The 144,179-nt window shown below is 36.3% G+C and overlaps 1 protein-coding gene across 2 annotated transcripts; it reads left to right on the top strand.

The window, feature by feature from the left end:
* The first annotated feature begins 46,219 nt into the window (after window positions 1-46,219).
* SYT10 (synaptotagmin 10) lies at window positions 46,220-113,498 on the top strand. 2 transcript variants are annotated; one of them, XM_044227978.1, is made up of 7 exons: window positions 46,220-46,597; window positions 65,850-66,207; window positions 80,373-80,940; window positions 103,438-103,558; window positions 106,849-107,020; window positions 109,928-110,057; window positions 112,794-113,498. In XM_044227978.1, the coding sequence occupies exons 1-7, from the start codon at window positions 46,447-46,449 to the stop codon at window positions 112,863-112,865; spliced, it is 1,572 nt and encodes a 523-aa protein (XP_044083913.1). In that variant the 5' UTR covers window positions 46,220-46,446; the 3' UTR covers window positions 112,866-113,498. The 2 variants fall into 2 exon arrangements, with proteins under 2 accessions (XP_044083913.1, XP_044083912.1); XM_044227977.1 differs by lacking the exon at window positions 112,794-113,498 and adding an exon at window positions 111,888-111,924 and having other exon boundaries at window positions 46,386-46,597.
* The last annotated feature ends 30,681 nt before the right edge of the window (window positions 113,499-144,179 follow it).

Below are 144,179 nucleotides of genomic sequence, written 5' to 3'. Positions count from 1 at the left end.
CTTCTTGGTTAACTTTATTCCTAGGTATTTTATGCTTTTAGGTGAAATTACAATAGGATTATTTTCTTAATTTCTCACTCTGATAGTCTCTTATTAGTGTATAGGAATACCACAGATTTCTGTACATAGATTTTGTGTACTGTGACTTTATTAAATTCATTTATTAGTTCTAACAGTTTTTTAGAGGAGTTTTTAGGATTTTTCTACATATAGTATTAGCAACAGTTTTATTTCTTCCTTTCCAATTTGGTTGACTTCCCCCCTAACTTTTTCTTGACTAATTACTGTGGCTAGAACTTCCAGTACTATATTGAATAAAAGTAGTGAGAGTTGTTATCCTTGTTATGAATTATTAATGCATTGTTTTTTTGAATAGTTCTATACTAAGTATTTTTATTTTAGTATTTATTTAAAATTCTGTTGTTTCATCTAGAAAACAGACATGGCATGCATGTTTTATTTAGTTCTACACATAACTAGAAAATGTCTCCAATATCTTATACTGCAAAGCAAATACAGAGCTTGTGAATATCTACCACAGAGAAATCTTGAGGGAAAAATTAGATAAAAAATAATCCTCTCACAAATTATACCATAAAACTACAGTATGATGTATAATATTATTCACTTCCCTTGAAAGAGGTAATTCTATATTGTTTTGGATAGCTATCATGAGTACCAATTGTTTTCAGGCATATTACATTCGTACTGGACACAAAGAAAGGAGAGTAGAAAATGTATGGATCATATTTGAATTATCCAATTATTTTCTACATGAATTCTAAATAGCCATGCATAAAAACAAATAATAAAATAGTTCTCATTAAAATTTTCCATATGAACAATATCAAATTTACTTTTATCTATTTAATATAACACTTAAATGTAATGTCTAAATTAGAATATTTAAAACATTATAAATTATTTCCTTGAATGTTAGTCTTACAGATTGTATCCTTAATTGTAGCCCATCTCTTAAACAACCTATTGTTCTTTTACAAGCAAAATAATAAGCAATAAAATATATTTTTTCTATTAATAAAATACCACCTATACCTCTTGGCTGCATACCATAATAAGAAGTCAGCAGGGTAATTAAAGTTGGCACTTGCAAATGTCAATGTAGCTCTCACTGCTTGGATCCTATGTGAATCTCCTAAAAGAAAATCCTATTAATAGTTTAGCTACCCATGTAGTTTCTCTAAAATTCTAGTGTAAGGAATACACTGTCCAAGATGATTCACTGAGAATCATTTGTGTCATTGGAAATTGACATTCTACATTACACACCAAAATGTCTTGTGATTTTGGTTAGGGTGAGACACTGGTATACTCAAGATCAGGATTCTAGGCTTGAAAGACCATTAGATCTTTCCCTGGAGATTCCTGAACTTACTGACAGTCTCTGCATTTGAACACATTAACTAATAAATTGAATTGTTTTAAGTTTTGAGTAACACTTTTTAAAGCTATTTGCAGGTGTCCTAACATAATATGTCATTTTCTTATCTCTTTAATACGTTGTAAATGACAACATTTGTATTGTATAAATTTTTAATATATATAGAATTATAGAACAAGGACCTCAGAGATTTACAAAGTCAAATTTTCTCTCCTTTATGAGTGAAGTGATATTTTAATGTCATCTGTTGTGGTAAAACTTGAATGCTGGTCTTTAATTCTACTAGTCATTTATCAAAGTAAATACACCTTTTACCAGATGATATTTAAATCCTTGTTGAGAAAATAAGTGAATGCAAGAATACAAATATCAATGAAATAACAAATGAGTAAGATATAACATTTTCAATTCACACAAATACAGAAATTCAATTCCCATAGAGACAAGATTTGTTTAACAAGCTTCTGAAAATTATCACTTATGATCCTGACAGCAGTTCCTGTTTAATCATGCTTCGATTTACTTTAAAATACATATCATAGATTATTCAATCTAAGTACCAAAGTGATCTTACCAGTTTCAGATAATGCAACACTTCTTGAGCTTGATATAAAATATTAGACATTGAAATTCTGTAATCTTTTGTTCTGCCTGCTTCCTTGTAGTGCTGCTTCTACTCTAAATACATTGTATACTTATTCTTTGATGCATTATTAAAATAACATTAGTGTTAAAACCATTAAGTTTTTGTTATAATTATAGGTACATGGGTTTTTAAAAACTTTAGGTCCTCTTTTTTTAATTAATTTTTTTATTTTTTAAATTTCTTTTCATTGTTTATGTATCACACCCAGTGCTCCATGCAATATGTGCCCTCTATAACACCTACCACCAGGATCATCATTCTACCAATATTCAGCTAAAAAAATCCTGTAGGAACATAGTAGAAAATAACAATGCACAGAATTTCAACCCAATTTTTTACATTTCTTTGCAAGATACCTGGCAAGATTATATTAATGAATGAAATATTTTCTGTCTTATTTCTATATATAGAAAGGTGCTTAGTATAGTATTAGTTATTAGTATACTTAAGTTATAAAAAAGATGTTGATTTTTCTAGATTGTTCTTATTAATATTATATGTAGTTTTTTTTAGAAAATAGGTTATAAGTTTACACACAAAACAATAATTTAATACATATTATTTAAATGGAAAAAGTACTTTAAAATGGTGAGAGATAGGGGCGCCTGGGTGGCTCAGTGGGTTAAGCCGCTGCCTTCGGCTCAGGTCATGATCTCAGGGTCCTGGGATCGAGTCCCGCATCGGGCTCTCTGCTCGGCAGGGAGCCTGCTTCCCTCTCTCTCTCTCTCTGCCTGCCTCTCCATCTACTTGTGATTTCTCTCTGTCAAATAAATGAATAAAATCTTTAAAAAAAAAAATGGTGAGAGATAATTCAAACCTATTAGTGATGAGCTAGTTTGTATAGATCAATCTTGTTATAAAAACAACAAAATACTTCATAAAAAATTATCAAGACTCCTTCAAACATTAATGAACTAACAGAATAATAAAGAACGACCAGACCAACATATAAGAAAACTTAGGACCCTAGAGCAAAAATTGAAATTGCAGAGCACCAAAGCTACGATTGACCAAGATCTTTTTTTTTTTTTTTTCTTTCAGTGCTATAGATTGGAATAACTAACATGATGTGGGAACTCAGAGGAAACTGTGAATCATTGCTATGTGTAGAGGGAAAATTGCAAAATATTAAAACAGGTGGCTTTTATGTGGGCCTTCAGGAATGGGAAAATCTTGAAAACTACTGTATCTTATTTATTCATATTCATGGAAAAATTACAAAATTACAAAATGTTGATCAGTGAAGAGCCTTATTTAGTCCCATTAAAAAAATAATCCTACTACTTAGGGGAAAAAAACACTTTTTCTAGTTTTATTGAGAAATAATGATGTATAACAGTGTATTAACTGAAAGTATACAACATAAAGATTTGATAGATGTATATATGCCAAAATGATTACCAAAATAAGTTAAGTTAACATTCACCACACACAGCTACAAATTTTATTTTTTGTGATAAGAACTTCTAAGATTTATTCTCTTAGCATTTTTCATATATATAATATACTATTGCTAAGTTTAGTCATCATGTTGCATTTTCCATCCCAAGAACTTACTTATCTTCTAATTGAAAGTTCATACATACCCTTTGACCATCTTCACCAATTTCTTCCACTGACCTTCCTCCGTATCTGGCAAAAACCAATCTGTTCTCTGGGTTTATGAATTCAGTTTTTTTTTTTTTCATTCCACATATAAGTTAGATCATACAGTATTTGTCTTTCCCCATTTGACTCTTTTTTTACTTAGCATAATGCTGTCAGGGCTCATCCTTTTGTGACAAGTCGCAGGATTTCCTTGTTTTTCATGGCTATATATAAAATATTTTCTTTGTCCATTCTTCCATCAATGATACTTAGGTTGCTTTCATGTCTTGGCTAATGTAAATAATGCCGCACTGAACATGTGGACATCATTTAAAGCTAGTAATATTGTTCCCTCAAATATATACCTAAAAGTGAAATTGTTGGCTCATATAGTAGTTCTACTTTTAATTTTTGAGGACTCTCTACACTATTTTCCACACCAATTTAAATTACAACCAACAGTGTGCAAGGATTCCCTATTGGCTACATCCTCACCAACACTTGTCATCTATTATCTTTTTGATGATAGCCATTGTAACAAGTATGAGGTAATATCTTGTTGTGATTTTGATTTGCATTTCTCTGATAACTAAGTGAAGCTGAGCACCTATTCATGTATCTGTTGCCTATTTGTATGTCTTCTTTGGAAAAACGTCTGTTCAAATCCTCTACCTATATTTTATTCAGATTGTTTTTCACTGCTGTGTTGTATGAGTTCATTACATATTTTAGATACTAGGCACTTATCACATATATGATTTGCAAACATTTTCTCTCACACATGGGTTACCTTTTCACTTTGTTGATGGTTTCCTTTGCTATGCAGAAGCTTTTTAATTTAATGGTAGACCCACCATTCACTTTTGCTTTTGTTGCCTTTGCTTTGATCATCAAAACCAAAAAGGTCATTACCAAAACAGACATCAAGGAGGTTACTGTTGATGTTTTCTTCTGGTGTTCTAATGGTTTCAGGAGCTATGTGAACGTCTTTAATCCATCTCAAGTAGATTTTTGTTTATGGTGTAAGATAAAGATCCAGTTTCATTCCTTTGCATGCAGCTTTCCCAAGACCATTTATCGAAGACTATCATTTCCTCATGGTGTATTCTTGGCTTCTTTGATGTAAATTAGTTGACCTATAAGCATGGGTTTATCTAGACTCTCTATTCTTTTTTGTTGTTGTTGTTTAAATTCAATTAGCTAACAATAATACGTCATTAGTTTCAGATGTTGTGTTCAATAATTCATCAGTTGCATATAACACCCAGTGCTCATCACTTCAAGTGCCCTCCTTTTTTTTTTTTAAACAAGATTTATTTGACAAAGAGAAAGGGAGCTTGCACTAGCAGGGGGAGCAGCAGGCAGAGGGAGAGGGAGAAGTAGGCTCCCCACTGAGCAGGGAGCCCGATGCAAGACTCAATCCCAGGACCCTAGAATCATGATCTGAGCTGAAGGCAGCCGCTTGACTGACTGAGCCACTCAGGCACCCCTCAAGTGCCCTCTTTAATGCTCATCACCCAGCTGCCTCATCTTCCCACTTCCCCTTCAGCAACCCTCAATTTGTTTCCTAGATTCAAGAGTCTCTTGTGGCTTGTCACCCTCTCTGATTTCTTCCCATTCAGTTTTCCCTCCTTATCTCTATAATCCTCTGCATTATTTCACTCATATTACACATATGAGTGAAACCGTATGATAATTCTCTTTCTCTGATTGGCTTACTTAACTTAGCATAATACCCTCCAGTTCCAGCTACCTTGATGTAAATGGTAGTATTCATCCTTTCTGATAACTGAGCAATACTCCATTGTATATAAAATCCACATCTTCTTTATCCATTCATCTGTTGAAGGACATCTTGGCTCCTCCCACAGCTTGGTTATTGTGGACATTGCTGCTATAAACATTGGGATGTAGATGCTCCTTCATTTCACTACCTCTGTATCTTTGGTGTAAATACACAAGTAGTGCCATTGCTGGGTTGTAGGGTTGTTCTATTTTTAACCATTTGAGGTATACTGTTTTCCAGAGTGGCTATACCAGTTTGCATTCCCACCAACAGTGTAAGAGGGTTCCCCTTTCTCTGCATCCTCACCATTTGTTGTTTACTGTCTTATTAATTTTAGCCATTCTAACTGGTGAAAGGTACATCTCATTGTGGTATTGATTTGTATTTTCCTGATGACAAATGATGTTGAGCATTTTTTCATGTGTCTGTTGGCCATTTGAATATTTTCTTTGAAGAAATGTCTGTTCATGTCTTTTCTGCCCATTTCTTGACTGGATTATTCATTTTGGGGGGTGTTGAGTTTGGTAAGTTCTTTATAGATCTTGGATACCAGCCCTTTAACTAATATGTCATTTGCAAATATCTTCTCCCATTCCATAGGTTGCCTTTTAGTTTTGTTGACTATTTCCTTTACTGTGCAAAAGTTACTTATCTTAATGAATAATAGTTCACTTTTACTTTTGTTTGTCTTATAGATGTGTCTTGCATGAAGCTGTGGCCGAGGTGAAAGAGGTCACTGCCTCAGTTCTCCTCTAGGATTTTGATGGACTTCTGTCTCATGCTTAGGTCTTTCGTCCATTTTGAGTTTATCTTTGTGTATGGTTTAAGAGAATGGTCCAGTTTCATTCTTCTTCATGTGGCTGTCCAATTTTCCCAGCACCATTTATTGAAGAGACTGTCTTTTTTCTACTGAATATTCGTTCCTGCTTTGTAAAAGATTAGTTGACAATAGAGTTGAGGATCTAATTCTGGGTTCTCTATTCTGTTCCATTGATCTATGAGTCTGTTTTTGTGCCAGTACTATGTTAACTTGATGATTACAGCTTTGTAATATAGCTTGAAGTCAGGCATTGTGATGCCTCCAGTTTTAGTTTTCTTTTTCAACATTCTTCTAGCTATTTGGGGTCTTTTCTTGTTCTATACAAGTTTAAGGATTGTTTGTACCAGATCTGTGAAAAATGTTGATGGTATTTTCATAGGGATTTCATTGGATGTGTAGATTGCTCTGGGTAGCATAGACAGTCTAACAATATTTATTCTTCCAATCCGTGAGCATTTAATATTTTTCCATCTCTTTGAGTCTTCCTCAATTTCTTTTGTAAGTGCTCTGTAGTTTTTAGAGATTAGATCCTTTACCTCTTTGGTTAGGTTTATCCCTAGGTATCATGGATTTTGGTGCAGTTGTAAATGGGATTGATTCCTTAATTTCTCTTTCTTCAGTGACATTGTTATGGTATAGAAATGCAAATGATTTTTGTGCATTGATTTTGTATCCTGCAAATTGCTGAATTCCTGAATGAGTCCTAGCAATTTAGGGGTGGAGTCTTTTGGGTTTTCCACATAAAGTGTCATGTCATCTGTGGAGTCAGAGTTTGATCTCTTCTTTGCCAATTTGAATGCCTTTTATCCTTTTGTGTTGTCTGATTGCTGAGGCCAGGACTTCTAGTACTATGCTGAACAACCTAGAGTGGGCAACCCTGTCATATTCCTGATCATTGAGAATGATATTCACTGTGGGCTTTTTGTAGATGGCTTTTATGATATTGAGGTATGTTCCCTCTATCCCCACACTCTGGAAAATTTTAATCAAGAAAGGATGCTTTATTTTGTCAAATGCTTTTTCTGCATCAATTGAAAGGATCATATGGTTCTTGTCCTTTCTTTTATTAATGTGATCTATCACGTTGATTGATTTGCAAACCACCCTTGCACCCAAGGGATAAATTCCACGTGGTCATGGTGAAAAATTCTTTTAATGTACTGTTGGATCCTATTGTCTAATATCTTGGTGAGAATTTTAACATCCATGTTCATCAGGGTTATTGGTCTATAATTTTTCTTTTTGACGGGTTTTTGCCTGGTTTTTGGATCAAGGTAACGCTGGACCTCATAGAACGAACTTCAGAGTTTTCCTTCCATGTCTATTTTTTGAAACAGCTTCAGTAAAATAGGTATATTTTTTCTTTAAATGTTTGGTAGAATTTCCCTGGGAAGCCTTCTGGTCCTGGACTCTAATTTTTTGGGAGGTTTTTGATTTCTGCTTCAATTTCCTTGCTGGCTATTTGCCTTTTCACATTTTCTGTTTCTTCCTATTTTAGTTTTAGTAGTTTATAAATTCCTAAGAACGCATCCTTTTCTTCCAGATTGCCTAATTTGTTGACATATAGTTGCTCATTATATCTTCTTAAAATTGTTTGTATTTCCTTGGTGTTGGTCATGATATCTTTGCTTTCACTCAAGATTTTCTGAAGTTGGGTCCTTTCTCTTTTCTTTTTGATAAGTTTGGCTAGAGGTTTATTGATCGTATTAATTCTTTCAAAGAATCGGTTTCTAGTTACATTTATCTTTTCTACTATTCTTCTGTCTTCTATTTCAGTTTCTTCTGCTCTAATCTTTATCATTTCTCTCCTCCTGCTTGGTTTAGTTTTTTTTTTTTTTTAAAGATTTTATTTATTTATTTGACAGACAGAGATCACAAGTAGGCACAGAGGCAGGCAGAGAGAAAGGAAGGGAAGCAGGCTCCCCGCCAAGCAGAGAGCCCAATGTGGGGCTCAATCCCAGAACCCTGGGATCATGACCTGAGCCGAAGGTGGAGGCTTTAACCCACTGAGCCACCCAGGTGCCCCTTGGTTTAGGTTTTATATACTGTTCTTTCTCCAGCTTCTTTGGGTATAAGATTAGCTTGTGTATTTGAGATTTCTCTAATTTTTTGAATAAGGCTTGCATTGAAATGTACTTCCCTCTTAGGATCACTGTTGCAGTATCCCAAAGGTTTTGAACAGATGTGTTTTCATTCTCATTAGTTAAAATTCTTCCTTAATTTCTTGGTTGACCCATTCATTCCTTAGTAGGATGTTCTTTAACCTCCAAGTGTTTGAGTTCCTTCCAAATTTCCTTTTGTGGTTGAGTTCAAGTTTCAAAGCATTGTGCTCTGAAAATATACAGGAAATAATCCCTGTCTTTTGGTATCAATTGAGACCTGATTTGTGACACAGTATATGATCTATTCTGGAAAAACCTCCATGTGCACTAAAGAAAAATGAGTATTCTGTTGTTTTAGGATGGTATGTTCTGTATTTATCTGTGAAGTCCATCTGGTCCTGTGTGTCATTTAAAGCCTTCATTTCTTCGTTGATCCACTTAGATGACCTGCCCACTGCTGTAAGTGGGGTGCTGAAGTCCCATACTATTAATGTATTGTTATAAGTGTGTTTCTTTACTTTGGTTACTAATTAGTTTATATAATTGATGGCTCCCATGTTGGGCACATAAATATTTACAACTGTTATATCTTCTTGCTGGATATACTTTTTAAGTTTGATATAATATCCCTCCTCATCCCTTATTACAGTCTTTGGTTTAAAATCTAATTTATCTAACATGAGGATTGCTACCCCAGCTTTCTTTTGAGGTCCATTAGAATGGTAAATTGTTCTCCGCCCTCTCACTTTCAGTCTGGAGGTAACTTTGGTCTAAAATAAGTCTCTGTAGATAGCATATGGATGGGTCTTGCCTTTTTATCCACTCTGATAACCTGGGTCCTTTGATTGGAGCATTTAGCTCATTTATATTCATAGTAACTATTGAAAGATATAAGTTTAGTGCCATTGTATTGCTTGTAAAGTCCCTGTTTTTTCTGTATAATGTATCTGTTTCTTTCTGGTCAATGTTACTCTGAGATCTCCATTTGCTTACAGGATTCCCTTAATATTTCTTGCAGGACTGGCTTGGTGGTCACATATTCTTTCAGTTTCTGTCTGTCGTGGAAGATCTCTATCCCTGCTTCCATTCTGAATAACAGCCTTGCTGGACAAAGTATTCTTTGCTGTATGTTCTTCTTATTTAGTACTCTGAATATATCATGCCAGCCTTTTCTGGCCTACTACATTTCTATGGATGGGTCTGATGTTTGTCTGATGTTTCTCCCTCTGTAGGTAAGGAGCCTTTTGTTTTGAGCTGCTTTCAGGATTTTTTCTCTTTCTCTAAAATTTGCAAACTTCACTATTACATGTCAGGGTGTTGATCTATTTTATTGATTTGGAGAGGAGTCCTCTCTACCTCTTGGATATGAATGCTTATTTCCTTCCCCAGATTAGGAAAGTTCTCAGCTATGATTTCCTCAAATAAACCTTCTGGCCCACTCTTTCTTTGTCCTCTTCAGACAATAACTATGATATTGGTATGCTTCATGACATCACTGATTTCTCCAAGCCTCTTTTGACGGGATTTTAATTGTTTTTCTCTCTTTTCCTCAGCTTCCTTTCTTTCCACCAACCTGTCTTCTAGATCACTTACTCTTTCTTCTGACTCATTTACCCTAGCTGTTAGAGAATCCAATTTAGACTGCATCTCAGAACATTTTTAATTTCAGCCTGATTAGATCTCATTTCTCCACCAATGGATTTTCTAGTGTCTTTTATGCTTTTTTCGAGTCCAGCTATTAACCTTCTAATTGTTAACCTGAATTCCATCTCTGACATCTGACTTAAATCCATATCAGTTAGATCTGTGTCAAAGAATATTACCTCTGGTTCTTTCTTTTGTTGTGAATTCCTCCTTCTAGTCATTTTGCCCAGAGAAGAATGGATGAGTGAGTGAGCAAAATCAAAATTATCAACCATGACCTAAGCAAATACACACCAGAGAAATCCAAGGAGGCTGGAAACCAGAACAGAAAAGCAAACAAAACAAAAATAAAACAAAAGGAGGGGGTAAAGAATATAATCTCACAGGGTGGACAAAACAGGATGAACCACTTGTTTCTGAGTGAATTTTGCTCTGTGTGTTAATCACAAAATTGCAAAACATATATATACAAAAATAAAACTGAATAGAGTGAAATAAAAGGTTAAAAATGAAGCATATATTTATAAAGTATAGATGTAAAAAATAAAACTTAAAAAGCTACTTAAAAACAAATCATTGATAAAATAAGAAACTAGTTCAAAAGGAAAAAAGTGGAAAATTTTAGACTGGAAGAAGAATTATGAAAAACAGCTCGAGTTCTATATACTATTTTTCTCTAGTGCTGGAGTTTTAGTCTTGTGGGATTCTTGTGCACCTGATCTTCGAGCTGGTATTCTGGGAGAGGGGCCTGCTCTGTTGCCTCTTGAGTGTCTTTGCTTGGGCAGAGTTGCACCACCCCTTCCCAGGCGGCTGGGCTCTGTGTAAACTGGTCCTCTGTGTGGGTTTTGTTTCCTGAAAGCTATCCCTATGTCTTTAGAGGATCAAAATCAAAATGGCCATGCCTGATCTCTAGCTCTAGAGCCCAAAGTCCTGTCCTTCCTCTTCAATACACCCTCTGGGACAAAGCATCCTCACTTCTGTGTGCCAAAGTCCACAGACTCCTGTGGTGCATGCAACAGTGATCCTTCCAAGGGGAATCCAAAGGTCCCTGGTACTGCCATTTGTAGGACCCTGGTGCAGCAACCAGTTCCAGGATCATGCACTTACTCGCCCCTCCACTCCACGGAGATGGCAGATGGTCCCTATGTTCCAGTCCATTGCAGGGTGCCCAGGCAGAAAGCTATCACCCAACCCAGCCAGCTCGGGGTTTATGGTGATCCAAGCTGAGCACCCCCTTCTAGGCTCGTTAACCATAACTAGTTTCCCTAATCCACTGCTTGGGAACTCTACTGGCTCAGGTACTCACCTTAGTTCTGTGACTCCTGGGATTCTGAGAACACAGTAACCCACCTGGATATCTGCCCATTTCATCCCCTGAGCCTCTTTCAGACAGGGATGTCTCTCACTGGAGCAGATTTCTAAGGGTTCTGGTTTTGCCCTCTGGGGCTCTATCACTTTCCAGTAGCTGGCTTGTGGAGGCTCCTCCCCCCACCCCCCACCCCTGTTTCTCTTCTGATATCTCCCTTCAGATTCACTTCTCTGTATCTCCTACCTTGCAAAAAGCAGTCACTTTTCTACTTGTAAAGTTCTAGGTGTTTTTTTTCTTATATCTCAGGCTAAATTCATGGATGTTTAGAATGGTTTGACAGTTATCTAGCTAAATTCAAGGGACCAGATGAAACAAGGTCCCCTACTCTTCCACCATCTTGCCTCTTCCTGGATTCTCTATTATGTCCCACTAATTTTTGTGTGTATTTTATGCTACTACTATACAGTTTTCATTACTAAAGCTTTGTAATATAGTTTGAAAACAGAAAGTGTGATACTTCCAGCTCTGTTGTACTTTCTTAAGGTTACTTCAGCTATTCGGGATCTTTTCTGGTCCCACACAAACTTTGGGATTTTTTTTCTTATTTCTATGAGAAATGCCATTGAATTTTTTTTTTTTTAAGATTTTACTTATTTTTTTGACAGACAGAGATCACAAGTAGGCAGAGAGGCAGGCAGAGAGAGAAGGAGAAGCAGGCTCTTCAAGCAGAGAGCCCAATGTGGGGCTCAATCCCAGGACCCTGGGATCATGACCTGAGCCGAAGGTGGAGGCTTTAACCCACTGAGCCACCCAGGTGCCCCTGCCACTGAAATTTTAATAGGGGTTATACTGAACCTTTAGATTAGTTTGGATAATATGGGCATTTTAACAATATTAATTCTTCCAGTCATAAACACAGAATATTTTCCATGTGCCTTCTTCAGTTTCTTTCATCAGCATCATAGTTTTCAGTATACAAGTTTTTCACCTACTTGGCTAAATTCATTCCTAGGTATTTTATTATGTTCAATGCATTTGTAAATGGGACAGTTTTCTTAATTTCTTTTTTTTTATACTTCGTTGTTACTGTATACATACACAATTGATTTTTGTACATTAATTTTGTATTCTGCAACTTCACTGAATTCATTTTTTAGTTCTAACAATTTTTTTTTCTTTTATGGAATCTTTAGGGTTGTGTCATCTGCCAATAGAGATAGTTTTCTTATTCCCTTCTGATTTTTATGTCTTTTTCTATGTTTTCTTGCCCATTACTGTCTAGAACTTACAGTATTATGTTGAATAAAAGTGATAAGAATGGGCATCATTACATTATTCCTGATCTGAGAGGAAAAGCTTTCATCATTTCACTTTTGAGAATGATGTTAGCTGTGGATTTATCATATATGGCTTTTATTATGTTAAGGTAATTTCCCACTATACCCAGTTTTTTTAAAGTTTTTATTATGGAGGGATATTGAATTTTGTCAAATGTGTTTTCTGCACATTAAAATGTCCTTCATTTTATTGATGTGGTATAGTACATTAATTGATTTGTAAGTGATGAATTATTCTTGCATACCTGCAATAAATCTCACTTGATCATAGTATATGATCCTTTAAATGCATTGTTGAATTTGCTTGTTAATATTTTGTTGAAGATTTTTGCATCTGTGCTCATCAGGGATATGGTATGTAAGGGCTTTTTTGTTTATTTATTTGCTTATAATATCCTTGTCTGCTTTTGGTCCCAAAATAACAGTGGTCTAGTAAAATGAATTTAGAAACAATCAAAAGACAAATTAAAAATATCTTGAGACAAAAGGAAATGAAAAAACAACACACCAAAACTTACAAAATGCAGCAAAAGCAGTTCTGAGGGGGAAGTTCATAGCAATAAATACTTACATTAAGAAAAAAATCTGAAAATTTTTTCTTAAAAAGCTAACTTTACACCTCAAGGGGTTAGGAAAAAAAAATGATCAAATGACGGTCAAAGTTAGTAGAAAGAGGGAAGGAATAGAGATTATAGGGGAAACAAATGAAATAGAAACTAAAAAGACAATAGAAAAAAATCAATAAAATGAAGAGCTAGTGTTCTGAAAACATAAACAAAACTGACAACCTTTAGTTGGACTTACCAAGAAAAAAAGAGGATTCAAATAAATAAATTAGAAATGAAAGAAAAGACACTAGAGCTGATAATATATAAATAAAAAAACATAAGAGACTATTATGAACAATTACAGCACTGAAAAATTGGACAACTTATAAAAAATAAAAAATTCCTCTGGGATGGAGCCCCACATCTGGCTCTCTGCTCAGCGGGGAGCCTGCTTCCCTTCCTCTCTCTCTGTCTGCCTCTCTGCCTACTTGTGATCTCTGTCTGTCAAATAAATAAATAATATCTTTAAAAAAAAAAGAAAGAAAGAAAAAATTCCTAAAAACATACAAGCTACCAAGATGGAATCATGAAGAAATAGAAAATGTGATCAGATCAATTACCTGTAATTTCAAACACGGAATCAGTAATCAAAAACCTCATAAAAAGAAAGTCGAGGATAAGATGGCTTTACTGGTGAATTATACCACATGTAGGAAATAATGCCAACCAATTTGCAACTCTGACTAAGATCATTTGATGATGTAGGATCAAGAAGAGATTCTTCAACCTTAGAAAAATGTGGGCTTTAGTCTTGGTGATCTCAGGGAGCAAAGGAGACAGAATTCAAAGCCCTCGCCTATGCCAGGGAAGATTCTATTATTTCTGAATTGGTTAAGCTTTTACACTCCATATTATAAAAGTCAGAGTCCCTCTTTGAATAGCATAACATACTACTTGACTATATAAGTGTGCTCTGCTCCTGAGCGCAATAGACAGAAAAGATCTCTATATTTGCTACTGTTCTATTCTCGGTGATCTTCTGCATGTGAACATTGTTCTAAGCCTGATATGTGTGTTGCACTGATATTTATCTTGTTTGATAAACATCTTATTCTGCTCAAGATTACCTCCCCAGATCTCCCAGGAGTGAAGAGAAGAATGTAGATTCTGGTTTCAACTCTTACTACAAAGCTTTAAATCAAGGTAAAGGGCTAGATCAATAAAACACAACTGAAATAAAATAAATAAATCAACAGGTGTATGTCAATTAATTTTAGACAAAGAACAAAACTATTTCCATAGAGAATGTATAATCTTTTTTTAAAGTACTGAAACAATTGGATATACATATGAAATAAATAAATATATAAATTGGGCTTCAATTCATACCTCTCTACATATACAAAAATTAACTCAAAATGGATCACAAACATATGTATAAAACCAAAAGTATAAATAATTTAGAAGAAGACATAGGAAATATCTTCCAGACCTCAGTTTAGGCAAACATTTCTTAGCTTCCTTGGCACCAAGGGCACAATCCATTCAAAACATAGATAAATTGGATGTTTTCTGTTAAAAACCCTCTTCTCTTTGGAAGATACCATTAAGAACATAAAATTATGTTAAGCAAAATAAGGCAGAAAGAGAAATACCATGATTTCACTCATATGTGGAATTTAAGAAACAAAACAGATGAACATAGGGGAAGGGAAGGAAAAATAAAATAAGATAAAAATAGAGAGAGAAGCAAACCATAATAGACTCTTTACTCTAGGAAACAAATTGAGAGTTGCTGGAGTGAAGGTGGGGGGAGCATGGGGTAACTGGGTGTTGGGCCTTAAGGAGGGTACTTGATGTAATGCACACTGGGTGTTATATACAACTGATGAATCACTAAATTTTACCTCTGAAACTAATAAGACAGTATATGTTAACTAAATTGAATTTAAATTAAAAAAAATTTTTAATAAAGAAAAGAATATGTCAAGCCACAGACTGAGAGGATATACTTCCAAAACACATCTGACAAAGGATTTTATCCAAAATATATAAGGAATTCAATAATAGGAAAACAATCAACAAATTAAAAAATAGGTTTGAATATATACATCACCAAAGATGATATACAGATGGAAAACAAACACATGTAATAATGTTAAACATTATTATTGATCAAGGAAAGGCTATTATAATCAATGAGATTCCACTATACATCTATTAGAATGGTTGAAATGATAAGGATGCTAAACAGCTGGAATTTTCATGAATTATGGGTGATAATGCAAAATGATACAGTCAAATGGAAGTATTTGGCAATTTCCTGTAAAGTTAAGCATATCATTACAGTATAATCTTACAATACCATTCTAAGGTATTTATTGAAGTAAAATGAAATTTATATACATGTAGAAAAACTGTATGTGAATGTTTATAGTTGTTATATTCATAATTGCCAAAAATTAAAAACAACCCAATGTACTTCAGCTAGTGAATGGTTAAACAAACTGTGGTACCTCATTCAATGGAAGACTAATCATCAGTAAAAAGGAATGAATTATATACAACAGCATGGACGGGTCACAAAAGCATTAAGCTAGGTGAAAGAAGGGAAACTCAAAAGACCTGCATACTATCATTCCAGAAAAGACAAGACTATAGGAACAGAAAAACAGATCACTAGATTCCAGGAGAAGAAGATGAGAGAGGAACTTACTAAAAAATGATAAGAGGAAATTCTTTGGGGTGTTGGCAATGTTTCATATCTTAATGTTGGTGGTGAAATATGCAGCATGTGCTTATGAGAAGTAATGCAACTCCACACAAAATCACAGTATAGTGATTATAGCTCAAGAAAAATCAAGCCATAAGAATTTTTTATCATAACAATTTGACCAAAACAAATTCTTAAGAGTTTACTACGGCAGAACAAAGGGCTAACAGAAGAGTCTGAGCTATAAGAAAAAAATAATGATTTATAAGCTTATATATATGTAAGTAAAATTAAATAAACATTGTATAGCACAATAATATTTTGTGAGATTAAAAATATCTAAATAAGATGCATACCAATAATTTGGTATGCAATAATTTGACATTTGAGAGGAGTTAATGAAATAATTAACTTGATCCTTTCAGTGGAAGGTAAAGGAGAAACTTTAGACTTTAACAAGTATATATGTTTTAACTTCTATTATAGTTAAGAAAATAATAATAATTTGACATTTGAGAGGAGTTAATGAAATAATTAACTTGACAATAATTTGACATTTGAGAGGAGTTAATGAAATAATTAACTTGATCTCAGTGGAAGGTAAAGGAGAAACTTTAGACTTTAACAAGTATATATGTTTTAACATATATATGTTATATATTATATATTATATAATATTATATTATATAATATATAATATTTTATATATTATAGTTAAGAAAATAATAACAATTATATTATAGTTAAGAAAATAATAACAAGAAAATATGTAACTTCAAAATTGGTTAAAGAATAAAAATGACAAGAATAAATTACACCATCAGTTCAAAAGGGTGAAAAAAGTAGAAAAGCAATCCACAGAAGCATAAGTTTTACTTCTAGCAAAATTAGGATAAGATGAACTATTTTTCCCACTATAGCAGATTAAAATAAAGAAATGGCAGTTTTTTTAGAAAAACAAAACAAACAAACAAAAAACCCAACATTTCCTAAGCAAAGAAATCTAAAGAAATTTTATTACAAAGAGACAAAAGACCTTCCTAAATGACTAAAATTTAGTATCTATTCCCTTCATTAGTAATATTGCCTAATAATATGGAGAGCAGAGAACTGACATTCCTGCAAAGCTGAGATACTCTACTGAATTAAGGAATTACTAGCAGAGTTTTTAATGACAGTGTAAGTTGGTGGGATGAACTGGAATTTGTAGAAACTGAAAACACCCAGCTAGTTCCAACATCCCACTGATTCTCTCAAGTAGACTTTTGCTAAGAGCGTGGGAAAAGTTGAACAGAAAAAAAATGGATGGTAATAACAAGTAAATACTATTTTCCTGATTTTATATGGGTGTATTGCGTCTTTTTAGGAGAAAGTCCTTTTATAGAAAACACATACTAAAATGTTGGGGCATGATAGGGCATCAATGTCAGCAACCTACTCTACAACAAGTCTTTTTGAAGTTCATTATTCTGTTCTTACTATTTTTTGTAAGCTTTAGATTATATTAAAATAAAATTTAATATGTTTAATTCATTGAATGAGTTAAGAGCTGAAGAAGGACCAATAATTCTAAGATAACTCAATAGAAATTATCCAAAATGAAACACAAAAAGAAAAAAAGGAATGAAAACCCAGAACACCAGAGAACAACGGAATGATATCCAAAAGTGTGATATAAATATAATTAGAGATCCAGAAGAAAAAAACTGAGGGAAAAAAAAAGCAGAAGAAATATCAGAAGAAATAAGACAGATTATTTTCCAAAACTGATGAAAGATATCAAGCTCCAAATCTTCAAGAAATTCAGGAAACCTGCTACAGGATTAAGAAAACACACAGCCAGTGTGCCTGGATGGCTCAGTCAATTAAACCTCCAACTCTTGATTTTGGTTCAGCTCATGATCACAGAGTCATGAGATGGAGCCCCACAGCCGACTCCACACTCTGAGCAGAGTTTCCTTGAGATTCTCTCTCTTCCTCTGCTTCTCTCTGAGTTTGTGCATACTTTCTTTAATTAACAAGTTATTTTTTTTTAATTTTTAAATTAAAACTTAAATAACAAATATTGAAAAAACACATGTGGTCATCATCGTAAAACTGCTGAAAAGCCAAAGATAAGTGAAGCAAGAAAAGGACATTACATTCAGAAAAGCAAAGATTAACAGTAAAAACAGTGGAAGACAAAAGATAACAACATTGTGAAAGTGCTGGGGGGAAAAAATGTCTATGCCAAAACTCAATAGCCAATAAAAATACAATTTAGAAATGAAGTGAAAAATCATAATGATAGTGATATGTCAAAGGGACATAGAAACCAAATGAAGTAGTACCCAGTGGCCCAACACTGGAATATTTTCTGCAACAAAATAAAATAGTTTGGGGTTATAACAGTATAAAATAAGTCCCCATGAATCCATACTGATATAAATGATTCAATAGGTAAATGGAAGAGAAAAGACGAATCTCCCATACAGAAGTATTCTCCCATACAGAAGAGTCCAAATAATTTGGAAAACAGCAGATACTCTGCCTTTGGTGAGGTAAGATAAAACTTCCTACTTCCCGTGGGGCTTTTGCCCTGATAGAAAACTTCAAAAGGGAGGCTGTAAGAATGAACTCTGATTAGTATAGTTAATTCTGGAGAATTCTTGAGGCTTCAGTTATGTCATATTAATGTCATATTAATTGTTCAATTTGGTAAATATTTCATGAATGCTTAAGAAAGATATGAGTTGTTTATGTGGCACTTGGGTGGCTCAGTCAGGTAAGCATCTGACTCTTGATTTCAGGCTCAGGTCATGATCTCACATAGGGCTCCCCACTCAGTGGGAAGTCTGCTTAAGATTCTCTCTCTCTCCCTTTCCCTTCACCCTTCCCCACCTGCCGCTTGAGTGAACACACGCGTGTGTACTCTCCCTAAAAAAAAAAAAAAAAAAAAGTTTCAGGGTGCGTGGGTGGTTCAGTGGGTTAAGCCTCTGCCTTCGGCTCAGGTCATGATCCCAGGGTCCTGGGACTGAGCCCCACATTGGGCTCTCTGCTCAGCAGGGAGCCTGCTCCCCTTCTCTCTGCCTGCCTCTCTGCCTACTTGTGATCTCTCTCTCTGTCAAATAAATAAATAAAATATTTTAAAAAAAGAAAAAAGGATGATTTTTTAAAAAAAATTTTGAAGAATGATTGAGTTGTTCAAATTTTAATTACATTGTATCCACTTTATCAAACTTATTAATTTTGTTCTATATCCTTATTAATGTGTGCTTGATCCATCAGTTATTGATAGGTATGTTGAAATCACATGATGATGGTTAATTTTCCCACCAATGTCTATAGTTATTTGAATTTTTTCTCATATAACCTGAGATTATGTTATTACAAACTTAATGTTCCAAAGTAAATTATGTTCATGGAGACCTGAACATGTTGAAATTATATTCTGACCTTTCCTTAACAGCCTTTGCTATAAAATATATTTTGTATTGACATAATGATACAAATATTATTTTAGCAATTAAAAACACATAATATTAAGTTATGTTAACTTATTCTCACCTATTCACTGTGTTAAGCCTTATATAACATCTGACTAGGAGAGACTACAGCTATGTTTTATTTAAGAGTAGAAAAGAGATTATTTTCTCACTGTAAATATTATATTCTCAAATGTCAGACTCTTTTGTATCTTCCCTTTTCCAATGAACCAAGAATACATATCAGGAAGTAATAGAAACAGATACAAACCCAGTAAGATATGCATAAAAACACCATTAAAAAATATCTCAAAAAAAGCAAAAAAGGATCTATTCATATTTTGGTTAAATATCAGAAAAGTCACGTTTTTGGTCAAATGTTGAGTAGATTTCTATGTATTTGGTTCCTTTCAATAGCTCCCATGATCTGGTGATTCTTGCCACATGTCAGGCAATAACTATGCATCGTGCATGCATAATCTCAGGGTGTACACTTAAGCAGGTTATTTGGTTTTACCTTTGCCCCAATTTGTACATCTTTTAAAAAACACAGTAGTATCAATTTATTTTTTGAGTTGCTTTTTGGTGTTATAAATTTATTAGAAATACCCTCTTCTGTGAGTTTTTCTGAGGGGCAGAAGAGAAGCCTTTGTTAAGTTAAAAAACAAAAAACCCCACAAAACCTGTCTTGTAATACTGCACTAAAGGCATGTGAATCATAAGGGTGAAACGTAAGACTTCAATAGGTAGCTTTTTTGTAAAAAAATAATGCACACACATGTGCACATACACACACACAAAGAACCAACAATTTTTTCTTTAAAAATATTTCCAAGTAATGAACATACTGATAAAAGGGCAATTTAATAATAACAGTAACTGACAGGCTTATTTCCAGAATTTTATTGATCTACTTGTCTACAAGAATAAATCTCTTTTCATACTTCTTATATGTTTTATGACTGTACTTACAAAATTTTTCTCCTTTGCTAAGTGTTTTGTATATCAAGAATTAAATGTTTTCCTTTAGTTTTTAGATTTAAAATATTCATGCAGCTCATATGATCACTTTATAATATTAGAAAAAGGTAAGAGCATAGTCCCTATTAAATAAAAAATTATTTATTAAGCTATACTGCTTTTCATTTTCTGTGTTTTATGATTGTGCAAAATATAACCTTTGTCTGAGTTTCACTTTTAATTCAGCTTTGTATATTTTTCAGACTCATCAATGAGGAAAGAAAGAGCAATCATAGAACTGGTAAGAGCCAGCATATACAGCACACCAGGCTTAAAATTAGTGGTGGCAAAGATAATTAACAGATAATGTCAATGCAATGAAGTGTTGTCACAAGATAACGGGCTCCTGCTGCTATATAAATGTTGAAATGGAACCCATTTTTCAAAAACAAATGTCAAAGTAGAGATGGGAATTTTTATCTCATAAAATAATAACCTTTAAACAATGTTGTATTGCAATAATTTATTTTGGATACATTATACCTTGCTCTAAAAAGTTTTAGAAAAGCAATTATTTTATAATAGAGATGTTATCATTGTGTCCTGACAGTTATTTGTTATTATATTTAATGTTGTAGTTATACACATTGATCAAAATGTAGCTTCTTTATTTTTAACAATTCAGAAATATCTCTTTTAGTGTATTTTCCAGCACAGCTGGTTACCATTTTACTTCTTACACAGGTATTCTGGATAAACGCTACTTAAAAATAATGATTAGCATCTGAGAGACTAAATGGAAAAATTATGTACTAATTTATTATCAGTAAGCATGACTTAACTGATGCTTTTAAATTCATTGTTATATTTTTATCTAATACCTTCAGTTGAATATTAAAGTTTAATATGCCTGTTCTTTAACTTACATTTTTTCTAAGGAATGTAACTTTCCAATTCCCAAATGATGAGAAGTAATATCACAAACCCAAATGACAAGTAAGTAATCACATATGAATTATTACATGACTCATGAATTAATATTGGAGGCTATTGCCAAGATAGAGACCTTTGTGTATCTTATTTGATCCAAACTTACTTTGTTAAAATAATTTTGTGCCAGTTAAAAATTTATTGTTTCTCAGCTGAAAGCTCTCTTTTCCTTCCTACTATGCAATAGTGGAAATAATAATGTAGCCTTTTAAACATTTTCCTTTGTCAGTTGGCTCATGATAAACTTTGTTAGAGCAGAGTGCTGCAGGATGCAGCAGCAGGAAGGGTCTTTTCTTGGTTTCAGAATGCTCTTCGGGGTAAACTGCAGTGCACAACAGCCAACAGCACCTCTGGGCAGCTTCCTGCAGCAGGCTTCCCAATTAACATTCTTGCAGGAGGACTGCCAGTAAGTTCCATAGCCCAGGACCTCAGCAAACATTTTCACCATTGTATAAGGTATTGCTTATACTTTCTCTCAGTAGGTCTAGGTCTCAGCATTGGTAAGAAGGTTCTCCATATTTGTTCCTTTCTTCACTGCTCTTTCTCAGCCAAAAAGGTAGGGGCTCTTCCTTAGATGTGCTCTTCTTGTATTCTTTATTTTGGTAAGTGATCTATTATAATTCTTTACATTAAACATTCTCTGCTAAAATTACTATGTAGTTTCTCTCTCTTGACTAGACCCTGACTAGTACAAATTTTAGTTTCTTCCCAAGATTTAAAAACAAAAGAAAAGGGAGTGGCTGGGTGGCTCAGTTGGTAAGGCGTCTGCCTTCAGTTCAGGTCATGATCCCAGGGACCTGGGATCCTGCATGGGACTGCACAGGACTCCCTGCTCAGTGGGGAGCCTCCTTCTCCCTGTTCCACTCCCCCTCCCCCTGCTCACGCATTTGCTCTCTAATTCATTCTCACTCTCTCAATCAGATAAATAAAATCTTTTAAAAAAATAATAAAAACAAAATAAAACATGCCAGAATGTAGTGGGTTATATATTATCTTATTGAGGTATAATTTATTTAATATGAAATTAACCACTTAAAAGTATGTAACTCAGTGCATTTAATGCATTCACAATATTGCTCAATCATCACATACCTCTATCTAGTTCCAAGATATTGTTAACATCTCAAAAGAAAACCCTATTTTTATTAAGTGGTCACTCTCCATTCTCCTTTGCCTCATTCCTAGAAATCACCAATCTTCTTTCTGTCTTTATAAGTTTACCTATGCTGATTATCTCATATAAATGGAATATATGTGACCTTTTTTACCTGGTGTCATTCACATAATATTTTCAAGCTTCATCTACATGGAGGCATGTATCAGTACTATATTACTTTTTAGGGTAACATTTCACCATGTTTATTTATCCATACAGCTATTGAAAAACATTTGAGTTATTTATATCTTTTATCTATTGTAAATAGTGCCGCTATGAATTTTCATATACAAGAATTGGTCTGCATCTCTGTTTTTAATTCTTTGGTGTATATACCCATGAGTTCCAATACTAGCCATATGATAATTCTGTTTAAACTTTTCAATGAACCACCAAACTGTTTTCCATGGGGGCTGCACCAATGTACACGGTTTCAGTTTCTGCACATTCTTGCAATTTATTATTTTTCATTTTTTTACATTATAGCCATCCTACTGGGTGTGAAACAGTAGCTCACTGCAGCTCTAATTTGGATTTCCTGAATGATGTTGAGCATCTTATGTTTGTTGGCCATTATATATTTGCTCTGGAAAAATATCTATTCAAGTCCTTTGCTCATTTTCGTTAGGTTGGATGTCATTGTGCTGAGCTGGAAGAATTTTTTATATATCTGGATAATGGACTTTTATCAGATATACGATTTACAAATATTTTCTCCTATTGTTTAGGTTGTCTTCTTACTTTCTTGATAATGTCCCTTGGTGCACAAAAGTTTTAAATTTTTATGTAGTCCAATATATCTATTTTTTCTTGTGTTGCTTATGCTTCAGTGTTATATTGAAGAACCCACTGCCAAATCCAACATCATGAAGATGTATCACTATGCTTTCTTGTAAGAGTTTTATAACTTTAGCTCTTATTTTTACATAACTGGTCCAGTTTGAGTTAGCTTTTTTGCATCATGTGAAGTAAGCATTAACTTCATTCTTTTGCATGTGAATATCTACTCATGACATCACCGTTTGTTGGAAAAAAAAACAAACCCACTATTTCCTTACTGAATGGACTTGTCACCCTTATCAAAAATCAATTGCACACAGAGGTGACTGGTTGACTCTGTCAATAGAGCTTGCATGCCTTGATCATGAGTTCAAATGTCATGTTGGCATAGAGCTTACTCTAAAAACCAATTGCACACAAATGTATGGGTTGAATTCCGGACTTTCAATTGTCTTCCATCTACTGCATATCTGTTTTGATAACTGCAGCTTTTATATCATGTATCCTGGACAATGTTCCATGTGCACTTGGAAGAATGTGTATTCTGATGTTTTTGGATACAGTGTTATATATATATATGTCTGTTAAATCCAGTTATGTTATATTGCTGTTTAAGTCCTCCACTTCCTTATTAATCTTCCATCTAAATGTTCTTTTTTTTTAAAGATTTTATTTATTTATTTGACAGAGAGAAATCACAAGTAGGTGGAGAGGCAGGCAGAGAGAGAGAGAGGAAAGCAGGCTCCCTGCTGAGCAGAGAGCCCAATGCAGGACTTGATCCCAGGACCCTGAGATCATGACCTGAGCTGAATGCAGCGGCTTAACCCACTGAGCCACCCAGGCGCCCCTAAATGTTCTATCCATTAATGAAAGTGGGGTATTTAAGTCTCCAATGATTATTATACAGCTGTTTATTTTCCTTTCAATTCTGTCAGTGTTTCCTTAATACATTTCAAGGCTCTGTTGTTTGGTATATGTTTATAATTTTTATAGTTTCTTGATTAATTTTGACTTAAAGTCTCCTTTTCTCATACTATAATAGCTACATTAGCTCTCTTGTTTCTATTTGCATCTCTTTTCCATCACTTCACTTTGAACCTATTTGTGTCTCTGGATCTAAAGTGAGTTTCCTGGGACATGTTTTGGGTTTTTAAATCTGTTGTGCCAATCTATGTCTTGAATTGGTGAATTTAATCCCTTTACATTTAAAGTAATTAGTGAAAAGTAAGGAATTCCCTATTTTGAAATTGTTTTCTGTATGTCTTAACATTTATTGTTCTTCAATTTCTCTAATACTACTTTATTTTTTGTTTGTTATTTCCAGTATATCATTTTGACTTCCTCCTCATGTTTTCTCTGTATATTTTCAGTAATTTTCTTAATAATTTCCCTAGGGATTACAATTAGCAACATAAGTTTAGAATAGTTTATTGGGTGGGGTGGGGGTGGGAGGTTGGGGGAACCAGGTGGTGGGTATTAGAGAGGACACGGATTGCATGGAGCACTGGGTGTGGTGCAAAAACAATGAATACTGTTAGCCTGGGGGAAAAAAAAAAGAAATTTAAAAAAAAGAGAGAAATAAAAACAGAACCACAAGGCATAAAAAAAAAAAAAATAGTTTATTGTGAATTGATACCAACTTGACTTCAATAGCATGCACAAACTCTGTTTCTATATAGTTCCATGATCCTTTATGTTATTATTGTCAAAAATTACATCTTTGGGGCACCTGGGTGGCTCAGTGGGTTAAAGCCTCTGCCTTCAGCTGAGGTCATGATCCCAAAGTCGTGGTATCGAGACTTGCATCAGGCTCTTTGCTCGGCAAGGAGCCTGCTACCTCCTTTCTCTCTCACTGCCTGTCTCTCTGCCTACTGTGCTCTCTGTCTGTCAAATAAATAAAATATTTTTAAAAAATTACATCTTTGTACATTGTTTGTCTCTGCTAAAGATTTAAAATAATTGTTTTATGCATTTGTTTTTCAAATCACATATGAAAAGAAAGAGGTGTTACAAACCAAGAATACAATAATACCTACTTTATATTTACCTTTGTGGTTACCTTTATTAGAGTACTTTATTTCTGTGTATACCTTCAAGTCACTTTCTACACCTTTCATTTCACCATAAAGGGCTCCCTTTAACATTTCTGATAGTGCGAGTCCACAGCTTTTATTTTTCTATTAATATCTTAATTTCTCTTTCATTTTTGAAAGATATTTGGCTCAGATATAAACTTTTTGGTTAACAGCTTTTTTTTTCTTTCTTTCGACAATTTAAATATGTCATCCACTCTCTGCTGGCTTGTATGACTTCTAATGGTAATTCAGTTATTAATCTTACTCAGGATCAATGGCTGATAATGACTCATTTCTCCCTTGCTACTTTCAAGATTTTTCATCTTTGGTTTTTCAGTTTTATTATGTGCCACAGTGTTAATCTTTGAGTTCATGCTACTGACAAACTTCTTGTATTTGTAGATTCACTTCTTTCATCAAAATTGTGAAAATTTTTAAGCCATTATTCTTTATACATTGCTTTTCCTCTTTAACTGTTTCTTCTTCTGGGGCTCCCATAATGCTATGCCAGTCCACTTGATAGTGCCCAAAAGATTTCTTAGGCCCTGTTCATTTTACGTCATTTTCTATCTATTCCTCAGAGTGGATAATTTGAATTGTTGTCTCTTTGGTTTATTGATTCTTTCTTCTTCCTAGTCAAATACACTGCTTTTATCACTCTAGTGAATCCTTTATTTCAGATATTATATTCTTTTTCAGCTCCAAAACTTCTATCTGATTTCTTCTTTACAATCTGCAAGTCCTTACTGATATTCTCTATTTCATGAGATACCAGTCTCCTGGTTTCTTTTAATTATTTCAATGGCTTCTTTCAGCTCTTTGAGAAAATTAAGACAGTTGATTTAAAATGTTGTATATTAAGTCCAATGTCAAGGCTTTTTCAGTTATGGTTTCTGTCCTTTTTGGGGGGGGGCGAGTGGGCCATACTTTCCCATTTCTTTGTATATTTGGTTTTTTGGGTTTGGTTTGTTTGTTTGTTTTTTGCATTTGTTTGTTTGTTTTGCTGAGAAGTTGATATTTTGAATATTATACTGTGGAAATAAAAAATCAGCCTCTTCTCCTCTCCCTCTCCCCAAGTTTTGCTGTTGTTGCTTGTTGAGGGCTGCACTTATCCATTCATTTAATGACTTCTCCAAGCTATTTTAGCAAAATTTGTTTTCCTTATTGTATATAGTCACTCATTCTCTGTTCCATTACCTTAAGATTTAGCCAGTGACCTGGCAAACATTTCTTTAAATGCTGAAACTTAGCAGCCTTTTCCTTCATTAAGTACTTCCTGGGTTGTTACAAATGTTTCATAAGATTCTAGAGTTCTAAAGAGGTTATTCTGTTTTTGTCAGCTTAACAATTTCAGTAGAGTGAGTTCCCTACTCTATTTTCCATATCGTCACTCTTAAGGTATATTTTTTAAATGTTTTATACCAAAAAAGTGACCAATTATTGACAGAATCTTGAATTACAAATGGAAAGAACTATCCTACTTGAATTAATAACTTACTTATGAACATATTCTTTATATATGACCTAGATGATTGACACACTGCTAAATCTTTGAAACCTATAAATCAAGTTATTTTTCCATGCTTACCCTATTAAGAACACCCATTATGTTTTCTAGAGATCTTTTCAGTAGAATTTAAAAGCAGTAAAATTTTTTAAGCAGTTGTCTTTTAAAGGGATCTTATTCCATGTACTTAAATACATTTTATCAGAATTCAAGAAACTGTATTACATAAAATTAATAAAAACTACAATTATATAAAATCAGTAGAACATTTTACAGGCATTTACTATTTTCTATTCTTTTAATATAATGATGACTGTAAGTTTTTACTTGGTATGACCAAGACAAAATGTCTTAAAAGGGGGGGGGGAATCTATGATTATAAAAATCTCAATTCTCCCCTAAAGAATCATGCTAGCACCCCAGAAACAAGAACCTCCCATATAATAATATAATAATGTCACACTGCAAAAACTAGCATACCAGATAATTTTTCCCTCTATATTTCATTTCAATTCAAATGAGAAATAAGCTCAGAAAGACAACTTATTTTATAATAAAAAGATTTTTTAAATCTTAATTCCATTTTTGTTCACACTGTTATTCAAATATTAACCAGAAAATTGCCCATATATAGCAAAGAAATTCTATCTATTTACCAACATTCACATTATAAGAAATAAAAGGGGGGGGGTTAAGAGAGAGGAGACATATTACCCACTTGAATTTTATTGTAGACAACAAAATAAAAAGACAATGCAAAAAAAAAATTCTATACATATTTAAAATGGGAACATTCAGAATGGGTGTGCTTCTTCAATTTAGTGGCTCTGCCCAGTTGATTTATCAATGCTCTTCCAGAATTCAGCTAATGGAAAATAAGTCATTTGTATTTGTTCTCAAAATGCTGTTTGTTTCTTTCCTCCAAGGAAGGAAGCAAAAAACAAACTCAAGGAAACAATCTAGATACTAACCCATTTGTGTGTGTGTGTGTGTGTGTGTGTATACATATATATAAAATATATAAATATATAATAATCAATTAATTAATAATTAATTATTTATTTTTTATATTATATATATGAATAAAAACTCGATAAAAACCCAGAACTTGGGGGGGGCACCTAGGTGGCTCAGTTGGTTAAGATCTGCCTATGGCTCAGGTCATGATCCCAGGTTTCTGGGATCAAGACCTGCATCAGGCTTCCTGCTAAAAGGGAGTCTGCTTCTTTCTCTCCCTCTGCTATTCCCTTTGCTTGTTCTCTCTCTCCCTCAAATAAATTAATAAAATAAAATAAAATATTCACCAAACCAGAACTGATATATGTCAGGGAGTTACAAGAAGCCAGAATTTAAAAAAAAAAGAAAAATCCTATCAAGCCAGGAGGGTGGAGTTAAATAGAAATTCCAAAATTAAAGTGGTGCCACAGTAAATCTAAAGATGAACAGGGATGTGTGTGTAGGGTGGGAAATTGAGCTTATAAAGAGGGAGCAAGGTAAAAAAAAACAATTGAGTCAATTAACTTGCAAATTTTAAAGTTTCTCTTTTCTGACCTTTGTATTTTTCAACACTGGCCATGAATCAAAGCCACCTGTGGCACTTTGTAAAAATGCAGGTTTCTGGAATCTCCCCTTCTGGGAATCTTACTCATAAGTGTTTGGTGCAATTCGTAAGTGTTTGGTGCAATCCAGGCATGAGTATTTTAGGAAGCCCTGCAAGCAACTCTGATGACTATTAAGAGGTGCAAATTGCTAACTTATTTGTGCAGATGTTTAATGAATATATATATACACATTTAATATTATATATATATACATTTAATGTTTTTAATTTTATATATCTGCGCCCATTTTATTGGCAAAATTCTAATTTCTGCTCTTTTTTAAGATTTTATTTACTTATTTATTTGAGAGATAGAGGGTGCACACATTTGCATAGGCATGTGAGAGCGAGGGAATGGCAGGGGAGAGAGAATATGAAGCATACTTCACACTGAGCATGGAGATTAAGACCGAGCCCGACTTGAGGCTCCATCTCACAATTGAAAGATCAGGACTTGAGCCAAAACCAAGAGTCAGATGCTTAAACGACTGAGCCACCCAAGTGCCCCTAATCTCTATTCTTTGAGACTGTGTAATGTTAATAGATCCATGAATTTAAATAAATTTATTTTATGGGTTACTTAAATTTTATTTAATGATCAAATAAAAAATAGAAACTGAGTGAATGCAAGACCTAAAATTCAGTAACTACTCAATGTAAACTACCAGGTTTTCCTGAACCTCAGTTTTTGCCTAGAAAGTCAAATAAAACCTGATGTGTATTTAATTCATTTCCTATAATGTCTAACATGGAAGCAAAAATGTCTGCTATGTCCTTTTTCATGGTCTGCTATGGCCTTTTGGTACAATGTCATTACAAGCACCAGGAATTTTGTTTCATCTATTAATAAGTAAGATTATAAATGTGACAGAAAAATTGAGTTTTGACTCTGTTAACATCTTGAATATAGCCACTCTGGGTATAAAAAGGTGACCTTAATTGTAGAAAATCTGAAAGGACATTAGACTGATAAGTGAAGTAAGAGCCATTCTTGCTTAGTAGAGTGTGACTGTGAGTCTTAGGCTTTCTCACCCAAAATCAGATTTCCAAGGAAAGGCTACAAGTATCTATCACTCTTAGAAGACTGAACTTTTGTTCATGCAATGGAAACTTCAAAGATTTTACAGTCTGACTAAACTACATTTATATTCTAGCCCCGGTATGTCCTAGCTGGGTTAAGTATATGGAGTATCCAATGGCAATATTTTGCATTTCTCTATAGTCACATCATGCCATGGGTTTCCAGTGTTCTCTTCACCATTCAAGATAGAATCATTAATACCTTTAAACCTAATGAGATTAGAGAGAATCAATTCCAGAACAATCAGAACCAATTTTAAAAATTCACCATAGGGTGCCTGGGTGGTTCAGTGGGTTAAACCGCTGCCTTCGGCTCAGGTCATGATCTCAGGGTCCTGGGATCGAGTCCCGCATCAGGCTCTCTGCTCAGCGGGGAGCCTGCTTCCCTCTCTTTCTCTCTGACTGCCTCTCTCTCCATCTACTTGTGATCTCTCTCTGTCAAATAAATAGATACAATAATTCATTATTTTCCACTGGCAACTTCACATTGCCAGAGAATAAGGTGAATGCAATTACATCAGCAGAAACCGTGAGCTTTACTAGATGAAGTGCTTTGAGTTTGTTGACAGTTTCAAGAGATACATCTGTAATCATCTAATATTCATGTGTAAATATTTAATATTCAAGGGTAATATTTACCCTGTGTGTCTGGATACTTGAGTTAAAAACAAATCAAAAACATATTCTTATTTTAAATTCCTAGAAAATTCATTGTGTGCCTCATTTACTCTTAACTCTACTAAGAGCTATGGAGTGGATCCCCAAAGCATAGACCCCTTAATTATCAGACATTGATGTGTTGCCCTATTTTGAACAACAGGCTGGCACTTATTTCAATTTGAAACAATCACTGTGCTGAAAGAATACTAAAATCATTTAAAGTAGAATTTGTTTTCTTAAGTAACATCAAGTGTAAAATACAAACTCACATGGAGAAATAATTTTCATTTAATACTTTCATGAGATTAGGACACATCTAAATTTATTTTGGGGTAGTGTAATGAATATAATGAAATGTAGTTCAAAGCAAAGTATTTAGGAAAGATGTGCATGGATATTCTTATGACCAAGATAGAGAAATGTGAGCTGTATGAAAGTTTAAGAGAGACTGCAAGGCCACCATTTATTGAATTCCTATAAAATATTCAGCACTGGGATCTCAGCTTTACATACATTATTTAATTTAATCTTCATACCATAAATAAACTGTTCTAATCCTCAATTTATAGAAAATAATTCTGAGGTTTTAGAAATGCTTGCTTAAGAATACTAAAGGAGGAAGCTGAGATTTAAGCTTATGACATCTCCAAAGCCCAACTCTTAACTACCAAACTATAATACTTCTTCCAAAAGCTATAATTTTAAAAGAAGCCCCTTTGTAAGAGGCAAAGAATCTATACTCAGAAAACTATAAAGTACTCATGAAAAAAACTGAGGAATACACAAAGAAATGGGAAAATGTTCCATGTTCATGGATTCGAAGAACAAATATAAAATGTCTATGCTACCTAAAGCAATCTAGACATTTAATGCAATCCCTATCAAAATCCCGTCCATTTTTTTCAAAGAAATGGAACAAATAATCCTAAAATTTATATGGAACCAGAAAAGACCTCGAATAGTCAGAGGAATGTGGAAAAAGAAAGCCAAAGTTGGTGGCATCACAATTCCAGACTTCAAAGTTCTATTACAAAGCTGTCATCATCAAGACAGTATGGCACCGGCACAAAAACAGACACATTTATCAATGGAACATAATAGAGAGCCCAGAAATAGACCCTCAACTCTATGGTCAACTAATCTGTGACAAAGCGGGAAAGAATGTCCAATGGAAAGAAGACAGTCTCTTCAACAAAGGGTGTTGGGAAAATTGGACAGCCACATGCAGAAAAATGAAACTGGACCATTTCTTTACACCACACATGAAAATAGACTCAAAAGGGATGAAGGACCTCAATGTGAGAAAGGAAACCACCAAAATCCTTGAGGAGAACACAGGCAGCAACCTCTTCGACCTCAGTCACAGCAACTTCTTCCTAGGAACATCACCAAAGGCAAGGGAAGCAAGGGCAAAAAAGAACTATTGGGACCTCAAGATCAAAAGCTTTTGCACAGCGAAGGAAACAGTTAACAAAACCAAAAGACAACTGACAGAATGGGAGAAGAAATTCCCAAATGACATATCAGATAAATGGCTAGTGTCCAAAATCTATAAAGAACTTATCAAACCCAACACCTAAAAAACAAATAACCCAACCAAGAAATGGGCAGAGGACATGAACAGATATTTCTGCAAAGAAGACATCCAGATGGCCAAAAGACACATGAAAAAATGCTCCACATCACTCGGCATCAGGGAAATACAAATCAAAACCATAATGATACCACCTCGCACCAGTCATAATGGCCAAAATTAACAAGTCAGGAAATGACAGATGCTGGCGAGGATGCGGAGAAAGGGGAACCCTCCTACACCGTTGGTGGGAATGCAAACTGGTGCAACCACTCTGGAAAACAGCATGGAGGTTCCTCAAAAAGTTGAAAATAGAGCTACCCCATGACCCAGCAATCGCACTACTGGGCATTTACCCTAAAGATACAAACGTAGTGATCCAAAGGGACACATGCACCCGAATGTTTATAGCAACAATGTCCACAATAGCCAAACTATGGAAAGAACCTGGATGTCCATCAACAGATGAATGGATAAAGAAGATGTGATATATATATAATGGAATACTATGCAGCCACCAAAAGAAATGAAATCTTGCCATTTGCGATGATGTGGATGGAACTAGAGGGTATTATGCTTGGCTAAATAAGTCAACCAGAGAAAGACAATTATCATGATCTCCATGATATGAGGAAGTGGAGATGCAATATGGGGGGTTTGAGGGGTCGGAAAAGAATAAATGAAACAAGATGGGATGGGGAGGGAGACAAACCATAAGAGTCTCTTAATTTCACAAAACAAACTGATGGTTGCCAGGGGGAAGGGAGTAGGGAGATGGTGGAGGGTTATGGACATTGGGGAAGTTATGTGCTATAGTGAGTGCTGTGAAGTGTTTAAACCTGGCAATTCACAGACCTGTACCCATGGGGTTAATAATACATTATATGTTAATAAAAAAATAAAAAATTATTAAAAAAAGAAGCCCCTTTGTAAACTTCAGATTTATTCTAAACAATTATTATATAAATTTCTATATTATAATAGCAATATGTAGTTGTTGCAAATGTATATAATACATATAAGAGCAAGACTGAAAATAAAAATAATCCAACTGTATCCATGTTGAGACATCAACTGTAGAGAAACGAATTCTTTTTGCCAGTGTAAACCAAAAGAAATTTTACAATTAAGTGGCTTACAGAATTATTGCAAAGGGTAAAGAGAAAAACTCTAGGTTGGGCTTTCAGAAATGAATCCTACTGCCGTACCACAGTTAACTACTGATTCTTCAAGATTAGAAGTTAGGATGTGAAATCATAACCTCACAGCCAAAACTAGGCACAAGTTTGACAATCTCTTCTGTACCTCCTGTACTACACAACAGCAAAATGGATGCTCCATGGATGTCCCAAGACATTAGGGTGATAGTGATGTACCAGCCATTCTTTCTTGGTAGAAAAGATTTCCAAACAAAGACACAAGTATCTATCATTCTTAGAAAACTTAACCATTGCTTCTTAGCAATCATATTATAAGTGGGGACCCTGATGATGCTGCAACAAAAAAATCAAAAGCTTCTCCAACCCTGTTTAGAAAATGGCGAGAGTAGTAACTTCTGCTTCACCTGCAACTTGGAAATCTTCTACAATGACATGGTGTTCATGGACGTTAATCAGCTACAGAACGGAGCTGTAATGGAGTTTAGAAATGGAATTTTTAATTTTCTAGTCTCTACAGTATAGGAAAGCCTCTGGGAAGAGGTTGGAAGCCATCACAGCCACCAAGCCAAGCCCAATATCTGACATAACCACTGTGAGCATTTTGTTATTTTTTTCATTACTATTTCTTACTATTTGTAAATCAATAAGCTTGTACCTACTTCTCCACAATCTGATTATTTTTTATTGAACAGCTGAACAGTGTTCAATTTTATGGACAGACACAAGTGATGTCATAAATCCACTTTGGAAATGCAGATAGTTACAATATAATGTGTTCTAATATTATAATGTTTCAATAAATATTTTTGTGGCTAAATCAATGAACCCATTTATGATAGCTTCCTTAGGATATACTGTTAGGGAATTTCTAAGTATAGTATGTAAAACTGTTAAATGGTATTAAATCATTTAGAGAAATACAGTATCAATTTGTTTTACCAGCAGTGTATACATTTACCCAGTTTCATCCTAAGTCTGGCCTACACAGAATCTTATCATTTTTAAAAAGATTTTCATATTGATAAACTTTGTAGTTATTTGACTATTAATAAAGTTATTTTTACATGTTAATTTGTCACATTACAGGTTCTTAAATTCATGTTTCTTACTTCATAAAAATTGAGCTTTTGTTTTAATTGATTTGTAAGAGATGTTTTATTATTAAGATACTATTATTATTGTCCTTAGCCTTTTTATTGCATGTATGCCACACACATTTTTCTCAAAAAAATTTTTTTTTATTTATTTGACAGAGAGGGAGAGAGAGCACATAAGCAGGGGAAGTGGGAGAGGGAGAACCAAATTCCCTGTTGAGCAGGGAGCCCAATGTGGGTCTCGATCCCAGGACCCTGGGATCATGACCTGTGCTAAAGGCAGATGCTCAACTGACTGAGTCACCCAGGTGCCTTTTTCTTTTCTTTTTTCTTTTTTTTAATTTATTATTTTTCTCAATTTTTATGGTGTTTTTTCAGTATATTTTTGTCCTGTATGTTATGGTCTTAATTGTTATAATTCAAAATTCTCTAAAAGTAATTTTTATTTTATAATTAATTGTAAATATTTAAGGCATTCAAAATTAAATAAGCTCCATGGTAACATCAGCATTTTACAAAATACAACAGCTTTGGTGAGATCTACTTCCCATATCAGAATAGTGACACTTTAAAGTATATAACTCAGTGGGTCATAGTATATTCATAGAGTTGTGCAAACACTATCACTATATAATCTGGGAACACTTTCAAATGAAAATGGAGAAACCCCATCTCTATTAGCAGCCACTCTCCATTCTCTAGTTCTCTCTACTCACCCAGATCCTAGAAATCACTCATTTACTTTCTGTCTCAATGTATTTTGTATTCTAGATTTTCATATGAATGGTTATCACATAATATGTCTTCTTTTGTGATTGGCTTCCTAAAACAATCTTTTTAGGGTTCATCCATGCTGTGGAATCTATCAATAATGCATTACTTTTAATTGCCAAGTAATATGCCATCATATAGATATACCACATTTATCAGTTAATGGACATTATTATTTTCTAGTTACTAGAAATAATGCTGCTTGAATACCAGTGTACATGTTTTTATATGAACATGTTTCCATTTTTTTTTTGAGTAGAGACTAAGTAGTAAATACTAAATAGTAGATACCTGATAGGAAGTTCCACATTGTTTTCCGAAGTGGCTACACCAATTATATTCCTACCAGAAATGTAGTAGAGTTCTAATTAGTCCATTCTCTCCAAAGACATGTTTGTCTTTTTAGCAATAATTATCTTACTTACTTTGATGTGGTATATTATTGTGGTTTTAATTTCTGTTTTTCTAGTGGCTAATGATGTTGAGCATCTTTTCATAAGCTTATTGATGATTTGAATACTTTCTTTGGAGGAATAGCTACCCAAATACTATGTCTATCTTTTTATTATTGGCCTATAAAAGTTCATTATATTCCCATCACCCAGTTTCCCAGAGCCCCATTTCTCATGGTTTGGCTCCCTCTCTGATTTCTTCCCATTTAGTTTTCCCTCTACATTATTCCTTATATTCCACATGTGAGTAAAACCAGATGATAATTGTCTTTCTCTGCTTGACTTATTTCACTTAGCATAATACCCTCCAGTTCTATCCATATTGATACAAATGGTAGGTATTCATCCTTTCTGATGACTGAGTAATATTCCATTGTATATATGAACCACATCTTCTTTATCCATTCATCTGTTGATGAGTACTAGGTGTTATACGTAACTAATGAATGATTGAACACTACATCAAAAACTAATGATGTACTATATGCTGGCTAATTTATCGTAATAAAAAAAGTTCATTATATTTTCTAGATAAAAATCCCTTATTATCTATGTTTTGCAATATTTTCTCCAAACATATAGATTGCCTTTTCACTAGCTTGATAATTTCCTTTGAAGCACAAGTTTTAATTCTCATTAAGTTCAATTTGTTTTTTGTTGTTGTTGATTGAGCTTTTGGTGTCATATCTAAGAAATCATTGTCTAACCTAAGGTCATAAAAATATACTCCTATGTTTTCTTCTAAAAGGTTTATAATGGTAGCTCTACATTTAGTCCTGTGATCCACTATGAGTTAATTATTGTGTATGATGTGTAAAAAAGGTCTAACTTCATCCTTTCATTTGTAGATACCAGCTGTCCCAGAGCCCATTTGTTGACGAGATTATTCTTTCCCTATTGGGGGTTCTCAATTCTATTCCATTTATCAATACAAGTACCTCATTGTCTGAATTGCTATAGAGCTTTCAGTAGGTTTGAAAATGGGAAGTGTGAATCCCCTCAACTTTCATCCTTTTCAAGATTGCTTTGGTAATTCTGAGTGTGTTAGATTTCCATATGAATTTTAAGATCATTCCATCAATTTTTGCAAAAAAAAAAACAGCTGTGCGTCAATTTATTGACTCATACACAGAATACTTTTCATTTATTAAAGTCTTCTTTAGGTTCTCTCAGCAATGTTTTTCAGTTTTCAAGGTTCAAGTTTTGAGCTTCTTATGTTAACTTCATTCTTACATATTTTATTGTTTTGATACTATTATAAATGAAACTGTCTTTAATTTCATTTTGGAGCATTCGTTGCTAGTGTATAGTAACACAGTCTTCTAAAATATTGGTCTTATATCTTGTAACCTTGCAGAACTCACTTATTAGCTGTGATAGTTTTGATACAGATTTCTTAGGATTTCCTATACAGAAGATCATGTCCTCTGTAAATAGAGTTTTATTTCTCTCTTTTCAATCTGGATGGCTTTTATTTCCTTTTCTCATCTAATTTCCCAGGCTAGACCCAATCTTGGATAGAAATGGCAAGAGTGGACATCCTTACTTTTTCCTGATCTTAGAGGAAAGCTTTCAGTCTTTCACTGTTAAGTATGGTGTTAGCTGGGGTCATGTTTTGTTTTTGTTTTTGTTTTAAAATTTTTATTTATTTGACAGAGAGAGACACAGTGAGAGAGGAAACACAAGCAGGGGAGTGGGAGAGGGAGAGGGAGAGACTGGTTTCCCGCTAAGCGGGGAGCCCCGATGTAGGGCTCCACCCCAGCACACTGTGATCATGACCTGAGACAAAAACATATGCTTAACGACCAACAGAGGCATCCAGGCACCCAATGTTTTTGTTTTTGTTTTTTAATCAGCTTGAGTAAGTCCTCTTTTAAAAGGTCCTAGTTTATTCAATGCTTTTACCATGGAAGAATCTTGGATCTAATTTTTTAAGGTGACATTAAGCAGCCAGTATTCAACACTGATAAACAAAATGTTCAATCAAATTACACTACTACAATTTAGGTTTTAAAAAATGGTATTATCCTGAAGTTCTCTGGTATTTTTGAGAGCAAGTGAATTGATTCTGAAGTCAGTCCAAAAAGAAGAAATCCCAAAATATTGAGTAAATGTAACATGCTGATAATTAGTGATAATCCTATAAAAACAACTATTCAGAAAAACATTATGCTCCTTATTTTATAACCACATTCTATATTCTAGCACTAACTCTTTACTGTTTGGAGCCAAGAATCCTACAAATGCTGCTTCTTCTTCTTCTTCTTCTTTTCTTTTCTTTTTTTTTTTAAGATTTTATTTATTTGATAGAGAGAGAGAGAGAGATCACAAGTAGGCAGAGAGGCAGGCAGAGAGAGAGGGGGAAGCAGGCTTCCTATTGAGCAGAGAGCCCAATGCGGGGCTCAATCCCAGGACTCCAAGATTATGACCTGAGCGGAAGGCAGAGGCTTAACCCACTCAGCCACCCAGGAGCCCCTACAAATGCTTCTGCAGAAAATTTATTCCACAAATTAAAAGTGAAATATTATGAGAGTAATAATCATCATCAGAAAATTATTTCTAACATTCACTCAAAGTTATCTTCCTAGAATTTTCACCATTTAACCTACTTCTGCTGCCAAGAGTAGACACAACAACTTTATCACTTCTTCTGCTGGGAAAAGTATACCTGATATTAGGAGAATTGGTTCTAGCGTACCAAACTAGAATTGCATTTTTCCTAGGCAAGCTTTCTTCCAAGAATATGTCTTGAAATTAAAAAGTGGCTAAAAACTTATAAACTGTTAATTTTATCATATAGAAATTACATGAGCATTTGTTCAATGAATGCATAAATTGTAATCATGGTGATTTATAAAACATTTGATCCCTATATCCTTCCTCTGGAACTTTCCAAAATAACCAGTTTCAAGTTTCTGATGCTTAAGAATTGGCATAGCTCATTCTAAGTGACTATTTCAAACTTGTCAGTCCCAGATAAGACCTACTTACCAACTGTGGTACAGTTTCATTTGGTCTCTAAAAAGCTACATTGTTTCACTGCTACTGTGGCCATCATTCTTCTCAGTTCTGGGGAGGTAGTGAGTGAAAAAACTGAGAGAGCTCTAGCTCTCATGGAGTGTGGACTTTAGTATGGGGAAGATACATGATGAACACATAAACAAGATAATTTCAGAGAGGGGCTATAGCTACAGAGAGAACAGAATATTCTAATATGATGTGAAATGACTGGGACCTCCTTGATGAGTGGGAAGCGGAGGAGAGCACTGTCTAAAGACAAATTTTAGGGAAGGGTGCGCTTGTCAGGTAATCTATAACTTATCTCTTGAGATACATGACTGTTAGGTTTTAAGACCTCTGCGGTACTCCATGTTTATTTATGAATGAGATGTCAATTTGAGAAAAGCCTTGACAAGGAGTGATAAATTGTAACTTGTATGGTTTACAAATCAAGTAATCCTAATCCAAAGAATGATGATGATAACACATTTGCATAGTATTTGGTAGCTTTTCTTCCCCCCCAGCATTTTCACATTTGTTGCCTCTATTGAGCCTTAGGGCAGTCCTTTGATAGAAAGTAGAACACAGTATCATTCTAAAGTTTATAAAAGAAAAACTAAGTTTAAAAAGTTTGAGTAAGCTATGTAAAACACAGTTGGCAAGTGATTCAAACCAAAACTAAGGTTTCCTAGTCAATTTAATTAACACCTTCAATCTTTTGTTATTTTGAACTGTCCGGGTATGATTATTGGCAAACTTACTTCTGGTGTAAATTCTTAGGAATACTACTTGACTTTATTTTGATTGTTTTTAAAGATTCTTTTTTTTAAATGAGCATAAGAGAGAGATAGAGATAACAAGAAGGGGGAACAGCAGAAGGAGAGGTAGAATCAGGTTCCCTGCTGAGCAGGGAAACTCATGCCTCCTGCGGGGCTCGATTCCAGGATCCCTGGATCATGTCTTGAGCCCAAGACAGATGCTTAACCTTAACTGACTGAGCCACCCAGGCGCCCCTACTTCTTGATTTTAAAGAGGCACCACAGGGGTGCCTGGGTGGCTCAGTGGGTTGAGCCGCTGCCTTCGGCTCAGGTCATGATCTCAGGGTCCTGGGATCAAGTCCCGCATTGGGCTCTCTGCTCTGCAGAGAGCCTGCTTCCTCCTCTCCCTCTCTCTGCCTGCCTATCTGCCTGCTTGTGATCTCTGTCTGTCAAATAAATAAATAAAATATTTTTTAAAAAATAACTAAATAAAGAGGCACCACAGAACAATTATTTTCAATGTGTTATCCCTGGACAAGCAGCATTGTCACCTAGGAACTTGGAAATGCAAATCCTCAGACCCCCACCTTAGACCAACTGAATCAGAAACTCTGGGAGTGGTGCCCAATAGTTTGTGGTTTAGCAAGCCTTCCAGGTGATTTTGACACATGTTGTGGTTTGAAGTTACTAATTTAAAAGATAAGTAACGACTATCCCCAGATTCTTGTTTTTTTAATTGAAAATAAATGTTTAAACTTTAACTCCATTTATATAGAGAGACAAAATTATTATATAGATAAAAATTTACAAAGATATATAAATATGACCATTTAATTCATGTCTTTTAGAGAAATCTGAAAAAATTTCACACAAAATAATGGCAAGAATTGGTGACATCTATTTTTGTTAAGCAAGAGGTAAAAAAAAAAAATCATACTGTGTATATTCCTGGTAGAAATATGATTCTAAATGTGATTTCATATATCAGAATTCTATTCCTTGGGAATCTAGATGAAATAAATAAAATTCTTAGTGTGTAAGTAAATATTACAAGGAGGTTTACTGCAACATGCACTATACACTACAACATATACTACTACTCTATAAAGAGATCCACAGTGGTAAATAACTAAAAGTAATGTGAATTCCTATCAGTGAGTAAATAGTTAAACAAATTATATCATCATCACATTGAGTAATTTATAGTCATTTAAAATACTCAGTTAAAGCTACTCAGGCAGACTAGAGACATTGTCATTATAGTTGGGCAAAAACTGCACCTTTCTGGAAGATAAACAATGACAGAACATCTATGCATACGCATGTCCTTAATTATATGAGAAAAGAGAAGAATATGACAAAAATGCATTCTAAGTTCTTAAATGGCATAACCACTGGGGCAGGGACTGACTGCTAATGTGAAGTAGATAAAGGTCATAATTTTATCATTATACATTTTTACCAATTATAGCTATCTGGCTGAATAACCCTTTAATTTCATCCTGCCCATCCTATAAGCATATCGTAAGGATAGATAAGAAGCAGCATACTACAATAGTTAAGACCTAAATTCTGCAACCTTAATACTTAGTATGAATCCGGGCTCTACTACCAATCACTATATAGTTTAAGAAACATTCCTTAACCTTTCTGTGACTCAGTTTCCCTACCTGTAAAATGAGAACATAGGCCCTATCTCACTAGCTTGTTGTAAGAATTAAGTAAGTATAGGCGCAGTGGCTCAGTCGGCTAAGCATCTGACTCTTCATTTCAGCTCAGGTCATGCTCTTGGGGTCATGAGATCAAACCCCACATTCAGCTCCTCTCTGGGCATGGAGCCTACTTAAGAGTCTCTCTCTCCCTCTCCCTCTGCTCCTCTACCCCACTCTAAAAAGAAAAAAGAAAAGAATCAATTAAGTTAAAATATCTACAAAGGTTAGTACTATGCCTATCACTGTTCTATATGAGTTAATATAAGACTTACTGTAATAATTAGCTTACAGAGTATTTAGTTTTTAGCTTACACATCAAACAGAAACTATCATGATTATTATTAGTAGTAAACCACATCTTGAATATACATAACAGACTTGGTACAAAGCAGGTATTCAAAAGTTAGTGTCGGTTCCGAAGATATAAATAACCATCTTCTTCCTTCTCAAGAGACATATTCTACTACTACCACTCACTCTTCCTTCTCATCCCTCTTCTCTCAACTTCCCGAGAACAGAAAAGTTTATCAGCTTCTACTATAGCCTGGCATTTCTTAAACAAGTAAATAAAGGCTTTTGTTTCTGATAACTAGAGGGAAAGAGGATGAACAAAAGATGTACATTAATTTATTTATTCAGTAAACATTATCAAGTGATGGTTAGAGCCAGTGCAGTGAAGGCTCAGGGAAACAAGCAGTGATGAGGGAGGAAAGGTTCTCTACCTACTGGTTTATATCATATTAATTAATGTAAATTACATTATGTGCTATAAAGGAGAAATAGAGAATGAAAAGAGAGCACAAGTCAAAGAATTCAGAAAAGGACAAAGAAACTAGGCAGAGGCCAGAGCCCCTTGGGTTCTGTAGGCCACATTCAAGGTATGAGATGTAGCAAAAGCACAAAGGGAAAGCACTGGAAGTGACATAAATCAGAACTGCCTTTTTAAACAGTTAAACATGATGGATTAAAAATGTATGTGTGTTCCTGCCTGTCCTGAAAAGACACTGAGATGACAATAGAGCAATATAAAGCTATCAACTCAAAAGGACAGAAGAAAAGGAAAAGACACAGGGGATAATGTAAGGACAAAAGCTGTCAAATGGTTTACAAGAGGGAAGCAGTGAAGGAGTACCGACTGAGCAGAGAGAGCTGAAACTTCCAAACCAGAAGCAAGGAGGCCAGAGTCTCACAAAAACTCGGAAATGGAGGTACCTCATACTGACTCCACAGAGGATGGCAATAGAGGGAAAGGCTGAAAACACAAGGAGTGTCACTCTTGAATGTGTCTAGAGACTCAAGTCTCCATCCATACAACTCCTTTGGTCAGGTGGTGACCTTTCCCCAAACTTGCAAGTAAAATAATTTTCCCCTGAAGATATCAAACTAGAAAAGCTCCAGACTTAAGGCACCAGAACTATAAGAGGCCAGAACCATGAGCGGCTACAGATCAGAAAATAAAAGCAGGTCAACTTGAGTTATTGCCCCATATGCCTAACAAAAGATTAGATAGTCTTTCTTCATATTTGGGGGCACTCCAATTCAAAATATTCTGAGTCACCTTGCAGTGCAGCCCCTGGTTATAAGCCTTATTAATATACTTGGGGCTTCAACTCCATATCTTCATGGTGAATATTTATACTTCATTATTTAGAGGAGCAAACACCTGAGAAACTTTTACAAGAAGAAGAACAACAACAAAACAAAACAAACTTATTCAGAGTAAAAAGATACAATGTAGAAGTGGGGTAAGGAGTAGTTAAAAATACATAATTAATATGGTCAGATAAATAAGCACAGACTGTCTCCAAAAAATAAGTAACCCAAACAATTAGTAAACAAAAAAAGTATGTATTTCTTTGAACTCTAATAGCTGAAACTGTAGTGATTTGATAGAAGGCTCAGAAAAGAAAGCCAAGGAAATCTCCCAAAACTTAGAGCACAAGGACGGGGTAATAGAGATGGAAAGTAGAAGAGAAAGGAAAATTAGCGATTCCATCCTGGCAGTCAAAAATTCAACATAAAGGAGTTCCAGAGAGGAACTACCCAGAAAAACAGAAGGCAGAGAATTATTGAAGGAACAAATCATTAGCATTTCTCAAAATCAAAGGATTCAAAACTGAGTCCATTTGAAGTGCTCACTGAGTATCCATCGGGATGAATGAATAAAATGAACACGCTGGAAAGAGAGAAGACACCAAACCTTCAGAGTGATGAATCAGGCTGACCAACGGATCTGGAGTCAGATTAGAAATGGACTTCTTGGGGCACCTGGGTGGCTCAGTGGGTTAAAGCCTCTGCCTTCAGCTCAGGTCATGATCCTGGGGTCCTAGGATCGAGCCCCACATCGGGCTCTTCACTCAGTGGGGAGACTGCTTCCTCCTCTCTCTCTGCCTGCCTCTCTGCCTACTTGAGATCTCTCTCTCTGTCAAATAAATAAATAAAATCTTAAAAAAAAAAAAAAGAAAAAAGAAATGGACTTCTCAATAGCAATACCCATCCATGCAAACCAGAAGTCTGGTCATCTTACCAGCTGGGAGTGAGTGATGATGCCACTCTCCAAATTAAGGAATACAGGATCAGGCCCAAGTATGTACCGGCAATTAGAACTGGGCTTATATGAATCTGAGCAGCAGAATACAGAAAAGCAAGGTGGGAAGGTTTAAGTAAATTACAATTTAATCCTTGTCTCTGATCTTCATTCAGACTGAGCTTAGCCATTCTGAAATTTCCTCATTTACCCATCTTCTCATTGCTTGATATGGGGGTCAAGTAATACTTGAAATTACAGTTTCAAGAATGATTCCCAAATTCCCCTTACCTTAGAGAGATCTCTACCTAAGAAGTGACTCCCTCCCCTCCAGATTTTGAAAGAGCCATGGAAAGGGGCTCTTTCAAAAAAAAAAGAATTGAGAGAGGATTGAAAAATCAGGGAAATCACAGTGTTAACCATTTAAAATTACCTCTCAAGAGGCTGGCTTAGCTTATAGGGATGGCAATGAGTACACCTGGGCTCTTCAATTCCATACCAATTCCTCCTCTACTTAATACAGAGATCATTCAGAAGAAAGCTGTGTCAGCAATCTACCTGAATATTTTGACTATCAATGCCTCATTTATCACTTAGTATAGCAATTGGTGCTTAGTAAAATCAGTCTAACCTGCTCTCCCCTCCTTTACTATTTCAGCAACTCCTTCAAGTGTGGGTGGGGAAATAAATGCAAATCTTTATTGGTTGGGTTATTTGATGGGTAGGCTCTTGTTAGTTGAAATAGTTCATAAACATTTCTTAAAGATTGTAAATTGAAATTCTTGTCATATTATCCTTCGGCATTGAAAATAGTGACCTTGAATGCAGTTTTTACACTTCCCACACCTCTTACCAGAGCTGTTAATAAGTGACAAGAAAAAAACTGGTTTGAGTCACCTGTTAATGAGCTGTATGAGATGGTCTAGCGAAGAAGGGGGGAAAAAACCCTTGGTATATTAATTTTAAATGAAAGCAAAAATATTTCAGACAAATTCAGAAAAATGAATATACAAGTGAAATTAACTCTGCTTGTTGTGGAAACACAGGTGAGAGTAGCAACAGGCCAGGAACAGCATAAACAAATACCAGGAAAGTTTTATTCAGAATTCATTTACCTAATAATATTGAACACCAAAATCAAACATAAGAGGGTCATGAGAGAGACCTGCATTATTCCACTTAAGCAGTTAGAGTCTGCAAGTAGTATAGAGATAAATTACTCATTTGGACTCCCACACAACTGTTTGCTTATACAGTAAATATGAAAGGACAGCATTGCATTTCAGGTTGTCTTACATGGATCTATCTAGACTGTGGAGGACTCGAAGGCAAGGACAATTAGAGAGGGTCCTATTAGAGTGTGTTACTTTGTTTCAAGGATACAGTAGATATTTAATATTTTTTGACAGTGAAATTATTTCAAAATAGTCAATCTTATCTAAAAACCATTCAAATCAATATGCATAAAAACAAAAAACAAAGCCTACAGAGTTTAGTTTGTCTTGATTCATGATAAAAATAGTCCTGGCTATACCAATTGTCCTATGAATCAGGTCAAAATGATTCAACTAATGAATGCTTAGCTACTTGGATGCTATGCCTAGTATTTATAATAAATTTACCATAGTGTCCTTACACAAGAAATAATTTATCATAAACTGCCTAGTAGTTTAAAATAAGATTACTTACTCTACTAGTGTAAATACACTAACAAAGTCCTGATATTCCACTTCAAAAATAAAGATTCCCAACCTAATAAAGTTTAAATAAATCTTTAGGTTATAAGAGGGTATCAAACTGTGTCTCAAAAAAATTTAAGAACAATATAAATCCATTTACTGTGGCACACACTAACATTATTTTGTAGTTGTAGCTCCGTAAGTGCTTTTCACCCATTTGCATCAGAGAATTATAAGAACAGGAGAGTTCCCGCCCTTCCTTTTACAGATTGAAAGAAGGACCTGAAAGCAATTTCAAGGTTAAACACAGGGTGTGTGTGTGTGTGTGTGTGTGTGTGTGTGTGTGAGAGAGAGAGAGAGAGAGAGACAGACAGACAGATTTGAACTTCATTCCCCTCCCCTTTAACACTCATGCCTTATTATATTCAGTCTTTACATGCAAAAGTGATAAAGATGACAAGTTGTGCATTCTCAATTGCCCATTACGGATCAGTCGACAGTGAATATTAATACAAGCAACATTTCGTTTTGCGCAATACCTAACAGAGTTTAAAGACAGAAAAAAATCAAAGGCAACAAATTAAAATCTGACTAAAGAATTTCTGCATAAAGAAAAACTGAATTGGCTAAATAGGAATTTATCTTACTGTGAATTTCAGTGATAGCAATAAAAAGAACTCTCGGATTAAATTTTGTCTCTAAGACCATCATCATTAGAAATCACTTTAAACGTGCTTTCCAGGCACATCTTTCTTTCTGTATACACGTCTGGCTTGATTATTCATCTGTTCATTTTTGTAATTTAACTTATTCAGTTTATATTTACTTGAAATGACTTTTCAGAAAAGTAAAACCTGAGAAACCAGAGAGAGAGCAGCACCCATGTGTAGCAAAGTTGGACAGGTAGAGGACTGAGGTTCGGGTGGGGGCGGACCGAGGCTGGGAAAAGTACGGAGAAAACGGATATTTCTCTAATCCTCGCCCCGCTGCATCCAGTACCCGAAGCCTAACCAGGGACCCCAGCACCGACGCGGGGCCGCCCGTCCTCCGGGGCCAGCTCCATCCTCAGCTTGGCGGGGAGGGGGCGCTGCGGGTACCGCCACGGGTCGTCCAGGCCCGCGCCGGGCTGCGATTGGACGCGCCGCCGCCAGGCACCGGCCAGAAGCACAAACAGGCTTGGAAGAGGAGGGGGGCGTTCTAGCGAGCCCGGGGCTTAGGCTTTTTTACGTCTCCCCCCGCCTCGCCCCTCCCGCACTCCATGCCGGGTCTCTCTCTCCAGCTCGCCTCGACTGGCTGGCACGGCGGGAGAACTGGCGCAAACCTCGCCGCCGCAAGCCTCGCGCGGGTTCCAGCCCCAGCCTCTCCGCCTTCCCCGGCGCCCTCCACTCCTGCCATGGGGCTAACTTGCGGCTCCTAAGAGTTGCCGCCTCTGAGCAGCGCACTCTCCCGCTCATTTCCCCGCGGGCGGGCTATGGCTTAGGGCGCCCGAGGGGCCAGCCTAGAGGTAACGGGAAGGGGCAAGGGACGGCTGAGTGGGGAGTAAGAGGCCAAACAATGAGTTTCCACAAGGAGGACGGAGTGAGCAGCCTGTGCCAGAAGGCGCTGCACATCGTCACCGAGCTGTGCTTCGCGGGCCAGGTGGAGTGGGAGAAATGCTCGGGCATCTTCCCCCGGGACAGGGGCAGCCAGGGCGGAAGCAGCACAGGTAACCGGGGAGGGCTCCTCTCGCTTCCGCGCGCCCAGCGGGGACCCCGCGCGGCGCCAGGCGTCTGTGGGACGCCGCGCCTTCCTACCTTGCTCCTTCTTCCGCGCAGCTCCTGGAGACTTCGAGCGTGGGCTGTTCGGGTTTGGCGTCCTGGTCTCCACCTGCCCGGCTTCTTCCACTTCCCTAGTCCGCTCGTTGCCCGCCGCGCCGTCCCTACTTGCTCCCCGGCTCCCGCATCTCCACTCCGCCGCTCTCCCACGCCTGCGGGCTCCCTTCCGGGGTGGCGAGGCGAGCGCGGGCGGCTGTACCCAGCCCGCTTACCCAGCGCTGCCCGCGGGACTAGCGCTGCGCTCTCTCATCTCGCGGGTCGCGGGTCGCGAGCTTGGGTAAGGGGCCGGACCCCAGAATCCCAGCTTGGAAGTGAAGAACCGCCTTACAAATCGGGCTGCCTTGGATTCCGGGAGCGGAAAGGTTCCCAGGAGGGTAACTAGGGGCTGCAACCTGTCGAGCTTTTGACAGTATCCCAAGTCCCTTTATTAAGTATGATTTTTTAGGGCTTCTTGAACGTTGGCAAAACAGCAGGGCTTATTGATCCCATTTTTTTTTTTTTTTTCAGGCGGCAATTAAGGCTCTGGGCACAGATAAAGCGGAAGGACAAAATAATTTATAAATCCTTTCCGCACACATGCCCTCACACACACCCAAACACACGGACATTCTCCCTCTCCGTTCAGGAAACTTGAAAAAAAAAAATGGGGTGGGTTGGAGAAGGACATCGACCGTCAGAAATCTGCAGGTGGAAAGTAGCCTCAGGAGACAGGTTTTTCTCAGGGAGTGGGGGGAACCGTATCAGAACTACTGTTTGGTCAGGCTTGGGTAGGGTTTTAACCACCTGCGCAATGTTTGGTTTGTGCAGCCTGTTGTGCTGTTCACACGAACGAGAGGTTCCAGAGTTGTGGGCCGCGTGGTTTCAAGAGTCCCTTGCGAGGGTCACTTGTTGCTTTGGGAGACACACACACACTGGTTTCGGGATTCTGGGCATCCGGCTGGAAGATTGCCATTACTAATGTGGGTCTTGTTTCCCTCTCTTTGCTCTCCTGTCACTGTCTCTCCCGGCGGGGCTTCGTGGGTTGAGGGTAGCCAGGGCAACAAGTAAGAGCTGGACCACTGGACGCGAGTGGAGCGCGACTACAGAAAGCCTGGGAAGGCGGTCAGGAGGGCGCTGTTAGCGACTCTCTCCTGCCCATCACCATCGCTGAAGAAAAGGGAAAGGAAATGGGGTGTGTTGGGGGGGGGGGGATAGATGTGGTTTATTTACATACCGTTTCATAAACGGAGTATCTTTGGGATTTTCAAATTTCCTGGTCATGGCCCCAGAAACCAAGGGAAGCTTCTTTCTGTCTGCAGAGACTCTGCTACTTGGACCCGGAGCAGAATGATACATATAATTAGTGCTGTCCACATGCTGGAAACTTAGACATTTTGCAAATATACAAACACAAGTCTTTATCTCTTGTTCAGTGGGTGTCAGTTCCTAGGAATGTATGAAAAAAACTATTAGTGGAAGGGACTGGTGAATACTGTGTATATGCGCGTCCTGCGTTTGGTTGCTAAGCATGAGATAAACCCTCAAAATAGTATGACCTTAGAAGTCCTCTGTGGTGCTATTGGATAAAGTCTTCCGAACTGTCTTTAGCAATATACATGCTAAAGATAAGACTCAGAGGAGGGGGTAGTGGAAGAAATTGGAGTATTTAAACTTAAAGACCTATAATTTGGTCATTTAACAGTTGATGCTGTGATCCAACTGTTTGTGATCACACACCAAGTAGTAGTTTCCTGGGTCTCAGAGTGTCTGGTAATGAGGACAATTTGTGAAGGTTGGAAACCAATTACTAGCTTATAAATCTTTCTAAGTACACAACAATATAAACTTAAGGTATAACACAGTATACAAATTGCAGAAAGGGTTTGGGCTTGTTCTAAGCAATACAAGAAGTAGTTGTAGTCCTCATTCATTTTGGACTTTTTGGATGCTTGGATAGAAAAAAGTGGGGGGAAACTAGCCTAAAACAATTACATGGATATTTTTCTCCTGTTCAGTGAAATATATATACTATCCAAATGGGGTATTTGATTTAGTATATGAATATATTTTGAGTGGCTACCACTAAAGAAGACATTCTATTAGGTTGTATATTAGATATAAAGATGTCTAAGATTACTTTACATATTCTGTTTGTAGATCTATGCAACAATCAGAAATAGAATAACCCACAAATCGACTCCCAACACCAATCGATAATGGTGAAATGGATTCAGCTATTATTTACTGAATCTTTGTATTAATTAGCCACTCAGCTTCGCATTGTTCATTTTCTTATAATTTATGAACATGTGCCCTTTATTATAAGTCCCTAAATAAAAACACTTCTTCTAGGTGATCATTCTACTCTCTGTTTGTTTAATGGGAAACACATTATTGGTAGGAGGACATCGACATTGAATGGTACAGTGGTTATTTACTTTGCATGTTAATCAGCACTGCCCATGTGGTGTCAGTTATTCAAAGGTTGCAGTGACAATTGCAAGCTTCCAGATTGAGTGTAGTTTTAGATTCCTTCACATAGGAGTAGGAGAGAAATTCCAGTAATCCCAATTAAAGCCGTTCTACATTGAAGAACTAATAAATCAGGTATATAAATAAGATCTTCTCCTACTGGTTTTTCAGATGCCAATAAAAACATCCTTTTTTAGTATAACAGCAGTAGCAGAAGCAGCTGCAATGTTACTGGCATTAAGGATTTACCAATCAAGTAGACCAATGCCATGTTTTCATAAAATTTATGAAAATGTAGAATGAATCTGCCAACACTAGTTAGTTTACTTTCTTGGAATAGTTTGTTAGAGACATTATTGATATCAACATTACCTTTCACTAGAAAGTTCATCATGTGCAGTTTTTAGAAAATCAAATTTTTGCCCTCTTTTTACCACTGATACTCCCCTCTCCCCATGGACATGTCACCCACTAAGTTCATCTCCATGTACAACATGATTTAATACTAGAATGCTTAGGGAAAATACAAAACAATATAGCCACCAAAATGTTATTTTTCAGATATACTAGAACTAAGATACATAATAGTTTTTGAACTGCATTTGGGTTCATTGCTGGTCAGTCTTTAACTGCTACCCCATATCCAAAGATTTATGAGGTATTAAGAAACTATAAACAGACCACATAAATCATAAATAATCAAACCCAGTGAAGCACACAGTCACATCCTAATTGTATAGACCTATTTTAAATAAACATTTAATTCATCATTGTTTTAATTTTGCATTTTTTACTTTTAATTTGGGACTAAAAATTCTAAAAAAAAGTTTAAACAAATTTTTATAAATTCATACATGTGTTCCTCAATTTCTTAGATGTAGGGATAAGGAGGTCTATCAAAGAATTTCCTTAAAGTTACTTGACTAATAAAAGAGATGGCTAAATAAAATTTTAAAAGTATATCATGATTGTCCTCTGAGATTAAAGCATTTTAAGTTTATGATAAAGACTTAAAATGAATAAGGATGTTTCATAGGTTTTCTCTACAGACACAAAGCAGATGACTACTCAATTCATAATTCTTATATCACTACACCACTGAGTTTTGTACATTCTAATGGTTGTATAAAGAGTTACAATTTAGAAATATAGAGGAAATTTTTCCTTAAGAATAATAGGTCTGGGAAAGAGTAATTGAACCATAATGAATTCAGATAGGCCAATATGAAGAAGGATGTGTGAGAGGATTTTTTTCCTCCTTCCACAGTCATTCCAGTGAAAAACGGGCACCTTCTATTTCTATTCTTTTTTACATGATCATCAATACATATTGTGCTTGGTCTCATTTGCTCCAAAGGGAAATGAACAACTACCTTCAAAGGCCAAGCCAGTCTCAGCAAACATCTATTTTTGTTAATTCTGAGATACCAATATTTTGGCAATACTGACTGGACCTTTTTTTTGTTGTAATCTTTTTTTTTTTTCTTGAAACAAATTAAGATCTATATTTTCTCTTTATATGAGCTGTAAATCTCTGAAATATGGTTCTTACAAGAATTATTTTATATACAAGGTCTTTAGCTGCCCATTTCATTCAAGTCTCTTTTCTTTAAAAGTTAATCATCATTGTTACTTTGTTTTGTGCAAAAGACAAACGGAAGGCACCTGCATTCACTTATAAGATTTCATTTTTACAAAATGCTGGTAGAAGGTAAACATTATCACAAATGTTTATTGGAATCTCTAATGACAATTAAAATTATCTATATTTTGCAAATGTAATTGTGTGCTTTCTGATATGTACATTAAGTCAGTAGAATATAAGCCTTTGAGAGCAGTGGTTTCTTTATGGTCTTATCCTTAGTACCTAGAAAAATCTGTGGCTCCTACTAGGGTCTCAACAAATATTTGTTGAAGAAATGAAAGAAAGAATAAATGAGTTAATAAATTTATCCTCAAGAAACCAGTTTCTTTATTTGTAAAATGATGGGTGCTATTTAATCATTTCCAAATTCCTCTGAAACTATATTATATATACTTGTGTCTTCATGTCTCCAGTGTCCAATACAGGATCCAGGTAGATAGGCATGCAAAATATGTAGTTTATGAAAGTGGCAGAAATTAAAGCATTTGAGGCATTTAAAACCTAGAACATGGGCAAGTTACTAATGAAAAGGCAACTGAACCCCATATGGATGTCCACTGAGTTTCCCTAGAGTGTGTTCAGGAAAGGCTAAGATCCAGTGGCTAAATTTTTGTTAAGTGTTGCATAATAAAACTATTGACTTTATTGAAGTTCTAGAAAAATGGGAATATCCATTTTAAATATCAATTTATAACAGTAAAGAAAGCCTGTTTGCTGAAGTAGAAAATAGCATGGGAAAAAATAATATCATTATTCAAATGCCTATTAGTCATACCACTTAGAATTAGAAATCATCATTTTGCAGTGGCAAATACAAGGCAGGAAAAGTTAGCAACGTCCCCTCAAATCACAGCTATTTAATGATGCAACTAGGATAAGAACCCAGGACTCCTTAGATCCTATCCTAGTTTCACCAAAAAGTAGGAATAGGAGGATTTCCTGGGAGACACATTCTTGGTGCTATACAGCACTGGAACAAATGCTTGTAAGGATGGCTCTTTTCTATTATAATGCCATTGGCTATAATTAGTGCCACATTGGAAGGTAATTTTTTTTAAAGATTTATTTATTTATTTTAGAGCCCCAGCATGCATGAACAGGGCAAGGGGCAGAGGGAAAAGGAGAAAGAGAGGGGCAGACTCCCTGCTGAGCACAGAGCCTGATGCTGGGCTCCATCCCAAAACCCTGAGATCATGGGATGAGCCTAAATAGAGTCGAAATCAAGAGTCAGATGCTTAACTGAGCCACCCAGGTGCCAGTATTAATAAGATTTCTCAGTGTGTCCTCTGCCTTCGGCCCAGGTCATGATCCCAGGGTCCTGGGATCGAGTCCCACATCAGGCTCTCTGCTCAGTGCAGAGCCTGCTTGTCTCTCTCTCTCTCTCTGCCTGCCTCTCTGCCTACTTGTGTTCTCTGTCAAATAAATAAATAAAATCTTTAAAAAAAAAAAAAAGATTTCTCAGTGTGTAATTATGACCCAAATCTCCAGATTTCTTTTTGTTAGATGTATTGTCATACAAGTATAAGACACAACATTCTTCATTTTCCTTGCCTGAGTACATGAATGCATTTGCAATTAAGTGTACAAGAGTGTTTATTCATGAATTCTTAGCTAAATATAACTAATTTATTTGAACAGTAAAATCATGTAAAAGATTTTAGTGTGTCCAAAATGCACAACTTTCAGCTCATGTAATTACAAATACAGCCCCTTTTGTATGTCCATAAATAAGCCTGTAATGAAAACAGATATGAAATTGTCAGTTAAATTCTTTTTATTACTTTGTAATTAGAAAAAAATAATACATTAAAAATTTTGCTTTATTTTCCTGCCATATTTTGGGTATTTAATGTAAGTTATCAACCATCTATATATATCACTATTAACAGTGCAATGATGTCAAAGAAAACTAGACCCCCTAATAGGAAGTGTTATTAGTAAAGTTCAGTAAATTATTTTGCTTGTTTCTAATTTGTACAATACCAATTATTTCTGTTGGTAGAATATCCAACACTGGCCAAGTTTAGAAACAGAATCCCTAACTGAAGAGATGGCTTCTTTTTTTTCTTTTTTTTTTTAAGATTTTATTTATTTAATTGTCAGAGAGAGAGAGAGAACACAAGCAGGGGCCACAGCAGGCAGGGGCAGAAGCAGGTTCCCGGCTGAGCAGGGAGCTCAATGTGGGGCTTGATCCTGGGATCATGACTGAGCTGAAGGCAGATGCCTAACCAACTGAGCCATCCAGGCACCCCAAGAGATGGTTTCTTGTTATTATATAATAAGCTCATTTTCTTTTTCCTTATAATGTTAAATATTCTAATTGACTACTGAAACTGTAAGAGCTGACATTAACGAGGCTTAGGTAAGACTATGAGAAAATAAAACTCCGTGTGTGTGTATACACACACACACATCACATGACTATATAATCATGAAATTGTGCTGTGATGCCTCAGAGCTAGAAAGGTAGAATGATGGAGGTGGGGGACTGGTATTAACTTTTTTTTTAATTCAGGTGGATTGTGAGGTATGTTAGGATCTTTAACATTCTGTTATTGAATAGAAACAACATTACAGTCAATTGAAGAAACCTTGTAAATGTCAATTTGTTCATCCTGCAGAATTATTTTAGTCAAACAATGAGGACTACTGTTTATAGTCTTTATTATTCCTTTAGTTCTATTTCAGTAGTCATATTTATAGGAATAATTGACAAAACTATCAAGAAGCATATTATCATTTCTAATATGTTACAGTATGAGTTGCTACTCTATCCAAGAGATAGTGTTAGCATTATGCTTTTATTCAACAAATATTTATTGAACACTTTTGTGAAAGCCACTTTGCCAGACGTTAAAATGTATTCAGACCATTAATTAAAGAGTATGTATAGTTCAAGTTATTGTAAATGTAGAAGATAGTCATAGTTTATAAATTACTCAATTATGAACATAAGTAAAGAATTTTTATACATTTGGATACTTTTATACTATATTTAGTACCATATTTGATACCATATTTGATTGAATCTAAGATGCTATTGAAAAGAGACACCAGTATTTAAATGATACCAAAAAGGAAAAAGAATGTTGTTAAATTGTGGCTTAATGCCTTCTTATCACACAGAATTTTTGCTTCATACTTATGTAAAGACTTATTTTAAAACTGACATAAATTTTTTATATCATATTTATTTATTTATTTATTTATTTATTTATTATAAACATATAATATTATTTTTATCCCCAGGGGTACAGGTCTGTGAATCACCAGGTTTACACACTTCACAGCACTCACTATAGCACATACCCTCCCCAATGTCCATAACCCCACCCCCCTTCACCCAACCCCCCTCTCCCCGCAGCAACCCTCAGTTTGTTTTGTGAGATTAAGGGTCACTTAAGGTTTGTCTCCTTCCCAATCCCATCTTGTTTCATTTATTCTTCTCCTACCCCCTTAACCCCCCATGTTGCATTTCCACTTCCTCATAAATTTTTAAAGTTATATCACTGTTGCACAAACATAAAAAGGAAAACATATAAATGGGTTAAAATAATTTTAAATTAAAACTGAGTGTGGTTCGGGGCGCCTGGGTGGCTCAGTGGGTTAAAGGCTCTGCCTTCAGCTCAGGTCATGATCCCAGGGTCCTGGGTTTGAGCCCCATATCAGGCTCTCTGCTCGGCAAGGAGCCTATTTCTCTCTCTCTCTCTCTGCCTGCCTCTCTGCCTACTTGCGATCTCTCTCTCTCTGTGTCAAATAAATAAATAAAATCTTTAAAAAAAAATAAAATAAAATTGAACGTGGTTCTTCTGAATGGGTTTTTGATTCAGAATTGGTGATACCTTTGTTTGCACTCATTATTGGGATCTATGCCATCAAGAATGCCTTAAAAGAATTCATAAAAGATACAAAGGCCTTTGGCGTTGTGCTGTAAGCTACCCGTACAGTTATGTGCAATGTTAGCAATGTTGGCAAACTCACTTGACTCACTGCCTTCTCCCTCCATCCCCAATAAAAGTTTAGCTTGTAAGGTTAGGGCTAGGTTTCATGTTTTCTCTACTGTTTTCTTTCAAGCCACTAAGACTTCACTTTCTGTGACTTCCAACATTGATGCTTTTGTTTTAGCACACACTCAGAATAAATTATGACACACTTACTTCCTGGCTATTAGTGATTGAACAAGCCATTGATACTAAGATATATTCTAATTTCAGAAAATGAAAATCTTTTAAAATGTGCATTTTACAATCAATTAAGTATAGTATTAACATAAAGTTGTCTATGTTTACTGAAGTTCAAGAAAAATGCAAAAGTCAATACAGTTAAGTGGAAATTAAAAAAAACACTGTTGCAAGGATGATATGTTGATTATGTATTGGATTGATAGATGAAAAAGAGACTGCTAGGGGCGCCTGGGTGGCTCAGTGGGTTAAAGCCTCTGCCTTCGGCTCAGGTCATGATCGCAGGGTCTTGGGATCGAGCCCCGCATCGGGATCTCTGCTCAGCGGGGAGCCTGCTTCCTCCTCTCTCTCTGCCTGCCTCTCTGACTACTTGTGATCTCTTTGTCTCTGTCAAGTAAATAAATAAAAAATCTCTAAAAAAAAAAAAGAGAGAGAGAGAGAGACTGCTAGTTGTTTCCTAGTATTCATTTTCCTCTTCCATTTCACAGTATCAGAATCTTTTTTTTTCCTTTTTTTTTTCAATTTATTTATTTTCAGAAAAACATTATTCATTATTTTTTCACCACACCCAGTGCTCCATGCCAGAATCCTTTATTTTTAGTTAGGTATGTGACAGCATTAAAATAAATTAAAATTTTTTAAATTTAAAGATGACAACTTTTCTGAGCTTTCTTTTTGGTTTGGTGCAACCACGTGACTAAATCCAACTCAGTTACCTGGGTGCCTCAGTCAGTTAAATGTCTGCTTTCAACTCCGGTCATGATCCTGGGGTCCTGGGATGGAGCCCTGCATCAGGCTCCTTGCTCAGCCGGGAGCCTGCTTCTCCCTCTGCCTGCCACTTCCTCTGCTTGCTCTCTCTCTTTCTCTACAAATAGATAAATAAAATCTTTAAAAATCAATCAGTCAGCCAATCAGTCTGACCATCAGCAGGTTAGCAGCAATGATATGTACTACTTCCAGGCTGTGGCCTTAAAATAAAAGTACATACTCTCACCTTCCCTTTCCTTTGTTATTCTGCCACTCAACTGCCTGGAACGTGGACATGGTTAACTTGCCTTCTTGAACTTAAAGGAGAAGGCAGAAACCTTTGAATAGCAAAACAAACTGAAGAAACAAGGATTCTAGACACCTTGAAGCTGATGTGTATGCCATGGCCTGCTTATGCTGGGACAATTAATCACACAGTTAATTACACTGAGAAATAAACTTCTCCCTTGTGTAAGTCATTGTTAATTCGGCCCCTTGTTACAGAAATCAGAATTGTGCCCTGTTATAACACTAGAGCTAATCCTTGAACAACATAGGATTCAACTGTGCAGATCCACTTTATGTGGATTTTTTAATAGTACAATTAAGTACTCTAAATGTATTTTCTTTTTATGATTTACTCAATAACAGTGTATTTTCTCTAGATTACTTTATTGTAAAAAGATAGTATTTAATACATATACAAATATGTGTTAACCAAGTGGTTATGTTATTGGCAAGGCTTCTGGTCAGCAGTAGGCTATTAATAGTTAAGTTTTTGAGACACTTGGGTGGCTCAGTCAGTTAGGCGTCTGAATTTTGATCTCAGCTCAGATCATGATCTCAGGATCCTAGGATTGAGCCGCATGTAGGGCTCCACACTCAGCAGGGAGTCTGCTAATGTCTCTCCATCTGCCCCTCTCCCCACTTGTGTTCTGTCTCTTGCACATAAATAAATAAAATCTGTTTAAAAAATTTAAAATGAAATATAAATAATGTTAAACTTTTAGGGAATCAAAAGTTATATGGAGATTTTCACCTTGGGGTAGTGCCCCAATTTCCTCTTTATTTAAGGGTCAACTGTAATACCATTATGAAGAGAATAAATAGGTTAACTTTAAAGATAGTTCCAAATTTTTATCCTAGACCCGCATTTCCTCAACTTTTTTTTTAAGATTTTATTTATTTATTTGACAGAGATCACAAGTAGGCAGAGAAGCAGGCATAGAAAGAGGAGGAAGCAGGCTCCCTGATGAGCCGAGAGCCTGACACGGGGCTCGATACCAGGACTCTGGGATCGTGACCCAAGCCGAGGGCAGAGACTTTAACCCACTGAGCCACCCAGGCACCCCTCCTCAACTTTTTTTGAATAAGAGTTGCAAATTTGAGTTTTATTTCCCCTCTCTATGGAATGATGCCATAAATGTGGCCTGTGTTCTAGCAGTAATGGGAAGCAACCAAAGAAAGAAAAGGCTTAGAACGCCAATGAACTAAATTTATAACTTTTTTTAAAAGATTTTATTTATTTGACAGACAGATCACAAGTAGGGGGAAGCAGGCTCCCTGATGAGCAGAAAGCCCGAAGCAGGACTCAATCTTAGGACCCTGAGATCATGACCTGAGCTGAAGGCAGAAACTTAACCCACTGAGCCACTCAGGGACCCCTAAATTATAATTTTTTGATTAATTATAAGAAATCATATATCTGTACATTTTGAAAACCAAAGAACTAGAATTTTAAAATTTTTTTAAATGATACAGAAACATAAGAATATCAATTAAGGCAGTGGTGATGGAAATTGAGAGCATGCTGACTGGTCTGTGCTTTTCTGTGTGATCTTTTCTGTCTGCATAGTTAGTAGGCAATTAGATCTAACATATTTTACCGGCCTCAGAGAATTCAAATGCTATGGTCTGGTTATAAAGACTATATAGCAAAGTTCTGCTTTACTAAGTTTCTGAAGAATCACATTTTTTGGCTTATTCTGTTTTCTGATGAGAGTTGTTTTAGTTTTTTAGAAGTGGGTCACTTTATTTTGAGATATTAAGACACAATAAGAGAGTAAGATCTCTATAGCTAAAGTGAGTCAGAGATATCCAGTCAGAAAGGTAAGTAAATAGATAGTGGTAAAGCAATGGTTATGCATATATATGTAATCAAACCAGAGTTTGAGCAATTTTAAACCTGATTATCTTGGTACCTAGTCTAATATCTGTATAATTCATTAACTCTTAGGCTTACCAAGATATAATACGATGAACGTCATATAATGGATTCTTTTTAACTATCCAGAGGCATTGTAAATTTGAGATAGATCCTACTCATCAAGTTTGCAATTGCAAGGAATAACTTCAGAGGCTCTGCCCCGAAGGCAACTCGTTTACGTTCATCACTCCGGCCTCCCAGTGTTGACCCCAGTGATCTTTTCTCTATCTTACCTCCCCAGTCCCCAACCAAAAGTTTCTATGCTTTCACCTTTTCTCATTTGGAAACTCCAGCCCATGCACCTTTCTATTCTCTGAACCCTCTGCCAATAAATATGGCACCATACTTAATGTTGCATCATTTCATCATCTCAGTCATTTTTTTTCCTTTGAAGTATATTTTGGATCTTCCTGTACTACGGCGAAGAGGAACCTCATTCATGGATAAATTTATCTTCTTTATCCCTACACCAGAACAATTGAATATTCAGGGGATTTTTAAAACCTGGCAGGCTAGCATCATTCTATTAGCCTCTCATTTCAAAAGAACCCTCAATTCTGAATAGAAATCCTATGTTTCCCTATTCGAGTTTCTCCTGTTCTCTACAATTCTTATTTTAAAACTTTCTCAGTGTGTTCAAATATTCCAAACAATTCCCCCAAATATCACTAAATAACCGGCAGTTGACCCTAACTTCTACTTTGGAGAGAAGATACTACTTGTTAGGAATTCACTTGACTTTCTGCCCAAAGACCTATAAACTTAGGTGATTCCAGAACCACCTACTTTTTCTTGCAAAGGGAAAAACGAGGCAGTCCTTTCACCGTCACCTCAGACCCCATCCATCCGTTGTCTCCTGTTTTGGGACTTCACCATTAATTATGCCTTTTGCTTAACTTTCTGTGTACTCTTGTCCGATTCCTTCCCCTCATTTTTAAAACATGCTTGAGTACTACACATCCTGATAAAACACCTTCATCAACGCCATGTGCTATTCTAGTTACTGCTTTCTCTCACCTCCTTTCCTTCATCCAGTTTCCTGAAGGAATTATCTACTCTTACAGAATCCACTTCATCATTCCTATCATTTATTTAACCATATTAAACTGGTTATACAGCCTCTGCTTCACCAACTGCATTGAATTCACCAAAGACCTACTTGTTAATGTTAGTAGTTACTTATTCTAATTGAACTTACTTTAACTTTTTTATATGGTTGATTACTTCTTAAAATATTTTTCTTCAAACTCTGTGAAAACACATTGACCTGATTTCCCCCCCATACTTCTCTATTATTTTTTAATCTCCTATGCACATAGACTCTTTGTTCCTTTAAGTTCTTTTTCTTTAAATATTGATGTACTCAGTTTTCTACAGAATTTCTGTCTTCTTACATGGATCCAGATTCCACTATTTTAAAAAGTCCCTTAATTTTATCTTTAGTTGCAGTCATCCATGACCAATAGCTTCCTCAAAATTTCTACTTGCCTGACCACAAGTACTTCAAACTCAATATGACCAAAGCTCAAAGTCATGGTCTTTCTGACTTTGTCATCCCATTTGTCTCCCACTAACTCACATTCTTGTCCTTCAGTCTTCACACTCCTTAACTAGAGTTTTAAACTTCCAGTGATTTCCTGAATCTGCTCTTTTCCCCATTCCAACAAACCTCATTCAGAACCACTGTAATCCCTCTGTGGATGACTATCATAATCTGTTAGCTAGTTTTGCCTCTTCTAGTCTCACTTCCACTCTGATCCTCTCCCTAGCCAGAGTGTTACTTCTGAAATGTGTATCTGACCTTTTCAGTATCCTGATTTAAGGTCAAGACTGAAGTTACTGATTTTCTTTGAACTAAGTCTAGACTCATAACGTTTTTCATGCCGTGGTTAATTATTGACTTGTAATCATAAAAATATCATTTAAAATATTTTGATGACTTTATAAATTCTTCCAGATCCTCCTAATATTTTTAAATTCAGATTTTTTTTTTATTTTGCTGAACACATTTTGTTGAAAAAAAAAATCATAAAGACCTAAGGATTAAACAGTTGATTTGGGTCTTTAATACTTATAATTTAATTACTTACAACTATAATAGCAGGCAATGTAAAAATATATAAAATACAATAAGCTTACTTTTATAACTTTAGTTTTATTTTTTCAGGATAAAATTGGAATTATCCCAACTTTTCTCACTTTTACTGTTGAGAATAAATACCTTTTCCCCTTTGCTCTGTTTTTGGATGGAAGGAACTATAAGATAGGAATAATCCTGGAATCTTGGCCAACCCCCATCTCTGAGAAATGCCATTTCTCCCTATTTCTCCCTTCTTCGAGGTGTAAGCTTCATATCCTCAGGAAACAAATATTCTCTACTCCTCCATGTAGTAAATTTTACAAGGTCCAGTCCTCATGGGGAATACCTGTGGTAGTCCAGCCACACTTGTGACTATATGGACAAGTGTAATTAAATTCAAGGTAGTATATTAGTGAGTCCACTTTCTGCTACACCTAAGCTGATAGCTGCTAGTATTTATTTGCTACCTGTTTGAACACTGTGTCTGCCTCTCAGTTGTTCTGAGCACATATGGGTAGAAAAATGGGATGTTATTTGTTAGCTTCCTGAAACATTAGCGTTTACTTAGAAATGATGGTGTTCATTTTAAACAAATTCACTCCTTTCAGTACCAGATATCATTAGATGAGTCTCTCCTGTTCTTACTAATTTGTGAATCACCATTCAATCCATTTATCCACACCCCATCTATAACTATGCCTCTTTTTCCCTCAGTACTCTTGTTTAAAGAAAAGTAAATAGTTGATAGCAACCCATCACTGTACTTACTATGCAAATGACAAGGCTAACTATTTTATATACATTTCCTTAAACCTGACAACACCCTATGAAATAATTATAAACACGCCTTTTTTTTCTGAGCCTCTTAAAACCTAACTAACCAACCTCCCCAAAGTCACAGTGGTGGAGTTGACATTTGAACCCAGATCTATAAACTATATTATAAACTATATTATAGGCTATATTGTACAAGGATTCCTTCCTAGTACAAGGATTTCTGCATATTCCCTCCAAATCACTCAATTTTTTTCATCCAGCCACATTGAAATCCACAGATATTTGAGTTCCTTGTCAGATAACTCCCAAAATATGTATGCAGTAACTCCATAAACACTTTTGACCATGTAATAAATACCAGACACTAAAACAGTGAGTACGTTCGGTTTCTGCTCTGAAGATCAAGGAATGAGAGTCTATGTAGGACGGGAACATCTGGAAAAACACAATAAGTACAGGTTCATAATGTCTTGTCCACAATTATGATACCTCAAAATGCTGAAAACCAAAAAAAACAAAAAAGTATTCTGTAAATTGTAGCACTTTGGCATCAACACCTAACCTGAATTGGCATTACACTACTTATAATCTTCAGTGATCCCACTTATACATTTCATTATAGATATATTGATGTGTTTGGTTACTGATGTTATCCCACATGATGTGTACCATGTTGCCTTTCTAATGTCCAAAAGAAAATAACAATTTTTGAAAAACACCATGTCCCAGAGATGGAGTAAAGAATTAAAAGACAATCAAGTTATTATAATAGCAGTGTTATAGTGGTGGGTGTCCTTTCAAAGCTCTTAGGAATGGAAGAGACAGAGAGGGTCAAGAAAGAGGAACTATTGGATCTGATTATTGAGTACAAATTTGCCAGGCAGCCAAAGAGGAGAAGAAAATGCAGTTACATGGAGCTACATGAAACAGCCTGAACAAAATCATAAGACAATATGTGGTCAGGGGAAGGGGATTAGGTGGGAAGGTGGCAAAAGAATAAAGCTGATCAATACCAAGTGGCCAAATCCCAGAGATGCTATGGAATGCCTTACAAAGTTTGGATTTGTCCCAGATGGTTAAAAAGTGACCTGGAAGGATATTAGGCCAAGACAGGTAAGGCAACCATATGTCTCAGATGCCAGGACGGGATGGGTTTCTTCCTGCTGTCCTGGCATGTGTGGTAGCACAGCTTTTCACTTGCACAAGTAACTAGTGTGGATGAAATAGTTTATGGCCCCCTAAAAGGTAGAACGAGATACTGATTTTATTTTTTTATTTTTTAAAGATTTTATTTATTTATTTGACACAGAGAGAGATCACAAGCGGCTGAGAGAGAGGCAGGCAGAGAGAGAGAGGGAAGCAGGCTCCCTGCTGAGCAGAGAGCCCAATGTGGGGCTTCATCCCAGGACCCTGAGACCATGACCTGAGCCAAAGGCAGAGGCTCAACCCTCTGAGCCACTCAGGCACCCCCAGATACTGATTCTAGAAAGAAAATTGTCATCAGTAGGGAAAATGGAATTAAGGTCAGAGATTTTCACAGCACTTTTTCCTAGGATGAGAACAACCTTGTGAATGCCAAAGCCCATCACTTAGGAACAGTGGCATAAATGAGTGCCATCAAATTGTTGTGGGTAGATCGTAAGTTCTCTAATACCCATAAGTAAGAAGGGAGGCATTTTCAGTTGTGAACTGAAAACTACTTGCATCCTTACCCTACCCCACATTGTCCCGCAGTTTCCTTATTTCTTGGCTTTTGGCTCCAACTGGGTAGAAATGAGCAGATTGAACAGTTAAAATATCCGTAAAAATATAATATAAATGGAGCCAAATATACATAAAGATTATGAATCCATAATTATAGTGTTTACTCCTCCATTTAAAGCCATAGTTAATCATCAGGAAGCACACTTTATATATTTTTTCTTTTTTTCCTCAAGCCCTGGGACTAATGAACAATTAAAAAGTAAAAATAAGGTAAACTACAAAATGTAAAGTGTGATCACACATTCCTCATCAATGGAATATAAATGGGAAAGATATTCAATGGTTGCTTTAATAAGCAACTGGAAAAATGAGATAATATTAATATCTATGTATAATACTTGTCAAATTAATTTTTATTCTTATAATGAAGTAGCATTAAAAACTTAGAATTATTTCAATTTCTGAGTAGGTTTCCATTAGCTACAAATTAAGAGTTTAAGCACAACCATTTTATCTTACTACTCAGGAAAATGTAAATTAAAGCAAGGTATCGTTTCCCGATCGTATTAGTGAGAATTAAAGTACATCAGCATTTTTTTGAGACTGTAGGAACTGGTAAACTCATAAAATGTTTTTGTTATAGTTACTCTGGGGTTCTTTTGGAAGTATCTAGTAACATCAAAACGTGCATAACCTATGACTTTGCAATTCTATTTTTAGATACTGACCTTAGAAAAATATTCACAAATACACACAAGAAGTAAGGTACAAGGATGCTCATTGTAAGTAACTGTTGTAACAGCAAAACACTGGACATAATCTAAATAGCTGTCATGAGGAAGTATTATGGAATACATGTGAGATGAGGTTAAACCTCAAGGATCATTGAACTTAAAAAAAAGTTAGAGAAATATGTAGCAAGCTATTTGTGTTTTTTAAAAAGTATATTAAACAATTATATGTTTTTGTGAGTTGTTTTTTTTTTTTTTTTTTAAGAAATACCTTAGTGCTTGGGCTGGACAGATACACACCAAACTGGGATCAAAGGTTGCTTCTAGAGAGGAGTGGGAAATCCTGAATTTGCAGTAGTAGTTAAAGGAAATTAGATTTGTTCTTTATTAGTTTGCTAGGTCTTTCATAACAAGATACCTAGACTGGTGGCTTAACAGAAACTTATTTCTTCACGGTTGTGGAAGCCAAAAGTCCGAGATCAAGGTGTCAGGAGGGTTGATTTTTTATCTGAGAGCTGTCCCCTTTGGCCTGTACGCAGCCACCTTCTCCGTGTCTTCACATCGTCTTTCTCCCTGAGTATCTTTGTCCTCATCTCCTCTTCTTATAAGGACACCAGTCCCTGGAATAGGGCCTATTCACAGGACCACATTTTGCCTCAATTACTAATCTAAAGGTTCTGTTTCCAAATGCAGTCACATTCTGAGGCCCTAGGATATGAGGACTTCAACGTAAGAAAGTGGAAGAGATAAAGGAACAGATAAGAGTTCAGCCTCTAACATATTCCTAACTTTTTATTTTGAACAAATAAAAGATATTGGATTCATATTTTACAAAAATGAGGCTAAGCAAAGTTGTAAAAGAAAATTACAAGGTTATTTACATCTAGAAAAATCTCCCTTTACAGGAACTCTGCTTGATTCTGAAGAGTGCTATTATACCAAGTTGCTAACTTTGGTTATCTTAGGAGGTTGAAAATGGAAGTGGGTAGTGGAAAATCATTAACTTTTTTTAAAAAAAGACTTTACAATTTAGAGCAGTTTTAGATTTACATAAAAATTGGGGGAAATAGTACAAAGGTCCCATGTACCCGACACCCAGTTTCTCCTATTATTAACATTTAACATTAATATGGGACATTTGTTATAATTAATGAACCAGTATTGATACATTGTTAATTAAAGTCCATACTTGAGTCCCATTTCCTTAGTTTTTACCTAATAGTCCTTTTTCTATTCAAGGAGTCTGTCTAGGATACCATCTTTTATTTAGTTGTCATGCCTTTTTTTGGCTGTGATCATTTCTCAGGCTATCTTTTTATCTGGGAACCTTGGCAGTTTTGAAGAGTACTCATCAAATACTTTATAGAATGCCCTTCTACCAGAATTTGTCTTACATATTTCTAATGTTTAGACTTCGGGTTATGGATTTGGGGAAGAAGACAACAGAGTTAGAGTGCCATTTTCATCACTTATCAGGGGTGCATACTAGCAACATGATTCATCATTGTCGATGTTCATCTCGATCACCCCAGTGAGGTTTCTAGAGTTACCCTTTTTTTTTACCCTTACTTTTTCCATGCTCTCCTTTTCAGAAGGAAGTCACTATGTGCAGTCCACACTTAAGGAGTTGAGAGCTGGGCTCCACCTCCTTGAGAGCAGAATATCTACATAAATTGTTTGAAATTCTGCACAGGAGATTTGTTCCTTCTCTCCCATTCATTTATTGACTCAATCTTACTAACTTTTTTTTTTTTTGCTATATTTCTTTAAATTATTTTGCATAATTATCATGTATTAAGTTTGTAAATATTTTAAAGTAAGTTTATTTTAGAGATACTTAGGTAACACATCATTAATTTGGAACTCTAAAAAGAAGGAACATACAAGGTTATCAGAACAGACCAGGGGAATTTAAAAATACGCTATTACTATACCCATTCTCTGTTAGTAACATGTTATCCTCATTTAGACTATAGAAAGTGGTTTATGCAAATACTTAACATTATTCTCTGCTTCAAGAGTGAGAAGTTTGCATCTTTAGATAAAAAGATGAAGCAAACAGAAGCCTTTCCTGCTGTGTGCATTCTCCAAGTTTCTTTTGTTTGTTTGTTTTTTTAAAGATTTTATTTATTTATTTGATAGAGAGAGCACAAATAGGCAGAGAGGCAGGCAGAGAGAGAGGGGGAAGCAGGCTCCCTGCTCAGTAGAGAGCCTATTGCGGGGCTTTATCCCAGGACCCTGAGACATTAACCGGAGCCGAAGGCAGAGACTTATCCCACTGAGACACCCAGGTGGCCCTCTCCAAATTTCTTAAGCTTTGTAACTTCAAGACAGATTATAAGCTGCCACCTTCAGTTTGCAAACTCTTGAACCCCTTGTAGTGTTCCTGGAAGTAATATGCTTTTTCTGTGTACAGTTTGAAGTTTTCATATATCTCCTTTGAGAATTTTCAGGCACAGTTATTAATCTTTCCTCCCTACACAGATAAATTAAAAGTAAATTTTGAAATTCTCAGTCAGAAAGCTATTAATAATAATCGTAGGTAAATTATCTCTCCATTGCTGCTCTTTTATCTACACTCTCAATGAATTAACATTTCTTTACATTGTAATTTTTTCCAGATATTTCAGTCAGCTTGTTAGCGGTGGTTGTCAGCTTCTGTGGCCTGGCCTTGTTGGTTGTTTCACTTTTTGTCTTCTGGAAGCTGTGCTGGCCTTGCTGGAAGAGCAAACCGGTGACTTCCAACATCAGTACCCTTCCACAGAGCATTTCAAGTGCTCCTACTGAAGTTTTTGAGACTGAAGAGAAAAAAGAAGTTAAAGATAACGAAAAGCCAGCTCTAAAAGTTATTGAACCTGCTATAAAAATCAGCCACACTTCCCCTGATATCCCAGCAGAAGTCCAAACTGCTTTAAAAGAACATTTAATTAAACATGCACGTGTGCAAAGACAAACTACTGAGCCTACATCTTCATCCCGGTAAGGAAAGATCAAATACATAAAACTGGGCGTGTGTGTGTGTGTGTGTGATTTCATAAGAGAAAAAAAAAAAACTGAGGTGGGAAAGGAGAAAAGAAAAGACAAACAGGAGAAATGAGAAGGACACAGGAAACAGATAACTGAATAAAGATGAAAAGGACAGAGTAAGAATCAAAGAAACTCAGGACAAAGGAGCCAAACAGGGAGCAGTACCAAGAACGTTTAGTAGACTCTGAAGTCTCGGTAAAATCATATAACTACAGGTTATTATTTATGAACTCTTTCCCTTGAAATATCATGGCTCAATAGATACTACTTGCAGTCTTTCAATTTAGTTTAAGTTGACCAATAAATACCATGAAAACAGCCATTTGCAAAGTCTGTCATGAAATCCTTGAGAACTTCACAATCAAAATTGAGTTACAGACACTAATGTTTAATCTACAGTTGTTTAGCAACTACACTGTCAACATGGAACCACAGGAAAGTGTTATTTGAATCCACACAGACCAAACTCTTACACTGGGCAGTGTGCGAGACGCTCTGCCAGGCTTTTGGTAAATATCATGAGCATACTGAGGAGCGTACAGAAAATGAGGGAAAAGGAAGCCCTCTTTGTGGAGATACATTTTAACTCTGCTTGGAAAAATCAGCAGAAGATCTCTTTTTTTTTTTTTTTAAAGATTTTATTTATTTATTTGACAGAGAGAGATCACAGTAGGCAGAGAGGCAGGCAGAGAGAGGGGAAGGGAAGCAGGCCCCTGCTGAGCAGAGAGCCCGATGCGGGACTCGATCCCAGGACCCTGAGATCATGACCTGAGCCGAAGGCAGCGGCTTAACCCACTGAGCCACCCAGGCGCCCCCAGCAGAAGATCTCTTGAATGAAAATAATTTGCTATAGTGTATTTCAAATTACACTAACTGTAAAAAAAATTTTTGTGTCTGTGAAGATAAAGCCTTAAAGACACTCAAAAAATTTAGGGTAAAAATGTTCAATTAATTTACAAAACATTTTTTTTTAAATATTAGCAGCAGCTATGAACATCAGTGAGCTTAGCATTTAGAATTATTCAGCTCTTTTAACTGATAAGTGCACCCGGCACAGTACACTTTCTCTCTTGATCCTAAAAAAAAAAAACATAAAGATTGAATTATACATATCTCATATTTTCTAAGAGAAAAAGTGGAAGACAAATTCAAAGTTTTACTAAAACTTTGATATCATTTCATCTGCCTCTTTGAATTTTCTTGTTTATATGAGTGGGGAAGAACGGAAGAAGGAGAGAATTATTTTGAGCACTTGCAATTTAGCCACTATGCCAGGCAGCCTTCCTGCTAATCCTTGGCCAACCTGCATGAGGTAAGTATTATTAATCATTCCCATTACTTGTGAGTTAACTCAAACCCAGAGAGATTTAAAAATTTGCCTGAAGTCGTGCGGCTGGCCAAAGTTAGAATTCAAATTTATCCCGATTGATGGTTTCACAGTTTAAGTGTGAAAGCCAAGGGGATATAGTTTTCTGAACTCAAAGATGTGGGTCACAAAGTCTGCTGTGGACAGACGGTTTGGAGATTGAAAAATAAGGGTATCTTCCTGCTCATTTTTCTCAGAAATCTAAAATTATAAGTGGTTATTGTGAATGATCAGAGTCATGATTTTAATCTCTTTGGCATTGAGATGAATTCCTTGCAGAAAACTTGATTGTGTGTAGTTCTCCAAACCCCTCAACTACGTTAACTACTTCATCACACCAGAAATAACCTCATATAGAAGGAGGAGGAAATTGCTGAGTGCATTAGGCAGCCCACTTGGACAAAGAGATCAAAGGTACATTATCATAGATTAGATTATTCTGCTCAGATCCTAACTTCTCACTAAAATGTAGCAAAATCAGACCACATACATGCACACACACATGCACACACACATACACACAATTAATTTAATGCTTGATATCATCACCTTTAGGCTATGCCAGCTCCAGTCTGCTCTTGGGACTCCCTTTGACTTGGCTCAGACAGTAGATGACAAACTTCTTAGCCTTTCAAGCTTTATTTGTCTCTATAATTTCATAACATTTTGGTTGGTCCAGAACTTAACAGCATTGCTGGAAATGGGCAAATTTTCCAGGTTCTCATCTTCCTTTTCAAATGCCTGTACATTTGGTCCTGTCAGCCTGCCAGAGACCAAGCAACCAGCCAGGAGGCATCCGTGTATTTCTTTATTACTAACATTCTTCTAGCCTGTATCTTGATTGACTGACTGTTCATTCATCCTGTAGTCTTATTCAGTAGATATTTAGTAATGAGTATCACCAAATATTATGCATACTCCGTCTACTCTGTAAATCTGAGGGAGCTGGAAAAAAATTTACAACATAATGCAAAGACAAGACTTGAAAGACCAACTTCAAAATAAGGAATTACAAGTACAAACTGTGATGGAGAATGTGGAATTCTGAGAACAGAAAGATTATTTCCAGCATGAGGCTGAGAGAAGGGCCATTAAGGAATCCAGGAATTCACATGAATGGCTACTGGGAAAAGGTGTGCATCCCAAATGGAAACATTTTATGTGAAAAGACACTGAATAGGAAACGTTACCATAAAAACAGCAGGTAAAATACCTTGATCAGAAAATAGAGTTCAGTGGAGGAATAAAGGAAGAAGAGAAAGTCAGCTAGAATCAAAGTATAAGAGGCCTTGAAATCATGGCCACGATGTTCAAGTTCTGTCCTGTCAAAAAATATTTGGCACAGAAGAGTCCCTTGTATAAAGAGCTGTGTTTTAGAAAAATTAATTTGGCAATAGCTTAAAGGACAGACTAAAGAAAATGACATCTATTTAGAAACTTATGTAATAGTTAAAGCATGATAAAAATCAGGAAAAAGCAAACAACAACCGAAAGACAAAAGCCTGAGGGCAGTTGTGAAGGAAGAATCTAAGACCCTTTATAAAAAGCACCGTGACTCTTCAAATCATTACAAGCATAGCCTAAACCACTGCAAAGCCTGCCATTTGAACTATTAAAATTGGATGATACCAAGCTACCATGCAAGCATTTTAATTCCATATTCCCCCACACATACAGCTCTGTGTTGCTTTCTTAGGCAGAAAATCTGCCAAGTTCACTTTGGTATTGTTCTTGACACCTAGATAAAATACTGAAGGAACTCAGGCTACATTTTTTAGTTAAAAAAAATAATAATAAATTAATGAATTTGATAACCTCATCTATCTATCCAAATGGATATTTTATGACTGCCCACGAAAGGAATGCTCTGTCTTTTGACTGTCCTCCTGTAGACCTTACCTCTCTGCCTCTGTGTTTTTGCCTGTATTGCTTCCCATGTCTGGAATGGTGACCTGTTTTTTATCTACTATAAGATGTTTAAGGAAAATGTATCTGAGAATCTACTTTCTCTGGCCAGTTATAAGCTATTATTCTTTATTACTTAAAGGAGAGTTGCTACAATCTAGCAATTATTGATTGTCCTAATATTAAGCTGTAGCTGCTTGCCAAACTCAATGCTACCTTCTCAGAGAACAAGGCTGTGTAGCCACTTTCATGCATTCCTAATTTCTATCACTGTGTAGGTACCTAATAAGCATCAAATGACACTTTGATTGATTGGTCATCTCTCTACTTCACTTTGCTCCTTTAATAATAGCATCAAGTTGTGAGATAAACTGCTCATTTTAGAAAGAGGTTAATGATGGTATACTCCTAAGATGAGTATGAGGACCAATTTTCCATGCATTCTATTAATGATGTCCAGAAGAGGTGAATAATAAGTGGCAAAATAAATTGTTGAGGATGAGGAGTTATGTAGGTTAGCCACTGCTAGAGAGGAGTCTAAGTGTCTAAGTGAAAAGTAATTAGGAAACCTAATGGCAGAGCCAACTGAACAAGAACAAAAGCAAGAAAGCATTCATGGGAAGAAATCATTGACTTATATGTGCTCATGGATTTACAATAAGCTATGGTTGCTTGGAAAATAATTTTTAAAATCATCACATAAGAGAAATGAAAGAATTATGTAAAAATACATAAAACTGGATTGTATAGTTTAAGAGATTTTTTTTAATTAAATTCCTCTGAAAAGATAGCAAAAATTACAATTATCCATTCCAGGACACTGTAAGGAATGGAAAGCAAGATGTGACACAAAGGGAGAGTTTCAAAGATAGAACTTAGCTAGGATATCAAGAAGCAACACTTACCGAAAACTGTGAGGACCTCAGATCTAGCTCTTTGAATTAAAATTTTATGAAACATACTGTGCAGGTGCTTGAACTGGTTAAATAAGCCTTTTCATGAAACATGTATTCAATAAATACACCAACTTCTTTTCTGAAATGGGATGACTGTTTGTACCAAGGTCAGGAAAAATTCCTTATAAAATATAATCAAACATGGGAGTTTTCTGGCACTGATAAATATCATCACTTCTTTACAAACACTAATTACAAATTGATTGGGCCCTCCTTTATAATATAAATCATTCTCGGGATGTTTGATTTCATTAGTCACAGGAGTATTTGGGTAAATGATTTTTTTAAAAGGTTTTATTTATTTGAAAGAGAGCTTGAGAGAGAGAGCACAGGGGAGGGGCAGCAGGAGAGGGAGAAACAGGCTTCTGGCTAAGGCAGGAGCCTGACATGGGGGCTGGGTCCCAGGGCCCTGAGATCATGGCCTGAGGCAAAGGCAGATGCTTAACAGACTGAGCCACCCAGGTGCCCAGTAAATGGTTTTTTAAAAAGATTTATTAATTTATTTTAGAAAGTGAGAGAGCATGAGTGGGAAGGGCAGACGGAGAGGGAGAGAAAATCTAAAGCAGGTTTCATGCTCAATGCTGAGCCCAGATGAGGGGCTTGATCTCAGGACCCTAAGATCATGACCTGAACCAAATCCTAAAGTCTGATGTTTAATAGCACCACTCAGGTGCCCCTAGGGTAAATTATTCTAATACAAATTCCAGCAAACATTTCCTGAATCCCAGTATATGTTAGTATGAAATTCATGAAAAGATGAATAATACGTAGTCTCTGCCATTATAAAGAGCACCATCTAGGAAAAGGGCTGAGAAATGGAAGACCAATTTGAAAACAACTAATTTCAATACACTGTTTGCAGACATCAGGAACAGCATAGTAGACTGAGAAGTAGGCACCAGTAGAGTAGGAGAAAAGCCAGGAAGGTATAACCCAGAGGCCAACTGAAGAGTGTATGTCAACAACCAGGAGAGATGAACTGTTAAGGGACTCTGGTAAATCTGGCTGGGATGAAGACTGTGAATTGCCCCGTGAGTTTAGCAATGTGGGGAAGACATTGTTCAAATTTTCAAGACTGGTTTTGGTGGGGTTGTGCATGTGAAAAGCTAATTAGAATATGTTTAAATAGAATAGAAGGAAACAAATTAAACAGTGAACAGACTGTCCTCAACTCTTTCAAGGAGTTTTGCTACAAATGTGTCAGAGAAACATAGTAGTACAGAGAGAGGAAGTGGTATGAGGTTTTCTTTAAGATAGGAGAAACAACAGTGTCTTTTTTTTTTTTTTTAAAGATTTTATTTATTTATTTGAGAGAGAGAGACAGTGAGAGAGAGCATGAGCGAGGAGAAGGTCAGAGAGCGAAGCAGACTCCCCATGAAGCTGGGAGCCCGATGTGGGACTCGATCCCGGGACTCCAGGATCACGCCCTGAGCCGAAGGCAGTCGTCCAACCAACTGCGCCACCCAGGCGTCCCCAACAGTGTCTTTTTTATGCAGATAGAAGCGACCCCACTGAGAGGGAGGATTAATAATGCAAGAATCAGAGGGAATATTCTTGAAGGTGACAAGAGAGAAAATGGGAGTTAGTATATAAGTGGAGGAATTGTCTTTAAGGCAAAATATATGGGTTACAGATACTGCTAAGAGGGTTGATAAGATGTTGTCTGTGGAAGGTTTCTGCTCTTTGCTTCAATTTTTCTGAGCGAATTGGAAAACTGGGTTTTAACTGAGACTTAGCATGAGGAAGAAGGGTGATGAAAGTTTGTAGAAAGGTGAGAACGTGAAATGGTCTTCTTGCAAATCTGGGAGATTGAGAGGGAGAAGAGATTGCTGTGTTACATTAGGGCTTACATGAGAAATGTGGTCATGAATTTAAAGTGGAGCAGAGAGAGTTGTTTTATGTTTTTCTCCATTTGCATTCACTTGCACATGTGCCGGTGGAGAGATGATGGAAGCGTGAATTCAACCGGAGCTGCAGTTATTTTTTTGTCCTGCAACTAAGAAGGTAGAAAGCAACAGGGAATTGGAGATGTGTCCCTGAGAGTGACTCTAATGACTAGCCATGGAATTAAAACTGGATAATGAGAGGGAAATGATATCAGGGAAGTAGGGATTATGAAATTGAGGTATAGTCAAAGATTGGAGGTTCTGGTAATTTGGAAAGGTTGTCTGGGGGGCTTAAGGGGGTCTGAGCTAGAAAGATAAGAGGCATCGATCAGAGAGAGATATGCATGACATTGGGGTTGTGGACAGTTTGTAGCTAATTATGACAAAATCTATGTACATGGTAGGAATTTCAGGAAGTAAAAGGCATCATAGCAGGAGGGGAGTTCAAAGAACCTAGAGGCCACAAGGTAGAAAGAAACATGTGCATTGCTAGAAATCAGAACGGAAATTTGTCAAAGAGAGTGTTAGTGAACCAGGAAATGAAAATAATGAAGACTTTAAAGGGAGTGATTTATTAATCAATAGATGGCTAACAATAAGTAATAATGGGGATGCGACTAGCTGACTTGAGCTTCAGGGCTGGTAGAAGTGGATAAAGGGAGAATGGGGTCAAAGTGACAATGGGAAAGAAGACAAATGCACGACTGCCCCACCTCCAGCTAGCGGAACAAGGACTGTGGGGAACGTATCAGCCACCACTTTAGAGAGGCAAAGAGGGAACCGTGTCCTTAGAAAAAAGCTATGTTTCTACTGAACAATCAGGTGAGAAGCATATTCAAAGAAGAGATTAAGGATATGGAGGATTTTGCTGATGTCCAGTTTTTATTTTTAAAAATTCATTGTGACATATTATATAGCTTAGTCTGCCTTCATATATGCAGTACCTTGCCTTGGTTAGGCTTGGCAATATATATATTTGTTTGTGTGTGGGTTTTTTTGCTGAGATTTTTGTGTGTTGAATGAGTCACTCCTGTTCTTGTTTCAAATTGAATATAAGAAAACAGGAAACAAAGATGAAAACTTAGTTTACTGCAAACTTGATTTAGTCTTACTATTCAAGCCTTCTTAACTGTGAAATACGGCTATAACGTTTAATATATGCTGACAGTTTTTGATACAAATTTCAGTAGTAACAAAAACAAGGAGAGATTAATTCCTTCTAAACATATTGAATAAATCAGTAAAATGCTGCTGAATATATTTTTGCTTTTCCTCTCTGAATTCTCAAGCAATATCTAAGGTAAACTTAACAAATGGTAAAGACGCTGCAATTAAGGGGTGCCTGGGTGGCTCAGTTGTTAAGCATCTGCCGTTGGCTCCAGTCTTGATCCCAGGGTCCTTGTCAGGGCTCTCTGCTCAGCCGGGAGCCTGCTTCTCCCTCTCCCTCTGCTTGCCTCCCTGCCTACTTATGCCCTCTCTCTGTCAAATAAATAAATAAAATCTTTTTTAAAAAAAGACACTGCAGCTAAGTGTAATAGGATAAAGGTTTCCCGTTTAAGGAAAAGAGAAATGCTAGGTTCTAAGAAGTGAATGAATTGGAGGGCCAATGTTACCCAGGACTGTGACCCAGGATGTGCTTGCTCAGGAATGACTTTCTGCCACCTGTGCAGCCCCAAACAGTAGCCCTAGGCTTGCGATTGTCAGAATCAGAGAATTCATTATGGCATTCATACTTCAGGTCCTTGTGTCCTGAATTCTAGTGATAATAACTGTTACAGACTATGAGAAGTTATAGTTTTCAAAGTCATCGTATCTAATATTTCCTTCAGTCTTCGCACTGAAAGGACTGTTTTATAAATGAGAGTAAATCTCCAACAAGTTAAGTGACTTGCCCGAAGTTGCTCTCACTTAGGGAAGCTGGAAACAAACTGTCTGATTCCAGGTCAGCATTTTCCCCACGCATCTCAGCGTTGTGATCTTTAAGCAGCTTCTTCTGGTTAGTAGAGAAAAGCTGGCTTGGTTTCCAGGGAGATCCCAGGACTCTACCTACACGACAACCAGACCAGCTCTGTCTTTACATATTCAGCTTCTGGCTTCTGATTCTGTTTGAAGGAAGGGATCGGTTGGTAATAAGCATCTGAAAATCACCATGTTAATGCATGTTACTCCTATGGCATCAAGTAATTTTGACTCTAGCTACTGTCAGATATTCCAGGTAAGGCAGGGAAAGTTTTTCCTTCCCTACCTGGGGAAGTGCCTGGGTGTTGCCCTTCTAGGTCTGAAGGGTACGAATGAGATCAGTAATAGTCAAGTGGCTTATACTTTGGTTGTATATTTGTGTGAGACTAGCCACTTATCATGTCATTCCAGAAAAGAAGAAGAAAAGGGGCTAGTGGTGTGTGGGGCGGGGGGAGCAAGAAGAAAGAGTCTGTTTTGTCATGGCACTAGTTTAGAATTGTAATAATTAAAGCTTCTCTTAACTGACTAGCTAAACTATGACTTAGACTATGCACTATTTACTCTATAATTAGGACACTAGCTTACTGGAACAAAAACATTACTACTCTTTGATTCCTGCTGGAGGGGCTTTACAGCTGTACAGTTATATTCAGAGACATAAGAAAGAATTTACTGATTTTTAGGGAGAGGATAGAAGGTTAAAATTTTAGGATATTGAAAAGTATAAGTGAGTGTGAGTGGAATCAACCTATAAAATATAAGGACTTTACTATTGGGGGGCTTTGTTTACAAAAGTTTTCTTTAAAAATCATTATAGGGGCACCTGGGTGGCTCCGTTGGTTAAGTGTCTGCCTTGGACTCTTGTCATGAACCCGGGGTCCTGGGATGGAGTCCCGTGTCAGGGTCCCTGCTCAGCGGGGAGCCTGCTTCTCCCCCTCCCTCTCCCTGCTGCTCCCTCTGCTTGTGCTTGCTCACTCTCACTCTTTTTCTGTCAAATAAATAAATAAAATCTTTTTTAAAAAAATCATTATATAAGTGAATGTGATTTGGGCAGAAATATTAAATTATTTAACAAAATATTCCTAATCTCTTAAGTACACTGAATATAGAACTGTTATATAAACCCCTTTCATAATTCAGAACATATACTACTTGTATTCCTTTATTATTTTTTAAAATTTACATCAACATTTTTATTGTCATTAATGGCTAATATTTGTTGAGTATTTACTACGTGCCATGCAAAGGGCTGAATGTTTGGGATGCATCATTTCACATAATTTGCACCACACATTATGGCGCAGGTAACAGCATTACAACCATTTTTCAGACCGAAGCTCTGAGAGGCCCTGCCCAGCATCAAGCACCTGGCAAGTGAAGGGAGTGAGATTTTTACTGTGGTTGGTGTGAACTTGTATTCCTTTTAAAATTCTTCTTACTTTTCCTAAATATTCTCTAATAGTTGCCTGTCCCTAATTTAAGCCCCTAATCCTGTATATCAAAGATAGATATATAGGCTTAAAGAAATAAATAGTATTCCATTATCATATTAGGGCTAAAAAAGTATCAAGAATTAGAATGAGATTAGCTGTACCATTTCTATAGTATTTAAGTAGTTGTTTAGTGTCCCAGCCTCAGCGATCAGACAACAAAAAGAAAAGGCATCCAAATCAGCAGGGAAGAAGTCAAACTTCCACTATTTGCAGATGACATGATACTTTATGTAGAAAACCAAAAGCCTCCACCAAAAAATTGCTAAACCTGATTTATGAATTCTAAAGTCACAGGATACAAAATCAGTGTACAAAAATCTGTTGCATTTCTGCATACCAATAATGAAGCAGTAGAAAGAAAAATCAAGGACTCAATCCCATTTACAATTGTACCAAAAACCATAAGACCCCAGGAATAAACCTAACCAAAAGGTAATGGATCTGTACTCTGAAAACTACAGAACACTTATGGAAGAAATTGAGGAAGACACAAAGAAATGGAAAAATATTCCATGCTCATATTTAATAAATATTGTTAAAATGTCTATACTACCCAAAGCAATCTACACATCTAATGCAATCCCTAACAAAATACCACCAGCATTTTCCACAGAGCTAGAACAAACAGTCCTAAAATTCATACAGAAACGACAAAAGACTCCAAACAGCCAAAACAATCTTGAAAAAGAAAAGCAAAGCTGGAGACATCACAATTTCAATCTTCAAGCCATATTACAAAGCTGTAGTGACCAAGGCAGTACTGGCACAAAAAGAGACACATAGATGAGTGTAACAGAAAAGAAACCCAGAAATGGACCCACAACTATATGGTCAACTAATCTTTGACAAAGCAGAAAAAAATATCTGACTGAAAAAAGATGGTCTCTTCAACAAATGTTGCTGGGAAAATGGGACAGCAACATGCGAAAGAATGAAACTAGACCACTCTTACACCACACACAAAAATAAATTCAAAATGGTTGAAAGACCTAAATGTGAAACAAGAAACCATCAAAATCCTAGATTAAAACACAGGCAGCAACCTCTTTGACATGAGCCATAGCAAATTCTTATCGATACATCTCTGGAGGCAAGGGAAACAAAGGCAAAAATGGACTACTGAGACTTCATTGAGATAAAGATTCTGCACAGCAAAGGAAAAAAAATCAACAAAATTAAAAGGCAGCCTTCAGAGTGGGGGGAAATATTTGCAAATGACATATCTGATAAAGGGTTAGTATCCAAAATCTATAAAGAGTCTATCAAATGCAACATCCAAAATAATAATAATAATAATAATAATAATCCAGTTCAGAAATGGGCAAAAGATATGAATAGTCATTTTTCCAAAGAAGACATACAGATGGCTAACAGACACATGAAAAGATGCTCAATATCACTCATCATCAGAGACCTATGAATCTAAACTATGGTGAGGTTATCACCTCACACCTATCAGAATGGCTAAAATGAACAACAGATGTTGGCGAGGATGCGGAGAAAGGGGAACTCTCTTACAGTGTCGGTGGAATGCAAGCTGGTGCAGCAACTCTGGAAAACAGTGTGGAAGTTCCTCAAAAAGTTAAAAATAGAACTCTCCTATGACCCAACAATTACACTACTATTTATCCAAAGGATACAAAAATATTGATTCAAAGGGGTATTTATAGCAGCATTATCAACAATAGCCAAATTATGGAAAGAGCCCAAAGGATCAACTGATGAATGGGTAAAAAGATGTGGTACACCCACACAAAACACACACACACACACACACACACACACACACACAAAGGAATGTTACTCAGCCATGAAAAAGAATAAAATGTTGCCATTTGCAATGATGTGGACAGAGCTACAGTGTATTATGTTGAGAAAAATAAGTCACTCAGAGAAAGACAAATACCATATGATTTCACTCATAAGTGGAATTTAAGAAACAAAACATAAACTTAGGGAAAGGAAGGGAAAAAAGAGTTGGAGGCAAAGCATAAAAGACTATAGAGAACAAACTGAGGGTTGCTGGAGGGGAGGTGTGTGGGCAGATGTGCTAAATGGGTGACAGGCATTGAGGTGGACACTTGTGATGAGCACTAGGGATTATATGTAAGTGTTGAATAACAATTCTTCTGAAACCAATATTGCTCTGCATGTTAGCTAACTAGAATATAAATAAATACTTGAAACAACAACATAAAAAGGAAATATGGAAAGTGCCACATACAAAAAAAAAAAGTTGTTTAGTATTTCAGTCCCACTAATAGAAAATAAGCTAATTCAATGTAAGAGGATGAATTTGGAACACGTCAGGTTATAATTATGATTTTACATAATATATAGTTTACATAATAAAATTCTATCTTATTAATATATAAAATGATATCTTGAATAAAATTATTAAAGAATCACAGAATGATAGAGAATTATAAAAATTAAGTGTTAAACACTGAGAAGTCTAGCCTCATCTCACTTGAGGCAGAAAATTTTCCTTCAACATCTAACCTTCGTTTCTATACTTGGGGTCTGTGGAGGCTCATTACTTCACCATTTTGGACAGCTCTAGTTATTTTTAAATGTTCCACTATAGTAAGCTGAAGTCTATCTTTCCCTGTAATTCTGCTGATTCTTATTAATTCTTCCATGACAGTCCTTTAGATATTAGAAGCCAGATTCCTATCCTTGCTAGGTTCAACCTCCTTAGCTCCTCGAACTACTTCTCAAATGGTATCTTGGCTAGGTATCTTAACTCTGGTTGTTGCTAGTTTTTTATCCCTCTTAAATCAGTCGTGTATATCAATGAGTCAAGTATTAGATAAGCAGTGTCCTCAATATTACTTAGCACTTGCTGTAAAACAATAATGTAGATCTGATATAATAAATAACAGAAGAGGGTACAGGATTTAGAAGTAATAGATAGGTAGATGTTAAGTGTAAGAGAGAGCTAAAGAAGGAAAATCAGCCAAAGGCTAGTATAAAAAGCCAAGTATAAGGTGATGAGGATCTGGACTGAGTAGCAATGGAAATGAAATAGAATGGACAAGTATATGGGATGTTTCAAAGCAAACATCAACAAGATTTAGAAAATTGAGTAAATTGCATGAATAAAGGAAAGGAGATTCAAACCATAATTCAGGCTTCTAAGCCTAAGTGACTGATAAAAATGTTAGAGCTATTTTCTAAGACTGTGGAAGGGAGTACCAGTTTGGGAGTAAAAGGCAGATAATAATGATTTTGCTTGAGTTTGGAGCAAAATTAGGATAAGCATTTAGAAAGTCTCTTTTAGAGATATAGAAATATGGAACTAGAAGCTTATATATCTGAGATAAAGGCAGGAGACCATCAGATTTAAGATGACAGTTATAGTCCGAGAAACGATTAGTCTGATAGGGAGACTAAGGAGAATAAGAACAAAAGACCTGGAACTAATAAGCATTGAGTAGTTCATAAGTTGATTCTGTTCCTGCCGGAAATCACAGAGTAGTAGAAGAGAAGCAAATCTTAGTACAATCACATTTAAGAGACACTGGTTAGGGGCGCCTGGGTGGCTCAATGGGTTAAAGCCTCTGCCTTCTGCTCAGGTCATGATCCCAGGGTCCTGGGATCAAGACCCACATTGGTCTCTGCTCAGCAGGGAGCCTGCTTCCCTTCCTCTCTCTCTCTCTCTGCCTGCCTCTCTGCCTGCTTGTGATCTCTGTCTGTCAAATAAGTAAATAAAATCTTAAAAAAAAAAAAAAAAGACACTGGTTAGCTGGTGTCCTGGAAATGATGACTAGATGAATAGTAACAGTGATAATAGGAAAGTCAGTTTGAATTCTAAAACACCCTATTATGTTGGCCCCTAATTCTAACATTCTACATTTTTTAATCCTCAGGATTTCTGAAGCATACTCAATGTTGAAAAAAAAAAATGTACTAATTTTGGCTGTCACCTCTAAATATTCTTTTTACAAGTAAATACTTATTTAGTTATCTTAACTATTAGAAATAATTAACAGAGTATAAGAATAGGTGGACTTGTATTTTTTATTGCAGTAGGATAGTCTGTAAACATGAGATTCAGGAGACACAAGTATGCAGATATAAGAAACCAGCCATGTGAATGATTTGTCTACATAAGACTTACACCTAGATATAACCAGATGATTGATGATTCGTTGTATTTTGTGGATTACTAAACTTTGTTGGTAATCCCGTTTTTTTACAATTGTATGTAATTATATGCTTGTGGTTAAGAGTACAAAATTCCAAAAGCTTATAGAAAATGTACATTTGAGTGTTTCAGGTGTTATCATTTTAGAAGACTTTTCCTTTAAATATTGCATTTCTGGTTTTTCAAAAGTAGCCCTTTGATTGGGTGTGTGTGTGTGTGTGTGTGTGTGTGTGTCTGTCTCTGTCTGTGTGTCGGAGGGGCGGGGCTGGCTGTCCATTGATACAAATGCCTTGCTTTCATTATCCTGGGGATGGGAGAAAGTTTACATGCTACCATATAATGTTGTCATCAAAATGATCTTTCTGAATTATTTTGTGTGTGTGTGTGTATGTGTGTGAACAGCCACAATTCCTTCAGGAGACACCTACCAAGGCAAATGCAGGTTTCCAGTGTTGATTTTAGCATGGGCACAGAACCCGTTTTACAAAGAGGAGAAACAACAACCAGCATTGGGAGGATAAAGCCAGAGCTCTACAAACAGAAATCAGTTGATTCTGAGGGCAACAGACAAGAAGATATCAAAACTTGTGGGAAACTTAACTTCACCCTCCAGTATGACTATGAAAATGAACTTCTAGTTGTTAAAATTATCAAAGCCTTAGATCTCCCTGCTAAAGACTTCACAGGCACTTCTGACCCTTATGTGAAGATGTATCTTCTTCCAGACAGGAAAAAGAAATTTCAGACCCGTGTGCACAGAAAGACTTTAAATCCTCTATTTGATGAAACGTTTCAGTTTCCCGTAGCATATGATCAACTAAGCAACCGAAAACTACATTTCAGTGTGTATGATTTTGACAGATTTTCTAGACATGACATGATTGGGGAAGTGATTCTTGATAATTTGTTTGAAGTCTCTGATCTCTCCAGGGAAGCCACAGTGTGGAAAGATATTCATTGCGCTACTACGGTAAGTAATAATTCCCCCAATATATTGGTTTTTATTTGAACTGCAGTGGTACATAAAACTAATTATCACCCAGCTTCTTGGAGTAAGTTTGCAAATTGTAGAATTTATATTCTAAGAACCTGCAAAGGTAGGCTTTGATTACATACATAAAATAATTTAGGCACCTAACACAATATTAGTAATTACGTAAATAAAATATAGCTCTTTAAGTTACCAAAAATAGTAGTTGTTTTCTCTTAAAAAATGTTTATTTGTAACTTGTCTCCTCATAGTTAATACTGACTTTCATTATTTAAGAAAATTTTGTTCCTCAGATCAAACCTAAAAAGTATTTTGATGCTGTTTTGAAAAGCCCTTGTTTGAATTTAAAACAGCCCATTCCTACAGAGGCTTTCATGTACTAGATATGATTACAGAATTTGAAATGTTGAATGATCATAAGTGACTGTTTATATTAGGATTTTTCATTTACATTATGAAATGCTTTCTCTGAATATAAAATAATAACTTTAGTAATGAAAATGGGGAAAACAGTAAAGAACCATACAAAATTAAAATACTCTATAGTGCTACCCATTATGTGTATAATTATGGCATATTGTTTTCTAAATTTTTTCTATACATTTTTTTAAATTATTGAGATCAAACTAAGTTTAAAAATTCCCACACTGGGGTGTGCCTGGGTGGCTCAGTGGGTTAAAGCCTCTGCCTTCGGCTCAAGTCATGATCCCAGGGTCCTGGGATCAAGCCCCGCATCAGGCTCTCTGCTCAGCAGGGAGCCTGCTTCTTCCCTCTCTCTCTGCCTGCTTCTCTGCCTGCTTGTGATCTCTCTCTGTCAAATAAATAAATAAAATATTTTTAAAAATAAAAAAAAAATTCCCACACTGGTTTTCTTTCATGCTACATTTATTTTAGTGCATGATGTTTAAATGTATGATCTATTTACCTAGGCATAAATTCGTTATGCTAAAAATTATTGTATTCTTTGTTCCATAAATCTTTATTTGAGATTATCTGTCTAGGATAGAATTATGGAATTGGAACTAGAGAACTGGTTGCTTAGGTTAGATTGCAGAATTGTTTGGATTTGTTTTTGTTTTGTTTTGCTTTGTTTTTAAGAGAGAGGCAGATCATGAGCTGGGGGTCGGGGGCAAAGGCAGAGGGAGAAAGAGAAACTTAAATAGGCTCCATACTCAGCACAGAGACCAACACGGGGCTTGCCCTCATGACCCTGCTCACATGACCCTGAGATCATGACCTGAGCAGAAATCAAGAGGGGGACACAGCCAATTGAGCCACCCAGGCATCCCTGATTTCTTGATTTTTCAATGGAGTCATTTAATTTTTTTAAGTTTTTTAATTATTATGTTAGTCACCGTACAGTACCTCATTAGCTTTTGATGTAGTGTTCCATGATTCATCGTTTGCATATAACACCCAATGTTCATCACAACATGTGCCCTCCTTCATACCCATCCCCCCACCCTGCTCCCCTCTAAAACCCTCAGCTTGATTCCCAGAGTCCATAATCTCTCATGGTTCATCTTCCCCTCTGGTCCCCCCTGCCCATCATTTAATTTTTTACCACCAGATTGTCTTTATGTATTTGCCATCTTTTGTCCAAATTTTAGCAAAATTTATAATCTTAAAATGTAGCAGTTTTGTTTTTTTTTTTTTTTAAGATTTTATTTATATATTTGAGAGAGAGAGTGAGAGAGAACATGAGAGGGAGAAGCCGACTTCTCACAGAGCTGGGAGCCGGATGCCGGACTTGATCCAGGGGCTCCAGGATCCTAAGCCAAAGGAAGTGGCCCAACCAACTGAACCACCCAGGCGCCCAAAACATAGCAGTTTTTAATAGAGATAAGGGATTATTTTAAAAATAAGAAAATTATATTTTAATTCAAAGTAATTCCTTTTTAATTTTTCCCCCATCAGTGTTTTACTAATTAAAATCAGTATTTGGGGGGTCATTATATTTTCACTATAATTATTATATGGATAAGGTGACTTAAAATTTTATACTTCCAATTTGTTGCATTGCATCATCATAACATTTTCAGTTGTTAGATTTTTATTCCATGGTTTCCAACATTTATAGGGAACGAAGAAATTTTCAAACTGGATCATATTTCAAAGGTACATTGGGGCTGTTTTGATTTCATGGTGTTTTTCACCTTATTATATTCCTACAGGGAAAAAATAGGGGTATTTTTATGTTTTAAAAAGTATGACACTTCTGGAATTCTACAAATACAGATAATTATTTATTGTTAGGTATTTCTCTCTTGATTCCCCAATCTTGTATTATTACTTCTTTTATTCATCCAACAAATATTTGCTAAGTGCCTACTATGGGTTTGGTATGTTCTAAGTAATAGGGATGCAAAAAAATTGTTTTGAAACATGTTCTTGAGCCTATGTGGGAAATTTAGGATAACTTCCCCATCTCAAAGTTCATAATAACCTTAATCACATCTGCAAAGTCCCTTTTGCTTTGTAGGTAACATAGTCACAGATTCTGGAAATTAGGATGTGTTTATCTCTGGGGTGTCTTTATTCTAAGTACCATATCAACAGACATTTTCATTTCAATATTCTGGTTGCAAAAAGCAGTAGGTAGATAATAAAATATATTATTAAATCATTCTAGCCAAATGATATTTCTCTGTAACTCGAACATTGAGCCACTGTTGTAGATACTGTTTATGACTTTTCTGTTAGGAAGATAATAATGAAACCTAAATTTTTTGACTATGAGACCAAAGCTCACAATATACACTAGTATCATCTTTACGGATAATGTTATGTTTAAGTAAGTCTTCTCTTCAGCTTTTGAAAAATCATTAAACAATTTTATATTTCAGATTAATAAAGTAAAATAATATAGATTATAAGATATACCACCTCCACCGCTGAGCAGTGACCTTCCTCATTTTCCCTTGCCCAGCTTCTCCCCTGGGGCCTGAGAGACCCTCTCCTTCCTTCCTTCTCCTTCCTCTCCTTCCTTCTGCCCCATCTTCCAGTGCCCCAGCGCACTGGGGAAGGGGAGGGATAGAGGGGCAGCGGTGCCCTTCCTGCTGGAGAGACAAGCAGCAGTAGTGCCGGCGCCATCTGCAGGGAGCTGGTGGGCTGGCCTTCTTCTGGGCCCTGGCTTCTCCCCACTGTAACACACAAACTGTTACACACAAACTGTTGTGGGTTCCCGCCAGGCTTGAAGAAAATGATCTGAATTTCTTCTTCCTTTTGGTTTTATTTTGTTGGTTTACTTTGTGTTTTCTTTTCTCCTTTTTGGGGGTATTCAGAGTGGGCCGGGCCCCTGGGCGAGACACAGCTACCTCTGTTGGCATCTTTTTAATACCAGGAACCCAGCGGCTCCTGCCACTGAGCAGCTAGAATGAAATAAAGTTGGAAAAAAAAAAAAAAAAAAAAAAGGAAAAGAACCAAAAGCATAAAAAACCACAGCAAATTTCTTGATGAAAATTGAAAATAAAAGTTTCCTTGTATTTAAAAAAAAAAAATAGTAGTCCTTATTTAGGCCTACTAAATAAGATTATTTCTTATTTGAAATAATCATGTGCAAGTTTTTTAAAAGAGGACCTTTATATACTGCAAAACTCCAACTCAAAAATTCTAGGTTGAAGAATTTGCTTAAGAAACTACCTTAACTTACACATTTTAACTTTAAATAAATTCATACAGAAATACAGTTTCCTACAGAAAGGAAAGAAATAAAATTAAAAAATAAAAAGTGATACACCTTCACTTTTCCAAGTTTTACAGAAACTTGCAAAGGTGATCCAGCTATGTGAATACAGATTTAAAAGAATATATGTAACAGACAAAACATATTTGAATTAAAGTATTAGTTCTTTTTATATCAGGAGACACTAATGACAAATACACATAAATAACTAGTTAAACATAGATTTTAAGCCCTTCTTATAAAGTTCTTATTTGAAATAATCATGTGCAAGTTTTTTAAAAGAGGACCTTTATATACTGCAAACCTCCAACTCAAAAATTCTAAAATTTAGTCAAAAAATTTGGTCATCAACTTGAAATAGTCAGTATATCTTTAATGTTTAATGAATCTCATTAGTATCATTAAGTCCTGCTTTACTATCATATTGATATAAATGCCACGGACTTTTTCTTACTTCTTCAGGCCAATGATATAATTATTAAAAATAGAACTCTATGGAAATCAGAGTTGCTGCTTTTTTGTGATTATTGTTTTTAATTATCTTGTGTCTCATTCCAACAAATTTTTAACATAGAGTCTCTGTCACAATTTTTTTCCCCTATGTATCCAAAATCCTGTTCAAGGCCTTATTCAAAAAAATCTTCCTAGGCCAGTTCATTAAATGAAATTGATTTTTTTTTCTGCATCATTGGATTCAAATAACTTCAATTTGACTATGTAAGTACTTACTGAGAACTTTCTACGTACAAAGCTTATACTTTGTTCTAAAGTGGAAATAAAGACTAGTAAAATACAAGTTTTGGTCAAGAACTTTAGCCTGATAGAAGAAACAAGTAAAGAAGTATATGCTAATATATAAATAACACTATATAATATCTTCCTGTTAATCTCCACAAATGTGGTCTTGTTCACACACACACACACACACACACATTTGCTCTCAATCTCTCTCTCATACAGATTATGTCTAATATGAATATATTATAAAATATATAAAATATAAAATATAAAGTTTTACATAAATATATACTTTATATACTTTATATAAAATATAAAGTATAATATGAATATATTATAAAAGATCACCATATGAGGATGACAGAATTCTGAAAAAAGGAGATGTTTTTTGAAGAAAAAACAGCATGAGGAAAAAGAAATAAAGCAAGTTCTAGAACATTTTCAGGGGGAAAACAGTAGGCTGTGGGTTCAGGAATATGAGATGAAGAAGGAACTAAAGGGAACCAAAAGTAGAATGTTCTATTTAAACTACATATAATCAGTAAGCCCTTTAGGTTTATATTTATTTATTTTTTTTTATAAAAAGAGTATAAACTATTGGAGCTGTTACCTTCTGTGGCATCATAGGTACACTGGGTAGGAATAGAAGCTTCTGAAAAGTAAGGGGCCAGGAAGGAGTCTAACATGGCAGTTTAGGTAAGATGAAATAAAGACTGGCTGAGGCCAGTAGCAATGGAAATGGAAAGAATCTAACATTTGCAATGGAAGTGCCATCTGTGACATGTATTTAAACATTTTCCAAGTAGATGTCTTATGTCATCCCCTTGCCTCTCAGCTGAAAGACAGAAATCATCTTGTATCTCTCTTGTATTCTTTACAGTGTATATGAGCACTTCATAACTAATCAGTAAATACTTGTTGAAAAATTAATGTAGCAAATTTTTATGGATGGTCAAGTGTAAGAATGTATGTAAGTATAAATCTACCACTACCAGAGGGAAAAAACAGTGCAATCTTGTACCCTGTTGTTTACAAATCTATAAATTAGCTCTATTTGTTAACACCACTTTCTGTTACAAGAAATTAAAAATTTATTCAGTGTGTGGCATAAATTCATATGCAAAATAAAGCAGAAATATTTTATTGTGAGAAATCCTATCAGGTTAAAACAAAGTCACACGTTTTGTATTTATAATTTCGTTACTAATTATTTCTATACAAGAAGGATTAATATTTTTATCAGGAATTAGCGAGGTTTTTTTTGTTTTTGTTTTTGTTTTTTAAAGATTTTATTTATTTATTTGTCAGAGAGAGAGAGGGAGAGAGAGAGAGCGAGCATGTGCAGAGTGGCAGGCAGAGGCAGAGGGAGAAGCAGGATCCCTGCCGAGCAAGGAACCCGATGTGGGACTTGATCCCATGCCACTGTGATCATCACCTGAGCCAAAGGCAGCCACTTAACCAACTGAGCCACTCAGGCATCCCTAGCAAGGTTTTTTTTTAAAATTTAAGATTGGGAGTAAAAAGGAAGATTAAGGAATAAGGAAATGAAAAGATATGTCTTTATTCTTTGCAAAAAATTAATTTTTACTTTAAGGATCATCCCACCATATACCAGAAATGTGACAAGCCAGTCACCGCTTGCACTAGTATAGAAATAACTCCCAACATAGGGAAAATCACTTTGAAGAACAGTGTGTACCCTATGCCACTATTTTGACAATAAGAAAGAAATATATATTTATATGTTTATATATATTAGTAAAGCCTATTTAAGGACACACAAGAAACTAACAGTTAGTTACTATTGGCAAAAATGATAGAAACTAGATGAATGTAGAAAAGGAATAATTTGCAACATATTGCTTTATATACATTAATTTTTAAGCTATGTAAGTATATTTTTCAAATTTTTAATTAACTTTTTTCAAGAAGTCACTCATTATAAAGACTAATGTATTTTGAATATTTAAATGTAGTGATCTCATGCACACTCAAGAAGCCACTGAAAGTATAGGTAGTTAAAGAAAAGCTTTTCTGGTTTTGAATAAAACTACCTCTATTTTACATATTTATTCACTCATCTAATCAATGAACATTTTTTTCAGCACCAGTGACGTTCTAGACACTTAGGAATTCTCACAGGAAGAGAGAGTATATGCACATAACCACACTGACCTGGTTTACAGCTATAAAGTACTTGAATCTATTATCTTTTAACTAAGGATCTGTCAAGTTTGAAAGAGTAGACCTTGACATGCCAAATACAAAGAAACTATTGTGTTCATTGTACCAATCAGAGTACTGAATGTACTAGCTGAGCATGAATTTGAAGTAATGTATTTTAATACACAGTACCAAAGTAGCTTTAAATGTTAAAAAAAGATTTTTTTAATTTGTTTTCTTTTTTCTCTTGATATATTTTTTATTTTTCCAATGAGCATCCTGGATCTATTCCAGGATCAAAATAATACTATTTTTTATTTTGTTTTGTTCTTTTGCATTTAGCTATCAATACTCTTCTAAAATTTGTTAACTCTGGAGTAATTTGTTATCCAATAACATTTTAAGGAGTGGCAAAATTCCAACTTCATTCTAAAGAAAAAAGTGTGGTGGAAGGCAAGGCAGTAGAGAGTAAACTTTTTGGTCAGCGGCCATCTAGCTCAATCTTTGGGTTGCAGTAAGAAATATTACAGTCATAGTCCTGCAGATTGGGGGACAATGAACCCATATCTGCTCCTTGTTAGGCATTCCTAATTTTCTCTTTCATCTCTGTACTAAACCTGATTCTAGAGTGTCAAAGATACCACATCTGCTAATAATGGACCACCATTAACTGACTATTAACTCAAATGATGCAAATAAATTCTATGACCTACCTATAAATTCTTTTAGTCACTTTGCAAGAATTTATAGCATGTACCTATGTAGCAATATAAAATCAAATTAAAATTAAGTTCAAAATAATAGAGACTATCATAAACTACCCAAAGATTATGCAGCTTCTCAAAGTGTGGTTTTTTCCTTGGCTTCAGCTCCTGCTCAACTCAAGCGGACTGTTAAGCGACTTTGTCTCCACAAAACAAACAACTAACAACTAAACCACTAAACCAACAACTAAACCACTAGTAGTTGCCAGAGGGGAAGGGAGTGGAGGGAAGGGCAAAAGGAAGAAAAGGGGGAAAAAAATAAGGAACTTTGTCTCATAAATATTTGGTATTTAATAAATTACCATAGTTTTTTATATTATTTTGAAAGTTAAATCTCATCTATGTACGTTTAGAGAACAGGGCTTCAGTGTTCCATGGTTTTTTTTGTTTTGTTTTGTTTTTTAAGATTTTATTTATTCATTTGACAGAGAGAGATCACAAGTAGGCAGAGAGGCAGAGAGAGAGAGAGGAGGAAGCAGGCTCCCCGCTGAGCAGAGAGCCCGATGCGGGACTCGATCCCAGGACCCTGAGATCATGACCTGAGCCGAAGGCAGCGGCTTAACCCACTGAGCCACCCAGGCGCCCCGTTCCATGTGTTTTGACTGCCTTTGTATTTCACATGAAAGATTGATGGCAAATTAGTTTTAAAATAGCCCACAACAATTAAATTAGCCCTTTATTATCAGGTTAAGTAGTAGATTCCTGTAATACTGGTTACAGCATTATGTTTCACAAAAACAAACAAAAAAAAGTTAATGCATATCTAAAACTTAAATTGTTTTAGTCTTAATTCAACACTGAAGCCACACTTTTTAGAGAATTGTTGGGTAAGCACAGTAAGGTCTTCTGAGTCACTGAAAAATAGTCAAAAATTGATACCTGACCATATTTTAGTCATAATATTTGGGGTTATTCAAAAAGGAAGATTTTTTTTTTTTTTTGCCTAAATTCATTGCATCCACATAATTTCCAATTTAAATTCCTACCTTGCTTGACTTGTAAAGATTATATATAATGCCCTCTAATTTCTCTATCACCCTGGGGTCTCTCCCTCTCCCTGCTTCCCCTTTGCCTCCCTCATCCCTGCTCACCCTCTCCCCATCTGGCTACTGTTGGCAGCCCTGCAGCCTAATCACTGAGAACTTAAGGCTCTGGGACAAACTAACAAGCTTTGCCTCCCTGCTGTGTCACTTCTCTCTATGGCTTTGAGCAAGTTAGAAAATCTCTCTGAACCTTAATTACCTTATCTGTAAAACAGGGATTATGAGAAGGCAAACCCCTAGTTTGTTGAATAGAGTAAATAAGATAAATGCTAAGGAGAGTCAGGCATTCATCAATGCTTACTGTATGTTAGCTGCCAAGAAGTATTACAGAATGCTATCATAAGGATATGGTTTCGGTTGTTGTTGATGTGGCTTACGTATTAAACAGGAATAAAGACCTCGGTGTTAAAAAAATGGTATGTCCTATTATTACGGTAGGAGATAGTTTTAGGTGGTATGTTTTTCTATGTAGTGTGGAAAGTTTTGTGCAAGAGTTTATTTAAACCTTATTAGTTACTGTATACTGTGATTCAGTGAGTATATAATTTTTTATGAAGCTTATTAGTTACTGTATACTGTGATTCAGTGAGTATATAATTTTTTTATGAAGTATATACTCCTAATGTCACACTGCATGCCCCTCATCTGTAACCTAACCTGACTCTTCCTTTTACACCAGGCACTCTTCCTCTTTGTTCCTTGACCAACCTCTACATGGGCTTATTAAGTGCATCTGATCAAACTTCGGGAGCTAAAGATGCTAGATAAGCTCCGCATGTCCCTTCAGGTTCACTCTCTTCCATCCTCCTTGCTATCTGGTACCTCAGTTATGCCCACAGACACTGTTCTCGGAATTCTGTCAAGAGATGTTAGGGCAGGAGGAGAATGTCATTTGGAAAAGGATTCTCTCATCTTTCTCTGAGAGATAGTCTCGGGCTCACAATGTCCTTCACCTGAGGGCACAGTTCCTCTCAAAGCAGCCTTTTCTTTTCACCACTTTTTCCTTCTGAGTCTGGGTAGCTGTCCCCCTACCCTTGTCCTTTCAGACCTAGGGGTCATCACAACCTCCCCTGTTACGAGGGTCCAGTGCTGTACCCTCTTTTGTGGCTTACCTTCCTCTGCTCACATCTCTAGATAGTCCATTCATTAAGCCTTCTGGAATTAGTCTAGTTTTTTGTGCGATCTCTTTCCTCCTGGATCTCTGACAACCTAAAGGAAAAAAAAAGAACAACAAAAAATTCCTGATTGCAAATAATTTAATTTCCTATAACCTTCTTGGACTTTGCCATGTGTCTGATATATTCTGTGTGTTCACTACCTTTAGTCCTTTAAAAGCTTGATTGTAAGACAAAGCCTTCAGCCACAGAAAGTGAGAAAATGGCTAAAATCCTCTAATCTTTATACACAGAGAATTTCGAAGGAACTCCTTAAAATGGAATTTCACATTTCATCACAATTGAAAAAGTCAGAACTTCCACCTCTAAAAAATCAAGATTTTAGACAGGAATATTAGATCATTTATTTAGAGTCATCTGGAAAAGTCTTTGTTAATATTATAGGTTTCAAACATGCTTATGTGCCCAAGTTCTTTATTAAAAAAATTCAAAATAGAAACTTTCATAAAACACTACGCATGTCCCTGGTTTTTAAGTAAAATGTACTGAATAATTTAACCTTTTCTTAAGAGTGGTGATCTTTATGACCATTAGTTAGCATAGTAAATTTAAAAAGCAGATTTTTATTTCTGTCCATCGCTCTTCTATTACACTGTTTCATCTCCATTAAAGGTATAAATGCTTCTTGAACTCCTTACCTCTCCAGTTTGTTGCTTTTAGGTTTCTAATAAAATACCTAAGTTGGGAGAATTATATACAGATTAAATCAATACATTTAAATATTGGCCTGTGATCTTTTTCTCAGGGTAAAATGCATGAGACTTGTAATAGGTCAGAAGTCTTTTCATATTAATTTTAAAATTCTAGAGTATGTTTGGAGTAGGGTTTCAAGAACACTCATGTCCAGATCATGTGGTCATATTATTTTAGAATTGCTAGAGTGTTCAAATGTTGTCCTTTAATTTTATAGTTTAGAAAATGAAGTCTTGGAATGTTTAAAAAAAAAAAAAATCACTTATGCTCACCCAGCTGATTAACAGAAGATCCAGAACTAGATTTTAAATCTTTAACTCTTAGTTCAGTGTTCCTTGTCTTGAATTATATTGGAGTGTTAACATGTTTGGAATATACTAATAGGAAATAAAAAGAATTGAAATTGAATTTTTTTTAACCTGGAAGTTCAATTTTCAGCTTACAGGATTGAAATCTCAAAATACTTACATAATTTGAATTAAAGGAAGTTTTAATATACTTATGAAAAAAATATGAGTTTAAGGCCTTTAAAATATATAATACTATCAAATCTACCTTGTTAACAACTTGTATCAAAATGCATGGAGAATTAAATAATGACTCTCTTGGCCTTATTTAAAAGAACAGTTGGAATCAATGTTCAGGAAATTTCTAGACAATTTTTCCTCTCAAACATAATTAGTGAAAAATCTGTATTTGGGGTATAATCGAATTTTATCATTTTCCCACTGTATTTTAATATTTGGAACTTGCAGCCGATAAGGAGAAGCTCTTCAGCCCCAGAACATGCTAGCAACATCTGTTGCAAATTTTAGGAGTTCGGTATAGTCTAAAAGTACCATGAGTTAAAGTTGTCCCTTTCTTGCACTTAGTTTATTATTAACATGCTCTTACATAGTGAAGGGAATATGCAGTTGACTTTTAAATGTGAACATTCAAAATATTCTCCTCCTTCTTTCTAATAGACTGCATTAAAATTTCCTGTAAATTAAGTCACTGATTTTCTAGTTTCTAAAGAATTTTTTCAAAGAAACATAGCACTTCATCTACTAGCTTTGAAATCTAAGACCATGAAAACAATTTAAAATTTCTTGTCCTGACTAGTAAAATCTGAAACACTGTTTCTGCTGGGGAAAGTCACAGAGGGAAGTAGAAATCTACAGGAACTGAATGAAATGAGTCTAGTTTCACTGGAAACCTGGGTCTGCTCCCTTCTGGTTCCAAAACTTTGGGTAACTTGCTTCACATTTCTGAACTTGTTTCCTCATCCACAAAAAAAAGCTTATAATAATATCAACCCCACAGGAATATTTTGAAAATAAAAGGAGATAATAAATATGAACTTCTTATAAAAGTTGCCAAGTGTTATTTATCACCAACATGCTATACTCTTGCACACAGCCATTTTTATCTACTTGATTTCTAATATCCCAGTGTCTTCCATGTTTTAAATTTCTTACCCTAATAATTAAATTTCCTAAATGAATCACCTTTGTATTTTCTTTAAAATGAATGAGACACTTTTTCTTTACTCATTTCTTCAACCTTGAACTTGAATAAAATATGACAATGTTATAAGAGACTATGCCATGGCTTATATTTCATTCAGTCTTTCTATAAATTTAATTCACTAAACCAAAGATCTTACTGACTGAATATCAATTTTATTCATGTCTTTGGAGTGCTTTTAAATTTTTAAGTGCTCTATGTACAATCTGACCCCCCATGGTAAGTAAAGGGATGCTTTACAAGTACAGGTACTTATCAAATACCAGTCTACAAGAGAGCCAATAACCAGAAACAGAAAATTATGCCCAGTCAGGTTTTTGTCAAAGCAAATAGGCTGCAAATATTTAACTACAGTCTAATTATGCATAGAGTCACAAGTGTGATATATTGGCCATCCAGATCCAGAGAAAATAATGGATAAAAGAACATTTTGTAGGGACACCTGGGTGACTCAGTCAGTTGAGTGTCCAGCTCCTGGTTTAGGTTCAGGTCATGATCTTATGGGTTGTGAGATCAAGCCCCCACAGGGCTCCACACTCAGCAGGGAGTCAGCTTGAAGGATTCTCTCCCTCTGCCCCTACCCCAACTTGTACACGTGCACACACCTTCTCTCTCTCTCTCTCTTTCAAAGTAAATCAATAAATCTTTTTTAAAAAGAAGAGTCTGTAACAGAGGCTAGTTCTCTGCTATGCCCACCTACAGAATAGGGATCTTAAACCCATCAATTCAACTAACTCCATTTAGTTCTCCTATTTACCAGGCACTCTTCTGGATATCTTAGAGCAGAATCTGTCCCCAGTGCATAAGGCCTACTTTCTAGAAAAGAAAGGCAGGTAATACTGAAGGGAATATGTAGTGTGTCCAATGAACGAAATGCTATGTGCCATAGAAAGAGCTTTTAGTTTTACTCTGAGTGACTTGTGAGACCATTGGTGGCTTTTGATCAGAAGTGAGCCACGGTGTCACTTCACATCGATAAGATCTCTGACTACTATATGGAGGATGGACACTGAGGAGCAGAGGTTGTTTGGTTCATGGCATATCATGCTCAAAGACTAGACTGTCTTTGCCACTAATTTGTTTAACATGGGTTCACTCTAGGAATTATAGTGTATAATCATATTCCACAAACAAACAGCATACAGGATAATGTCTTTTAGTATGCCAATAAAGAGATACCAAGCCAATAATAGATTAATTACACTATTGTTTCAGGCCAAGAGGAAATGAATGAAATAAAGTCCACATTTAGTTGAGGTATTCCTTTTAACAATTTCGTTCTCGGTAGAGTTTCCAGCTGAAATGTGGGTATCACCTGCTGGCCTAGTAGGAGCTGGGAGGGTGTAGCTGGCAGGGGACCACACCAGTACTGCAGACGAGATGGGCTGCTCGGGAGGTTATTTACTCAAGGGACACCACTTGCCTCGCTGCCTGGGGTGAGTAGATTTGCCAAGGCAGGAGCACGTGTCCCTTCTTGTCCTGAGACTGCTGCACAGTTCCACAGCACTGCCAAGAGTAGCCTGGCCATGGCAGGGGTAGGTGTTTCAAAATCTACAGACAGCTATTTAGATCAACAAAGAGTAAACTTGCCCAGACCAAAAACTCTCAAGTTACGGGTCAAATTTTGGCTTTTAAAGTTTTTTGTTTTTTTTTTTTTAATTGAAAATGCTTTATTTTTTTTGAATGTTTTTTTTTCCAATTTATTTATTTTCAGAAAAACATTATTCATTATTTTTTCACCACACCCAGTGCTCCATGCAAGCCGTGCCCTCTATAATACCCACCCCCTGGTACCCCAACCTCCCACCCCCCCCCCGTCACTTCAAACCCCTCAGATTGTTTTTCAGAGTCCATAGTCTCTCATGGTTCACATCCTCTTCCAATTTACCCAAATTCCCTTCTCCTCTCTAATGCCCCTTGTCCTCCATGCTATTTGTTATGCTCCCCAAATAAGTGAAACCATATGATAACTGACTCTCTCTGCTTGACTTATTTCACTCAGCATAATGGCTTTTAAAGTTTTAAGGTCCATCACTTGATGGACACCCTGCCATTACTCTGATATCAATAATGTAATGATCTTCTATTCATGTGTAAGAATTTGGTAAGAAAGTTTTAATATCTAACTGCACAAAAATTTCAGAAAATTTCAAAAAAACAAGTCCAAACCACAAACAATGTTGTCCAAAGCAAGCTTTCAAAACATGTTTGTTTGTTTGTTTTTAAGATTTCATTTATTGATTAGAGAGAGAGTGAGAATGAGTGAAAGAGAGAGCATGAAAGGGATAGGGTCAGAGGGAGAAGACGACTCCCTGCTCAGCAGGGAGTCTGATGCAGGACTAGATCTTGGGATTCCAGGATCATGACCTGGGCTGAAGGCAGTCACTTAACCAACTGAACCACCCAGGTGTCTGAATACGTGGATTGGAAATCATAACAAGTCAGTACACAGCAGGGATAAAACTGTATAAAATAATTTAAGGTAGACTCTAAAATGGTGAAACCACGCTCATCCAGTCCAAGTGTTCTATGTACATCCGTACTGAAAGGGATATTTCTTTCTTTTTTTTTTTTAAGATTTTATTTATTTATTTGACAGACAGAGATCACAAGTAGGCAGAGAGGCAGGCAGAGAGAGAGGAGGAAGCAGGCTCCCTGCTGAGCAGAGAGCCCAATGTGGGGCTCGATCCCAGGACCTTGAGATCATGACCCGAGCTGAAGGCAGAGGCTTAAACTACTTTAAACTACTGAGCCACCCAGGCGTCCTTGAAAGGGATATTTCTGATGAGGAATTTTACGAAGGTTATTTAAAAGCTTCAAATACTCCAAGGAGAGCTGCATAGTGTACTATGCAAGTTTCTATGCCACTATCTACAAGAGTGATTAAGATTTGAGAATCAGTCTCCAGTTCCTCTCACCAAGAAGTTTAAGGTGTCTCTTAATCGGCATTACAGAGGGAAGAGTTCTTATTATATTTGTATCATCTTCTTATGCCCAGACTGCTCTTATCCCAGTGTCTACACTGGGCTATCTCCTCTGGTTCAGGCTGGTCATTGCACCAATAGTTAGGAAACTTCATTTGGTAAGTCCGTTAAAAGACTATTCCAAGGCCTCATCTCTTCTCTGTGGCTTCAGCATTTTGTCCCTCCTAGTGGCTGGGTCTGAGGCTGTGTTGATAGGATAAAAGCTAAGTCATCTGGCAGGCAGAGTTATTTCCCACCGGGATTGGGAACGGAAAATGCTTTTCCCACTGAGCAGAAACACGGCACTATTAAATAGTGTCACTGGCAATGGTAGCTCTGAGTTGTGGCTATTGATCTCTTACTGCTCAGTGGGGGGTTGTAATCATCCCATCTCCAACAATGCTATGTTCTCTGTCCCCTTTCTGCCTGACTTCAGCAAAGTTTCCCCTGGACTTTGTTCCATGGCCAAGCACAATGCTTAATATTATACACTTACTGAAAAGTGTGTTCTTTATTTCCTGCAGAAATACAAGCAGGTCCTGCTAAAGGACACCTAGTGAGCAACCTTCTCTGTCTTCAAGTGGAGATGGTAGGAAAGAATCAATAATGAAAATGTATGTGAAAGTCCAGGAGTCGAAATAGGTGTTGTGTGGTTCCCAGTGTGGAGAACCCTCCTTTGCCCGTTCCTTCCCCCACTCTCATTGAACATAGTGAAATCTTGTTTAATCACAATCACTAGGAGAAGGAGGAAGGGCAGGAAGGAAGTATTGTGTGAAAATTGTGGTTCTTTGAAAGAAAAGGAAGAAAATAAGCTAGAAACTGGAGAAGATTTTAATGTTAATTACATTTCCTAATTGTATTCTACCAGTATTCCTTCTTTGCCTCCCAGAGACACCAGACTGCTTGTTTGGTGTAAATGCCCAGATGTGCAAGGAAAAATGCAATTTTTACACCTTAAGGATACATCTGATTCTGAAATTTCAATACACCATATAATTACAGCAAACAAAATTCAAGATCACACTAGAATACTGGGATCTATGAAGAAATAACGTTCAGTAAAAACCAAAAGATAAGTATCCTCTTACTTAAGATCCCCAAACCTTTACTGTATCTTTAGGTGGCTCAAAACTATTACAACCATTATACTCCCAGGTCTGCCATACATAGACATGCCCTTGCACAGTTCCAGGGGCCTCCACTCAGAGCCCACAACACCCATAAACAGTGTCCTTTCTCCCTGGTTAGTGAGTAGCCTTCAGTCCTTCAAACAGTAGATGTCCTGCTGCCACTGAAGTCATGACCTGGCCTGATGCTTTTATGATTTATTCATTCGGCACATTTTTTTTTATTGAGCATCAAACTTATACCAGTCACTGACCCTAGAAAAATTGTTGTAAACAAGAAAAGAAATACAATTTTTGTTCAACATCTACTGTGTCTGACTGGATTCATACTTATATTAGCTTTGTATATCATCCCTTTATAATTTAAATGCAACCCTTCCAGGTAATTGTTATAACTATGAAAATGGATCTCATCCTGTTTGCAATAAAAATCAGGGTTGATCTACGTATTCCTGAGGAGGGGTCATTTATTATTATTTTTTTTTAATTTGAGATCAAGAGAAAGAGAGAGCTTGAGCGGGATGGAGGATCAGAGGGAGAGGGAGAAGCAGACTCCCCATTGAGCAGGGAGCTTGATGTGGGGCTCAATCCCGGGACCCCAAGATCATGACCTGAGTAGAAGGCAGAAACACTGAACCAACTGAGCCATCCAGGCACTCCAAGGAGGGGTCATTTAGAAAAAAGCAGTGTGTTGCCATTTAAATTATCCTACATCATTGGTCTCTCTTTGCCTTCTGGTCATGGTTGGACCTTGGTCTTTCTAATGAGGCTCTGCTTGGTCTATAGCAAGCAAGGGTTAAAAGGGCCTATCCATATATTCCTGAACATGCTTGAACTGTATATACTATGTAGTACTCATTTTACCAGTACTTAAAATTACAAAATTTTAGAGCTGGAAAATAAATTAGTTCATCTCTTTGGACACCCTCATGTTATACCAAAGAAACTGAGGTCAAGTGAGGTTAAGTGGATTGTCCAAGGTTAAATTCCATGATTTTCTCAGGTGGAGGGGTGATGTGAGTCACAGAGAAATAGATACTTTCTAGTAGTTTGAATGCAGTAGACCCACTCTGGGTCTGCATTGCACTGTAGCTTCGTTTTGTGAGCAGGCAAATGAAAGACTAGTAATTTAATGAAGATGCTCATTTGATCCGGTAACACATTGTTTAACAGTGTGAGGAAAACTATCCGTTTTCTTACCAACCAGGAAATGTGGAAGGCAGGCAGCATTTAGGGTGCTAAGTGGATGTGATGACTGCTGTCACCATGGTAACAAATTGCTTGTTTAAAGGTTTTTTTTAAGTCTTAATGATTCTTACTTTCTAATATATCTCTGAATTCAAACCTTTCTTCTGCCAACACTTTCACATACCTGTTTAATGCCCCCCCTTTTTTTAGAGATTTATTCATTTATTTGAGAGAGGGAAAGAGTTGGGGGAGGGTAGAGGGAGAGAGAGTCGTAAGTAGACTCCTTGCTGAGTGCAGAAACGGACTCTGAGATCTAAGGACACTGAGATCACAAACTGAGCTGAAACCAAGTGTCCAAGCTCAACCCAATGTGTCACCTAGGCACCCCAGCCCCTCCTTTTTTCATCCTACTCTAGCCTACTCAGAACAAAGAAATGGTTTCCAAATATCATTTTCATTACCAACTAATACATGGGAGATGTAAGATTTTAACTCTGGCTTTTCTGATCTGGGAACCTACATGCCCTTTTCATTCTGCTAAGCTCCCACTCTTTTATATTACCAATACCTTTAGATCCCTATTACCCATAGGAGTCACCGAATAAACTACATAGAGCCTTAACTCTTCCCACATGTCACCAAACTCCTTATTTCTCAACATAAACTGCCACTTGTATTTGTAAATATTAATCATAGTACATTCAATATTATTCCTCTTCTTCTCTGCCAGTCCCACGTCTTTTGGCTCTCAAATCCTAATGTGATGTTTAATGCCCTTCAGGAGTTCTTCCCTTGGTTAGAACACGCTATAGTTATCAAGCCTTCAGTCTGCTTCCTCTCCAGCTCTGTACTCAGTTGCTATAATTCAGTCTTACTATTAGCTCAGTCCTGAAATAGAACGTGCAATGCAACTACCTATATATCAACTTAGCTTTCCAATGACTTTTATTTTTAATTTGGAGAGATGGTACATGGAAAAATCTTTATAACTTTGACGAGATTTATGAGGTTAACTATTGCCAAGTATTAGAAAATGATCTTTCTCTATACAGCTCTATGTCTGTGGAACCAGGGTGAAAAAATCAAATATACAGTCCCTGAGCCGGCCTCAGTGTTAACTTTTTCAGAAGCCTGTCTCTGCAAATATTCCACCAAATAGATTAGTGTGTATGAGAACAGTCTTTATACTTGAAAGAAATTTTATAGAACACTGTATGCTAGACTTAAAGCAGGTTTCAAGTGATTATTTGCCCAAAGATACAATGTTTTTTCCAAGGTTAATATGGGAAGTTCGTGTTTATGTAGAATTGAAATAAATGAGGTCATCCATAATTAAACTTCAGAAACACAAATCCTTTCTCATTTTAAGAAACTAAAACCCAGAAAGACCAATTCAAGCATTTCAAGGATTTTGGATAAAAATAATTCCAAAAAATAGTGTACGCTTATCTACTTTCTTAAGCAGAACATATAGAATATTTTTTCTAAGCTTAATAATTCAAAGGCTATAATTTTGAATATTAATTACTGTTGAAGCCTATAGTAAAATGATGTTTTTAAGTCAGTGAGATATTATTAGCATCAGTTTCCCTTGAAACAAAAGGATTCCAGATTGTTATCCTTTTTTAAACGTTTGTTTTTTTCTTGTATGAGTAGTGTCTTTCCAGCTATCATTTATTGCTGCGAGACAGACTACTGGTTAGTTTCCCCATTTCTACATTCCACTTGTGAGTTTTGACCTGCTGGAGACTGATCTACCAAGTAAACATTCTTGTTAGAGTTTTGTCTAAAATAATAGAAAATGGGTACGTGAATAAGTAAATAGTAAATGAGTAAGAAATGAGGTAGTTTCCTTATTTAATAGAATTTCACCATATAGCTTTGTGCGGAGACATTTTAACTTATTTTCTGTTTCTTTGCTGTGCAGGAAGGGGTTCATACTGTTGGGACTATGTATCAGCGGTGATCTCAGGCAGATAAGAGGTGGCAATTAAAACTCAACCCACTCCTTGGTGCTGTGCCATCAACACAGGGACAGACTCAGTGGGGTTACCAAGAGTTAGTACACACTAGCTAACAGAACCATAGCCAGAATCTGGAGTTCCGCTGTTACATTTGTTATAGGACCTTTTTAAAGGTTATACAGCCATTTACCTTCATTAAGTTCATGTCTCATAATCATCTCTTAGATTGCTTCCAGATTTAAGAAGTTATAGAATATTGGTATTTACCTTAGAGAGTATTCTGCCCTTTTCAGAGTATGCAATTTCAGTTCTTTCACATTCACACTCCTAAAGGAAAAAAATCAAGTCTAATGAAGTATATATGCAGTTATTATGCACACAGAATACACATTAATCTTTACCACCCAGTTCATTCCAGTTTTATTAAAGCTCCTGACCTCATGGAGTTCACATATTTAAGGAGAATTCTGACTACCAGAATAGGCAAAAAGCCAGCTATCCTGTCATACATACAGAGGAGCCTGGGAATTTTCTTTAATCATGCTCTTTGCTTTCAATTTATTTAAGCTAGTGCTTTGGTCAGCTCCTCAGTTTAACTTCTTTATGTTTACCAATAGCTGTTAATAACAGATAGTCAAAATTATGCTGCAGCTGGATAGAAAGGACCTTTGAGAGATGGGACCAAATATGGTAAATTTTCTTAGTTTCAACCAGTAAACATGTGATATATCTAGAGAAGTAGAAAAATTAGTTCCACAGATTGTTTCATGTATAAAAGTAAAACCATATCAATCACACACATAAAAATGTGTTTTACTTACTAATCCCTTTACTTGTCTCTATGTACTTTTGTCTGTATGTGGTACATTCCTCTTGGACGCTAAGCACTTCGTCTCTGAGATCATGTCCCTTATTTCCTCCCTAGCTTCTCCATTGCCATCCCCACCGTTTCTTGGTAGAACTTGATACCTGCTCTCTACATTCATAAAGGGATCCCTTTATTTTTTTCACCAGCTGGTGACAAAGTATGCCTACTTTTATTGATAGTTCCTGGAAGGAGAAATACAGTGAGAGAAAGGGAGGGGTGGTGTCTGCCAGATAGAAAACTTCAGAGAAAACTCCATTGTCGCAGCCTAAAGAAACACTGGGAAAGAGACAGAAAGAGAAAAGGGAAGAGAATCATCGGATAAAATAGGATCCAGACTTATTTAATTAGCCTTTTATAGCCTACTGTTTTCCTTCTTGACTGGGATTTTCAAGGACAGAATCATGCCACATCTATCTTGGTATGTGTGGCTCCTACCCGCACACCTAGCAAATAATACTCAGTAATGGCTTGTTGTTAAAAAAATAATAATAATCCTCAGTAGGAGGTTGTACTCTTTCTGTTTTTTTCTCAAGCCTCTCCTGTTGGATCTTGCTCACTATTTTGGGTTTGCAGCAATCCAACAGCCCAGAAGAAACCCAGTTGTATATATCTTTGTTTTAAAACATTTTTTTCTAAAGTTCTTAAAAAATAATAACTGCTTTCCTTAATTAATTTTTTTTTCATTTATCTAGTACTTACTGAGCACCCGATCTGTATAAGGTACAGCTCGTGTGATGGCAATACAACCGTGAATAAAACAGCATCCTTCATCGTATGCCAGATGCTGTGTTAAATACCTTGGACTCTATTTACATTATCTCATTTAATGATTAAAACCATGGCTGAGTGGGTATTTTCCTCCATTTGAAGAGATCCAAAGCTTAATTAAATTTCCTAGGATCTCACAGCTAGGAAGTAGAAAGAAAGTAGGAGTCAAACACAAGTTTAATTGGCTCTAAAGTTTATGTTCTTAATTAGCAGATTCTACTACTTCTAGCCCATGAATAAAGATATAGGAATTACATAAATCAGAATCTAAGCTGTGAGGATAAGTCCAATAAATGTTAATAGTTTGTCATGAAGAATTTTGAGGAACTTAATTCTACGGGCCTGGGTGCATAGCAACTTATTTCCTGCCAAATTAAATCTCCCACATATTGTCTTACCAGGAATTATTTGATTAAATCCTGGAAACAGCTCTTTGAGAAGCATCCTCAATATGCATTGTTCATACTCATTTTCATTTGTTCACCATCTATGCAGCTATGGGGAGGAAATATAGCTATGGAAGAGTACTGTGGAAAGTTCAAATTCATATTTGATACAAAGTGGGTCAGTTTTTGTCCATCTAAACTAATAAGCTTTTCATTCCTTCAAAAAGATTCACTGAGAGCCTGCCATGTACCAGGCACTTCAGTAGGATGTAGTAATAAAAAGATAAGAACTCTGCTGTCCTAGACCTTATATATGGGAATCAGGGGAACAAAAAAATAACTTAAAAGATTATTACTGATGATTATAAGTGCTATGAAAAAAAAAATGTGAAGGATCTCTTCAGTAGGTGAGCACAGGATAGGAAGGGGGAATGCCTCACTGAGGGGATATTGTTTGAACTGAGTCCTGCGTAGCGAGAAAGACATATGAGAAAAAAAAAATGCACCAGGCAAAAGCAGGAACAAACTGCATTTGTTTGAGTAACAGAAAAAGGGGGCGGGGGGGGAGGCTTTTGAGTCTATATCAGAGTAAGACAAGAAGGGAGGCAAGAAATAAAGTTAGAATGACAGGTAGGATCCCAATCACCCGGGGCCTTATATGTGTGACCTTGTGATGCACTGTCCAAATCAAAGACATATTTAAGAATTGCAAGAGATGTTCTTACACCAGGACAATAGGTATACACCCAGAATTTCTCAGATATACCAAGATTTATAGTTACCCCACTAATATGCAGGAGTTTGAATTTTATTCCTGTATAATTATGAGCCCTTACATGGGTTTAAGCAGGAGAGTGAAATAACTTGATTTGCATTTCATAAGGGATCACACTGACTGCTTCTGAGATAGATCAGTTTTAGAGACTCATAATGTAATCCTGAGAGGAAGCGATACTGGCTTGAATGGTATTAATAGAGCTGAAAAGGACGTCACTGATTTGGGAACTATTTTGCAGACAGAGTAGACAAGACGTGGGTTAGAAGTGTAGGGGTGAGGAAAGAGAAGAATAAAAGCGACTGCGGGGCTCTGGCTCCAGCCTCTGGGTGAATGATGACATCTTTGCTGAGTTTTGGACAGAGGAATTGGTTCCAGAAGATGAATGGGAATGAGTGGAATCAGCAGTCTGGTTTTGACTATATTAAGTTTGAGATTCCTATTAAAAACACAAGTGGAGATGTCAAATGAGCAGGTGGAAGATACTCAATTTTCTTACTCTGTTTAGAACAGCTTTCTTGCAGTTATTATCTGCATCCTTAATAAAACAATTTAGAATGACATTCACATATCCTGTTGAAGTGATTTTTCCCTTATCCTCTTCAATTGTATCTTGTTTTCAGTATCTGGTGTTTGAAATTGATAACATTACCAATTGCCATTCTAGGAAAGTATAGATCTGGGTGAAATCATGTTCTCCCTTTGTTACTTGCCAACTGCCGGACGTATGACATTGACCGTCATCAAGTGCAGAAATCTGAAGGCTATGGATATCACTGGCTCATCAGGTATGTACACAATTGGCTAGTGGGTCAAGTACATTCCAAATGAAAATATATCATGTATCCAAAATTATGCATGGCTATTGAATTATTAAGTTCAGTTTTCTATAGAGGATTATTATACAAGTGGAAAAAGAGATTGTCAAACAAAGTACTCCAAATCACCTCTTGTATTTACATTATCATTACAAAAATTTTTAGAAGAAGTTATCAAATAGATTGACTATGAAATTTGGTTTTTTTATTTTTATTTCTTTCTCTACTGATTTAGTTCTCAAAAATTCATAATTTACCAATCACTGCCCTACTTCTAACTAGTCAGTTGCTTATAAAAGAAGATTCTTGACCTCAAGCTTGCATTACCCTACAGGTATAAAAACACATGTAGACTGACTTTATCTCCCTTACCTGATCTGCAGAGAAATAACAAGTTTCCAAGACCATCATTTGCATTTGCATTCTTACCATCTTTCAAAATAAAAATTTGGGCAAGTGTAGGGACTGAAAGAAATTATAAAGTAAAGGAATGTTGAAGTTTCTTAAAGATGTTCTTGGAGAAAATTTCTCTTTCTGTGCTAATTTTGATAAAAAGGTAAAACCTCATCATGCTGCTTTACCCTTTCCTTTATATCACTACAGTCCATAACTGGAGGGTTATGTATTAGCTTCATATGTGAACTCTGGCACAGCTCTGTAGAAGAAAAAATGATCAGGATAGAGGAAGGAGGTCAGTAAGCATTTGTCGAGTTAAACAAATAAGAAATGGTAATGGAGATACAGGAAAGGAAGACATGGGGAATCTATATCTGTGGTTCTTTAGAACAAAGAAATAAACTAAACTTGCATTACAAAGAGCTTGAGGGAACTCTAAGTTCTAGTGTAGAAAGAGCTCCCAATATACTAAGTAAATTTTTAAAAAGTGAGGTGCAAATATAAATATGGGTATCATGTGCCTTTCTGTGTAAGAATGGGGTGTGTTACAGTATATATTTATGTTTAACAACATGAATTTGCAAAAATTTAATAACATATTTGCAAAAAGAAATACCAGAGTTACACAGGAAAACTAAGGGGTGGAGAGAGAGGTATGGGAACAGATGGGAGGGAGTCTTCTCATTATAGGTTGTTCTCAATTATCTTCACTTTTGAACTATTCTGTGAATAATTTTTCATTTTTTAAAAATTTGCAATACATCATTGATAGTGAAAGGTAGGAAGAAAGTGAATTCCACATTTATTTTGGTGAAAAAGTCTTGGGTCAGGAAATGTTGAAGAATTTAAACAGTGTACCCTGCAAATTATTGTTTATCCTACTCTTTCCACCATATATCAAAAGAGATCAAATTTTGAGGCATGCAGACAGCATCAAGCTGTAATTAGTGCAAGACTACTTTTTGTTTATATGAAGTCTTCATCGGAGGAGTGCATGCTCTGAGAACACCAGCTCATTAATTCTTACAAGAGGTTTACAAGAGGTTTGTGAATCAACTCAGGAACCAGTAAATTATCCTTGTCACTAGTGGAGAAGTGTCATGGTGGGGGTGGCAGAGCATAAAGCACGCCTTATTCCCACTGTTAATGAGAGATCTAGGCCTGGGGCCTCGTACAGAAAAGAGTATCACAGAAGTGGGTTTCTTCCTTGGAACACATTTCCTGTTATTAAAAAATTGAGAAGTAAAAGGCAAACAGCCATTGAACATTGCCATTTTACTTTGTCTTCCTTTACATATCCTATTTCTAGGCAGAAAATATATTTTTACTTCTTGATGAAAATGCTTATGAAATATACAGATACATTATTCTAGTGCCTAAAAGGCATAAATTCAAGTAAATTTATACTGTCATGATTTGGGCTTATTCCAAGGGAATGAGATTTACTGTGACATTGGTGGAAAGAGGGAGAAAGGTGTGGTGCTGCTGTCGGAGGCACCAGAATAAGGGGGGAAAAGAAACAAACGTGGAGCAGATACTGATTAACCAAACAAACAAACGTGGAGCAGATACTGATTAACCAACTAGCAATCTCACTCCAGTGCCAACACCCCTTCTCAAAGCCTCCTTCTTGTAAAAAGGTACAAAAGTAAGGCTTTTAACTTTTTTTCAACTTTCATATCATACTGCATAATTTTCTGTAATACTGTAACAGTTTTCCTACTCAAGGTGGGAGAAGTAAAATCAGAGATCAGTCAACTAGGGGCAGAACTTGTTAACATTTATCTGACCCATTTGGCCCATAAAAATATACCCCCACTATTTTTTTCCCTTTTAAGTCGGCATCATTTAGACAATTCATCTCAAGAACCTTCCTTGAGAACATCTTTAAACTAAATATCACCTTTTTTATTGTATACTATTGTATACAATTAAACACAATGTATTTAATATATTTGTAGTGATCACTTATTTCTTCTGCGTGAGCCCCTTATCAAATACCAACACTATGACACTAAAATGAAACTTCTTATTTTAGTACCTTTCCCACAACTGAGGAAAATTCTTCTACTCATTGTGCTTACACACACACACACACACACACACACACACACGACTAGATACAATGTTACTCTTTCACAAATTTTAGTAGTCTTATCCTAAATCATTTTGAAGGAAATTAACTTTTACAATTATAATTTATAATTATATATTATAATTTATAATTACAAATTTATATTTTATAATTATAATTTATAATTATAAATTATAATTATAAATTTATAATATAATTAAGGCAATTATACTTATTTGTTAGGATTATATTCCCTAGAAATCACTTATTCTTTTTTTAAGATTTTATTTACCTATTTGACAGAGAGAGACATAAAGAGAGGGAGCACAAGCAGGGAGAGTGGGGGAGGGAGAAGCAGGCTTCCCACTGAATGGTAGCTCATGCCAGGCTAGATCCCAGAACCCTGGAATCATGACCTGAGCCGAATGCAGATGGTTAATGACTGAGCCACCCAGGTGCCCTAGAAATCACTTTTAACAAAATGTGTCCTCAAATAGCTGTGACTAGAAGACATATTATAGTTCTGGACTGGCTCTTGATAAATTAGTAGGTTTTCTCTGTTGTATTAAAAACAGATAAAGTTAATGATTTTTTGGCTCATTCAAGATAAATTCTTACACTGAAAAGAAAGTGTTAGTCTATTGCCTCTAAATAAGTCATTTCAATTTAAAACTGATAATACTAAAAGACTTAATATGTCATTTTTCTTATTTAGTAACAGTTAACTACAGTTTTATTTATACTTTGTACTACTACCTTTGTTTTAATGAAATTACCTTACCATCCTTAGATCCTTATGTCAAAGTGTCTCTGATGTGTGAGGGCCGAAGACTAAAAAAGAGGAAAACAACTACAAAGAAAAATACTCTAAACCCTGTGTACAATGAGGCCATTATTTTTGATATCCCTCCAGAGAATGTGGACCAGGTCAGCCTCTCCATCGCGGTCATGGATTACGATAGGTACGTACACGTATTTCTCACTCACTGAAGAGGCATATGCAGAGCAAATTCAACTTTCCAGGTTATTTACTGCTCAACAGTTTCAATTTGAAATGGAAGAGGAAAAAATCATTCATTCAAAATTCATTTTTCCCATGTTATACTATTTATTTTTTTCTTTTCCATAAGAAGCCATTCTTAAGCTGAAGGACAGGACACCTGAAGCTGGGGAAAGAGTGGTGCGGAAGTCATACGGAATCCATTACAGAAAGCACGATTATGACGTCTCTTTACAGTAACAACAGAAATTATAATCAGGGGCGCCTGGGTGGCTCAGTGGGTTAAGCCGCTGCCTTTGGCTCAGGTCATGATCTCAGGGTCCTGAGATCGAGTCCCGCATCGGGCTCTCTGCTCAGCAGGGAGCCTGCTTCTCTCTCTCTCTCTCTGCCTGCCTCTCCATCTACTTGTGATTTCTCTCTGTCAAATAAATACATAAAATCTTTAAAGAAAAAAAAAAAAGAAATTACAATCAATGGAGTCTGTTTTCCCAAGTAGGCTGGAATATGCATATCCTAATTCTTATCCTAGCTCTATCATTAACTGGCTGTGTGAAAGAGCAAGTTTTTGTAATCTCCTTGGGATTCACTTTTCCCATTTGTAAAACATTAGCCTAATACAGAGCCATTAACAGTGAGTATTAAGAGTGGAAGGTGAATAATGGCCATAGGGACACAGCCTTGATGCCTTCATATCAATCTTAAAATGTGCTTTGTACGTTATTCTTTCAGCTCAGATTTTAAGTCAATTCTTTCATAAAAGAAATTACAAACTCCCAAGTGCAGCTCTGTCTTTCTTCCTGCTTCAGCTCCAGCTTTGCTCTCATACACTTGGTTTGTCTGAAATGTTATCCTGCTCTGTGTATCTCATTCCACCCCGTCTTCACAGCCCTGCTCAAGTCACCCCTTCTGTTCTTTCTCAGCATCCCAAGCTCTTCTTCCTCTGAACTCACGTCCCACTAAAGGTTCATATCTCTAATTTGGCCCTTGCTATATACTTCTTCATATTGTTTTGCTTTTCATATTTATAAACCTTTTGGAAAGGAATACTACATGTTTAACCTATAAAATTAGCATATAGACAGTGTCCTGCTATGTTTATTTTGTTCAAATGCACTCAAAAGGAGTGCTCCATTTTATAGTATCATGAAAATAGTAGTAACAGGACCCTATAAGCTAGAGAAATTAATATGCTATCCTCTGGCTCGGAGTTAGAAAATGAAGCACTAAAAAGTAAAATGATTTATACCATCTATTTGCAATTAGTTTATATCACACTTTAGGGGGAAAAAAAGCTGTCACTATTTAGAGAGAGAAAAGTCTTCAATTAGTCAAAAAACTCAAAAATTGTCGCAGAGTTTTCATCTGAAACCTCTGTTCTACTTTCCAAAAAAATTATTCCTGTTGCTTTTCATAGTGATTGCAGGTAGATAAAACAAAGTATTAGTCATGCGGACAATTTTAGGGAAATAGATCTTGACAATATATAGAAGAGAAAGATTAAAAAATTATTCCTAAAAATATGCTTGTTTGGGAAACTTCATATGGAAGAAACATAATAGTAAACATTTAAATCTACATCAATGACAAGAAGAAAATAAAGAAATGTCCTAAGATCATCTCGAAAGTCTCCTTAGAGATATCTATCAAAAGAACCCTATATTATGGACATTGAGCGGGGGGGGTGTGCTGTGGTGAGCGCTGTGAAGTGTGTTAACCTGGCGATTCACAGACCTGCACCCCTGGGGCTAAAAATACATTGTATGTTTATTTTAAAAATTTAAAAATAAATAAATAATAAAAATAAAAATTAAATTAAAAAAAAAAGAACCCTATGGAAATATCTTTAAATTACATTCTACTCTTGAGAAGCAACTTAGCATGTGCACACTTGAGTCAACTGTCTGGATTCAGATCCTGCCTCTACCTCTTACTGTGTACTACCGGGTCCCTTAACTTCTGGGTATTTAGTTTCTTTTTCCATAAAATGAGATGATGATAATGATACTCACGATCATTGTGTGAGAATTAAGTGACTCAGAACATCTACATTACTTATAAGTGTATGGCTCATAATAAGCTCTCAAAAATATTAAGTATCACTGTTATTTTGACTTGTTGCTGTGAAAACAGGAGTAGAAAATAGGAATGTTGTGCACTACGCTCCGGTACTCTGCAGTAGTAAATCAAATTCATAGTGCTGAAGATAGCCCTGCCCTGTTTAATTGTCGTACAAGCAGTGACACATGCTGATTACCATGTAGAATCAATTAAATATGGTCATTTATGCAAGAACGTGGGTACTGAGCTCTTGGTAAGAAATCAAAGCATCGTTATAAAACATGAAGCCTTGTGGAAAAAAACAAGATCTGATTTATAGCACTTCAAGTTCATAGTACTGCTTCTAAAAAGGAAATTCAACAATATAGGTAAGACTCAGCCGGTATTTGTCATTCTATTTTATTGTAAAATGTGCTCAAGTTACAGAGAACCAAAATGGTTTGTGTGTGCTCCTTTTACAAATCCATATTTGAATGCCAATCCTGTGTAGGAAATTTTGTTTCCTTAAGATTTTTGGTTTTGGTTTTGGCTTTGGTTTTTTGTTTGTTTGTTTGTTTGTTTTTGTTGTTGTTGTTGTTTTTAGAAACAGAAGCCACTGTTGTCTTTATAAAACAGAGAATTGTGTTGCTGCTGTTGCTTGCTTTTACTTAAGATTTTTGATTTGACCTAAAGTAATTTAATCTCCAGAATCATTTAGAACCTATCATAAAATCTGGTGTTTAAATTGTATGTTTAAAATGCTGCTAAGATATGCAAAACTCCGTTTATTTTTGAATGTTGGAATGAAAGTGTGATATTCTCCACATCATAGGGTAGGACACAATGAAGTCATAGGAGTGTGTAGAACAGGACTGGATGCTGAAGGTCTTGGGCGAGACCACTGGAATGAAATGCTGGCCTATCATCGAAAACCAATAACACACTGGCACCCCTTGCTGGAGGTATGCTGTGGTTCCCTGGCATCTACTCTCTTTTTTATCTCTTCAGCTTAAGCATTATTTATCTGCTACCATGCGTCTGTCATTTTATATATTCACCTATTTTTTTTATACCTTGCTCTTACTTCCATCCCGTATAATCTTTCATCCAATATTCAAAGTTCTGTGTGCCTTATAGGATTTTAGAAACTACTAAATTTTCTGGGTTTGATATTCCTTTGGACAATAAGCTCATAAAAACTGCAAGTCTGTCGTTTTCTTTACATAGCCTGAAAACTTCTATCAGTGATTGATAGAGCAATCAAGTAAATCTTTTACCACCTGGAAACTGAATTTTGTTGCTTCTCGTTTGTGAAAACAGCCACCTCACCTAAACTTCCCTAGAATCCCTAAATATAATTATATCCCTAATATAACTCCTCTATGGAAGGGACAGGTATATCTCTCAATACGCAAGGCAGTAAGTAAAAGTGTTCACAGATTTTTAAAATATTGAGACATCAGATTACCTGAGTTCAAACCATGGCTCTGCTGTGTGACTACATATTGGAGAACTTTGGGCAAGTTCCTTAACCTCTCTACACTTCTGCTGTTGGTGTGTAACAGTAGCAAACTCAAAGAGTAAAACTAAATAAAATGCCAAATTTTAAGTGCTTAGCACAGCGTTTGACATAATGTTACCTCTGATTACAACTACAATTAATAGTTGTATTAATCAGAAGTATCAATACCAGTTTGTCAGGATTTTTAGCCTTTAAGTTAGTTGTCAGTCTACTTGATACACCAAGTGTTGCTAGATGGAATGAGACTCTTGAGGCATCACAAAGTAAGTCTTTTATGTGACCTGACTGAGAGGTAATGCAGGTTGACGAAAGGATGTGCGGTAGATGATGAGATTCCTGCAATTTGATTAAAAGCATAGCTATGATAGCCACATAGGAAGTGAAGAATACACTGCTATCTGTTCATGTTCTGCTTCTTGTTCTGGCATTAAGCAATGGCTTAAATGGGAGAGGCAGCACAGTGTAATTAACTAAATGTCAGTGGGCCCAGGTTCTCTTCCGCTTAGCCGCAAAAGTGACCTTGGCTGTGTTACCCAGGACATTATAGGGAAATTTTGATGAACACTGTATGAACACTGCATGCTCGGGCAACAGAGGCAAGCTGTTTTATGGATAAGAGATCTGCTCATAGATATTAATGTCCCGAATCTTTATCACACTTCATTTAATGTAAATCAAAGAAGACACACAAACACAAACATAAATTCACATTCACACAGCACTTTCCCCTAGAGTGCATCAGAAGTACAAACAAGTGTATTCAGCAAATCTTGGGAAGCGGGGTTTCATGTCAACAGTGTGTATTGCTTAAAGTATAAAGTATATGCTATTTCTCATTATACAATCACTATCCTTTTCCTGCTTCTTAACTTACTTTCATTTAAAGTTGGAAAAGCGAATATTAATTCTAAGATTCTAGACATGAGTGTAAAGTTTGCTGGGCAGAGAACCACACTGAAAAGTGATGTGGGATCTAATCCTTACTCCTCTGGCTGTCTAATCCTGAGCAGATCACTTGTTCTGTCTACAGCTGCATTTCTCCATATTTAATGAAAATAGAAAAGCATGCCCCTACAGACTTCACAGGAATTATGTAAGGAGAAAAGAAACAATGTGAGCAAGAACGTTTCATTAATGAAAAGACGGGGCTGGTACAAGGTATATTATAATTACTTATGACAGTTTCATAAGCAGCTATGCATTTATTTGGTGAAGGGAAGCTCTGGAATAGGCATGTGTTTGTGTCTCAGGACATGTGAACACTTTTCAGTCATTGTAGGATATACAGGAAGAACACGCTACAATATGGGCATCAGAAGAAGATCCCAGATATTTTTCTAGCAGCTGAGTATCAGAGGACAAATGGGACTAAAAGACTATGTAAATGTACTTTCTCCAGCAAGTAGCTCCTTTTTTCCAACTCCTGCACCTACTTTCATTGGTCAAACAGAACATATGGACTAGAGACCTAAGAACTGGCTGGATTTTGCATTTTGGGAAAGTGGTGAGTGTATAATTATATGTTTTATTGCCAGAGAAGGGATTAAAATGAGAAAGAAACAATTATTTGAAAACTGGGTAAGTTGGTGGGGCAGAGACTAAAGCGTTATTTAGAAAATTGGGTTACTTCTACCTAGTCAAAAGTTTATCCTATTGTAATTGAACTTTTTAAATACATGTAGTATTTAAGGGCCATGAGAAATTATTCTTCAACACTCATGGCTCTCATTATCCAGAGTCAGTTCCTCTGGTCTCATTAGTTGCCCCTATAAAAATCATCTCTCCCCTTAGAACAAGTACAATGCAGTCTCTTATGCATTGAGCCTTCTTGCTCTTACCTAGCAGTCACCCCCGCTACCACAAACCATCTTATTTGACAGTAAGAACTAAAAGCCTATTATAAATGTGAAATGAGTCTGTAGTCATGAATAGTTGTGTGTACCGTGTTGCTCTGCATGCCATTGTGTATCATACTCTGCCTACATCTCCATGAGATGTCTGTGCCCCATCATGTTGCCCGAGAAGGTGAGTTCTAGGGGACAAGGGGAATTCGGTCTATCTTCTCTTCAGAGACTAGCATCTCATGGATGAATATGCACTATTAAAAGGTAGCAGCAACTACCCACTGTATTATTTTTTGCACTAGATTATGCATTATGAAATTACTGTCTTTCAGTTACCTGGCCGAGCAACCAGTTTTGATAGTCAAGGATCCTGTCCATCTCCCAAACCACCTTCCACACCATAATGCCTCCAGAGTAAAGACCATTATAATAAGGAACAAGGACCCTGTACTCATCAGATCAGAAAAAGAGTGGAAGGTTTGATTTCCTCACTTAAAATGTATCTTGATAATGAACAAACTTGACGTATGATTTTTCATTTACTTTTTTTGGCTGTTCATTAACTTTGGACATCTTGATATATTTTACTTGAATACAAATACTCCTTATTTGCATAAGGCATTTTATTCTTCATGTCATATGCCTATTAGCACAAAGAGTGTTTTCATAAGTTGCAATTCTTTGCATAAGTAAAGAGATACATTCTTTTAAAAGAAATCTGTACTTACCTAAATTAAATATAGTTTATGCTGCTATTGTATCAAGTAGCACATGTCACGTATGTATGGTTTTGGATTTTGTTACAACAGTGTTAATCTTTAGTTGTGTAGATGGTTCCGTATAAACTTTAATGGAAGTTCTGAACTTCACTTACACAGAATTAAATCCTTGCACAATCAAATTCATGTTACTTATCTGATAATATACTCTTTCATTCTCAGCAAATTACATCCTTAGTGAGGTTTGGCTCTGCTAAACTCACAAAACTGTCTCTCAAGATCATTCTTTAAAACATATAAACAATGCTATAATTTAAAGAACAATTTTGAATTAAATTTAAGAAGTAATATTTAGTAGCTGGAAAATGGAGGTTGAACCATTTGGGCTACCATTATATACTGTCTTAATGTTACATTAGTTCAAACATCTGTTGAACTATTTAACTGATACTTATGTAGCATTAGTATTCCTAATGAATAGAATCAGAAACTGTTCATTTTTTAAGTGTTTGTAAGGTTCTCGAGTACTGTGACATATATATTTTGTGACATGAAACTATCACGTAGATCCTGTATTTCTGATAGAACATACTAACAGACACCAAAGGTACAATAAATGCCTGTGCTCATTGTCAACTAGATTGTAAATAGTAATGGTGACCTTAAAACCCAATCAGGACCTAGTCATTAGAATTGGGTATTTCCTAAAGACGGGATGACTTATTTTTCAGAAAACTATATAAATATACCATAAATAACATAACTTCCACATTTAATAAAAATAAAAATATTTCTAAAGGCCCAGACCCATAGTCCTTTTATGAAAGGATCAAGGATCAGGCCAGGAGTTGTAAAAACTATGCAAATGTTTTTACATGACAGGACTTTCATTTAAATCAGGTCAGCTTTTTATTGTCTCACTTCTGGGCCCTATCAGAAGATATCCATATTGAATGACCCCATTTTATTTTTGAGATATATACTGTGGATAGTGCATATTTCAAGATTATCCCTAGATAAGAGGTTAAAAGAACCAAAAAAAAAACAAAACAAGAAAATCTGTACTTACACTATAAAAACATAGTCATCAGAATGAGAAAATTTTATCAGCAGTTATAAAATTTTGATTTTAGTAAAATATCTTATTTCTAAATATTAAAAAAATTTTAAGACCTGTGAAATTTTGTTTGTGGCATCTGTCATATGATTGCATTACTGTTAATTAACATGTAAATATTTTACACATTAATATTTTAAAAGCAAACACAATTCCATAAAATTTTTCAAGAATATCTTTATCATCCTAATAAAAACAAGTATTTCTAGCTAGCATTAGCTGATAGAAAATAATAGAAGGAACCTGTTTGAAACATCTGTTTACCTTATGAAGCCTAAAAGAACCATTTGCTATAGACAGAATGACAGAATGATGGAAGATGACACTTCCATTTTGGAATTCATTGTTTTACTAGGAAATAAAAATTGTCAAATGGGAAGACAAATTATACTCTTAATGAAATGACATTTTTGCAAACAGATATTTTATTAGTAGATATCGCTGCAGTTTGCTATTAATTAGCAACTATATTTCCCAAGCATAATAATTATTTTCATCTGAAAACATATTTTAAGGACTTTGTATGCATTCTTAGAAGCTCTTGATTTTCTTTGCCTCCTATGGAGAAAAAGCCAATGTTTGTGATGAAAAAACACAACCAACCAGCCAAACAGGAGACTTTACTGTGGGGATTATGGATTAAAATACAAATATGTTTTTAAGGTAATTTTTAAAAACTGTTTCCTAGGGCTTAGAATAAACATCATGCCCAATATTTGTTAACCCTGTGAGAGAGATTAAGGAGAACAACCACAACTATCTCATTTGATGCATGAGGGAGGTGTATCCTCCTCCATAAAGTGTGTTCATTTCAGAGGACAGTTCATGTACATAGACATGTATTTCATGGAGACTACCATTTTCAATACAACACACCCTCACGCTACACAGACACATCCATGCAAACCTATTTTATCCTCCTGTGTGTGACTGAAGATGGAATGTTTTTAATTTCACATAATGAACACCTAATTTCAGGGACTATTCAGGGACTGGTCAAACTGAAGTCTAGGGAAAAGGAGCAAGTGTTGATTCATTATGTAACAATACTAATGTTCTTTTTGGGCTTTTTATTTATTTGTGTATTTTACCTGATTCGCTAAGTAATCAGGGGAATGAGGTAATTGAATAATGAAGAGTACACTAATGTTTGAGGAGTGTACAATTTTCTCAGAAAAATCTGAACAGATGCTTTTTTTTTTTTTTTTAACAGTGGTTTCTTAATAATAAGTTTCTTGACGGTTTTAATTTTCTTTGTTAGGCTAGCCCTGTTTCTGGTACTTTGTTTCACATGTAAAATCTCACGATATTAATACAGGCACAGTTCAATAAAAAATATCTTTAGGACTATGCCAGGGAACTAGAGATGGGAATGCAAAGCCAAGCATCCACTTTATTATGCAGTTTTGAGGAGTGTGTATGTGTGTTCTAGTTACTGCAGGGAGATCACTACTGATCAATACTGACTCAGGTTTTAGATAAAAGCAAATAAATTTGAATCTATTTGATTGTGATATTTAATTATCATTTCCACCTGTGTTTATTCTCCTATAATGTTTATTATTTTAAAATTTTGCAGACTCAATAAAGAGCTGTCAATCTCATAAGACTTTAACTTAAAAATTAATTGCTTTAAAAATGAAAAAGCCAAACTTTCATTCCTTTCTCAACTTTTGCTATTCATAAAACAGAATATAACTTAGTTCAGAATGAATTCTCAAAAGAGCCAAAAGCATTAACAATAAAGGTACACAAAATCTCAACTTTGAACACACAGTCATTTCTATACCTCTTTAAAATAGTACTTGATGTTATCTAAGTAGATATATTTTCATGGAATGCAGTTCCATCTGATTATTTCTTGCCACCTTAGTTTTGATTATTACCAGGCAATTTAATTACTTGATAACTGAAACAAAACAACAACAACAACAATAAAATATTGTTGATAAGGAGTTAAAGTCTTTCAACCTCTACTAAATCTAAAGAAAATGTGGAGATCTGTTTTCTTCACAACTTGTTCTTGAAGTAGCTCTGGCTGTCCTGATATACTTTAATTGATCTAAACTTCTGTAGCTTTTAGGCTAAAAGTATTGCTGCTAGTAAGAGATGATGCAAAAGCATGAAAAGTAGAATAATTTAAAGTGAAAATCTACACAAACACAGACTTTAAAGCACATGGAAATAAAGATTATGAAGGCAAAATCGAAATCTCCTTTGTACCTTCAACTTTTAGTGGAAAATAAATCCTCTAATACTGCTTTAAAAAACTCATGACACAGAATTTTAAGAGTTCCTCAGTTACATGGCTCAGGAGATGATTCATCTGAACCTACTAAGACTCATTCTTTAAAAGAAAATAGTGAGTTTATATCTTACATAGGAAACAGCTGATTAATCAAAATTCTGTTTCCAATGTATTACTTAGTGATGCTCTTTAAGGTAAGAATTTTCTATTTCATTAAAAGACTTTTACTATATTTACTCAATTTTATGTTAGTTAGAGTAAATGGTAATTTAATAAAAGATGCATTGGTAATACCTATCATTCACCATTAACAGTTAACCAAAAAGATGTGTATTTGAACAGTGGCAGTAAATTAATATTCAGTTCAAGTGTTTTCTCATCAAAGTAAAAAGGTGTTTTTGTTTTCACCCTATTTATCAGGGAAGTGGGTAACCAATGTCGAATTTGATGGCATGAAAATATCATGCTTTAGAAACTTAAAAAGACAGAGCTAAATTAAGCGTTAAGGTAAGGTTTAGGGATTTATTGAATGCAAACATTTTGAATACTAGAAATGGTGACTGAAACAATAGTAGGTGTTTATGAGAAAAGATAGACTTCCTTATACTTGAAATGACTTAAATACAGTCCTACAAGGAGGTATTCATCAGAATAATTATATTTTTATCTACACTCAAACACTGGAAATGACTTGCTGTTGACAGATCTAGAGATACAGATAGTATTTATATGGAAATGTTTTCAACTCCAGTAATATCTAATGAGCTCACCGGGGTCATGAGAACCCTTTCCAAAGAGCAAACTATGCCTGATCTTATGAAAGGGTTAAAAATAGGTCATTTTCTTCAGAAATTTTGTTGTGATTTACATCTGCTGTGCACAGAATCTTTATTTACTATACAGGGTGGTGGATTTCAATTATTCAATTTCATATTTTTCTTCCCTTAAAAATGATTTAATGTGTAACGAGGTACAATATAGAAATGAATGAAAAATTGTTAAGAGAAATAAGTCCATTGTTGGATGGTTAATGCATTTGATTTTTGTTTTTGTTATCTATTTCAAAGCTGTTTTTGTTTTGTTTTGTTTTGTTTCCCAGTCTGAACATCAATACAGAGAGTGTTTGGCAATGATTTTGCTGTAGAATAAAGTTTGTGAACCAAAAACAACAACAAAAACACTATAATCTCTAAGGCTATGGTCAAGTTAGCCACAGAATCAGTCTCTATAAAAGTTGCATGACTTACTCTATTTGTAATATTTATATTTACTCTATATAGATCATTTTGTGGATTTTACTTTTTTTTACTTAAAAAGACCCTTTAAGCTTTCCATTAAAAGACAGTAATCGGGGCACCTGGGTGGCTCAGTGGGTTAAGCCGCTGCCTTCGGCTCGGGTCATGATCTCAGGGTCCTGGGATCGAGTCCCGCATTGGGCTCTCTGCTCGGCAGGGAGCCTGCTTCCACCTCTCTCTCTGCCTGCCTCTCTGGCTACTTGTGATCTCTCTCTGTCAAATAAATAAATAAAATCTTTAAAATAAAAAAAAAATAAAAGACAGTAATCTCCAGTATAGATAGCTTCATAAATTCTATCACTGTATAAGAAAGAAGCAGGTGAACCAGCTTTAATATACAAAACATTTACATTTATAGTTTTTTTATATAAAAAAATCCAACCCAAGTTTATGTCATTTGCGTTGACTTTCTATTGACCTTTCCAAACGAGAGAAGTGATGGGGTTCGTCAGAAACATGCATAAGTCATAGAATACATTGAAGAGAGACCTTTTAAAATGAAGAATCAAGAGGTCAAAATAGAAAAGAGCTGCTTCACATTGTAAATGTGATGATTCAACTAACAAATACTTCAAGATATTTGCCAATTATGCTAAATAGCCAGAAAACACAAAAATTTTTCATTCATACATGATATTGAATAATTTAGATCCATCGTATTTGATCTTTTTTGGTATCCTTCAGTATTGTTCATAAGGTGACTTTTTAACTGATTTGTGATGTACTATGTAGCCATTGTTCAAATCAGTATCTTTAACTTCCGTATTATAGAGGAGAAATTTTAAAATCTTTTGAAATTCGTGTTTCAGGTTTTTGTACATTGTAACCAGCCATTTGTGAAACTTGACCGCATATAATTGTATTACTTAGAACAAATGTTTTGCAACCACATTTAAAAGATGTTATACATTTCAGTATTTTTACAATGTCTTCTTTAGAATGTGTGGGAACATATTTGTCAGGTTCAGATGAATTACGTAACAATGAAACCTCAAAGCTGTTATGAAGTGTACAGTTTATGATAACTTTTGTAAAAGAAAATGGAAAAGCACTTGAAATATAATTTTACTGTTTCATATGTATTTTGAAAAATAAATAAAGCGGTTATAAATTATTTTTGTCTTTGAAGAAAATACTTTTTAAGATTTAATTTTGAGACCTCTGCATTGCTAAGTTTTACTCTAGTAGTCATTGTTTTTGCCACTCATTAGAGAGCGGTGTGATACATTTATCAATAATTCACTATCAGGAGCAACTGAATGTATCTTAAAAATCTCACTTAATACACACTATTTTTTCACAAAGCTATTAATTTAAAGTCCTGCATTATCTCCATTGAGGAGTAATGAAACATTTATTAATCAAGTGTTAAAGAGGTAAGTACTACCTACACATATTAGCTACATTTGTTTCATCTAAGAAAGTCCCTATAAATAGCAAATGATTCTGTAGCTGGAGTATACCAGTTATTTTATTCATTTGCTTCTGTTTTTCCTCAGATTTTCAAAAAGATTTTCATAAGGAACATTGGTGTTGCAGCTAGTCTTAGGTGGTCAACATGTCATGTGACTCAAAGGAAATCATGATCATTGATAAAGCACATACTCTATACTAGAGTCATCACTTTCAACAAACAAACAAACAGCTCCTAAGAAGAAGAAAGCAAATAAATGTATGCCTCTGGATACAATGCAGGATAAAGAGGTAGTGGTCTGACCTATCTGGACTTATTTTGAAGTTTCTACACCCGAAAATGTGCAGTGCCTAAATGAAACCCAAGTTGCTTCTGAAAAAAGCAATTAAATGGCTACTTTTCAAGTAGCCATTTTTTTTATAGTAATTCCAAGTATCTCCTCAACAATTGTTTATATTTCTATCCACACTGATTTAAAATTTACACTTCCACTAACAATATTCTAAGTATCCTAATCATTAGTTGGTAGTGTTATTATTATTCCAATCTTTGCCAATTTGAACATGACAAAGATGCTATCTCTTCAATGTTTTGATTTTTATTTCTTTTTTTCTAGTGGTATTGATCACTTTTCATATGTACTGATTAATTTTGGATTTCATTGTTTAAGACTTTTCCCATTCTTCTACAAACATTTATTCCTTACTTATTTTTAGAGGTTGTTATCCCATTTTTTTAATGTATACAAATTCTTCATAAGATCACATGTTAGCCATAGTTCCATTCTGCTAACCAGAGGTGTAATAATTAGGTTATGATCTTATAGCCACTTACATAATATATATGATGAAACATATACATTGAAAAATATATGTGACATATAAAGCAAAGTGCAATCAGAAGTTATCATCTCTTAAAAAGCATGAGTTGTTATCTTGACAGTTTGTCAAGCTGTCACCACCAAAGTGTCCAACAGAATCTGAAAGCATCCAATTCAGGGACAAGCTATTTAAAATTCCTTTGTGTGGAAGATTTGAACAGTTTTGGTTCTATCCACTCTTATAAACAATATAATAGAAATATATATCCATTAATGTCTACAGAGAATAAAACCAAAAATTGGAATAGTAACCTCAAATAAGATACTTGACAGTTTCTGGGTTTTTAACCCACTTTTCCTCCAAATGGTAAAAATCATCTAAAGTTCCAAATAGGAGTATAAATTATGTGAACAGAATCAATTCCCACTATGAATGCACTTGGTGAATTTAATTGTTAGCTGCTATGCATTTTCATGAGCAATTTTTTTTAAATTTCAGAACAAATAAGACTGAATATTTTCTCTTAAATGGAAAGCTACATCTGAGTCAGAGATGGGAAGTCATATCAGAACATAAAGGAACTAACATGTGAGAATCATACTGAGAATAGAAAACACAAATGGGCCACAACACTGCACAGTTCCTTAGGGTACTGATCACACTGTAGTCTATGTAAATGGTGCCTCTAGGATGACACAAATCTAACCAACTTAAATGAGTGAACAACAGAGCAGCAGTACTAAAAGCTACAGAGTTACCTCAACCAGAAGCTCTAACTGAAGGCTAGGGCCAAGAATTAAAGGACAGTTGTTTTGTTTTGTTTTGTTTTGTTTTGTTTTGTTTTGTTTTGTTTTAAACTGGCATCTTACTAAAACATACAGCTCAAGTATTATGCACCAAGCACTGTGCTCATTACATACCGTATCCCTAATCTATACAAAATCCCTGTGAAGTGGTATTATGACCATTTTTAAGTAGAGAAATTGAGGTTCAGATCAATTAAGCAGATATGCATAATACTTAATAGTAGAGCACAGTTTTGAATAAATGGTTAAACAATTCCAAAGTCTGGGCTTTTATTCTCTACATGTCATGAAATACAAAAACTATTATTTATGCAATTTAAGAATTTTTTTGGGGGGTGCCTGGGTGGCTCAGTTGGTTGGACGACTGCCTTCGGCTCAGGTCATGATCCTGGAGTCTCGGGATCGAGTCCCACATCGAGCTCCCAGCTCCATGGGGAGTCTGCTTCTCCCTCTGACCTTCTCATCGCTCATGTTCTCTCTCACTGTCTCTCTCTCAAATAAATAAAATCTTTAAAAAAAAAAAAAAGAATTTTTTTTCATGTATGCTCTTTCTTTTTTTTTTTGCACGTGCTGTTTCTTGTGCTTACCACAAGGCATGGGAGTTTTATCACTTCCATTTCACAGCGATGGTGTTTGTGATTGATAGAGGTTAGATGAAAGCTCAAGGTTATGTAGTAGATGATGGGACTGGGCCTCAGATCTAGGTCTTTGGCCCTCAAACTGCATACACGATTTATTAGCTGATGCTTTTTCAGTAGAAAACACCTAACATGCTATGAAACAAAGGGGAACTTATGGCTTTTTTTTGCCTCTGTAGGTAAATCACCAAGATGAAAGATATATAAATTTCATTGACTTCTACTTTACTCATCTATAAATTGAGATCAATTTTGTCTTCCTGATCTATCAATTAAAGTGTATTTCATTTTTATAATGTGCAAACCATTATGCAAATAGTAGGTTCTGGTTTTTGCCACTGACATTATTCTTATCATTAATGCCTAATGTCTATGGATGGGATAAATATTTTCAAGAACCATAAGCTGGGTGTACAAGCAGACCAAGTTACTAAAAAGAAGAGGGTAGATAGCAAATTGATCCTGACATTACAGAAAAGGGCAAAGAAGGGAAGAGAAGGAGCATGGTGCATAAGCTCAGGTCCTATAAAATCCTGCTAATCATATATCATTTTAAAACTATTTTTCCATTGTCACTATTCTAGTTCAAGCCACGAAATCTCTTTTCTGAGTTTTATTAATATCGCTAATTGTTTTAAAAATCTCCAGATTCTCATAGAATCTCAACTACTGCCCCGTGTACTGCCAGTACTACTGCCAGTAGTAGTACTGCCCAGAGTACTACTACTCTACTCTCTACTGCCCAGTGCTCCCTCTAGAAAATGCATCTCTGTACATCCCATATGCTTACACACACCCTAAATGAATCTTAAAGGGGAGAAGAATGGTATTGGAACTACTAGAAATTTAGTTTAAAAATAATAATTTGAAAACCTACTTTATATCCTACATAAGAGTTAATTTCAGACATATCAAACCTAATTGTAAATCTTAAGCCTCTAAACCTTCTGAAGCACTAAGCAGGATATCTTTGTGACCTTAGGGTAAGCACACTTGGTTAAGACTTTCTAGTTTCTTAGAAATAGCCCAAGGCAATTACAGAATGTCTTAAAAATGGAAAGATTTAAATTCCTGCCAAACTGAAAAGCAACTCAAAGTTTCAAAGCCACTCTAATCAGAACCCAAATGAGGTTTTTTATTTTATTTTAATAGAACTTGATGTAAATGTGTTTAGAAAAGTAAAGGTCTATGAACAGCCATATTACTGAAATAGAAGGAGAAAGAGGTGAGACTTACTCTAAAAATATCATGGCTTAATTCTGAAGCTATAGTGATTAAAACAGTGTCACAATAGTGCAGAGTGAGACAAATCGGCGAAACAAACGGAGCAAAAACATGTCAAGTAGATATGGAAAGGAGGTATGCGACAGAGAGGACATACTAGATTGTGGGGACAATGGAACTATTTATTTAATAACTACACTTGTAAGAATGGTTATTCATAGGGAAAAATGGAGTCCACATACTAAATACAACTTCAAATGGCATTAAATTTCAATAACTTTCAAAATTCTATTGTAGAGTATAAATTTTTTAAAGACAGAAAATAGCTTCTTAAGGCACAAAATATGCCTGAAATATTTGTTTATTTTTTAAAAGACCAATAAATCATATTACATTTACTAATTTGATACCAAAAGCAAAAATAAATAAATGGGGCTACACTAACTAAAAACTTCTGCACAGCCAAGAAAACCATCAACAAAATGAAAAGGTAACCTACTGATTGAGAGAAAATATTTGCAAGTCAATATATCTGATAAGGGGTTAATATCCAAAATATATAAAGAACTCATCTGACTCAATAGCAATAAAGCAAATAATCTCATTAAAAATTGGGCAGAGGAACTGAACAGACATTTTTCCCAGTAAGACATTAAAAAAACCAACAGAGGGGCACCTGGGTGGCTCAGAGGGTTAAAGCCTCTGCCTTCAGCTCAGGTCATGATCCCAGGGTCCTGGGATCGAGCCCCGCATTGGGCTCTCTGCTCAGCGGGAAGCCTGCTTCCTCCTCTCTCTCTCTCTCTCTGCCTGCCTCTCTGCCTACTTGTGATCTCTGTCTGTCAAATAAATAAATAAAATCTTAAAAAAAAAACCAACAGACAGATGTAAAGATGCTCAACATCACCATCATCATGCAAATGTAAATCAAAACCACAATGAGATAACACCTCACACTGTAAGAATGGCTATTATAAAAAGATAAGAAATAACAAGTGTTGGCAAGGATGTGGAGAAAAGGGAACTCTCCAGCACCACTTATGGAAATGTAAATTGGGACAGCTACTACGGAAAACAGTCTGGAGCTTCCTCATATATTAAAAATAGAACTACCAGGGGCTCCTGGGTGGCTCAGTGGATTGAGTGTCTGACTCTTGGTTTCAACTTGGGTTGTGATCATGGGACATGGGATTGAGCCCTGCATCAGTCTCCCTGCTCAGGGGGGAGTCTGCTTGAGATTCTCTGCCCCACCTCACTCCCGCACTCAGGTGCACACACTCTCTCTCTCAAATAAATAAATCTTAAAAAAAAAAGAAAGAAAGAAATAGAACTACCATATGATGCAGCATTTCCACTTCTAGGAATATATGCAAAGAAAAAAAAACCACTAACCTGCAAAGGTATCAGCACTCACCCTCCTCCATGTTCATTTCAACATTATTTACAATAGCTAAGATATGTAAAAAACCTAAGTGTCCATCAACAGATCAAAGAATAAAGAAAATGGAAGTATATATGCAATGGAATATTAGTCATTAAAAGGAATGAAATCTTGCCATTTACAACAACATGGATGGACCTCAAGGGCATTATGTGAAGTGAAATACATCAGAGAAAGACAAACACCACATGATCTCACTATGTGTGGAATCTTAAAAAAAAAAGAAAAAACCTACTAAGGTCATAGATACAAAGAACAGATTGGTGGCTGACAAAGGTGGCAGGTGGGATGGGGCAGGGAGGAGGAGCTGTGAAATTGGTGAAGAGAGGCAAAAGGAACAAACTTCCTGTTATAAAATAAAAAAGTCATGGGGATGTAATGTACATCATGGTAACTACAGTTAATAATACCATATTGAATATTTGAAAGTTCTTAAGAAGACAGATTTTAAAAGTACTCATAACAAGAACAAAAAATGCTGTAACGATATATGGTGAAAGATGGTAACTAGACTTATTGTGATGATCATTTCACAAATATTGTCATTATGTGTACACCTGAAACTAATAAAATGTATGTCAATTGTACCTCAATTTAAAAAACAAATAATTTGTCATTATGAAAAAAAGGACACCTTTTTAAAAAAAGAACACCTTTAAAAAGTGAAAAAGCAAACCCAAATTAGGGATAAGATATTTACAGCACATATGATTAACAAAGGATTAGTAGCAAGTTATATGAAAAAAAATCTTACAAATCAGCAAGAGCATAAATAACCTAATTTAAAACTTTAAACATGAGGGGCGCCTGGGTGGCTCAGTGGGTTAAAGCCTCTGCCTTCAGCTCAGATCATGATCCCAGGGTCCTGAGATCAAGCCCCGAATCAGGCTCTCTGCTCAGCGGGGAGCCTGCTTCCCCCCTCTCTCTGCCTGCCTCTCTGCCTAGTTGTGATCTCTGTCTGTCAAATAAATAAATAAAATCTTTAACTTTAAATATGAAATCCATGAAAGATATTTTAAGGAGGAAGAGAAAATGCATATGGGTAATAAACATATAAAGAGATGCTCCACCTTATTAGTCAAGGAAATACAAATCAATCTTTTTTTTTTCAATTTATTTATTTTCAGAAAAACATTATTCATTATTTTTTCACCACACCCAGTGCTCCATGCAAGCCGTGCCCTCTATAATACCCACCACCTGGTACCCCAACCTCCCACCCCCCCGCCAGTTCAAACCCCTCAGATTGTTTCCCAGAGTCCACAGTCTCGCATGGTTCACCTCCCCTTCCAATTTACCCAAATTCCCTTCTCCTCTCCAACGCCCCCTGTCCTCCATGCTATTTGTTATGCTCCACAAATAAGTGAAACCATATATGATAATTGACTCTCTCTGCTTGACTGATTTCACTCAGCATAATCTCTTCCAGTCCCATCCATGTTGCTACAAAAGTTGGGTATTCATCCTTTCTGATGGAGGCATAATACTCCATAGTGTATATGGACCACATCTTCCTTATCCATTCATCCGTTGAAGGGCATCTTGGTTCTTTCCATAGTTTGGCGACTGTGGCCACTGCTGCTATAAACATTGGGGTACAGATGGCCCTTCTTTTCACGACATCTGTATCTTTGGGGTAAATACCCAGGAGTGCAATTGCAGGGTCATAGGGAAGCTCTAATTTTAATTTCTTGAGGAATCTCCACACTGTTCTCCAAAGAGGCTGCACCAACTTGCATTCCCACCAACAGTGTAAGAGGGTTCCCCTTTCTCCACATCCTCTCCAACACATGTTGTTTCCTGTTCTGTTAATTTTGGCCATTCTAACTGGTGTAAGGTGATATCTCAATGTGGTTTTAATTTGAATCTCCCTGAGGGCTAATGATGATGAGCATTTTTTCATGTGTCTGATAGCCATTTGTATGTCTTGATTGGAGAAGTGTCTGTTCATATCTTCTGCCCATTTTTTGATGTGTTTGTCTGTTTCGTGTGGGTTGAGTTTGAGGAGTTCATTATAGATCCTGGATATCAACCTTTTGTCTGTACTGTCATTTGCAAATATCTTCTCCCATTCCGTGGGTTGCCTCTTTGTTTTTTTGACTGTTTCCTTTGCTGTGCAGAAGCTTTTGATTTTGATGAAGTCCCAGAAGTTTATTTTCGCTTTTGTTTCCTTTGCCTTTGGAGACGTATCTTGAAAGAAGTTGCTGTGGCTGATATCAAAAGGATTACTGCCTATGTTCTCCTCTAGGAGTCTGATGGATTTCTGTCTCACGTTGAGGTCTTTTATCCATTTTGAGTTTATCTTTGTGTATAGTGTAAGAGAATGGTAGAGTCTCATTCTTCTACATATAGCTGTCCAGTTTTCCCAGCACCATTTATTGAAGAGACTGTCTTTTTTCCACTGTATATTTTTCCTGTTTTGTCAAAAATTAATTGACCATAGAGTTGAGGGTCCATATCAGGGCTCTCTACTCTGTTCCACTGGTCTATGTGTCTGTTTTTATGCCAGTACCATGCTGTCTTGGTGATCACAGCTTTGTAATAAAGCTTGAAATCAGGTAAGGTGATGCTGCCAGCTTTATTTTTGTTTTTCAACATTTCCTTAGCTATTCGGGGTCTCTTCTGATTCCATACAAATTTTAGGATTATTTGCTCCAGCTCTTTGAAGAATGCAGGTGGAATTTTGATCGGAATGGCATTAAAAGTATAGATTGCTCTAGGCAATCTATATAGACATTTTAACAATGTTTATTCTTCCGATCCAAGAGCATGGAATGGTCTTCCATCTATTTGTGTCTTCTTCAATTTATTTCATGAGTGTTCTGTAGTTCCTTGAGTACAGATCCTTTACCTCTTTGGTTAGGTTTATTCCCAGGTATCGTATGGTTCTTGGTGCTATAGTAAATGGAATTGAAATATAAACTACCAAAATTGAACCAGGAAGAAATCGACAACCTGAATAGACTGATATCTAATAATGAGATTGAATCAGTGATCAAAAACCTCCCAAAAAACAAGAGCCCAGGACCTGACGGATTCCCTGGGGAATTCTACCAAACCTTCAAAGAAGAAATAACACCTATTCTCCTGAAGCTGTTTCAAAAAATTGAAGCAGAAGGAAAACTTCCAGACTCTTTCTATCAAGCCAGCATTACCCTGATCCCCAAACCAGGCAAGGACCCTACCAAAAAGGAGAATTTCAGACCAATATCACTGATGAATATGGATGCTAAGATTCTCAACAAGATCCTAGCCAACAGGATCCAACAGCACATTAAAAAGATTATCCACCATGATCAGGTGGGATTCATCCCTGGGCTACAAGGATGGTTCAACATTCGCAAATCAATCAATGTGATACAACAAATTAATATGAGAAGAGAGAAGAACCACATGGTCCTCTCAATTGATGCAGAAAAAGCATTTGACAAAATCCAGCATCCGTTCCTGATTAAAACGCTTCAAAGTATAGGGATAGAGGGAACATTCCTGAACCTCATCAAATCTATCTATGAAAGACCCACAGCAAATATCATCCTCAATGGGAAAAAGCTTGCAGCCTTCCCATTGAGATCAGGAACAAGACAAGGATGCCCACTTTAACACTCTTGTTCAACATAGTATTAGAAGTCCTAGCAACAGCAATCAGACAACAGAGAGAAATAAAAGGTATCCAAATTGGTAATGAAGTCAAACTCTCTCTCTTCGCAGATGACATGATTCTTTATATGGAAAACCCAAAAGACTCCACTCCCAAACTACTAGAACTCATACAGCAATTCAGCAACGTGGCAGGATACAAAGTCAATGTGCAGAAATCAGTGGCTTTCTTATACACTAATAATGAAAATACAGAAAGGGAAATTAGAGAATCAATTCCAAATCAATCTTTTAATGAGATAATGATATATAGCATTAACTGACAAACTCACAAAATGTAAACAATACCAACTCTAAAAAGGGGGTAATTAATAAGATTCCTAATACACTCCTTATAGGAGAGTAATATTAAGAAAACTATTTGGAAATATCTGTTAAACACCCACATACCCAGGACAGAGAAATTCCACCCCAGAGTATATACCCAGAGAAACCTTTACTCATGTGGATTTAGTAGATAGTACAAGAATTTTCCTAGAAATACTGTACAAATAGGAGGCATAAAAGCAAGGAAGTGACCCACGTGCCTATACATAGGGTGCTGGATAAGTATGGTATATTCAACAACAAGAACAGTGAAATCACTAAATTATTTCTATGACATGGATAAATTTCAGTAACAAAACGTTGACTGAATCACTGTACTCTGAAGAATTTTATGTATATATGTTTATATAATTTTTTAATCTCTAAAGAATATTGTATCATTGCAAACAAAACCTACTCACAAACTAACTTAAAAGAGCAATAGGATAAAAACTGTGATAATTGAATAAGAACATACTATAGATCAGTGACATGAAATTTAGATTCCAGAAATAAACCCTCATATTTATGATCAATCAATTTTTGACAATTATGCAAAAATAATTCAATGAGGAAACAATAGTATTTTCAACCAATTAGTGCTGGGACTATTGGATATCCACATCCAAATGAATGAAGTGGGACCACTACCTCACCCAATATATAAAAACTAACTCAGAGTGCATCAAAAACCTACATGTAAGAGCAAAAATGACAAAATTCTGAGAATAAAATATAGGCATAAATTCCCATGACTTTGGATTTAGCAATGATTTTTTAAGTGTGAAAAGAAAAGCATAGCCATCAGAAAAATAAATAAATTGAATTTCATCAAAATTAAAACTTTCATGTTTCAAACGATATCATCAAGAAAGTAAAAAGACAAACTGAATGGGAGAAAATATATGCAAGTTATATATCTTATAAAAGACTCATGTCTAGATATGTAAAGAACTCTTATAACTTGGTAATAAAAAGACAAAAAACTCAATTTAAAAATGGGCAAGGGATCTCAAAAAACATTTCTCCAAAAAGACATACATATGGCCAATGAGCACTAAAAAACATGTTCAGCACCATCAGTTATCAGGAAAATGGAAATCAAAACTGCAATGAGATACCACTTAACACCCACTAAAATGTCTGTAATTTAAAAGATAAAAAGAATTTACAAAACTGTAAAAAATTAAAAGAAAGCCTCATTGATGGTTATTAGAAATGTAAAATGGCATAACCAGTTTAGAAAATTGTCTGGCAGTTCTTCAAAATTGTAGACATAAAGTTGTCATATGACCCAGCAATTCTACTTCCTAAATATATCCCCAAGACAAATAAAACCATGTCTGCAAAAACACTTCTACATGGATGCTAACAGCGCTATTATTCATAATAGCAAAAAAAAAAAAAAAAAGGAAACAACGCAAATGCCCATCAGCTGGTGAAGAGAAAAACAAAATGCAATATAACTACAAGGTGGAACATTATTTGGCAATAAGTAAGGATGAAACTCTAGTACATGCTATAACATGGTGAACCTTGGAACATTATGCTAAGTGACAGAAGCCAGTCACAAAAGACAGTATCAACCTGATGATTCCATTTAAGTGAAATGGCTAGCATAGACAAATACATAGAAACGGAAGGTAGGTGAGTAGATGTCTGGGGCTGCAATGGATGAGGAGCATAGGAAGGACTGCAAAGGGCACAGGATTAGTTTGGGGATGATGAAAATATTCTAAAATTGATTGTAGTGATGATTGTACCAGTATGTGAATACACTAAAAAAAAAATTAATTATATGCTTTAAGTGGATGCATTTTTTTGGTATATGAATTGTATCCCAGTAAAGCTGTAGCTACAAAGAGAGAGAATGACCAAAAATCCAGGATAGAGTTTATTCGGAAGTGGGAGCTTGAGGAATAGAAAAATGACGAACAACTGTATAGGCATAAATAACTGGAATTAGTCTAGTTCTTGATTAAGTTGTGAGTTCATGGATGTTCTTTATATTAATAACACACATATGCACCATAACTACAAAATAAAAGAGGACCTTGCACAGACCAGTGAAGATAGTCTACAAACCAAGCACTATGATTAACAAAATTCTATGCAACTAAGGTCCACTTAAAAATTAATCAATTAACATCTATCCTGTTAAATCCTATAAACCACATCCCCAGTTCAGAAAACTGGGATCAATTAATGGATCAATATGCTTAGTTGAACTGTTAAACAGAGTTAAAAATTTAATTTTATAACTGAAAATAATAAACGCAAGAATGAATAGGCACTGATCTCTTTCAATCTCTCTTCCACAAGAATCAATAATTACATCCATGTTCATTCCCCCCATTGTCCCCATTTCCCCCATACCCATACTACCTTTTGAATAAATTTGTTTCATTTTATTTGTCACCACAGTCTCAGTGTTTATATAGACTATGGAGAAATGAAAGAAAGAGTAAGGATAGTAGCAGTGTTGGCCAAAGGACTACCATATAAACCTGGCAATGGAACAGAGATTGGGGAGAGTGCTCTTATATTATAAAACATGGTTTATAACTAGTCTCACAAAATGTGTAATTGAAAAATGTTTGTTTCATTATTTACAACTTTGAAATACCAATTTTGATGTTTGCTTTTTTATTTGGTTTTGGGATTTTTGATTTTATGTAATTCCTCTTTACCCTCCTCCATAGTTTAGTTTCTCTTCAATGCTCTACTTTTGAACAGGAAGTGCAGAAAGACTAAACTCCTACCTTGGCACCCTTAGAGCAAAGGCCCTAGCTTTTAACATATGATGCAGAAGTTTCAAGGAAAAGATAACATGTGGGGATGCCTGGGTGGCTCAGTTGGTTGGGCGGCTGCCTTCGGCTCAGGTCGTGGTCCAGGTGTCATGGGATTGAGTCTCACATCCGGCTCCTTGCTCAGCGGGGAGCCTGCTTCTCCCTCTACCTCTGCCTGCCACTCTGCCTGTGCTCGCTCGCTCTCTCTCCCCCTCTCTCTCTGACAAATAAATAAATAATATCTTCTAAAAAAAAAAGAAAAGAAAAGAAAACGTGAATCCAAAAGCCAGTTTCAGCAAATCACTACAATTATTAGACAAGTTACATTCTTAAAACATTGTTTCACATAACCCATGATGATATACAATTCAATGTGTTTTCAACAAACAGTATCATTTCTTACGTGCTACACCTTTGCCTTCTTCACACCAATTTTGGGAAACAAAATGCCTGAATTTCAGATGCATAGTCTCATATAATTTTTTCTTTAATTCAGAGCATTTTGGAATTCTTATTCCTTGTGGATTTTCTACATCACCACTAAAATTCAAGTATATGTAGATACTATAAATATTAGCACTAATCTTATTTAAATTAATTTTGATTTATTTAATTCATTGTAATAGCTTCTTTCAGTTTTTCCATCTGTCTCTTCAATAACAATAAAATTTAAGAGTCTCTTTTTAAACAAATTTTGGCATTTAATCCAGCTATCTTACATGAACTGACAGCTGTCATTTATTTGTACATCAATATTTCTGCCAGAAACAACTAAATAAACCCAGAAGAATCTAGCTACCAATGTCATACAGCATTCCAGTCCTTATGATTCTATTTAAAATTTGCATAATTTTTAAGAATATTATCTTATGAACTAAAAATAATTCTGCTTTTATGAACCATATCCACAATGAACTAAATTAGCCTTCTTAAGTAAAGGCATAATCGTCTAAATAAATATAATAGCTATTTGTGCATTCTAGTTGTTTAACCTATTATGAGAGTTAGGTAATTTAATTATGACTATTGTAAATCTCAGCAATAGTTTTATCATGAAATTGCCATTCAGTCCTTTGCATTAATTTCCTGATTTTTTATACTTTTTAAAATATTTTCTGAAAAATTTTTGTTATATATATATATATATTTTTTTTTTAGATTTTTATTTTTTATTTATTTGACAGAGAGAGGTCACAAGTAGGCAGAGAGGCAGGCAGAGAGAGAGGAGGAAGCAGGCTCCCTGCTGAGCAGAGAGCCCGATGCAGGACTCGATCCCAGGACCCTGAGATCATGACCTGAGCCACAGGCAGCGGCTCAACCCACTGAGCCACCCAGGCGCCCCGTTATATATTTTTATATTTTAATTTTTTTGTATTTTCTGAAATTTTTCATTGTTCAATGTTGTTGTCTTCATCATTGTGTTGTTAAATTAGAATATTCTGTATCATAAATAGCTATTTTTCATGCATAAATTTTTTTTTAAGATTTATTTATTTAACAGAGAGAGCACAAGCAGGAGGGGCAGAGGGAGAGGGAGAGAACATCTCAAGCCAGACTCCATGTAAAGCAAGGAACCGGACATGGGGCTCAATCTCATGACCCTGAGATCATGACCCAAGCCAAATCTAAGAATGGGATACTCAACCATCTGTACTACCTGGGTGCTATGGGTACATTTTTATTGCTAAAACAAATGACGTAATCAAGGGAATTCTATCTCCTACCTATAAAAAGATGGGAAAAATCCAAACCAAGAAATTTTAAAATTTGAAGTCTTGATTTAAAGTTTCCTGCTTTAAAGATAATTTGGTTGATACTCTTTCTCCATCCAACCTTATATTAAACCTTAATATAGACTCTCATTATATTGGCACCATATGGTGAAACTTCTTTTTTAATATTTTTAATGTATTCATCTGAGAGAGAGAGAGCGCAAATGAAAGGTCAAGCAGGGAGAAGGGTAAGAGGAAAAGCAGACTCCCAGCTGAGCAGGGTACACAACCCAGGGCTTGATTCCAGGATCCCAGGATCCTGACCTGAGCCTAAGGCAAATGCTTAACTGACTGAGCCACCCAGGAACCCCATGGGCATTTCTTTATAATATTTCCTTTTCATTCTTGTCTTAGTAGTTGAGGGCATAGAAATTGTTGTGAAAATGTTAGTACAGGCTTTTGCATTGTTTAAAGTCCTCACAGGTATCAAGAAATAAATTTCACCTGACCACAGCTGAGATTTAGGGTATTTTATGTGTCTTACATGATAACATTGTACAGTGTTTTTATAAACAAGCAAGTATGCTTAAACAAGCATAATGGCAGGACATACGCAGGACAGAGAAGGTGAGATAGAAGTGCCAAAATCAGTTGTGTTATTTTCAATTTCTTTCGGGCTGAAAATATAAATATAAATATATATATATATATATATATATATATATATATATATATATATATATCCCTGCCCAGCAGGCAGTCTGCTTCTCCTCCTCACTCTCTGTCCCAAATCCTATTTGTGCTTTCTCTCACTATCTCTCTCTCCATCACAAATAAATAAAATCTTAAAAAACAAACAACCAGCTGTCTTCTGAAGAGCATGAACACACAGCAGTGCAGGAGAGGAAAGGTGTGGCGGTCTCAGCTACTGTCTCAGTTACATGTAGATGCATAGATTTAAAAGTACATCCAATGGGACTGCTTCAGAACAATGCTTTTTGCTGAGGTCGTTTTTTTTTCTTTAATGAAAGTGTCTCTTGCTAATCTTTCCCTTGGATTTTGATATATCAGTTTCAACATAAAGAAAGAGACAGAGCTAAATTGTTTTGTAAAATTAAGGAAAGAAGAATTTGAACTTAACTAGAGGAAAGCAAGAGATTGGAGCCAACGAGACTGATAACTACGGCGGAAAGTGTAAAAAAGAAAGTTCTGGTAACAACAAAACCTAGAAGGAGCATCAAAGAACAGACATATCTAATGAGATTTTAAGATTGTGCTAGGACTCCCTAACATTATTCCTTCTGTAAAGCCCTCATTGTTCACACTGGCATCTGTGTGAGCAGATGTGTAAGGTGACTTGTACAGGTGCTAAGATCCATGCCAGGGTAAGGCTGGGGGCAGGAGGAAAGAAAGCACACAGCAGCCCCGGAGAGGAGAGATGGGGTGCTCTCAGGTACCATCAGTTACATACTGATGCATAGAAAAAAAATCAAAAGTAGATAAAACTGTCACTGTTTTAAGATGATGCATTTTGCTGTGATTGTTGTTTTTTTTTTCTTTATATATATTGTAGTATTTCAAATACAGGGGTTGCATTTTACTATAAATGCCAATGATTTTATAACAAGGAAAGAAACTCTTTGGTCTTTAGTTCATTCAATCAATATCTACTGAGCAGTTTCTATGTCAGCCATGAAGACTTAAAATTCATCAGTGATCAAAATTACAAAAATAATCAGAATTCATTATCTTATGTTGATCAAATTCTACTGAGTCAGGTCATGAACTATACATAGTAAATAGATGAAGTATGTATGGCAGAATCAAATAATGGTATTAAATAAAGAGAATAAATTAAAAAGAACCACTGGTGCGAGGAACAGTAGGTTGTCATTTTAAATAGGGTGGTGGAATTCAACAACATAAGCCTTTGGGAGGTCACGTTTAAGCAAAGACTATAAACAAGGAAAGAGTTAAACACAAAGCTATCTAAAAAGAAGAATGTCCCAGGCAAAGAGAATAACCAGTGAAACACCTAAAATAGAGAAAACTTACATGTTCAAAGAAGAGCAAGCTGGCCCATGGGCTGCAGTAGTGTGAATGAGGAAGAGAGTAACCAGAGGTGAACAATCAAAGCACAAGCACATGCGGGTCATGTAGGACTTTTAGGGTTATTGTAAGGAATTTGACTTCCTTTCCCACATAGGAAACCATTATGAGGGTTTCAGAACACAAGTGACAAAATCCAACTCTTTGACCAAAAATCAGCCCATCTACTATGTCAGATACAGACTCTATTATAATGGAGGCAGAGAGAGAATAGTGAAAACTAGGTGAGGGATGAATGGCCACTCACAGTGTAATAGCAATTAGAGATGGAGAGAATTGATTGGTTTTTAAGATATTTTGAAGATTTCCTGACAGAGTGAAAAACGGCTAGAAGTCCATTGGCCTAAACTGCTGGAGGGACTAAGCTGCCCTCATCTGAAATGGGAACAGAAAGAAAGAGTGGATTTGGAAGCAGAAGGACAGAAGTTTAGTTCGGGATAGGTTTAAGCTTGAAATACAAGTAGGCCTGGAGTGGGCAGTTGTGTATATGAGAGAAGTCCAGACTGATTATATGAATTTGAAAATAAGCTGCCTAGAAGAATTAGGGGTACCTGGGTAGTGTAGTCCATTAAGCGATCAACTCTCGGTTTCGGCTCAGGTCAGGGTGATGATCTCAGGGTGATGAGATCGACTCCCTTTTGGGCTCCTCACTCAGTGTGAAGTCTGCTTGAAGACTCTCTCTTCCTCTCCCTCTTACCCTTCCCCCTGCTCACTCGCTCTCTCAAAATAAATAAATAAATATTTTTAAAAAGTAAACTGTATATAATTGGAATTTAAAGCCACGGTATCATGAAGGGAGTGAATATAGGCACAGAGGGACTGAGCCCCTGGGCACTGATTGCCACACTGAGGCATGGACCCTGTAGAGGGAGCTGCAAGCAGACTAAGAAAGTACAGCCGAGGTGGTGGAGGAAAATCAGGAGGATGCAGATTTCTACAAGTCAGGGGAGGAATGTGTATTAAGAAGGATATAATCCATTGAGTCAAATGTTTCAAAAAGATGAAGCAAGATGAGGACTGAGAATTGGCCAACAGATTTCGTGACTTGTGACCTTAATACACACAGTTCCAGTGGAAGGATGAAGCCAAAGTCTGGCTAGGAGGGGGAGAGTAAGGGGTTAAGAGGAAATTAGAAGTGAGGAATTTGAGACAGTGAACAGGACAACTGCAAAGAGGAACAGAAGAATAGGACTGTATTTGGTGGAGACAGTAGGGTCGAGAAAAGTTTTAATTTTTTTTTTTTTAAGATGGGGCAATAACATGCTTCTGTACTGTTGGGAATAATGGTATAAACAAGGAGAACATAATAATACAAGAGAGAGAGGCAGGATCTGTGGAGCAATGTCTTTATATGAGAGGAGCTGAGGTCTGAAGCACCCATGGTAGTGATGAAGTTCTAGAACCTAAGTGAGGTTTGGTAGGCTGAGGTCCAGAGCCGATGACCAAGAAAGAATTCTTGAGACAACTTTGGTGAAAAATGGTCGTTTACTAAAGCACGGGGACAGGACCCGTGGACAGGAAGAGCTGCTGCCCAGGGCTGTGAGGGATGGCAGGTTATGTACCCTGCGGTTGGGGGAAGGTGAGGGGAAGGAAGGTTTCAACAGAGTTTTCATATGCTAAAGAGGGCCTACAAGGTGCCAGGATGTCAGACGCCTACTGGAGGCCTTGCCCTTGATGAACATCAATATAGTTGGGAGACTTTTTGGTGGGATGTCACAATCCTGCTATCAATCATCTTTGTTAGTGAGATTTAGGACATTTGTAAGCCAAGGGAGACTCCTGTCTTGCAGGATTGTGATCCCCACAAGTTAACTATTTGCTTATTGCTCATGGCAGTCAGGGCTGCCTGAGGAATGCCACACATATGACTGAGGGGGAGCGGATGGAGAGGGGGGGTGCAAGGCGCCAGCTTTTGCTTTGTCTTCAGCCAGCCTCCTGCTCCCTCCTCAGTAGGACTGGCTTGAGTCAGGGCCACAGGCAGTTCATGTATCAATTGCTGCCAGAGCTTTTAGTTACTGGTGTTGGTAGGTTGGTCAATATGGTGCTGGAATCGGAGGAAGTTCTCCTATTAGTGTACGGAGTCGACCACCCCTCAATTAGACAGAGAACACTCTCGATAATGCAAGTCACACAGCGAGGTTTATTTCCAGCTAGCTGGGGTCCAAATATCCGCCCGGCGCAGTGGGTTCCAACAAGGACCCCGAGCACTCAAAGTCAAGGGTTGATATAGCATTTTCAAGGCACTTTTTCATAGCTACATACATCTCTTGCGCCCCACTTTGACAGTTTAACTTTGTTTAACCTTTTGCCACCCCGGTGTCACCCTGGCGGTTAAGTGAGATTTAGGTTTAGAAGAAATTGAACTTCATTTACATTTTTTTCTGCCTCAGCCTCTTTCAGTTTCATGGTGGGGAGGGCGATCATAGGCCTTGAGGAACTGAGCCACTTGTTTCTGGAAATTGTGCCATTGAAGAGATAGCCTTTTTGTTGTAAATCACCAGGACATTTGCAAACCAAGGGAGACTCCTGTCTTGCAGGATTGTGATCTCTGCAAGTTAACTATTTGTTTCTCTTTAACATCCGGTCCCTGTGGTGCCATCGCCTAACTGCCCTGGTGGTATATGATTAAGTTGTTTCTTAGGTTTTAGCTACTTTCTCTTATCTCAAATTACATGTGCCATGTGGGCTGGTTAGGGACGCTCAGTGAAATGGCTTCCCGGCCTTCAGGATGGTCATTCTTATGCTAACCCACTCTTACAGTGCAAGGTGCGGGCTTTTGCTTTGCCAAGATGTCTGTACTTCTGTCAGGGCTAGACTCGTGGTGGGTACAGCCTTGTTTTTCTTGGCCTCCACACCTGGAGCTTGTTTCTAGGACTTGTTTTTAAGTCCCCTGAGAGAAGGGGAGCAGGGACAGTTTAAGGGTTAAACAACAAAGTTATTGTTTAACCTCAATGGAAGCCTCTGGCTAAAATAAAAATATAAAATAGGTCCTTACACTCCTTTGAACACTTCAGGACTCTCAGTAGAGAAGGAAGCAAGGGTGTCAGCTGAAAGGGAAGGCCACAGGGGAAGTACTCAAAGACCGGAAGAAGAAGAGGTGAGACAATCTTACAGATGAATGGAGGGAAAGCAGCCCAGGGAATTGTTCTATGATTGCAGAGCAGAATTCAGGGTCTACTTTCAAGTTCTTGGCCCTGAACTTGAAGTAGGAGCAGTCAATGCGGTTGCACATTTTTCTCCAGCCATGCTCAGCTTCAGGAGTATAAGCATAAAATTTTGATAGAATAGGAATAACTGAGGGGATGAGCTGAAAAGGTAGGAAATAGTGATCTAAGAAAAGGGGTCATGGAAGTGAGGTAATAGAAAGATTACAGTTATTTGTCTTATCTGAGGAAAGAAAATCATACCACTGTATCTCATAATAAATACAGTTTGTAAAATATAGTAAACAGATTGATATAAAGTCTTTCATTCATTTTGTCCTATAGATGTTATTGAGATTCGCTATGAGTGAAGAAAAGGAACCTATCCCCTATCATTATGGAGCTTAATTTGAGGGCAGGAACAACCTATTAATCAACAACTCTCATCGAGACATGCAACTTTTTTATACCGTGGAGCAGGAAGTCCTAAACTACTCTGTTAGAGAGCTTAGTTGATGGGAACTTCACTGGAGGAAGAGATACTTTACCTGTGACATGAAAAATGGGAAGTTGTAAGGTGAGTGTGGTGGAAAACAGAGAAAACTGCCCATGCCAAGACGCTGAGCCCTTTAGAAGAAAGGAAAGATGCTGATTATGGGTAGAACAAATAGGTTGGCAGAGTGAGGAGCAGTACAGGGTGAAGCTAGGTAGGAGCCAGCCCAGGACTTAGTATGACTACTCATCATTTGTTCTTTTTTTCTTTTTTCTTTTTTTTTTTTGAAGATTTATTTATTCGACAGGGAGAGAGAGAGCACAAGCAGGAGAAGCAGCAGGCAGAGGGAGGGGGAGAAACAGGCTTCCTATGGAGCAGGGAGCCTGATGTGGGGTTTGATCCCAGAAACCTGGGTTCATGACCTGAGCCAAAGGCAGATGCTTAACCCACTGAGCCACCCCAGATGCCCTTAGACTTTCTAATAATAGAATGGTTGCCCATAGACAATAAAGTCTCAGGTTTACATTTTTTTTAATATTGAGGAAATAACTTAGAGGTGTGCAAGAGTGAAACAAAGATAAAGAATACTGAAGGCAGGACATTTCTGATGGAGGAGGAGGATTCAAAAATATTGTTCCACATACTGAATTCGAGGTGACTGCAATGTCTGTCTATGTCCAGTAATCCCAAACATTTGCTGATAGTAAGAAGGAAGCAAGGTCTTTAAGGATAGAGAGGAAAATTCTGAAAAAGTTATTGAAAAGCAAGAGAAATCTACAGATGTTAATGTTGATGCTGAAGGGCTGAAGCATAAAAATAAAACAATTACACCACAACATACCTCGAGGGCATTATGCTAAATGAAATAAGTCAGACAGAGAAAGACAAATACCATATGATCTCACTTACATGTGGAATCTAAAAACAGTGGACTCCCAGAACAGATAGTAGATTGGTGGCTGCCAGGGGCAGAGGGCTGGAGAGATGGAGGATGTTGGTCAAAATGTACAAACTGAGATGAATGAGTTCCTGGGGTCTAATGTGCAGCATGGTGACTATAGTTAATAATACTGCACTGTATACAGGAAATTCATAGTAAGAGCAAAACTTTAATGGTCTCACCATAACAACAACAAAATGATAATTAAATGAGGTAGAAGATGTGTTAACTAATCTTATTGTGGTAAACATTTTACAATATACATATACATAAATCATCATATTGTACATCTTATATTTACACAGTGTTACATGTCAATTATAGCTCAATTAAGCAGGGAAAAAACTAACTAAGCCAAAAGGTTATAAAAACTGACAAGAGGGACGCCTGGGTGGCTCAGTTGGTTGGACGACTGCCTTCGGCTCAGGGCGTGATCCTGGAGTCCCGGGATCGAGTCCCGCATCGGGCTCCCAGCTCCATGGGGAGTCTGCTTCGCTCTCTGACCTTCTCCTCGCTCGTGCTCTCTCTCACTGTCTCTCTCTCTCTCAAATAAATAAATAAAATCTTTAAAAAAAAAAAAAACTGACAAGAAGTATAAGAAGTTGTGGCCTTACAGTGGGATGTCTGAACTGGAGACTTTAAGTTGGAGCAGGTTGGGGTAGCCCAAGGTACAGGATGCACACATGGGAATGTAAGAATTGAATCTCAAACGGTTCAGAGGACATCATTTCAGGCAGGTGACCAAGGTATTAGCCTAAGTATTTCATATGATCGAACCCAGAGATTAGTGGGGTACGACCCCGCTGCTTGAGAAATGCTACAGAAGGAAGTTCGGTTAAAGCAAACATGTAGAAGACCAAGGCTTTATAAGAGTTTGCTGATCACAGATAAGGAATAGCAAATGGCACAGTAAGAGGGTTTATGTGAGTCTAAAGGGATGAGAGATCAGATCAGTGGAGAAGAGCCCCAGAAGCATTAGAAGAATGTGAACTGGGGCATGGTGGGATGACTAGAGTCTGAGGACAGCAGGAATACCAAACAGCAGATTTCACTTCAGCAGTCGCCGGAGAGTGCTGGGCTCTTTGCTTCCCAGGGTTGCTGAAGTCTGGAAAAGGTGCCACTTGTCTTGTGAGGAGGTGGAGGGTAAGCTCTCTTGACCTTTTTGGGTGATAGCTCCTAGAGAACGTTTCTTCTATTAAATTGCATTATGCAAGACCCCACTTTTACTTCAATTCTCTGAAAAGTTAAGCTTTCCCAAAAAGAAGAAAGATGAATAGCTTTAAGTGAGGGTTAGGAGCATGAGTCACTTCATGCCCAAGGGCCACTTCCTTGCCCCGTAGGATGATCTAGAAAGCAGGCTCTCAAATGTAAAGTGTGTATTCTCGTTTTCTGCAGCTTGACGGCACCTCGCTTTCAATGAAGTGGTTTGTACTTCTACCATAAACGGAGACTCTTCAGCTGAGGTATCACACAGTCTTCAATTAACTGATTCTCTTATTCTCAGTTGTTTTTGACAAAAGCCAACTTATGCAACCCATTTTGGCTAAATGAATCATTCACATATTTTTATAAATTGTATCTATATCATGAAAGCAATGACTAAAGCACTTCAAAATCTCTTTATATAATGTGATTTGTTCACTCAGGGTAAGAAAAGTTTTATGAATTCTGGCTGTTCACTAAGTGCCATGTGTGTGGAGGGTGCCGTACACCGGCTCTATCCTGACTCTCTCAATGGAAATAGCACCAAAAGAAAGTTTCAACCAAATGTTTATCACATAAACTGCTCCCCTGAATCTGTCTCATTAATACCTTAGTGAATAGTTTGGAACAATGTGGGAATAAAGAAGAGGTTTGCTTTAAGCTCTCCTTTTGAGCCAAAATTGATGAGCAGGCCCTCAGAAGAAAAATGACATTTCTCTATCATTGTTTCTCATTCCCTAGAATTCGAAACTCATCTCAAATAGCATGTATTCCCTTCATTAATTGGGAAAAAGACCGAGAGCAAGACCCCACCCAAACCCCAACCTGAAAAGGCACATCTAAAATCTCAAATGACCACGAACCTTTCTTTGCTTTGGAAGGGATTTGGTAATCCCATTTCTGCTCTTAGGAAAGCTTTACCATTTGTAATTCTAACAGATGTTGAGTGCTTACTCAGAACCATTTATCAGTAACTGTCTATGTTATTGGTAGGTACATTTATAACACTAGTTTACTGACGGATGGGAAACTGAGTCATGGAACCTTTCAATAGCCTCTTCGGAACCACACATTTTGTAAATGGTAGAGTCAGTTTTTTATTCAGGAAACCTGACTCAAAGACTTGTACCTTGAAAATTGCACTCTGCAACCTTAAGAAGCCTGAAAGGGCGGCGGATAGAACTGGCAGTCAGCTAGCTTTCCATCTACAGTGTAAGATTTTATTCTATTGTCTCTCAATCTCTATGTTCAATACAGTGATTCTAAATCCTAGCAGATCCAATGTTTTTTTAAACAAAAGTTTTGTAATACTTCCTTGCATGTTCTGAAATAAAATTTGTAACATGCCATGGAGGATTAATTCAACAGGCCTGTGCTGTCCAAACCCTGCTCATTCCAAAGTTTGTCCCTTGACCAGGTCCTAAAAGGTAATCTCTAAACTCTAGAAATATCCTTCATGAAAAGAGAGCCTTTGTTTACCAAGTAGTTTTGGCCTCAAGATCAATGTGATCAATGTAAGGACAGCCATGTGGGCACTCCATAATCACATGATGGCCCCCCCTAATTAAAACCCTGGGCAACATGGTTGAAGTGAACTTCCCTGGATGGCAATACTTTATACATGTCACATATTGTTGCTGGAAGAGTGAAGCACTGTCCATATGACTCCCCTGGGAGACGACAACTGACAGTTTGTGCCTAATCTCTCCCAATCTGCCCTATGTGTACACTTACTATAATATAAAAGAATACATGGAAGGAAAATTTTTTGTAATAAAACAATAGATATTTAACCATGAAATTGTTTGAGCATGACTATAATATGTAATGTAGTTAGATGCTTGGACTTAGGTCTAAAGCCAGCTGGCAGCATGTATCATTGGAGGCACAATTTTTTCAAATAGTTAATAACTCTTGGCAAATGTCCAGAGTAAAGTATAATCTTCCCTCAAGAGAACTATTCCTGAAAAATTAAGTATATTTCAACACTATGCAAAAAATACTTTGCTTTTACATTTGTAAAACAGAGGTAGGCTAGGTTCAGATAATTATGAGTAGATTCTCATCTACCTGGATGTTCTGTGTAGATCAATTAAAAGTCATGCATGATGTTAGACCATTTTTTCTTTTGGAAGGTTGCCCTGAACATTGCAGGACATCTAGCATCTCTGGTCCTTTCTCAATAAGTGAAACAGAATTGTGACACTCAGAAATATCTCCCTGGGAGTAGTGCCTTTCCTATTGATAATTACTGATCTAATGATATTACTTCTTTCTCCATGCCTTAAGTGTGACATTTCTCAACTCATTCCTTGGTCACTGGTTCCCTGAATTCCTTCTCAAGGCAGGAGAAAGTGGGGGGCTTATAGCAGTTTATATGCATACACGTATACAGCTAGTGGCATAACAAGCACAGCAGGATAATAATTTTAGATATTTACCAATGTTGTTTTTCTTCTTTCCTCCTCAGTTTTTTTCCATGTCTTTCTTCTGCTTTTCACTGTGAAAGAAGCTAGATTTTCCATGAGCAGTTTCTTAGGGGAGAAATATGATGGGGGGCTGGGAGGGGAAGAGTTCTTCCCTGGGTTTTTTGCTGCTGTTATTTTAAAAGCCTCTGCACATTGCAATGAGCATAGAGAAGGCTTAGTTGAACTGAGGCAGAACTTTCTTCCACTTCAACCCATACGAGAACAGAACAGGCTTCTATGGACTGGGAAGTGGGTAGTGAGGAGTTCAGTCAAGATGAGAAGGCCCAACATGAGTGAATCAGAGGAACAGAACAAAGAATTTTAAAGCAAAGGATCAGTCTGAGGGAGCATTTTATTCAAGGACCTGGGAGCTGGGGGAAAGCTGACTTGACCCAGTTCCACCAGAGGGAGTACTGTCCATCACCCATTCCCCATGGTTAAGCTTATTAACAGTGAGAGGGCGTCCTGGGAGCACAGTCGCCTCTAAACTAAGTGCCAGTCAGCAGGAAGTGATGTCTGCCTGTGCTATAATGCTACTTGGACACCTTCTGATTATTCCAGCTACCACTGACTCACTTGGATCTCTTGGCAAGGTCTCAGGACAGAAGAAGGGGTAGAGATTAGATTTGTTATTGAATTGAATTTAGGGGAAATCGCTGTAATTGTTTTGGGTGGGGTTGCATCTCAAGATCTTCCGAGTTGATGTATGGCCTATTACACATCCATTATGCCAGCAAAATTGGAACCAACCTAAGTGTGGTGTCACTTCAAACTCAGATAAAAACAAATATGCTCACCTCGTTTCGCCTTATAGCAGAGAAAATGGTTTGGCTATTCAAGGACAAGAGTTTGTTTGTTTGCTGGATATGAGAAGGTAAGGGGTATAGGAAGAAGATTGGGTTTTTGTTTTAACTTTCTGTCTGTTGTCTAGTTTGGCTTAGGGTGTACACCAATATTGACTCAGTGCATTTCTATAGTTATGAGTGCTATGTGGAGACCTCCCTGAATGTGGAAGGCTCTACAAAATTGAGCTCCTGTTGACCACTGGCCCATTGTCTTTTGAAGGAAAAGAGATGTGGGTATGTGTAGATAGGGCTGTTTGTCCCACTTAGTCCTGCTTGCCTTTACCTTACCTATTCCACTTTTCTCCTGTTTCCCAGTCTTCATCTTTAAGA

The sequence above is a fragment of the Neovison vison genome, chromosome 12 (genome assembly GCF_020171115.1).
Source record: "Neovison vison isolate M4711 chromosome 12, ASM_NN_V1, whole genome shotgun sequence".
In the NCBI taxonomy this organism is placed as follows: Eukaryota; Metazoa; Chordata; class Mammalia; order Carnivora; family Mustelidae; genus Neogale; species Neogale vison.
This window is presented reverse-complemented; position numbering and strand designations above follow the sequence as displayed.

Bases quoted from the DNA above. Each gene is read 5' to 3' on its own strand.
- SYT10 (XM_044227978.1), top strand. From the start codon at position 46,447: ATGAGTTTCCACAAGGAGGACGGAGTGAGCAGCCTGTGCCAGAAGGCG. The intron at 66,208-80,372 runs GTAAGGAAAGAT...GTGTGTGAACAG, and splicing joins GAGCCTACATCTTCATCCCG to CCACAATTCCTTCAGGAGAC. The intron at 107,021-109,927 runs GTACGTACACGT...TCCACATCATAG, and splicing joins GCGGTCATGGATTACGATAG to GGTAGGACACAATGAAGTCA.